General features: G+C 33.0%; 21 protein-coding genes and 1 long non-coding RNA gene across 38 annotated transcripts in view; 11 read left to right on the top strand and 11 right to left on the bottom strand.

The window, feature by feature from the left end:
• Positions 1–405: 405 nt before the first annotated feature.
• LOC126855421 (tetraspanin-9-like) lies at positions 406–3,789 on the bottom strand. Its single transcript, XM_050603052.1, has 6 exons — positions 3,581–3,789; positions 3,142–3,360; positions 2,092–2,274; positions 1,468–1,680; positions 687–894; positions 406–554 (listed from the first exon to the last, which is right to left on the bottom strand). Exons 1-6 carry the CDS (start codon positions 3,641–3,643, stop codon positions 496–498), a joined length of 945 nt encoding a protein of 314 aa, XP_050459009.1. The 5' UTR covers positions 3,644–3,789; the 3' UTR covers positions 406–495.
• A 1,653-nt stretch (positions 3,790–5,442) lies between these two features.
• LOC126855410 (neurotactin) lies at positions 5,443–27,389 on the top strand. Its single transcript, XM_050603031.1, has 7 exons — positions 5,443–5,710; positions 8,445–8,672; positions 22,859–23,050; positions 23,397–23,610; positions 23,700–24,201; positions 24,403–25,074; positions 25,210–27,389. Exons 2-7 carry the CDS (start codon positions 8,454–8,456, stop codon positions 25,598–25,600), a joined length of 2,190 nt encoding a protein of 729 aa, XP_050458988.1. The 5' UTR covers positions 5,443–5,710; positions 8,445–8,453; the 3' UTR covers positions 25,601–27,389.
• A 2,052-nt stretch (positions 27,390–29,441) lies between these two features.
• Positions 29,442–36,450, bottom strand: LOC126855411 (phospholipase DDHD1-like). 4 transcript variants are annotated; one of them, XM_050603033.1, is made up of 10 exons: positions 35,660–36,449; positions 34,677–34,991; positions 33,693–33,866; positions 33,462–33,590; positions 33,227–33,368; positions 33,033–33,133; positions 32,655–32,968; positions 32,268–32,556; positions 31,756–31,908; positions 29,442–31,664 (listed from the first exon to the last, which is right to left on the bottom strand). In XM_050603033.1, exons 1-10 carry the CDS (start codon positions 35,724–35,726, stop codon positions 31,516–31,518), a joined length of 1,833 nt encoding a protein of 610 aa, XP_050458990.1. In that variant the 5' UTR covers positions 35,727–36,449; the 3' UTR covers positions 29,442–31,515. The 4 variants fall into 4 exon arrangements, with proteins under 4 accessions (XP_050458990.1, XP_050458989.1, XP_050458992.1 ...); XM_050603032.1 differs by having other exon boundaries at positions 33,033–33,139; positions 35,660–36,448; XM_050603035.1 differs by lacking the exon at positions 33,462–33,590 and having other exon boundaries at positions 33,033–33,139; positions 35,660–36,450.
• A 1,904-nt stretch (positions 36,451–38,354) lies between these two features.
• LOC126855407 (probable methyltransferase TARBP1) lies at positions 38,355–44,350 on the top strand. 4 transcript variants are annotated; one of them, XM_050603027.1, is made up of 11 exons: positions 38,447–38,471; positions 41,224–41,463; positions 41,551–41,780; positions 41,883–42,096; positions 42,166–42,318; positions 42,455–42,619; positions 42,702–42,890; positions 42,974–43,151; positions 43,226–43,563; positions 43,783–43,919; positions 43,991–44,350. In XM_050603027.1, the coding sequence occupies exons 2-11, from the start codon at positions 41,272–41,274 to the stop codon at positions 44,142–44,144; spliced, it is 1,950 nt and encodes a 649-aa protein (XP_050458984.1). In that variant the 5' UTR covers positions 38,447–38,471; positions 41,224–41,271; the 3' UTR covers positions 44,145–44,350. The 4 variants fall into 4 exon arrangements, with proteins under 4 accessions (XP_050458983.1, XP_050458982.1, XP_050458984.1 ...); XM_050603028.1 differs by having other exon boundaries at positions 38,455–38,471; positions 41,228–41,463; XM_050603026.1 differs by having other exon boundaries at positions 38,355–41,463; positions 43,974–44,350.
• Positions 44,248–45,259, bottom strand: LOC126855425 (ATP synthase subunit g, mitochondrial). Its single transcript, XM_050603056.1, has 2 exons — positions 45,090–45,259; positions 44,248–44,590 (listed from the first exon to the last, which is right to left on the bottom strand). The coding sequence occupies exons 1-2, from the start codon at positions 45,127–45,129 to the stop codon at positions 44,331–44,333; spliced, it is 300 nt and encodes a 99-aa protein (XP_050459013.1). The 5' UTR covers positions 45,130–45,259; the 3' UTR covers positions 44,248–44,330.
• Positions 45,260–45,494: 235 nt separating this feature from the next.
• LOC126855416 (brahma-associated protein of 60 kDa) lies at positions 45,495–48,595 on the top strand. Of its 2 annotated transcripts, none has more exons than XM_050603041.1 (7): positions 45,495–45,594; positions 45,980–46,105; positions 46,306–46,481; positions 46,831–47,176; positions 47,319–47,516; positions 47,601–47,859; positions 47,999–48,595. In XM_050603041.1, exons 2-7 carry the CDS (start codon positions 45,992–45,994, stop codon positions 48,403–48,405), a joined length of 1,500 nt encoding a protein of 499 aa, XP_050458998.1. In that variant the 5' UTR covers positions 45,495–45,594; positions 45,980–45,991; the 3' UTR covers positions 48,406–48,595. The 2 variants fall into 2 exon arrangements, with proteins under 2 accessions (XP_050458998.1, XP_050459000.1); XM_050603043.1 differs by having other exon boundaries at positions 46,846–47,176.
• Positions 48,596–48,864: 269 nt separating this feature from the next.
• Positions 48,865–51,163, bottom strand: LOC126855424 (dehydrodolichyl diphosphate synthase complex subunit NUS1). The gene is made up of 4 exons (XM_050603055.1): positions 50,638–51,163; positions 49,514–49,633; positions 49,174–49,423; positions 48,865–49,071 (listed from the first exon to the last, which is right to left on the bottom strand). Exons 1-4 carry the CDS (start codon positions 50,921–50,923, stop codon positions 48,981–48,983), a joined length of 747 nt encoding a protein of 248 aa, XP_050459012.1. The 5' UTR covers positions 50,924–51,163; the 3' UTR covers positions 48,865–48,980.
• Positions 51,164–51,352: 189 nt separating this feature from the next.
• On the top strand, positions 51,353–56,496 carry LOC126855409 (mediator of RNA polymerase II transcription subunit 25-like). Its single transcript, XM_050603029.1, has 15 exons — positions 51,353–51,505; positions 51,774–51,899; positions 52,034–52,079; positions 52,158–52,282; positions 52,449–52,668; positions 52,758–53,355; positions 53,438–53,742; positions 53,893–54,068; positions 54,145–54,307; positions 54,391–54,582; positions 54,683–54,874; positions 54,963–55,148; positions 55,232–55,291; positions 55,380–55,499; positions 55,629–56,496. Coding segments are annotated over exons 1-15 (2,655 nt in total). The 5' UTR covers positions 51,353–51,503; the 3' UTR covers positions 55,773–56,496.
• A 137-nt stretch (positions 56,497–56,633) lies between these two features.
• On the bottom strand, positions 56,634–59,085 carry LOC126855419 (RING finger and transmembrane domain-containing protein 2-like). Of its 2 annotated transcripts, none has more exons than XM_050603047.1 (5): positions 58,726–59,085; positions 58,111–58,366; positions 57,349–58,032; positions 57,049–57,264; positions 56,634–56,954 (listed from the first exon to the last, which is right to left on the bottom strand). In XM_050603047.1, exons 2-5 carry the CDS (start codon positions 58,357–58,359, stop codon positions 56,721–56,723), a joined length of 1,383 nt encoding a protein of 460 aa, XP_050459004.1. In that variant the 5' UTR covers positions 58,360–58,366; positions 58,726–59,085; the 3' UTR covers positions 56,634–56,720. The 2 variants fall into 2 exon arrangements, with proteins under 2 accessions (XP_050459004.1, XP_050459005.1); XM_050603048.1 differs by lacking the exon at positions 58,726–59,085 and adding an exon at positions 58,449–58,610.
• Positions 59,086–59,515: 430 nt separating this feature from the next.
• On the bottom strand, positions 59,516–62,528 carry LOC126855726 (citrate synthase, mitochondrial-like). Its single transcript, XM_050603589.1, has 8 exons — positions 62,415–62,528; positions 62,057–62,269; positions 61,443–61,781; positions 60,806–61,011; positions 60,427–60,559; positions 60,154–60,348; positions 59,951–60,052; positions 59,516–59,722 (listed from the first exon to the last, which is right to left on the bottom strand). The coding sequence occupies exons 1-8, from the start codon at positions 62,526–62,528 to the stop codon at positions 59,516–59,518; spliced, it is 1,509 nt and encodes a 502-aa protein (XP_050459546.1).
• A 1,738-nt stretch (positions 62,529–64,266) lies between these two features.
• LOC126855423 (ras-like protein family member 10B) lies at positions 64,267–68,716 on the bottom strand. Its single transcript, XM_050603054.1, has 5 exons — positions 68,557–68,716; positions 66,799–66,959; positions 65,850–66,086; positions 65,082–65,285; positions 64,267–64,718 (listed from the first exon to the last, which is right to left on the bottom strand). Exons 1-5 carry the CDS (start codon positions 68,624–68,626, stop codon positions 64,593–64,595), a joined length of 798 nt encoding a protein of 265 aa, XP_050459011.1. The 5' UTR covers positions 68,627–68,716; the 3' UTR covers positions 64,267–64,592.
• A 3,477-nt stretch (positions 68,717–72,193) lies between these two features.
• LOC126855417 (odorant receptor coreceptor) lies at positions 72,194–80,278 on the bottom strand. Its single transcript, XM_050603044.1, has 9 exons — positions 79,863–80,278; positions 79,289–79,426; positions 78,702–79,085; positions 78,155–78,409; positions 77,570–77,826; positions 75,002–75,101; positions 74,723–74,827; positions 74,344–74,499; positions 72,194–74,228 (listed from the first exon to the last, which is right to left on the bottom strand). The coding sequence occupies exons 2-9, from the start codon at positions 79,424–79,426 to the stop codon at positions 74,178–74,180; spliced, it is 1,446 nt and encodes a 481-aa protein (XP_050459001.1). The 5' UTR covers positions 79,863–80,278; the 3' UTR covers positions 72,194–74,177.
• A 1,538-nt stretch (positions 80,279–81,816) lies between these two features.
• LOC126855426 (uncharacterized) lies at positions 81,817–85,211 on the top strand. The gene is made up of 6 exons (XM_050603057.1): positions 81,817–81,892; positions 82,208–82,279; positions 83,428–83,619; positions 83,908–84,185; positions 84,427–84,720; positions 85,145–85,211. The coding sequence occupies exons 1-6, from the start codon at positions 81,817–81,819 to the stop codon at positions 85,190–85,192; spliced, it is 960 nt and encodes a 319-aa protein (XP_050459014.1). The 3' UTR covers positions 85,193–85,211.
• Positions 83,048–84,529, bottom strand: LOC126855427 (uncharacterized). The gene is made up of 3 exons (XR_007688232.1): positions 84,388–84,529; positions 83,416–83,607; positions 83,048–83,166 (listed from the first exon to the last, which is right to left on the bottom strand). It is a non-coding gene; the product is annotated as an uncharacterized LOC126855427 (long non-coding RNA).
• Positions 85,212–87,611: 2,400 nt separating the features above from the next.
• LOC126855422 (alpha-tocopherol transfer protein-like) lies at positions 87,612–92,496 on the top strand. The gene is made up of 6 exons (XM_050603053.1): positions 87,612–87,768; positions 89,305–89,443; positions 89,837–89,996; positions 90,134–90,248; positions 90,722–91,085; positions 91,433–92,496. Exons 2-6 carry the CDS (start codon positions 89,305–89,307, stop codon positions 91,582–91,584), a joined length of 930 nt encoding a protein of 309 aa, XP_050459010.1. The 5' UTR covers positions 87,612–87,768; the 3' UTR covers positions 91,585–92,496.
• Positions 92,497–93,565: 1,069 nt separating this feature from the next.
• On the top strand, positions 93,566–100,851 carry LOC126855418 (endoglucanase A-like). Of its 2 annotated transcripts, none has more exons than XM_050603045.1 (8): positions 93,566–93,813; positions 95,701–95,891; positions 96,194–96,397; positions 98,192–98,435; positions 98,699–98,983; positions 99,086–99,426; positions 99,653–99,905; positions 100,090–100,851. In XM_050603045.1, exons 3-8 carry the CDS (start codon positions 96,386–96,388, stop codon positions 100,359–100,361), a joined length of 1,407 nt encoding a protein of 468 aa, XP_050459002.1. In that variant the 5' UTR covers positions 93,566–93,813; positions 95,701–95,891; positions 96,194–96,385; the 3' UTR covers positions 100,362–100,851. The 2 variants fall into 2 exon arrangements, with proteins under 2 accessions (XP_050459002.1, XP_050459003.1); XM_050603046.1 differs by lacking the exon at positions 93,566–93,813 and adding an exon at positions 93,870–94,023.
• Positions 100,852–101,214: 363 nt separating this feature from the next.
• On the top strand, positions 101,215–105,849 carry LOC126855727 (uncharacterized). Its single transcript, XM_050603590.1, has 13 exons — positions 101,215–101,290; positions 101,389–101,523; positions 101,731–101,823; positions 101,889–102,053; positions 102,292–102,420; positions 102,521–102,663; positions 103,083–103,129; positions 103,231–103,402; positions 103,486–103,894; positions 104,092–104,240; positions 104,339–104,453; positions 104,665–104,954; positions 105,050–105,849. Exons 1-13 carry the CDS (start codon positions 101,215–101,217, stop codon positions 105,107–105,109), a joined length of 1,983 nt encoding a protein of 660 aa, XP_050459547.1. The 3' UTR covers positions 105,110–105,849.
• Positions 105,850–105,889: 40 nt separating this feature from the next.
• LOC126855412 (glucose dehydrogenase [FAD, quinone]-like) lies at positions 105,890–119,293 on the top strand. The gene is made up of 9 exons (XM_050603036.1): positions 105,890–106,033; positions 110,522–110,691; positions 113,886–114,129; positions 114,265–114,523; positions 114,703–114,963; positions 115,553–115,783; positions 117,570–117,897; positions 118,238–118,506; positions 118,579–119,293. Exons 2-9 carry the CDS (start codon positions 110,522–110,524, stop codon positions 118,620–118,622), a joined length of 1,806 nt encoding a protein of 601 aa, XP_050458993.1. The 5' UTR covers positions 105,890–106,033; the 3' UTR covers positions 118,623–119,293.
• A 217-nt stretch (positions 119,294–119,510) lies between these two features.
• Positions 119,511–121,694, bottom strand: LOC126855420 (zinc metalloproteinase nas-4-like). Of its 2 annotated transcripts, none has more exons than XM_050603050.1 (4): positions 121,085–121,694; positions 120,519–120,824; positions 120,175–120,311; positions 119,511–119,952 (listed from the first exon to the last, which is right to left on the bottom strand). In XM_050603050.1, exons 1-4 carry the CDS (start codon positions 121,449–121,451, stop codon positions 119,824–119,826), a joined length of 939 nt encoding a protein of 312 aa, XP_050459007.1. In that variant the 5' UTR covers positions 121,452–121,694; the 3' UTR covers positions 119,511–119,823. The 2 variants fall into 2 exon arrangements, with proteins under 2 accessions (XP_050459007.1, XP_050459006.1); XM_050603049.1 differs by having other exon boundaries at positions 119,511–120,000; positions 121,085–121,525.
• A 2,211-nt stretch (positions 121,695–123,905) lies between these two features.
• Positions 123,906–126,292, top strand: LOC126855471 (leucine-rich repeat-containing protein 47-like). Its single transcript, XM_050603151.1, has 4 exons — positions 123,906–124,710; positions 124,865–125,299; positions 125,391–125,718; positions 125,881–126,292. The coding sequence occupies exons 1-4, from the start codon at positions 124,086–124,088 to the stop codon at positions 126,101–126,103; spliced, it is 1,611 nt and encodes a 536-aa protein (XP_050459108.1). The 5' UTR covers positions 123,906–124,085; the 3' UTR covers positions 126,104–126,292.
• A 1,617-nt stretch (positions 126,293–127,909) lies between these two features.
• On the bottom strand, positions 127,910–129,514 carry LOC126855682 (CDP-diacylglycerol--inositol 3-phosphatidyltransferase). Of its 2 annotated transcripts, none has more exons than XM_050603547.1 (4): positions 129,312–129,514; positions 128,536–128,824; positions 128,281–128,444; positions 127,910–128,207 (listed from the first exon to the last, which is right to left on the bottom strand). In XM_050603547.1, the coding sequence occupies exons 1-4, from the start codon at positions 129,355–129,357 to the stop codon at positions 128,053–128,055; spliced, it is 654 nt and encodes a 217-aa protein (XP_050459504.1). In that variant the 5' UTR covers positions 129,358–129,514; the 3' UTR covers positions 127,910–128,052. The 2 variants fall into 2 exon arrangements, with proteins under 2 accessions (XP_050459504.1, XP_050459505.1); XM_050603548.1 differs by lacking the exon at positions 129,312–129,514 and adding an exon at positions 129,067–129,289.
• Positions 129,515–130,878: 1,364 nt separating this feature from the next.
• Positions 130,879–140,021, top strand: part of LOC126855647 (uncharacterized protein DDB_G0283697) — an 11,646-nt gene continuing 2,503 nt past the window's right edge. Inside the window, exons 1-10 of one of the 6 annotated variants that reach the window (XM_050603461.1) lie at positions 130,879–131,174; positions 131,245–131,664; positions 131,890–132,448; positions 136,649–136,762; positions 136,908–137,270; positions 137,451–137,729; positions 137,926–138,295; positions 138,757–139,230; positions 139,419–139,794; positions 139,936–140,021. The exon at positions 139,936–140,021 is cut by the window's right edge and continues 1,653 nt beyond it. In XM_050603461.1, the coding sequence (XP_050459418.1) occupies positions 132,134–132,448; positions 136,649–136,762; positions 136,908–137,270; positions 137,451–137,729; positions 137,926–138,295; positions 138,757–139,230; positions 139,419–139,794; positions 139,936–140,021 (2,377 nt within the window). In that variant the 5' untranslated portion in view covers positions 130,879–131,174; positions 131,245–131,664; positions 131,890–132,133. Of the gene's footprint in view, positions 131,665–131,889; positions 132,449–136,648; positions 136,763–136,907; positions 137,271–137,450; positions 137,730–137,925; positions 138,296–138,756; positions 139,231–139,418; positions 139,795–139,935 lie in introns of all 6 variants that reach the window. The other 5 variants (XM_050603459.1, XM_050603462.1, XM_050603464.1 and 2 more) reach the window with 5 other exon arrangements.

Here is a 140,021-nt window from a genome sequence, read left to right on the forward strand (position 1 = left end):
ACTGGCTGTAGGAATTATTGTTTCCTTCGATGTCATATAAACGCTCTTTTCAGGTTCGGAGACTAAGGTCTCGAATTGCGATTGAGGTATCACGGATCGTCGCAACGTACCGATATTATGCGCGATCGATGCTTGGTAATCTTTAATAGGGATGCTTCTGACTGTACCGCCACCTTGAGGTCTTTTAATCTTAATCAGCTTGTCATCGTTGCTATTTTTATTGAAATTATCATTCACGATCTTTAAAGGCTGTGAGAATCTCTTAAGATACTCCTGAGGACGATTATCGATTATAACATCGACCGCTCGTTCCTCGTATGTTTGATCGTTCCGTAATAAATCCTCGGAGTACTTGGGAGGATTTTTCCATTCTTCGATTATACTTTTTTTACTCGATGCTAATACATTATATTTAGTATCATCGCATATGGTTTCTCGATTATTCAAGTCCTTAACGTCGATCGCTGTTCGTCCTTGACTGCCCTCCAGCCATCTTCATGATTTGGTACCAAACGTCGTCCCGGCCGTGTGCATCCTGTTCTCGATACCTATACCTATTATCCATATAAGTTACATGATGAAAAAGAATGTGCAATCAATAATAAAAATTAGAAATGTATAAAGCGTATAAAATATAATCGTGCGATTTAAAATTGAGGATTTTAAAATTGGGAAACTTCTCTTACTAAAATCTTGATCGCTCTCGGTGAATGGACTTAAAGTCTGCGTGGAGGTAAATGTCGATGCCTGCGACTTGCTTCTTCTGTTTCCTCGAGAGCAAGCGAGAAGTATACTGAGGAGCGCCGTGACTTCGACAAACATAACAGCTAATACAATAGCCAGCAGGATCAATGCCTGATCTTGCGTCCACTTCTCGATATATTCAAGACAACCCTGAATGTAGAACAAAAGAAATTATGAAAAATATTATTACATATGACTGCAAGAACGAAATATCACCCGCATTTGTAGATAAATTCTCACAATTTCTATAAAGACCTTGTCAGACAAGACAAAAGCCACTGTGCGATTCTCTAAAATTCGAGGACATGCCGGCTTTATCACAAATTTTCTAACAAAGCGCGAAAAATTTGTGTACAGAATATCATAGCTGAAGCGAATTGATAGCTTGATAAAAATAAAAAATTCGCATTTCTCTCAAAAATATCAATTCGCGGAAACATTAGATTCTCGCGTTCGCACAAGAAACACAATTTTATTTTTTTATTAAGATAGAATAGCTTTCTAATTTTGTATAAAATGTTGTATAAAAAAATAGCAACGCAACGCGTTATGCAAATTGTCCTTTTATCGACAATCTGTCGATATTCTATATTTAACGCATTTGTCCCTGTTTGGTATATGCGGGTCTCAGCGTTTTATCTTTAATGAGAACCGTCTCGCATGCGTTCGTACGGCGAAAGGAAAAAAAAAGGGGACCAATAACTTCCTGATTATCGCGCATACCACTGTGTGTCGGGCGTATTGATGTTCGGCAGGGTTCAGAGCCTGGCAGAAAGTGAGATTGGCAGGCTCAGGGTTGAGGAAAGCGTCCGTCTCATTGGCATTATTCAGGGTGCAACAACTGAGAGGTACTACTAATTCTCTTCGGCCGACTTCCTGCAGCCGCCACCACGACGTGCCGTAATTGCTGCTTCCGTTTATGCCGCAACAGGCGAACTGTAATCGTCACAATGATAGCAACGCGTAATTTCTTTTTTTGTTACAATGGATGCAGCTATGTCATCCGAATATCATAATTTACGATGGAAATATATAATAATATGCTGAGATAATCACTTTTATTTATTTTATAATTTTGACTTAACTAAAATATATAAAACATAAGGAATTGTAAAAAGAAACATTGAATAATAAATAAATCAAAAAATAACAAATGAATCAAATAAATAAGTTCAATCTTAATTTTTATTATATTGATTTATTAAAAAAAAAATTTATATACGAGTTGATGTCAACAAATCAATTTTTTGCAACATTTAAATTAGTAATGACAACGAGACATTGGCCCCTTTAAATCTACATTTTTTATTTTCGTATAAATTTAAAAAATTGTATAAATTTTCTTACCGTCGTTTGTGCAAGATCAAGGGCTGCCGTGAATTGTTCGCGTCCAGGAACAGAGTAACTGCGTTGCAAAGCGCGTATCAGACGTGCGGGTCTAACATCGATCCCCAATATGTGAGGCCAAAAAACGGCGATAATACACACGGTACATTCACCGAGGAGTAGCAAGATTATCGCCACGAGATACTGAAAGGTGAAAATTGAAAGCTCAATCCCCTAGATTGTCGCCTAGATTAAGATATCTATCAGTCCTGCATGCTATAATGTACGTAAAATTATATTGAGAAATTCTTTCATGCATATATAATATATCTGTTTAATTTCTATTAATTTAATAATATATATTTTTCTACGTATACGTATTTTGAATTGAATGTTCTCTGCCACTGGTATATAAGTAAAAATTGGAAGCGCTAAAGAATTTTTGCTTTTCAGGAAAAACAGCATCATTCGCGTATTATTTTCTTCCTCAACAAGCTAACTCACATTCGCTCATCCATGAGCAAATAATTAGTGTTTTTACGCGGACGCGCCCTCCTTTTATTTACGCGCGTGTCTGCATAAGAGCAGATCCGTTTCCGGGCAACGACGCGTGACTGATTCCAAAGTAGGAAATCTAGTTTCAGATAGGCTTGATGAATAACTACAGTGAATTCACAACGAAATGTTATATAAAATAGATTTTGATTGCCTGATTAAAGTATCTCGATTTTAATTCGAACGAATTTCTTCGTATAAATACACCCTCACAATTAATTCTACATATTTTATTGATTTATAATGTTAAAATTATTATTATAAAAAACAACTGTAGCAAATGACTATGTAGATTTGCGATACGTTATAAAGATAAATTTTTGATGTTACATGCATTAAATATTGAAATATTATGAACAAAGCAATAGAAAGGAACAAAAATACTGGCGCGCTGTGTTTGTAAAAATATATATAATATTATTATACACGTGTATAAAATTCTTAAATTGTTAAATTAAAAAAAATTAATTAAAATTAATTAAAAAATATTATATAGAAATCTTTCTCTTCTCTTACAAAGATTGTGATGCAGCGATTGAAGAGACAAGCTGCCCAGCATCCGAGAAGCCCGGTGATAGCGATGAGAAATCCTAATGTAACTATAGCAAAAGCCAGATAATAAAAGAGTGGTTGATCGGGATGAATGTCACCAGGTCCTAGCAGACGTGATAATAAAATTCGTTCATTATCGGCTAATAATAATCCACCTAATGACATCAATGCAAAACCTGAAATCTGAGGGAAAAGATGAGATCGGATTTTCATAAAAATTATATTGATTTGTTTTGATAATTTATTTTCATTTTACACGAGATATGTTGAACCAGTTTGCGTTGTGTTAGTTAACATATGTGTATTTATATATTCTTAGATGTCATTATAAATGAAGATTTATTAACAATACCAGATATAAAATGAGATTCTATATTGGAGGAATAAATAATCGATGACTTACCAAGAAAATTATATTTGAGCAGCAAACAAAGGCGCGCGGTATAGTTAATCTGCCAGTTTCCATTGTTGCTTGTCCGTTTTATTTAATAAGCAATTATTGATTTCGCAAGTGACTTTTTGGTCACATAAAATTTTTACGGTCACACTCTGCGCACCGCATAATAATTCGGCTCGCACGATTGTATCATTTGACAATTCCCTGCGCGTTAAAATTCGGTCTTCTTCCGAAGCGGACCTGATCGCGTATGTTCGCGGACTGAAAACCCCCTCCTACATGGTGGATAGACTTCGCCGTACCACTCTGCAGGCGCGCTTGCGTGCCCTCATGTGCGACCGACCGGACGGAACCGGAAGGAAATAGAAAGGTGTGGATGGAAGAAAAACGGAAGGGGAAAAGTTTATATGCACGCGGTTGTAGGACGATTCGTTTTGCGTACAATTTGAGTCAATGAAGGTTCACTTGATCAAGGGGGGAACTTTCAATGGCAGATGTCCACTCCTTGTTTCAGGTGTTGAACATATTTTCGTATATTATTTTTATATATTAAAATTATTTTTTATTCCTGCATTTATTATATTATTTTATAAACAAATATTGAAATTATTAAATTTACAAATATCTCCTACAATATTTCCTCATTATTTTAAAGTACATTAAATATTTACAGTTGAAAATCTCTCATTTGCGTGCATCACAGGATATATCATATTCTCTCTTTCATAATTCAATAAAGATATTTATTATTTAATAAAAACGTAATAATACTTTAACGAACATTTCACTCTTTTAGTGCCGACGATGATGATATACAATGATAGATTATTATAAATGATATATTATTATAGATGATTATATATTATTATAAATGATAAAACATTTTCTGGATTTGTTATAGAAATCTTTCATGATATAAACAAAATTGCAGGTTGAAACCAGCGCGTAACAGATCAAAAAAATATTTTATGCGCATTATTGTAAGTGTGCACGAAGCCTATCTCCTCTTGTCTACATTAATTCAGCCGCCACACCATGCCACACTTCCCCTTAAACGGAATAGGCACGGCTTACAAGAGTATGTAAAAATTCAATTTGTTATTTACGAGAAACAAAATCGTGAATATACACATATATTTAATATTCAAAATAATGATAACAATAAACTTCCAAATATTTCCGGAACGCAGAATTCAATTATAAATATTACATTTTTCTATAATTTTAATCGTTCTTTCGAAATCGAAGGAATTTTAATTATTAATATATAATTATTAATATATAATAAATATTTAATTATTAATTAACTTTTTCATCTTTACGTGATCGCTGGTGATAGGTATGCTGTCAGATTTTCATTAAATGTTACATTGTTTTATATATAATATATATTTTATTATTTCTCCGAAAATGACATTTTACTGGAAAATTTTCAATAAACAATATTATATTTTCAATTTTATATTAAATTATCAAATTAATCCAATTATATATAATAAAAATTTTGCTACACTTTTTATACATTTCCCTCCATTTATTTTACTAGAAAAATAAATTAAAAAGAGGTGCAATCGAGGGCTGATTATTACGGCGAGCTCGATGATATTTGACTGGTAATCATTAAAATAAAATCCTAATTAAATAACTAACATATTGTAGGGATTTAAAATCGTTTATTAATTATTATATTATATATTATTTTTATCATGAAATTGAGATTCTCCTTGTCGATTTTTAACTTGCCGACAGTCGTATAATATTTATCGACGTATGCACGATTTAGATTATAGATTTTCCAGCAGATGGCGCACCAAGGATCATCGAGCCGAGCTCAGAGCACGCTCTATAGCGTTCTTTTTGCCGGCGTCGTAACGGTAGCGCCAGTCGCGCGCCTGGCGTCCTTGCGAAGGTTTTGTATTTTACTGTTTCTCCGTGCACGTAGAAGAGAGTTCCGGATCGCGGTTCCGGTTCTCGCAACGGAAAAGAGTGAGGCACGTCTCGCAGGAGGACGATAAACGGCGATCATCAGTTGCTCGGTCGCTTTTATGATCTCGTAACCGGCCGTTACACCGTATACGGTACGAACGTAAAGCGAGGAGAAACAATAGCGGCGTCCGTCGACGCGTCTTCGAGGGGGTGAGTTTCTTCCGCGCTTTCATTTCCACGTACGTTTGTACATATTAATCCTCGCGCGCGCGCGCGCGCGCGATTATTTCGCATATATTCTGAGCGCGAGTGCGAATGTGAGAATGAAAAGTGAGATTCGAAAATCTGAAATTTTCACGCAATTTAAATAATATCACGTATCGTGCCATTCTTTTTTTTTTTTTTACCTTGAATCGTCGCGTTTCACGAAATAAAATGGCCTGGTTCAAGCTCGGATTATTTGTCATTTCTGCGCGTCTGCCGCTGATGAGAAAAGAGAGAGAGAGAACGCGTCGGGGCGATTGTCAAAAATGCCGAGATGCATTGTTCGAAATCGTGCGGATGGCGGCTTCTCTTCGGCGTCTCCTCTCGTGCTCGTCGAACGACACGTTCGGAATCGAAAAATTTGTTTTGCGAGATCGAATCCACGTGATCCCAACGATGCTGTTACACCGAATTGAATAGAAACACGCGCGAATAAATTAATTAATCTCAAGGAGGGGATTAACATACATTAATATCACGATTGGCCCGAAAATTTTGTAATTGATCAATTTTGAGTTAACGATACGTTGTTTCTCAGTATAAAATATTTTAGGTATTATAAATATAAGGTCTATTTACTGTGCGCTTTATTACATTTTGCATTTTGGTATATATCTAGAATAAAATAAGTATATATATATATATATATATATATATATATATATATATATATATATATATACATTGTATATCCAGAGAATTTAAAAAAAGCGAACTCAAAAAAAATTATATAAAATTATATAAAAAAGTGTAAAAAAAGAATACATCTAGAAAAGAAAATTTCGTTTTGCTAGGATGGGACTGTAGTCGTTAGATTTATATTTAAGTCAAAGATAAAAGAACATACCTCTTAGCAGTGACCTTTCCTTTTATTTTCGAATTATATTCTAACAAATGAACAGTAACATTATCATCCTGGTCGTATTATCGCTTCTTTGTATCGGTTATCTCTAAATTTATGGAAAGTATTACAATTTGATCTGATTTGAAAGATAATTTAATTCTCTACAATTTTTGTTTTGCTACTTTTTGTCAAAAAACGTATATTTTCTCTGACATTTGTAAAAATATAGAAAATGATTGGCAGGAAATTTAAGAGGAAAAAAAGTCTGCTATAAAATAATACGAAAATCACACCCAATAAACATTTAATAAAAATGTATTTTTGAACATTAAGTTATTTATTGATAGCAATGTATATAGAATAGAATGAAAACTGAAAATTTTTAAAATTCAAGGATAAAAAACTATATATTTTTAAAAGATTGCTTTTTATCAGACTGTTTTTTCGTGTAAGATCGTGCATATAAATTATGCCTAGAAAGTTTTCTACGGCAAGTCGAAGCGACGACAGTCTAGCGTTGGCCAGACATAAACCGATCGATCGCATGGCACCGGTCTATGAACTAGTAAATGCATTCAATAGTACTATATGCATCTCTACATTTTGCGTCTTACACAATCCCGTCTATTATCTGTTCGTTATTTGCATATTTTTATCATAAACTTTTATATAATTCTTACATGTGTTAAATATATTTTATTTATACAATATTATATATATCTAGTGTCTATTTTTTTTTTTTTTTGCAACGAGGAGCGATATTATATATTTTCTTCGTATTATAAAATTTATTAAAAATATAAGCGAATATAAAATTTGCTTTAATCTTTTTGAATAATTATTTCGCGATTTTAATGAACATTCACACGAATATTCTCTTTTCGTAAATTCAATCGCGGTCCTTATGTGTCATAATGATAGAGTGGTTCAACCAACTGCGGTAAATCAAATTAAATTTGGTTGATCGGGGTAGCGCGCTAAATCATTTAAGCGAGCATGCCCTGCAGGGAGTCCACGACATTTCGTAGATTATTTGACGCACGCAAAATCGTAAATCATTGTCGCGATCTACATTATGCATCGAAATTTTGTCGCGAGTAACTATTTTTTAACCACTTGTCAAATCGAAAATAGAAAATAAATGTCGTATTATATATATATAAAAAAAAAAAAATATATAGACGACTATGTTGGAAAAATCTCTGCGTAAAAGATTATTTTTAGAAAAATTACGTTTGTGGATGTTAATTTTTCTGTACGCGTTTCTGCACTGTACAGTGTCATGTTCCAAGGTAAAAGGGATATCGATTTGCCATGCAAGTTTAAATATCGGAGTAATCAAGCCGGTTGACGGTCTCGGTAGAGTGCTCCGTAGCACGTGAGCGAGAGAATCCTTGAAAGAGAGCGTTATAGAAAACCGATAGCTTGAAAAAATTTTCGTCCCATAAATATTGAGATAATATTGGGATAAATTTTGTAAATATTTTAATGTCGATTTTACATGATCCCAATACAATAATTCGATAGTGCACAGTGTATATCAATGTAAATTATGCATGAATTAAAATAGCGAACAAAGAAAAGAATTTATCGTCCACTCTGCCATGTGCATAACAAGTGACAATTGTTGAATAGCAATTGAATGTGATTAGAGAACTGAATATATCCCACACACTATATACGAGCTTAAATGGAAAATTTGTCAAATAGCTCTGTCATGTATCATAACATATTTTAATTCTTAAAAATTAATAAATCCTTTTTAAATATTCTCGTTAAAATTTCTATGCGCGCAACGCCTTATTTAAAGCATGCTTTCTCCGTTCTTGATTATAGAAGTAGAGAATGAGTCAAGCGGATCAGAATCAGGACAAAAGCATGGACAAGAAGGAGATCGCCGAGGAGGAGAGGGAGAAGATGCTGAACGCCGAGAACACGAAGCACACCGGTGCCGCACCTGCTCCCGATCTCGAGTCCGAGGAGCAGAAACCGAAGAAGAAGATACCGATTGGCGGCATCAAGATGCCCGGATTCTGTCGTACCAAGAGCAAGGAACCGTGCAAGGTACGTGGCTCTTCTATGTAATCTCAGCTATGCTTCATACACGCACAGCGAAAGGATCTATTCGAACGAGACAATACAATGAAGTTACGAAATTCCCAATTGCATTCGCATGCCTCGCATTTTTATGTCCTTCTCAAGACACGCACGTCACGTTTGTATTCTCCTTTAAATGCAGCAGGTGTAGAATGCGCAGCATTAATAGATCTATTGTTCAGTGATTGTATCACCGTTCGCATCTGCATCATCGGCGAATAATCGCAATTGCCAGCATTTTAAATCTGCGAAGCGCTCATGGAAAGGTTACAGAAATGTCAGATAGGCTCGTAGGTATTTAAATTACACGATGCGAAATTAAAAATATGATCTATCGTATCTATATGAATAAGCTTTTTCGCCGAGGATACAGATATTTCGCAAGAAATTTACGCAAACCCGTTAATCATTTAGTATGTGATTTACTCTGCTTAGTAATCGATCCGCGAATCAGTACTCTGAAATCAAGCGTCCTCGCTTTTTCTCGTTATTGTTGTTTGTGAAATGTCTAATCGATACCAGGTGCGATGCTTGACGCCACCAGGCTTAACACGTTGGATGAAAAAAATCGTTACGGACCTACAAACACCCCTCGTTGCGCGCGCTATGGGGTCTTTTTTTCAAAGCGAATTATACCTCATCGCGAATGAAGCTCCATGGTGACGTTGGAAAAAACAATCGATGATGCTCGCGTTGGATGAGTTCTTTGCATAATCGAAAATCTTGTGAATTTGAAATATTCTAATTTTTGAAACTGTATTTTCACGCCAATCTCTATGCTTCGGAGAAAATATGATCGCATAATATTTTAAATAAGCAAATTACACAAGAAGAGGATATGACTGCTACGATAAGCTATAGAAAAATCATGATAACGCATATATCTGCGACGCAAAATATATAAGATATATCATTTGTTCTTCGTTAATTTAAATACGAAAGTCATTATTTTTTCATTTTAACTTTCAGTATTCCTTTATCATGAAACAGCTACATATATATGTATATCAAATGTATATAGATGGAGAGTAACATTTCTTCGGATCGAGCAACATCTCGACGACGATAAAAAAACATTTACCGTCTTACGCGAATAATTATTCTTACCATAAACTATAAGAAAAATATATCACTCGTGATGATAAATTAAAGTCATCGTTAAAAAGCAAATCGAGTCAATATTTTCGTGGATGTCATTTTATTTCTCTTTTTTCTTGTCTCCTCGTCGTCCTGAAACGACGACGATGACCACAAAGAGAAGCCGGCGCCCGATGCCGTTGCACCCAACTAACTCTTCTATAATTGACTTAATTCTCCTTATTAACCGTCTAATTGGAAAAGAAAGTGTCGACTGTCACCTTGTGCTAGAAACCATTCTACCATCATTTCGGTTCTCTTCTCGCCTCTTTTTGAGTTCCCTGCCTCTTTCGAGACGATTGCTATCGTCACCTTGTGACGTTTTGTCATCCGAATAAATTTTTTGGGACTTTATTATACCTTTCTTTTTTCTTTTATTGTTATCTCAAACGAAATAGTATTTATAAATATTTTTATTCTTTGTGTGTAAAATAAATGGAAAGATAATAAATAAAGAAAAAAGAATTGCAGCAACGTATCGTGGTTTAACAAATCGAATCAACAAAATTAATTTTTGTCTCATGCATTACTATAATAACTAATAATATTCATATATTCATTTCACAAGAGTTTTTCAAATAATATTAATACATTTTATTTATCCCCTTGATCTTCTTCGAAACGCGAAAAAGACGCAAAATTTTACGTAGTCAGTTGTGTCAAATGAAAATATCGTTTTCTATCATTCAAGCATTTCTCGCATATTTCAAATACTTCACGATCTCATGCTCGAAACTTGTGTCACGCGTGTTTCTAATGTGATCATTACGCATCACCGAAGTTTGCAGTAGCGTGAAACATCTGCCTTGTATCTGCCTAGAGTCATATAGAGAAAATGTGGAACACCAGGACGAGGAAGAAAGGCAGTGTAGCGAATTGTTTTTTCTTCCACAAATTGTAAAAAGATCTAGTATTACACTTGAATTATTCTATCTATTTATTAATATATTTTGCTTTATTTATTTTATCTTTTGTTTTGTTATTCCCTCTTTCTCTTTTTATATAACGTCATTTACATATTATTTATTTATCATTTCGGAAAAATTAATTTGTTTAATTGCAAATTAATTATATAATTAATTTAAATTAATATGATAATTAATATATTAGGTTCTGAATAAGCGCGTTAACTCTCACTTGCTCGTTTTATTTTACTTATTTGTGTAAATTCATATATATTTACAATAAAATGATTATGAGGTCGAGATAATTTCTACGCCGCGATAATTAATCGTTCCAAACTCCCACATCTTAAATAGAGAAAAGAAACGGAAGTTAATCATGGTCAAGCTATTGTGCAAGCATCTCGCTGCAACATGCCGACCGTCTTAAACAATCAATCAATTGTACGGTGTTCAATTTTCTCTATTGATAACGTTGTAAAGACAGCGCGATAATACGCCCGGCGAGCTTTCTTTTACGTACGATTGACACGTGGAACGAGTTCTCGGCCGCGTAGAATCGAGGCGAATATTATTCAACCACCCGGAAGCTGCGTCACCGTGACTGAATAGAATGTCGGTACATCTAAAACACGAGTCATTACTGAGAAAGCGCTCTCGGCGCCGTTGTGCATAATGCCGAACGAGATTCCCTTCAGTTCGCATCAGGAGGTGAAATCGACGAGAGCTTATTCTTGGAGAGGATACGGGAAAGAGTTTTGGATACACAAAGGAGGCCGATGTTGCACGGATGTTGAAGAAGCGAAAATATTATTCTTAATTCCTCGTAATTCTTATTCTCCCTCTTTTTTTTTTTCAACAGACGCTCATAAATCGCGGGGGGTTTGTTATACAAATGCGGCTGTAGCCAGGGAGGGGAGGGGGGAATTGATATACCGTTCGTCTTGTGGACACAGCTTTAAGCCATAACTATCTCTTCCCGAGGATGAATGAGAAACGAGGAATAAAAGAAGGAAACAAAAGCTTCGTTGCTTGGATTGAGATTCGACACGTGTAAGAGTAACTCAAAGAGAAAGAAATTTTAAGAAAGGCATTTCGGATTAAGACAACAATTGTCGTTTTATTCCTTAACGTTATTTCGTTACTTGCGCTTTGCTATTGTTTATGAAATTTAATTAAAAACTTTTGATGTTGGAATTAAAATTGTTACACCGACTACCTTGCACCTTAATGCATAATTCTTTTCAACACAATCACAAGTACATATGCATGTTAATATTTGGGTGATTTATATGCACAATTTATTAAAAAAAAACATATATATATATATATATATAATTTATTTTTAAATTGAATAGATTCTTAAAGTAAGTAATAGTATCGTTTTACGCGCGCTTGGCATAGTTTTTTTAATTCATCCATTCGAGATTAACCTCATTTTCGCGCATTTGTGAGGTCTTAAATAAAGGATGGAAAGGCCCGTTACGCGCGATTATATTTTTTTTAGACCAAAGTTTCAGAAAGACTCGAAGAGACTTATTACCTACGAGCGATTTCGTATAACGACCAGGTGCGTTCCCACGGTTGACCGATGCCAGGTTTCGATTATATCGTTCGAACTATCCATTCGCGTGACAATTTCGAGAGAGGAAACGAAAAGTATAGGATTAGAAAATCCAAAGTTGTTGTGTTTCACATAATTGCTTTATATTGCTAGTACGATGCCCGGACTCGCGGCAAGTGTTTATTATATTTTTATTATCTGTATTCTGAGTTACAACAAGTACAAATTGAGTTAGCATCCGTGTAATAATTTCTCTTTTTTTTTTTTTTTACCATTTGATTATTTCAGCCGGGCAGCTTTAATTGTTTTAAAAACGTTCTCTTGTAAAATAGTAGTATGACAGTATTTAAAAATGGAGTATTTTATTTTAATATTTAGTAAAGATATTTAATAAAGTGTATGCGTGTTATCAGTAGAAAACTTATAATATAATTCAATTTATTTTTTTTTTTTAATTACATACAGTTGCTATATTTAAAACAACTAAGTCTGAGATTTGTTAATCAACTATGCCAAAATTGATTGATTAATCATAATGATTTAATATGTCGTGCGTATCATTTTTTAAACAACTTTTCTTTGCATAGCTTATAGGCCTTATGTCGTTTCAAAGTTAATGGATATTTGGATATGCTCCGTGAGTTTAATTAGCATTAACGTGCAAGGTGCAAACATCACTTTAACGTAATCACCTGACACGTGCGGGTCGGAAACCCTTCGCTCTATCATTTCAGCTTATCTTATGTGCACATATGCGTGCGTCACAGTTTTGTAATTTTGCTGAAATTTTATTTTTAATCGACGCGGATCAACGGACGACATTAATCTCATCGGAAAACAGAACAGAGTCACTGCGTATAAATTGCTTTGGATTTCTTTAGAGGATGCGAGAAACCTGCGGGCTTTCTCGTCTCGCTTAATTAAATCGTATATTGCGACCACACACTTTTGGATTCGCGTAATCACAAATTCCACGTAGCGAAAAGCGTCCCTCGCGTTAATCCCGCCGGTTGCAGCAACCATATTTTGCCGTGAAATAACAGGAAGTGCAGAATATCGTGTACCGTTACAATCGTATACTTTTGTGATTATTTCTCTAAAAGAAAACTAATTGCAAAAGATTGTTTGATGTTTTATAGCAACAAAGAGTGTAAGCGATTGGAATCGGATTAAGATAAAAAAAATTTATATTCCCATTATATTTTGTCTCGATATATTTTATCGTGATATAGATCTAAAATGACCTTTAATAAACCGGGTTAAGACCGACTAGAAGTAAAATACTGTAGTTTAAATTCTGACTCACATTTGACATGATAATTAATTAGATCTTGTTTTGTTAAATCCACGACTAACTAGAGATTAGCTCCTAGATCACGTTTCGAGTAATTTTCACGAGAAAATATATTTATTTTTATATCTCAAAAAATATATGTATAAACGTAATAGCAATGTTTTTTTTTTTTTTAATATTATCATGAAAAATGCATATATTGACTATTGCTTTGAAAGTTTGAATTATTATTATTACTAATTATGAAGTGCCTATGAACAATTTAGAATCCGGTCGTTTCTGCCATCTGCTTCCCTTTCATTCTTTCATTACGTTACCCGCCCTCGTTCCCGCTGTCGCCGACGCCCCTCTTTTTTTCTCCCGACACAGAACCGCTTTTTTGGGGGTCGAAACTCACGAGGCCAGAACCAGAATAACCGGAACCCCTACTACCTAGAGAGAAAGAGAGAGAGAGAGAAAGAGAGAGAGTTCGCCACATGGTTGGTTATGACACGTAGGCTCGTATTCGTATCGATTCACGCATATCACACGCGTGCAACATTACGAGAAGCGAAGTAGTATGAGAGTTTTCGTGAAAACCGCAAGAAATGACGGAAGAAATGCTTGACATGTGTGAATAGAACGTGAATCTTCATATCTCCATATAAATACCACAATCTTGAATAAAATAATTATGAACATGACACGCAAAATAAAATTACAAGAAAATAAATTTTACCGGGCAATGTTGATAAAATGTTGGTTTATAATATAAAATAAAATATTATCATTAATATTGTAATTATATAAAATTGCATCCATGTTAAACAATTTCAACTCACGAGAATGCAAAGAGGGAATCATAAAATAAATTAGAAAAGATAGACATCTCTCTCTCTCTCTCTCTCTCTCTCTCTCTCTCTTTCCTGTAAAATATTTTTACAGATGTAAAGCGGAAATTACGCATAATCAGATAAAAAAGTGAGAAACGCATATATTATCATTTGAATAATACACTCGACAAGTTTCTGTCGCCGTGAAGTCGGGAGTGCCTCCCGGAGTGTTAATTATCTCGACGACTCATTAAAATTACGTCATTATGGACAGATGCGAATCTAGCGGACGCTTCGCGGCTGCGTTTCTTCCTTCCATATCGCCTTCATGTAACTCGCAATCAGATGTAACGAGCGCGTTGCATCCGTTCGCGGCTCTGTTTATGCAAATGACAATGTGTTCTCTCTCTCTCTCTCTCTCTCTCTCTCTCTCTCTCTTTCTATTACCATCAGTAAGAATAAATGATCATTCTACGTCCCACTCGTCGAGATCATCTCTCTGTCTTTCCTTTCCTCGATGTATTCCTTTTCTCTCCCGATGATTCGCTACGTAAACAGCAACGACCCGGACAATGCCCTTTGTATGAATCGCTGTACTCTATCTCGCAGTCGATCGCGAACGTCTTAATATACTCTGTCGATTTTTCATTATTATAGAAACGAGGACTGAAGATATCTCGTTCTTTTTTCAAGCCTAAAGAATTTATTAACAAATTATTTATACGTGAAAACAGCTGACAGGATGAATTATCATATGTGAAAACAGCTGACAGGATGAGTTATCATATAACGATAAATTCTCATGACAAATAACAGCGTGCTTTTAATTTAGAAATTTAATTTTTATATTAAAAGGTAATTTTTACAGGTTTCTCTCACTTTAAATGCGATTTATTTAGACTTGATGACAGGTAACATAATCGTCCATGACAGTGACACGAATACCTATGTAAATTTTGTCATTTTATGGAAATTTTAAATCAACGTGCGTGACGATGATTATTCATATACGGGTGTCGCTTTCGATGAAGACTTGCGAAAAGGTGGACGAAATGAAATTCTGAACTCTCGACAAGAGAGGAAAAAAGAGAGAACTCGCGTCCTTCCGCCGCGACATGCGATTGCGTATTTATAGAACGTTCATGCTCAAGGGTGGCTTCCACGCGGCAACTGCGGACACTGGGAGGGCTGAGAGAGCCGGAGAAGGGTGAAAGTTGTGTCTGATATCGATTTCCGCCCGACAAAACTCACCACCGATAGATGGTCGAGGCGTGAATCCCACTGGCATGCACCACGACGTTTCCACGAAATTCAATTTAAAACGAATCTTATCTACTTAAGTGTAAATTTAATTTAATTTATATTACATCAGAAATCAGTTCGACTGTGCAAAATTTGATTTGACTTTTAGTCACCGTCGCGAGCGAATGACATTTCTAAAAAGAGAAGCTTAAACGGTCCTTAGCCTTTTCAATAGACATATCAATATCGTTGAGAATAAAATAAATGAAACTTAATAAGATAAGTTGAAGCTCTCTTCAGATTTTTCTCGTAAATTTTTCGAAACGTTGGAAGAGTTCTACTGAAAATTGAATAAGTGATTATCATTTATCTTTATTCCATTTTTAACTTAATACAGTAATAAAATTAAAACTTATATCTTATGATAATATATGAAAAGTTTCTTAAAGCACATTCGAAATTGGCTGGAAATTTGCTATTCTTGTAAATAATTAAACGATCACAAATCTTTTCATTCGCTAACGAAAAGATTATTTATTCTCTGTCTCTTGACCTAAAATCATTTCTCTTAATTGGAGTATCTATTGTATGAACGGAAAAAAAGAATTCATTAATACCGCTTTATAAAGAAAAGATTTATTTTTTAATAAGTATATTAAAGTTAAAATTATTTTCAGACAAATTAAAAATATAAATATTCGATAAAAAAGAATAAAAGAGAATAAAATATTCGCAAAGAGAATAAAATTGCAGCAATAATATCGTCTTCTTTTTTCACCTTTTATTAACATTTTGCTTCTCCCGAGAACTATTCATCGCGCACGTTATCCGATACTGTAAATATCGGAAAAAATTTACCGTTGAAATATTTATCGCGTATCTCTCTTAATCTCCGGGATAATCTCCGCACGGCGTTATAAATAATCCTCGGAGTTTGTTTCTCGTAAAATGATTAAAGGCGAATGCGAAGCAACAATTAACGATAAATCAGTATATACGTAAATGATTTAGCTTGCAAATTGTTTCTTCCCTTTTTTCGCGTGCTCTTCTGCAAATATGAGAATTATTTACGAGCGAAATGATGCACATCTGCGCATCTGCATTTGACACGCAATATTTTTAAATAAAAAAACGGGGATTGCCGCGTTGGACGCGCGTTTTGTCGCACGCAAGTGTGGCTTCGTGAATGGAAAATAATGTAAGTACATAAGCCGAGCGAATTTGTAAAATAATATGCTTACGCACCGTATGAATCCCTAAAGGGATCGAGAAACGCGTGACACTCCATGACGTACGTACTGAATTCGTAAATAAGGCTTCTCTCTGTGCGAATGTATTAAAATATTCCATGTAAATTCACCTCTGATATATTTTGGTCAAAGCATTACGCGTAAATTATTCTTCTTTTTTTTTATTTTGAATTTCAAATCGATGAGATACTTTCGAGCAAGACTTACGATTCTCCAGCGGAAGAATATGAAATTGATGAATAGGATCGACGCGAATCGCCTCGATCCTCTTGGCTCAGAGCATATATATGTCTTCAAAATGTAGAAAAAAAGAAGGCCACGGTAATCGGCTATCTACATATATGAAGACGGCGACCATATGGCATATGAGGCAAGAGACGGGATGATATTAAACAAAAACGAGCTCACTCTTCATCGTAATCGAGTAATCAATCGAATTTTAATCGATTCAAGACAAATCGCTTATCGGAACGAAATATAATATCACGCGAAGACGCGACTAATTATTCATGATACGTTAAAAATCGACGAACTAATTTACGTTTAATGTATTAAATACGCTTTCCATGTGGATTATTTGCGGCTTATGACAATGTTTGTACATGCACTTGAAAACATTGTCATTTGGGTACTTAGCTTCCCCTTCGGGATAAACCTTCCAGGTACTAAGCCCTCCCACCAACATCAAGGTGTACCCATTGGGAGGGTTATACTATGTAATTTTAATATAATATAATATATAATTGGTGTAATTTTTATTTTATAAGTGAGGGATTATATCTATATTGCATTTTAATTAAGTGAATAAATATTACAAATTAAAATTAAATATAAATATTCGCAAAAAATATAAAATATTCGAGTAAATAAAATTTTCCATTGCGAACGTGCGTGTCCGAATGGCAGTTTGCACACTGTTACGCCTCGTGTTATTTGGAGAGCTTATATACATAAGTCCGAAAATATTCTAAACATATGGATTCGATAAAGGGGGAGGGCATTAATGCGAGGGAGCTGGTTGCAGCGTCGCATTGTGCATTCGATCAAGCAAAGATGGATTTCGATAGCACGATCAGTAGGTATCTATTGTGCGGTCTTCTCGAATCCCTACGAGGGGTGAAAATCATGTCGAAATGACATTAATCAAATCAGCTGTTATAACGCGTCGAGGAAATATATGGGACTGGTGCAGCAAGGTAAAATGAGAAAACGGATGTCGGGGAATTTTTACGTGTTTCGCTATCGCTCGCGTAAATAAAAGACAAGAAATAAATTTTTATAAATTAAAAAGAAAATTTTGTACATTTTGTAACAATTTATTTTTACGTTTAATCAAATTTATTTTTGATCAATCTCTGCACTAAAAAAATATTAATTTGAATTAATAAAAATTGAAATTTTAAGTAAAATATTTATCCTTTAAAGACTTAATTCGTCAAAGGCTTTTCATGACGAATATTACAATCAATATATAGTTAAAATTTTATATATTTTTTATAATATCCTCATCTTATCGATTGTGTTTTGTCATATTATAAGAGCGGTGTATCTTCGTAAAATACGAGATCGCGATACAATGCAATCGCAAGAAAAAGACCTAGGGTACTCTATTGCATCAGAGTCATATAATGCAATGCCGAATCCAGACTTTACAACCTAGCATCTGCCATCGTTTCTCCCTCCGGGGCAACATAGTCAACGGATACATAAGTCACTGTACCCGGCGTCTGCAGACGTACATAATGTACTTTCCAGATACTAGCTCGGTAGTAGGAAACGAGGCATGAAGGAAAGTATCTAGACATGGAAGAGGACTGAGAGAGAAAGAATATTCTCTGTCGAGAGGATGACTGTACAATATCGAAGAGGACAATGAGCCTCTCGAGAGACTGCAACGTGACGAAACTTGACGGAAAGTCAGGCACGTTTCAGAAACGCGCCTTCTCTTCAAAATCACGTCCCGTCATCTGATTTAACTGCATATCACGCGATTTTAAATAGCTCTTCAAATGGATGTTGATGTCTTACAGTAGATACGAATGTCAAAAGATTTCTTTGCAAAGATATTATCCTACGATATTAATATTGCTATTAATATCTAATAGAATATAGCTTATCTTTTCTCTAATATGTATATAAAATGTATAAATTATTATTTGTTACGAAATATTTTTTTCAAATTTTTTCTTGCTTTTCTTCGGAATATTTTATACAAAGTTTTATATCGTCATCGCGGGAAATTAAATAAAACTGATAAATAAAATAAGAAAAATATGTACGGGATGCGTAATCATGTTAAAAATATTCGTTTATCTTGAATGACAGATAGGCAGGAAGGGAAAAGGATGATTCTGGATAAGAGAAGATGACTAATATAAAAGGACCTAATAATATGGTTGATCAGGGAAGTAGAACGATTCCTCCCTCCCTCCCTCCCCCTCCGCCGTTGCGGGAAAATTACGGAAGTTGGAAGTCTCGCGATAATGACGCATGGGGGATTTTCTGAAACGGTAAATGCGATATTAATGATTGTTCGTTTTATTATGTGAGCGCGATCTCGATCGTGGATCACTTGTGCGGAGATCGGAAAAAAATTTTGTTAAAAAAAAATTAATCTTAAATAATCTTGTTAGAGACGATCTATTTATGCAATTGATAACTAGAGTATTTTCCTACACATGATATGTATTTCGGGATCCCGTTACCGACTCGTAACTCGACCTCGCGCCCTCATTCGCGAACCGGTGAATTCGACAGACCGGAAAATTGAGGCTTTCCTTCGCGCGCTGGTCACCCTCGCTTCCGGCGTACCACCTGTGACACGGCAGAGAGGGATCGTCGAACAAAAGAGAAAAAAATACGGAAATTTGTGGGCGCATTTTTCGTACGCGCTCATAAGCGTCCACTTAGCGCTAAATGCGGATCCGTTTAACATTGTTTCGCGTCCAAGCGATAAACCTTAGAATTAGATGGTCAGATATAAAGTTAAATGCAATGCTAACTGGAGCTACGTTGCTAAATGGATTGTCAATTTTTTTTTTTTTTTTTTTAATTTTTGAATTGAATTTAATTTCGAATGAGATAATTCTCTATTTAATAAAAGGACGATTTAATTTTATTATCGTGTAAAAAACATTTACATGATACTATCATATCCATCACAGGAAATGTGATATGTTTTACGTAAAACTTAGATAAAAAATTCATAAAAACATGACGAGACGATGAGTCTGCTCATGCAGAAATAATTCATATCGAGTAGTTGTTACAAAGTAGATGCAATTTCCCAGAAATGGCAGCGAGGTATTCTGCGTGCAGAACTAAAACCATAATATAAAAGCACCACCCTTCTCGTGCGGCGCCACAATGGGGCGACTATTCGTTATGTGTCGTGGTGAAGGATACCATTCGTAAACACGACAGCGAGTCTATCATTGAAAGATCTTGACACAGTATACATATATATGATTCAATATAAGGTTTGCAATATTGCAAACTTTATATAACAATTATCCCGTTTTTATATTATTAAGCACTCTAGAATTTCAATCTCGTTAAAACGAAATATTCTGTATTAAAAAAAAAATTAAAATTGCAGTTTCTGCGACGTTTCTACTTAATAGATAGTTGCAACATATAATAAAACTACAAATCGTACGTAATCTCGTAATCTCGAGATCCGTTTCAATATACAGAGTAACATTTTCTCGAAACGGAACAGTCTTGTTGAAAATCATTCCAAGCATGAAACCGAGTAAATAAACTCAATGAGTGTTTCAGTCAAGAAGGCATTGATGACATATTTATATTGCATGTCAGACCATGTGTTTCCAAGCAAAAAATGGTCAACCTATGGAAATAGGTGTATTTTAAAATATTTGTATGAATGTGTTTATGTATGGATCATCGCGTTAACTTCCTTGTGTTAATGTTGTTCGCGATCATTATATCTCAGTATGGACTCGAGATTTAAATCGATCGTTTTAATTTTGCTCATTCTTTTATTGGCTGTTGCGATTTATTTATTACATAGAATGTCTTTCAACAACCGCAATCTTCAACATTCTTAGGATTTAAATTATTAAGAACACGATAAAAAATATATAAAATTTATCGAACAATGATAAACTGTACAATCGATTGCAACGCTTATTATTAAACGCATCCTGCGAGACGCAGTCACGGTGCGCGACCTTGCGATATCCGTTGCGTGAAATTTATTTATAGAAATTTAGGTGCGGGATCCCGGATGACAAGGGAAATACGCATACGTGAACGTGAAAGCAGTCAGGCGTTGCTATGCGCCCTTTAAGAAGAAAATATATGCTTCACATCTTTAACTTCGATCACATTTATTATAGCGTCAACACGCTGCTTTAAAAAACAAAAAAAAAACAAAAAACGAAGTTATTTCTAAAAATATGTCACTTGCAGCTTTTTTATCCCGAATTTTTAATTATCTTTTTTCCGCAAAAACTGGACTTTTTTTTAATGTAATCTTAAATAATTTTTTTTTTTAATCATTCGCTGTCTGCATAGCAGATGTCACGCGGGATTATCATAGTAGATGCATGTAAGGCTTATTGATTATATTGATCGTTATAGGAAAACAAAATCCGCCCCGAACATCGTATGAGTAAGCGTTGCGCACGTGCGTGCGTGTACATACTTTAGTGATGCGGGGTAGACGGTCGAGCCACGCGACTCCACTTGAAAACATTCGAGATCCAAATATAGTAGCACATGCAAGCATGAAATGCACCAACGAGTTTATAGCGAGAGATTGATGCCTCAAATAATCGATGTGCGGAATTAAAGGATTTAGAAGAGAGATCTTCCAGAAGCGAAGACTATTTCGCTTAAATTAGTACCGAGATAACAGAGCAAGTTACTGTCTCGAAATGTTGTGAATCATAACAGAATTTTTCGCGTTTATTTTCGGCTTGTTTTAAATGAAATTATATAATTAAATTGAAATTTAATAACCACAAAATATTTTATACTATTCTTGAATTACAGAAACTTTTATACATATACGTAAAAAATATTTTTAATTTTGAATCAACAATATATGTCTTTTTCTATTCATTCGTCCATCTATTTTTTAAAAAGAATAATAATTTATAATTCTTGTCGTTTCGATTCGTACTTAAATGATCGTTCAATTCATCCACAATGGGAGTTTGAAGCATGACACTATCCCGAGAGCCTAGACAGCTGGCTCCGTAGTGTAGTGCACAAGAGACAGAGCATCACTACAAGTTATCGCCTTGAACGCATTCAAGTCTAAGGTTTCAAGACGTATAGAAGTGGCGTTACTCTAAAAATAATAATCTGTTGCGTTTTTTTTTTCGGAGAGTGGCAGAGAGAGAGCGAGACAGAAAAAGAGTCTGAGCTCCAGAGAGAACTCCGGACAAACGTCTGGCGACAACCATGCATCGTCATCCGGTCGCTGTCGTTTCTTTGTCCTGTCGAAATTGACCTTGATTTTACTGCATGCGCTTCTCGTCGTTTTGAAATCGAACGATTACCTTGACTTTCAAATCTTTGACTTTAAAGCTCGAAGTCTAAAAAAAAAATATTGTGTAAAGCTAAATATATAATATGTTTTTTTACCAAAAGATGAACTCGTTATACTTACTATCATACTTTAAATACAGAATATACAAAAAATATAGCTGAGGAGAATAGAACTGCTATTAAAAAACTGAAACGTTGAGTTTTTTTTTTTTTTTTTAGTTACACTTTCTGGCTTCACTGTTTTTTCTTTATCCATAGAAAAATAAATCAAGAAGCTGAAAGAAATAGAATTATATAGTAGAATTGTATAATATAGTTTCACATTTTATAATACTTTAAAAACAAAGATGTGGATATTGATATATGATTAAAAAGAATCGATCTCTTGATATTTTGAACACGTAACTATTTAATTTGTTTGATCGATTTCAGGACGACGAAACGAAGCCGACAGAGTCCACAGATGCGGAATCAGCCCCTGTAGTGACAAAGGAGAGCGAGCAGAATACCGCGGAAAAACCTACCACACCTGGCAAGGATTCTAAGGAGAAGGAAGGACGAAAAGGAATTCTGGATGCTATTCGGATACCTTTGGTATCGTCAGTTTTCTCCAAAAAGAAGAAAGTAAGTGTTCGCCGCGGAAAAATATCTTATATTTTATCAGAGAATATTTTCATAAATCTTTAAAGAAAGATTTTATTAAAATATTTAAAAGTTTAATTAATTTCAGGTAAGAACTCTCAATAATATCTAGAAAGAAAGAGAACTATTATAATTAGCATTCATGTATAAAAGAAAAAAAATTTTATATATAAATTAGATAGAGATAAATATAGACATATAGTATATATGGTATAATCTTAATTATATATTATTAAAATAATAAAATATAAGGCAATTAAAATAAATATCGGCATAATTATCTCATTTATATTTTCTAAGTCATCATAATTGTATTTTTCTTTCTCAGGAAACTGACGCTGAGTTAGGACCGACTGGCGCCGCAGGATTAGCGAGCGTTGAGACACTCGATGACGGTGCTGCCGATAAAAATATTATCGCCAACGAAGATGGTATGGAAACTGTACGTCTTGATGGAGAGGACGGAGCAGATGGTGCCGAACCACCAAAGCATCCCCTGGTGGTTTGCATATCAACACTCAGAAGACACATGCTTTTGTCAGGTAAAAAAAAAGGATAGATTTTATTACAGCTGTTATATATTCTCGACATATATTCAATATATTAATCGTATTATTTGAAATTGTGATAGTGGTGATTCTATTGATCCTGCTCAGCGTTATCGTCATCGTTTGCATTGCTTGCGCTGGACCCAGGAAAACGATACACACTCATCCTTTGAAGGACGGCAAATACATCGAAACGGTGACATCGTGCGGACCGGTACAGGGCGTCTTGGAGGACGGCGCCTACGCGTTCCGCGGTATTCCCTATGCGATGCCGCCGGTCGGCAACCGTCGTTGGCAATCGGCCGAGCCTTTGACCCGTATCGAGCATTGCTGGAACGGCACTTATCTGGCGCATAACTCCTCCGAGAATTGCTGGCAGCGTGAACCAACAGGTCCTAACACATACGGCGCGGAGGATTGTCTCTATCTTGACGTGTTTACTCCGGCAGTCCGCTATGGCTCTCCATTGCCCGTAGTTGTTATGATCGGCGCCGAGACACTGAGTGGTGGTTCACCCGGAGTAATGCAACCTTCAGCCAAGTTAGCGCGCGTTCGCGATATGGTGTTCGTGCGGCCAAACTTCCGGTAGGATATATTCCATAATATTTCAATTTTTTTTTTCATTGAAATATTCTTAAAGATTTTGCGTCACAATATATATTTTAATAAAATAATATGATTTTTAATATTGTGAACCTTATTCGATTTAGAATTAATATTGATTAGAAAAATACTTCTAATTTAATCATAAAGATGCAAAGATTTTTACATTTATTTAATTTTTAGTTTGGGGGTTTTCGGATTCTTGGCAGCCGAGCCTCTCACCAGAGCCACTCATCCTCCGACTTCGGGTAACTACGGATTATCGGATATCATAGCGGTCCTTCAGTGGGTGCAATTGAATATCGAACATTTTGGCGGCAATAAAACGTCCGTCACTCTTTGGGGACATCGGGCAGGCGGTACTCTAGTGACGGCGCTGATCGGCTCTCGCCGTGCCAAAAACCTCTTTTCGAAGATATGGATATCCAGCGGTAGCGCAATCTTCCCAGGCAACGAATTAAACCGATCTGAGGCTCTGAGCAGAAGCTTTCTCGACACAATTCGATGTAACGACGCCGCTTGTTTAAGAAGTAAGAGCGCCGTGGAACTCATGGACGCTGTACCAGAGACGTGGTATATGGGTAATGTGAACTTGCCTGAAACAAAGGAAGCCGACATCTCCAAGGATAAAAGACACCAGTGGCTCGTTTTGGACGGTAATATTCTTCAAGAACACGTCGGTCATATCCTGGCAGAAACCAAACTTACAGTAAAAGTGGTAATGGGTACTACCGCGCATTCTGGTACACCACCGCGATTCTTATCGCCAAACATTACCCTTAATGCAACACAAGTTGAGAAATATGTACGAGAGTCCCTGCTCGGAACTTTGAGCTTGGCAGACGAAGCTCTCAAGTAAGTTGTAATTTATAATTAAAAATCGCGGTCTATATTTATTTATTTAGAGAGATAATATTTTAATTCTTCAATTTTTATAAAACAATAAATTGCATTACAATTATATCACGTTATACGTACTCTATTTTCCAGGCGCTACAACGCCACATTGAAAGGACTCGTTACAATGATTTCCGACATTCGTGTAGTCTGCCCGTTGCTGACACTTGCCAGGAGTAGAACCGATGTACCATTTTACATAGCCACTCAACCTCGTCGTGGATACTTGGCCGATCCCGATAGCGATGCTGCGGCTATTCTAGGGACTTACGCCGCTGTCGCACCTGAAGAAAAGAGACATGTGTCAGCTATGCAACAATTATTTAATCATTATGTGTGGCATGGCGAGGTCGCGCAAGCTGATCCATCAGGCGCGAAACGAGTTTTAGTTGTTGGTCAAGATACATTGCTCGAACAGAATCATCCTAATTGCGATTTCTGGATAAACAAAAATATCGTACCTATGTATGGTCGGGTCGATTGAAAAGATTCTCATCGCTATGTAGTCTCCGTGTTAAGATCTGAAAGCTTGTTTCCCGAATATAAATGCGCGCGCGTTGAATTTTCCGGAGACAAGATTCTTTCACGGCACAGATATGTACTTTTGACTACTTAAATAGATCAATACGATAAGTGTTGTATGAGATTACGCGGATTAAACAATTAAATTTAATGATCATGCCTTTGTGGTGCAACGTATAATAGTAGTACCTGTCCGAAACATGACAATTAATTAATGTAAAAGCTAAAATATAAAATAGCAATTTAAAAAAAAAGAAATAAAGAAATTTATATGTAGATATTTGTGTGCCGACGTATGAATTCGTTCTCAGTGCTAAAAAATTAACGGTAATATTTTACAAAATGTTTAGCGATGAGAAGTGAATATTGTTTGTTATATCCGTGATCCGTGCGTTCGACCACAAGGCACGTGGATTATTATGTATGTGTATAAATGTGAATCAAATTGTAATATATTGAGTGCAAAAGCAGAGAAGAGTGTGACGAAGAAGACGTGCAGAGAAACTACAAACATGTAGTTTAAGAAAAAGGAAAAAGATTGATATGAATGGCATATATTATACAATGAATTCTTACAAGATGTGTAAAGACCAACAAAAAGGTAGAACAAGAAGTAGCACCTTCAGCCTTACAAGATGTTTGGATTAATTATATTTTGAAAAAAATTTCTTTCTGAAATTTGAACTTAGGACCGACACATTTTGATACAATCAAGAATTTAATCGAAAACTTTGCATGTAATAATAAAATGTAAAGTATCTTATTCTTTGTATGCCTCTTCGCGTATCCAATTCTCATAGATAACAAACATAAAATAACCTGAAAAGTGTAACAATATACAGTTGTAAGTAGATTATCGGCATATTATCATGGCAGGAACGACTTTGTATCTTTATGCATAATGGACCATGGTTTTTTGCGCATGTTATAAAAAATATTTTTAAGTCAGAAATGTCTCTTTTGAAAAAACATAGTATGGAGCACATATGCATTTATCGCGTTTGTGGAAGCAAACTTATCTCTCTACCTTCTTTTATTAACAGGTTTTTATATGAAAACGCATTTTTATTATGGATATTTTATATATATATATAATACTTAGTTCGAGGGAAATATAATTCCTTTGCACAATAAAGGATCTGCAGAGACTGTATGCATGTAGAGCAGTATTCAGCTATCCAGTTAAGAAATCCTCAAAGAGACTTTCTATCTTATTCAGACTGAAGCTGCCAAATTTGATATTTTTTATATTGTATATTATCTACTTGGATAATAAAGATTTTTTACTATATAGAGAATATTTGGATTCAACGCATGCATCATGTATGTGATCGATAATTTTTCTGCACGCCTCTCTTCCGTAAACGCGATTCATGTCCCAGAAATGACAAGTGATCTTGATAATCTTTTTTAATTAAAAGATCACTCATAATTATGTATTATGACTATATTAACAATCAATGTGTTATTAAGTAATTTAATTTATTTTCACACTAATATATGTGATAAAGTAGTATTTACTCCTGCATAAGATTTATTTTATTTTATACAGATAGATTAGATCATAGATAATTAATTAATATTTTGTATTACTTTCATATTACACACATGCAAACAGAGAACAACAGCATCGATGATAAATGCCTGTAATGATGTATATTGACTGAAACAAGTCAAGTAATTCAGAATACTATAAAGTTTCGAAAGAATATTGCTAGTATATTTTTATTTATATGTGAGTATAAGATAAATTATATATATATATATATATATATATATATATATATATATATATTTATTACATATATATTTATTACATATATATATATATATATATATATATATATATATATATATATATTTATTACACTATACATAAAATAAACTCGTAATTCTGGCAACGAACCATGTAGTAACGAGCGTTGTATTCCGTATCGAAATAAAGAAAAAAAATAAAAAAAAAACATTTCTCAGAATCTAAAATTTGCCTAGAATTTTATAGATATTTTGGATATTTAAACCGCTTTTACTTGCTTTGCCCGTAATTCTTTGTACGCAAAAATTGTGCAGGATCTGTTCGAGCAAATAATTTATGTATTGTCAGATATACATTATATATCCTCATATGTGACATACGCGCCTTGCCTATGGCTAATTATCTATGCGCAAAATTATTCTTGATGGCTTTATACTCTTGAATGTTAGCGTAATGAACTGAATTAAATTGTGTGCTCCATCGAAAATTTATACAAACTTTATATTCGTATATCTTATATTTTATATTCTTTTTATTATTGGCTTCATTCACAGACAAATTATGAATGACATACGTAGATTGTTAATATTTGCAAATTTAAATTTTCGATGTATTTTTTCGATTATTTTTCTTTCATTTTTTAAATATTTTCAATTTGAAATATCTATAATGCACATTTTTCTCGTATATTTTATTTCTTTAGTAATTTTTAAGAGAACGAAGAATCTGTCGCTACGAGATAAACATAAGTATTCTTAAATAGACGTATCACATTAATTACAATGTAAAATGACAAAATTCAATCATATAATTTTAATTCTTCATTGATACATATTTGTATGCGGCAGTATTTTTATATATTGTGAATTAATTTTAAGTATAGAATACAAAGTTTTTATTATTACATATGTATTGCTAGGGCCTCGTACTATCGAGAAACATATATGTGAAAAAAATTTTATTAAGACTGATTTGAATCTTGTATGTATTTGCATTTTTGGAAAAAACATCTATTTGAATATATAAGCCGCCGCATCGAGGCTATTTGCACAATATTGTATTAATGCAATGTGCATTTGATATTCTGATCGTATTTTTCTTCATATCAATCACGCTGTAATACAATTTTATACTATATCCACGATCCACCGTCAATAAAGTCATATATAAAACAGTATTTAATTATATTAAAATAAGTATTTAATTATATAAAACACTAGTATAACAAATCTAAAGTAATTGGTCTCTTAAATCTAAATCTTTATGATATTGGATTTAAATAAATGTAAAAAGATTATTATGAGTGTGTATTCTTTGATCATAAATATACACAAATATATATGAAACGTAATAAAAAACATAATTCTTAACTAAAATCGGTATTAAAATCTTTATCACGCGCGCGCGTGATTCTTTTCGATGTTATACAATTAATATAGAAAAGAAAGCATTTTTTACAATATATTTATTTCAAAAATGTTTTGAAATTACATATAACGCAGCGTTCAAAGAACGGATATAAAATTGTTCATTATTTTGTAAAAAAAAAAGTCATTCTATATAATATGAAAAATTGAAGTTGATGTGACTGATATAATATAAAATATGTAAATTTTATCAATCAGTATCATGAATATGTTCTACTTGCATGTCTTCGATTAAAGATATCAAATCATCGAGAGTACATATTTGACAATATATTAATTTTTTATATTAATAGACGATCTAGATCTTAACAAAGTGTAAAACAGAAATGTGCATTGATATGATACCTGTCGTTTTGTTATTTGTTATAAAAAATTTTGATTAATGTAATCTTACTAATACTATATACCTACAGAATTATTTGCAGAATCAAATTACTAACTTCTTATATCACGAAAAAGATAATAATTTTAATTTTATTGCAGTGATTCACTCAACTTCCTCGAATCATTGCTTCTTGCTTTCTATCATATATATGTATATAATTGGTGGCGTTTATTAATAGTAAGTATTCTCATACATATAAATATATATATATATATATATATATATATATATATATATATATATATATATATATATAAAAGAAAAAATGATAGCTTAGCCATATTTGTAAAATGGATCTAGAAAAACTTAACTTCTCTTTAATATGTTTGAAAGAAAACATGTATTCGTTTTAATACATAAACTTGAAATATTTTATGATCATTTTATTACTATGGCAGATTGCTTGTTTTAAGTTTTTCTTTTGTTTTAAGCTTTTTTGTTACTATTACATCGTAAATCGTAGATGTTTTTTAAACACAGATTTTTGTTCATATTTTGTTCACAATAATCTATTATTTTCTATATTAATAAAAATTGCCTATACATATATCGATGTTCTTATACATCTATTGATAATGATTTCATATTATATAAAAATTTGATTGAAAAAAAATTTGATATCTTTCTATATATCTATTTTAATAAAATTGCATGTAATAAATTTGTTTGTTATTGTCGCACTATTAAATTATCTGTTTTAATAATCGCAAAGCGGTTTTCATAATATATTTTTTTTATCTCTCTAAATATATAATAATAATAATAAAATAGTACAATCCATATATTTTATTTATGCAAAAAATATACATAAATATTCTTTACAGGAAATATAAAAATGAAACTTTTGCCGAAAATTATCAACATCATAAAAAGAAATTCATTTACGATTATATTACAACACGATATCTAGATATTGAAATACTCAACAAAAAAATTATAGTTTTGCAATAATTAATTGATCAATAAAAATTAAAAAACTGTGATATTGTTAACTTATTTAATAATATAAAGATTGAAATTAATAAATTTTGATATTAAAAGATAACAAATAATTGAATATTAGACATAGACAAAAAAAATATTGTCTGATAAAATCTTGATTTTTTTGGCTAATTATGTATATTGTCAACGTTATCCTACCTAATTTTGTAATAACAGAATAATTTTTACAATAAAAAAAATAAAATCAAAAGTTTTTAACGCGATATTTTTTGTATGATGCACAGCATTTTATATTCTAAATTTAGAAATATCTAGAAATATCTCTAATCAGAATAATTCCAAGCTTTAGTTTTGCAAAATTCTTTACATAGAAACATCGGTAGTATCATATTCAAAGATTTATTAATTAAATCAGCTTATTTTTGAAAAATGCATAAGAATATTTTGTGTTTAAGTAAATTCTCTAAAGCGCGGTATGAAATCATATAATTATAATATTATGATAAGAACTTTTAGAGCTATTAGATATTAAAGAGATATGTATAAAATCAGAGAGATACAAAATTATGCTATGTATATTTTATAAGCATATATATCTTAAAGAATTATATATATAAATTTAAAAGCCTATATAAATTAGTGTCGTGGTGTTTTATATTTCTGCATTATTAGTAAATACTTCTGAATATATGTGTTCTCATAAGTTGATTTCAATTTATATGAAGTATATAAGAAAAATTCGAAAAAGTATCATTTTACTTTAACTCGTTCTACTTTAGGATCAATAACGCACTTAGCACGGACGCTAACCTTATTAAAATATTATTTATATATGGCAATATATAAATAACAAAGGCGTGATTAATAATATATTAGTTGCCCATAAACTATTCGAAAACAATTATTAAATTCGTATCTCATAACAAGACATAGAGAGTTGTTTGTAAAATATCGTATTCTTAATAAATATTGTGCATAAACTATATTTATACCAGGAGGTAACATAATTTGAAAACTCATTTCCTTTATATATTCCTATAATATAAAGAATCTCTCTTTTTCTCTATTATTTTATATACAAATATTAATCGCCTGTTATGTTTGGTACAAACAAATTACTTTCGAAACGAGTAAGGACAAAATTCTCTCGTCTCCTATGACTTGATATATACAGCAATATTAAATTATGCAAACTTTATAAAATGATAATTCCTAGAATTTACAACATTATTGTATCGTTTTTCCGTTATCACAGATTGTTTTGGTGATAGGCCTATTTGCGATATCACATATTCGGTGGAGGCCTATAATGGACTAGAATATTTTAACAGGAAATGAAATTCTGCATTAAAATGTTTAAACTGCCATCACGTTTCCAGTGTCGGAAACAATCTTGTTAATACAAAATAGGCCACATCATAGTTATTCCAATACCCTGTATGGGCTGTTACTGTATACAAATAATTCCTTCCTAAACCGACTGCACGTAATACATAATCCAATCGTTGAGCTAATTCTAATAAAACAAAAAAAATATCTGTAAATGATTTTTATAATTTACAGAAAAAATATTACGCTATTAAATTGTAATCGCGACACATGTGTACCTTGACCTGGACGGATCGGTGGATTTGAATCTGTTGGCGAAGACGGACCTTCCTTAACAGCCCATCCACCTCGCACTAAATCCCAAAGACTCCAGCCCTTCTCTGTATTACGATTAGGTGTATCCACTGGACTATCATCTTTATCATCACCTTCTATTAATACATTCTATTAATTCTCTTAATTATTATTAACATATAAACTTTCTATTAACATTTTATTAATATATTCAATTATACTCTGTTATTATTATTTAAATATAGTCAAAAGTTAGTGATATATTATTCAGATCTTTTCAATCTTTGTGAGGAAACAGAATGCTATGATAATACTATTTTCTTATCGTTCGTAAATCATTCACTAATTATTTTCATTCAATTATTCAATTATTACAATTTTAATTTAATGATTATTATAATAATTGTGTGTGCCATAATAACAATTATATATATATATATATATATATAAATTGTCTGTCTATACTAAATAGTAATAAAAACAAAAAATGAAATACCTGTAGGCGATAAAGGTGGATCTACATTGTTCAATGACGAAGGCGATTGTGGAGGCATTTGCTGTCCATCGACTCCACCGTATGGTGGTATGAGAACTGGTTCAATTTTACTGTAACCTCTTTCCAAAAGCGGTTCCATTCGGTAAGCTACTGGATCGGACCAGTGAAATATATTGTAAAATCTCTTACATAAACTTTGCGGCATCATGTCTAATCTATTGGATGGAGCACGTGTACGTAGCGCTAGGAATACAGACAACGGCGAACCCAAACAAAATAAATTCTCGATCTGTAAACAAAAGAATGTGATTTTTTTCAGAATTTTTTAAATATAATTTTTATTTTATTTATTAATTTTGTATTGTTTAGAGAATTGTAACAACTTACAGGAAATTGTAAACCTTGCAATAAAACTTCTTGTGCTTGTGGGGATGGAAGTCGCGTGTCATGTCCCATCCAGCCTGTAACTATGTCATATACAATTACACATCCTAGGGAATGTGCCAAAATTGAAACCTTTCCTTGCCAACCAGGATGTCGACTTGCAAACATAAAATATAATCTATTTAGCTCCTTCTGCAAGCCGGCTCGAACCTCAGCACCATATAATGGACTTGTATAATATAAAATATCCATCGCTGATGTATTTAGCAAGTGACGTATGCTCAATACACTATAGGGCGTAATTGCTTCTACTATATCTGAGAAAAAATATGCATTCAATAAATTATTTATTTTTGTCGCATTATAAAAATTTTGTTTTACCTCCATCTAATTTTAATGATGATCGCCATTCAACTGCAAAAAATTCAACTCTATGTTTGGAATTTGGAAAATATTTTTGCTTAAGCCAATCCACACAATCCCTAAAACTATTATTTCAATCATATTTAAAAATTTAATATAATATAAAAATATTGAATGAGATTCAATATTAAAAGAAATTATTATTCTTATACCATGTAGTGTTACGTATAATTTTTCCTGTATCACGCTTCTGTCCTATTCCATGAACGACAAATACTATATGGTCAATATCACGTGGCTTATCCTCTATATTTGCAAGCGTTTTATAACCCCTCTTTAATCGATAGCCTGTTGCTGTAATTAAAATTAAAATTAAAAAATGGTATAAATATGTTCATATAATAATATAGATGGTTTTAATTTTTTTATTTTCAATTATATATTTACTTTTAGCAAAACCTAATTTTGATGTAACGCTGCGCATCAATTTAGTAGGTGTATATTCACTGTATAGTGTCACATCATTAATTGAATGCCAGTCGACATGAAATTCGGACAATTGTTCGGTATGTAATACTAAAAAGATATTAGAAAAACGGAAAGCTTTAATATTGATATCCAATATATGTGATATAGATTTGAGAAACTCAAGAGAATAAAATTGAATGAAAAGAATACCTTTATAAGACTGAGGAGCATTTGTATCACAATTTGAGATGCTTTGATTGTTTTTTCTTTCCTTTTGGAATAATTTAAGATGGACTTCTTCTATTATTTTGGAATGTTCTGTTTCTAATGGTATCCAGCTTCCATCATAGTACCATGTACCCCTCATAATTTCCCATTCTTCACCTTCAATTGCAAAATTTACACATTATATTTGTATAAACTCAAATTAAATATATGTATGTTATATTTTATATATAAAATCAAAGTTTCTACTTTTATAAAACTCGGCATCTTCTTTCTATTTTTATTAATTTTGTTAAAAAAGAGCAAGAATTTAAGTTTCCAACTTTTACACAAAGATTTCATAAATAATTAATTAATAAATTAAACAAAAAATTTTGTATAAAAACTAGAAAGAGAGAGAGAGAGAGAGAGAGAAACTTACAAAAAAAATTGAGAAAAGACATACACACATAACTTATAAATTTATTTGCACAGAAATAAAACTAATAAACTCTATAACTCTAAATAACATATTAGAATTTATATATATATATATATATATATATATATATATATATATTTACATTGTAAAAAACATATATAAATAATATATACTTTGTTAAATGATTTCACAATGGATTTTTTTTACAGCATAATAGAATCTATGACATATATTTGTTTCACAAATGTTTTGTGGTAATAGGCACACAGTATATAGAAATTGGCTTTAATAACCCCAAGGATAAACTAATCTTTGTAGTGCAGATATACTGCACACAAACAAGCAAATATACAGAAATCTAGACAGACGTAGAATCATTATTGAGACATTCATAATATGTATTCGCGCCAACTGTATTGACTTATATTAACATTGATTGAACCAATAATTATACTCAATAAATGTACAATGACATAAAGTACAAATTGAAAGCAATAGTAGTAATATGAGATAATAAAAGTAAATAAAAAGTAATTTATAATACTCACCTGGCCAATATATTGAAACACATTTCATATTATCAATTTCAACATCATACATGCCTCCTCTAACAACAATTTTTTCAGCAGGTGGCAAACCATTTATCTCATCATTATTTTCTTTAATTAAACTTTGACGTTCTTGATAAATTTTCTCAATTCTTATGCTGTCATATCCACCAAATTCATTCCATCTTTTGTCAACACCATCTTTATAAAACCAACGTATCTCTTCAGCAGTCAAAGGTTCTGCATAAGCAACTTCATTCACAATTTCTACATTGTTGTCCTTTGGACTTTCCTCTATGATTGCTGTATCATCTCCTTTGTGGAATAAAAATAAAATCATTTCATTACATTTCACATTATCCTTATAATTACAGTATAATATTAATAGTAATAAATGTGTCACAATGCACTTTTATTTTGATTATTTATATAGAATATGGATCTTTACACATAATATAAGTACAAAGGCATTAGATAATTTGCATCTTTTAAATTACAAAAGATTTAAACTTAATATATTTAAAAAAAACACTTATAAATATAAAAAAATGTTCTTTCATTAATTATTCAAATTTTCAAACATTTACACATTTTTCTAAATGATTTCTGATCCAATATTTGTAAACTTTTTTGGAAAAGACGCGTCGATGTTATGTGTAATAAATTCAAATAAATAAATGAATTTAACTTTTACATCAAAACACAAATAAATTAAAAGCATATATATTTTAATTGGCAAGAAATTTAAATGTTCTTTTCGCCCCGTACACTTTATGTACATTGTATAGTATTCTGTTCAAGTAATTTCAAAAATTTTTTAGTTCAAACATTCCATAGACGCACTCAATGTATATTCAAGATAAGCGATAACAACCTAACGTTATCGTCTAATATTGTGTTGCCAGCTTCTGAACACCGAGTGATAACATCTTATTCTTATACGACAAAGTTGCAGCAATATGTATATTTTGTCTCATACATACCTCCGCAGGGATCTTGTTCCATAAGAATCTCGCTGAACGGATCGATATCTTTTATATTGCCAGACATTTCTATGTTGACAAGGTGTTAACTCACAATAAGTGTAATCGCAAGTACACACTCTCGGATTCGAGTTCAGACGGCGATATAATAATTGGTCGTCGCGCGTGGGCGTAGAATCACCGCACTGACGTGCATAAGAGTGTGACAAGTTCTTATAGCGGAGCTGTCACTGTCGCTACAAGCACATAGCACGCGCGTGACAGATAATATATAATAAATATTACACGAGCGTACATAGAGCGTATAGCAAAATGAAGGTACGTCTCGACTGATCCCTTGCTTCCTTAGTAAATCACAGTCCAAGTGTCCAGTAGACATACGTCCTCGAACGAATCTCGTTTTCGCTAGAATGTACTAGAGTGGTATCTAGAGCGACACTATCTCTCCGAAGACGAGACCTCGACGAAATTGCCTTCCTTCCACGATTACTCAAAAAGAAAAAAAAAACGTTTCGCTACGATACGATATTGTATTCAACCGCCTGTATTCAACACACACATCGTGGTCCTTCGTTCACTTTATGTAACGCGGTTTCGACCGTACTTGACAGTACCTTAATACGCGCTCCCGCGACCAGCTGACGATGCACCAATGAAAGCTGACGCGGTGCGTACTGTCGGACGGCGCGCGCTATGACGTATGGCGATGTATACATGCGTATACTCGTTCCTATGCATTGCAGAGTGGTCTGCGCATGCGTTTTAAAAAAAGCGTGGGCGGAGGATGAAAGATAATTTCGAATGATATTTTTCATGTGTGCCTGCATTGTAATTGATCCGACAAATTATTTCGCAATTCGATATATAAAATAAAATTTGAAAAATATGTAACTTTATATGTGTATCCATGTGTATATCCATGTTCGCACACATATTTGGGTTTAATAGCTATATTATATGACTAAACGTTTGTATATACAGTATCGTGTAACGTCATCATTATAATTACGTCAATGCGATATTAAATATTTTTTTATGAGTTTCAAGTGGATATACATTAATCTTCACAATTCTCGTTGATTTAAATAGAATATATTTAATAAGAATATTTAATTATATATTAAAACATTTGATGTTAATACGGTTGTATAAGACGCTTAATGAAGAACGACTTACTTATCATTTACCCTTGGAGAAATGTGCACGTGTCAAACATTAGCTGTCAAATGTATCGTTCACAATCAGCTGATTATCGAATTACTTTTTGCTCATATTGATTAATCATCATACTGCTGCCTGAATATATATGTGGAATATATATGCGCGTTCCTATCGAAAGGATCTCTTTATACACAAAATCTAATAAATATCAATGAATATTAAAAGGCATTTATGTATAATAATGTCTTGGTATAATAATATGCATATTTTCCATTTAGGTAGTGCATGCGCGCAAAGCGTGCAATATCGATGACGTCCTTGAATAATCGTCATGCAACATACACGCGTTTTTACTTCTGTGCCGAATTATATTATTTCGCGCAACTAATCGCGTAGATCTATTTCAAATTATCGCGCAATATTGCATTTATTCACGCATACACGCACATTTTAATTTTTAATTTCTAACAAATCGATGCAATTGAAGTGTAATACATACACGAGAAGAATTTGGATAATTCTTTTGAAAAAAAGCACAAAGATTTTCTATCGAAAGTTATTCCACGTGACCCCTGCATGTATCTCACGCTCTCTATTGCGTTGTCGTTCCGTGTATTTAATAATGATGTTAAACATTTCGCAATATATTGAATCCGTGCCCACTTTTCACGTCGAATTTTATTCTAATTTTAATTCTATCTCTTAGTTTAGCTAAAAGTAGCTTAGTCTACAGCCATATCGCTCTCTATATTTGTTTTATAACTCATGAATTATAATGTAGAGAGTAAGATAAGGAGATTGATTATCTCTTATAATTATCTCACAGATGATTCATTTTTATCGTTACAAATAATGATACTGGAAACAAATAGATAAAATATGTAAAAAAAAAAAAAAAATTATAACTGATATGATGATTTAACTCATCTTTTCTGAAAAGTCTCCAAATTTAATTCTGGAAATTTCCGTCTCTCTGTAATGTAAAGATTCCTATACACATATACCGCACGTTATATTAGGTACTATCAAAATCATGTAATCAGCATGTATGTTAGAAAACGGACATGACGCGCGCAGAATCTTTATTGCAATCCGACATAAATACCGGAAAAGTAATTACAAAATTTGCTAGCGGAACTAAATAACATTGCGATAAATGCAATCTCTTTAGAGAATTAATTTGAAATTAATCTTATTTAATATCGATAAATATATAATGTACATTGAATTGGAAATTCGCAATAGACACGATTATCTATTTCGATATTTTTGTAAAAAAAAAAAAAAATTAGCTTCAAAGAATGAAGAGAATTCGTAATAATCCGTAGATTAAATATCTCTAAATCTTGCCCGTTTTTCTCGTAATTTACCATCTGTAGGATTTACCATTTGTAGGATACATCAAATTTTCCATTTTTATAGAATTTATCATGTGCACCAAAATTGACTTACTGCTTTTTATTTCAGCCGTGAGAAGGCGAGAGAGAATGAAATCGCAACTATCATAAAGTTTGATAATTTTATGACACTTGTCAACGTGCGTTCACGTGTGATTTTATTGGTTAAGATAAAAGTGAATTTTTTAAATATGTAATATTTATATGTGTATATGTATATTATAATTTTTTCTCGATTATAAAAATAATAAAAGGTAATTACGTACCTTTATAGTTAGACGCATATACGGATAATATAATTAATACTTTGTATGTACATTATATATGCATTGGAGGAAGTTGACATCTTTCCAAATGACAGAATGACACTGTGTCTTCCTACTTTGTGTCATGTTCTATGAAATAAAAAAAATAATCAATTTTTGTACGATTTAAAACAATCACGAAAGAATAAGTAGAATAATGGATCTACATAATCGTTATTTAAGTATCTCGACACTGGACATTTCTGTTTTACAAACTGCAGCAAATGACTGTAAATCTGTGAATGACACATTTACTTTGCATCATCGTTTCGTACAGTTTTATAATGATGAGATGACTGGAGAACAGTTGGATATAAATAAACTTGAAATTTGTCGAATGCTGTTATGTCACGAGTATCAATCTGTTTTTAACGCCATCGATAGTCGCAATAATAAGAGATATTTAATACCCGCGGATGCAGAGAATATTTGCTTTTCTAATATAGGAGCAATTTTTCCACCGCATTATCTGCGAAGTATCTCAGAAATTTTAGTCTTACGCGACATAATCGCTCTGCAAATGATACTGTATTGTGATACCAAATCAATCAAACAACATTTACAAAATTTTCTCAACTCAAGCGATGCTTATTTCGCAAACAGCAATAGTAGAATTATGTACATGAAGTTACTGGAATATTTTTTAGAATTTCTATGTTTGTATCAATTCCTTCGTAATGATGACAGTAGGATTGAAGAAGAGAAATTAAAAGAACTTAGTTTTATGTATTTGAATGTTGTGAAATCATGGATGAAGATAAAGGAAGAGGATTCTGAATGGAGATCATTTGCTTCGATACTTCCTGTGTTAGCAAAAACTTTTGCTCCTGCATGCATCTTATTTCCACTGTGGGATTATATTTTAAATGAAATAAGCGATTTGAAAGAATCTCTCATTGTCCTGAATATTATGGCAGATACATGTTTTACATCCTGTTCGATGGATCTCACTTATATATACTGTGATATCTATACCAAGAATGCATTTTGGTTCATAATAATAAAGGGACTACGATCACCCTTGCAACAATACCGCAAACAAGCTTTATATTTAATGAGAAAAGCAATTGATTCTCTGAATGGAAGTTTTGTACAAAAGTTCGTAGACTCAAGATTGACAAAAGCTCAAATTACTCCATTTATTTGTAGTAAGTCTAATGATAAAACTTCATCAATAGAGTGCATTAAACAGAAATTTTTTTTGGTGTATGAAGCATTAGAAGAGAAACAACATCACTTAGTAACACCAGCTTTAACTCATATAACTAGTTTAATAAAAGCAAATAAAGAGCACAAATCCTGCAATGACTGCTTTGATATTGTATGGTTGCAATGCATTCTTGAAAAAGTTTTACATCATGAAAACAATAATATTGTAAAATGGGGTGTATTACAAATTTGTAAGTTAAATGGGACTACATTTAACGAAGAGTTTATGGAATTATTTGTTAATATTCTCAATAATACTTTTCTCTACGAATGTCAATCTAACGAAGAATGCCCAGAAATTGTGAAAGAACTTTCGATATTTTTTAAATGCATAGAGGAAAGTAATTTACTTAATAATTTTCTTATGAAAGTTAGCAAAGTAACTTGGGGTCCTGTAGCAATATTTTACATAATACACGCATTACGAACAGTTTCGCATAAGGACATACAATGTAATTGGAAAGATAGTGAATTGAATGCCGTTAAATCTTTAATGGAGACAAACCTGAATATGCACTCTCATATATTACGTACTGCATCTCAAATTGAACTTTTAAGAGCAATATCCAATTGTGTGCAAAAAATAGATGATCCGATATTGCTCGCTAATACTTTAGCTGCGTTTTCTTCCGAAGAAGGTCTTAAAAGAGGAACCGTTCTCTGGAACATTGTTACAACATGGTTGAGAAAAATATTAACGAAAGAAGACGCTATAATTTTTGTGGAAGATATTTGTTCGAAATATTCGTACGAAGATATCAATCCTGAAGTAAACTTTAGGACGTTTGCGTTGCTAATATATCTATTACATGATGCAAATCTAATACTATCAAGTAAATCATGTCGCGCCGAAAAAGCATTAAACAATTGGCTAAGTATGTTAAATGGTATTAATATGAGGCCTTATGCCGATATCCGCTCGAGTATCGATGCGATAGAATTTATATCGCATTTATTAAATCTCTCCACGACGGAATCTTTCAATAGCGTAACGAACTTGATACTATTATATGTGCACACCACTTTTAAGTTTCTAATTAAAAATGTGCGAAAAATGGCCGCAGAATTAACGTACGAAGATTATATGAGATACATAGCTGTTGTGTCTTCGCATATCATTAATGCAACTTTGTTTATGCCGAAGAAAGATGTAAAAAATTATGCGGAAAACCTGCAAAACGAAAGCATACGTTTATTGAGAGATACACAACATCAAAATATGCAATATTTGTATGGATTACACATTTTGCATCTTTCCCAGAATGTTTCAGTTCTGTCGCTTGCGACAACTTTTTATACGGAACATTTGTTAAACGTGCAACTGATTTCCGTAAACGTTAATAACGACAATGCGGCAAATTTGAGAGGAAAAATTGCATCGGAATATTATTTGCTTCTTTCGAAACTCATGCGCCAATATCTTGTAAATTCTCCGATGCATTCGTGGATTTCCACTGCCGCATTACTGTCTAATCTATTAAAATTTCTCGAGTTAGGGGGAACAGAAATTATTTCTGAGATAGCATCGATATTGATCATAATGATTGATAATAAAGTTATAAATCATATGAGTGATAGAGAAACTTTGGAATATATTTTTAAATCATGCTGGAGATGTACTCTCGTAAATAAAAAAAACAACGTTTTCTGGACAGCAATGCAGAACCTTACGGGAGTCATTATTAATAATAATTTTTTGATTTTACCTAATGCTACAAACTTTATAACAGAAGTAAGTTGTTGGAAATCTATGATCTGAAAAACATATATCAGGATTTTTATAATATATCGATTGCTTTTAATCTATCTTACTTTGCAGTTTGTTGGTCAATTAATAGAAGAAGGAGAAAGTACGCCGAAATTTAAGAGGATATTACTTTCCAAAATGAAACAATTAAATGAATGTAATTTGCTGCAATTAGAAAAACCGTTATTGAATTGTCTTCTTCATGGTTCTGTACTTCGACGTGACAAAAGAATTGAAAAACATACTCATTTATTTATTATCAAGAACTTGGGCCAATATTATCCAAAGCATATCTTGGCATTGTAAGCAAGTCTGTTTATTAATATAAATATTGTTAATTTCTTTTAATACGATTATTAAAATTAATTTACAAAATAATTTGTTAATCGGTGTTCTTATAATAGAGATCATGATGCTGCAATTAGAGCAGAAGCAACTGTACTGTTACATAAGATAATTAGTCATCTGGAATTAAATTATGCAGCGGTAATTGTGCCACTTATACTCGCAATACTAGAAAAATACAAAAACAAGAGATACTTTAATGACTCTTATTTACATAAATTAAAACACCGATTAATGCAAATTTTATTGATACTAGAACCGGTTTTGAGCGAGGTGAGTGGACCAAGTACTTATTATCAAATCTTAGCTCTTTACTTCTATTAATAGATAATTACTTTATAGGAACTCGTTGCTCTACTACAGGAAAAATTATGTGATTTAATTCTTTCGGAAAGCAATCAACATAGTGTGAGATTGATGCAAGAATGGTTGATGATACAAATCTTTAAAAAACATATTAACTTGCATAATAAATTATGGACATTTTTCACAAAGGTAATCTATAAATGAATTCTATAATCCTATGAAGAGGTTCCTCTTTTACTGTCTATCTACTTTTATATATTTTTAGAGTATAGTATATATATATATATATATATATATATATATATATATATATATATATTTTTAGAGTATAGAAGAGCGACCAGGATGTACAATTTCTGTAGCTAGTATTATCTATCATGTCGCACAACTTCTTTCAAATGAGAGCCAGAAAACTTTTATTCACACAGCTCTGCCATACATAGCACAATGCTGTTTAGGTCAGCAATTTAATATGCGTCTTTATAACCAGGCAAGTAAAAATTTAATTGTTATAATGCTTGTACTTGTATGTATATTTTATGATTTCAATCATTTCAATTTTTTCAATGTAGTTTATTTTTACACAATTATTCGAATTAATGAAAAAAGTATATGATGATGATAGTATATCAGAATACAAAGGCATATATCAGGCAGCTGTGGCTAATTTACAACAAGATAGTTTGACAAAGAATTCGGTTAAAATACAGGATGATTTTTACTTTTCAAGTTTTCATCCGATCAATGATTACAGTTTGCAGGTATATATTATTCGCTTAAAAAAAAAAGAGAAGTTAATTTATAAGTTAATGACATTTAAAATATTAATTTTTATGATCTTTAGACAATATATTACGAATTACCACGGTTGACTAATATAAGTTCTGATGAATGGATCAGTCCAGACATATTCAAAGCCTTCATGTTTGAACATAATGATAATCATTCTCTACAACTTTATAATATTGATTTATTTCTGTCTGAGACTAAAACCTCTATATATCTTACAAAATCTCTTACAGGTAAATTAAAAAATGAAGTAAAATAAAAATATTATAGAATTTTATAGAATATATATAAAATAATTGTATTATAGATGATACCAACTCATTAACAAATAGTGTTGAAACCTATTTGGAAGGTTTGCATGATATTCAGAAAAAAATTGATCCATCCAAGACTATGATTCCATTGTATAATGATATTTTTGAATCAATGAAAGAGTCCATATATCAACAAGACTTACAATTACATGAAGAAGGTCTGATAGTTGTAGCATCTTTTATCAGTCGACCACCAAATTTGGGTGGAATTGCTAGGACATGTGAAATATTTGGAGTCAAAGCACTAGTTATTGCAAATTTGGATTGTATAAAGGATAAGGAGTTTCAGTGCCTTAGTGTATCAGCTGAAAGATGGATAAATATGCTACAGGTATTTAAATAGCTGAAATTCTGCAAATTATCTTAAACTCATATTTTTTTAAATTGGAGACTATAACTTCCGAGTCTTGCAATAACTCGTTCCCTTTTTATATATATATATTAAATATAACTTGAAAAATCTCGTTTGTATGGAAATTTTTCAATTATGAAATTCTTATCAGCTGTATATGAATATTTCTAGAAAATATTAGTGTTTTAAAATTTTTAGGTAAAACCACAAGAGTTACAGAAGTACTTGTTCGAAAAAAAAAACGCGGGGTGGTCTCTAATCGGTGTTGAGCAAACAGCCAATAGTATAAATCTACTACAGACAAAATTCAAGAAAAAGACTATTTTCGTTTTAGGGTAATTAAATCTTAACTTTCTATGCATTATACTTAGTATAACCAATATACGTAGGAGTATATTTTTTATAGGAATGAGAAGGATGGTATACCTGCCAATTTCATACCTCTTTTCGACATGTGTGTAGAAATACCTCAAATAGGCGTGATACGATCGTTAAATGTTCATGTTACTGCTGCAATTTGCATATGGCAGTATGCAAGCCAACACATATTAAAACAATAACTCTCCCAAGTTTGAAGATAATAATATGAGATAAAGAAATTTTTAGGAAAAAATTAAATTTTTACCATAAAACGATCGTAACGTTTAAACGAAAAAGAAAGTGTACGCGATTAATATTTTTGTATATTTATGAACAATCTAATTGATACAGAATTATCTATATGAGAGATTAAATATATAGCATACTTATACTTTATATCCAACAAGATGTCGCTTTCCAATACACTCTCCAACAAAGAACCAACAATATATTTCAGCAGCCACCAAGGTATTTATGACAGCCTCACGTACAGTGACTTCACGATAGCGACCTGTCTTCGCGGATTGAATCAACCTTGAAAAGCCACTTCGAATCGCAGGAATGTCTTTTAGCGTAGGTGGTGTTAATTCTACTTTGGCATATTGCAGCCATACTTGCAGCACAGGCCTTGCATGAGTTATACCAACTGCAATTGATACAGATAATTTTATTTTATTTCTAATTAAAAGTGAAAATTCTATACATATGTATAGCAAGTAAATATTTGATTAAAATTTTTTATGATTAATTTAGAACATTATTATATAATCAAGAGAGATTCTAAATTAATTTTCTCAATCAGCCTTCCAAGATTCAATATTTTATGTTTCACAAATGGTTTTATCAAGCGCAAGTTTTACTTGTCTATATTTACATTGTATAAAGGTCAATATAACCTCAATAGAGTATAAAATTTAAATTGTCAAAAAGAACACAAGAGCTCATAGGCACGAAATATTTGACAAAAATGCCAATAATAAACTTATTTTTAGAGAGATTTTTGTATGCATATAATTATGTCATAAAAAAGAATAAGTAAACGTTATATAATAATCTGTATATCGGCAAGTTATGATAACTTAATTTTCTTCAAATAATAATGGGAAAAACTCAACGATAGAGTACTTAAAAAAAATTGCTCATACCTTTTACCAATTCAGTGGTTTTTCCAACAAGATTTGCCATCGCTTCTCTTTGTTCTATAAACTTTTCAATGAAAAAGGAGAGGCTGCAAAAATGAACCTTCCTCGTCAGAGAGTTGTCGATAGCACCAAGAATTTCGTCACATATCACGATATATAATCATAATGAACTATACATTTGCCTTCTCCGTCTACAATATAAAGAGAATACTAAGTTAGAAAGAGATGAATTACTAAGCGGAGTTGGTTAAATCATGGATCAAAAAATACAAGACTGTTAAGTGTAATTTAAAATATTGCAAGAAGTTGGCCAATGAATGCGATGATTGTAAACGATAGTTAAAGAGCAGGGTTCTATAAAATTTTTGGACACCATGTTGGCAACATTGTAAAAAGTGTTTTGTGTATTTGTGTTCAAACCAGTGATCACAGGACGCTTGACAAAATTGTGGGGAAAACGAAGTAAAGTCAAGTAAAGTGACAAGTCAAATTGCAACTTCTTACACAGGTTACTTAGCGATATTTTTTTTATCTATATCTGTTTTTTATAAATAATGCTTATTAAAATTGTATATACATCCTTCTCAATAAAATAATTAAAAGCACAATGATTCTGCTTGTAATTTATTTGAGAAACTAGCTAATCCAAAATGATTTTAAAAAAGAAACGAATTTTATTAATATCGTGCAAACGTCTATCTATTTTTCCTTACCTTTTACCAATATATATTATATAAATAACGATTACATATATATTGGTAATAATCTTAGCAATGATTTTTCTGTTCGTAGGTTATGTTATGTTTGTAGGATATAGAGTATGATTATTTTATTACAGTAGAATTAATGTTTCTGAGAGAGATGTATTTAAGATTGCTCATATTTTTTTAAAGGAGCAAGAAAAGATGGCACAGAGATTTCCTGTACCAAATACAGGAAGTAATGGACCGCCTCCTCAACGATATCCACCATCATCAGTGCCACCAAATTTGCGCCAGTATTCTGGGCCAAATTTTCCAGTAATCTTTTAATTCTGATATAATGAATAATACATGAAAAGGACTACATAATTAACTTACATAATTAACTTATGCACTATACAATTTATAAATGTGATAAAGTTGATTACTTATAATATTTAATGATTATAATCTTCAAAGTATATATAAGTATATATATTGCATAAATTGCCAGCACACATCAATAATTTTTGTCATAGATGCAGCAGAGATCTGGATTTACTCCACCGCCACAAATGGCTAATGCAGGACCTGGTCCTGGAGGGTTAATGAGACCAAATCAGCCTTACACAAATATGCGTCAAGGTCCAATGCCCACACCACCTGTTGGAAAAAGAACTGCGGATCAACGTATTCCTATGACACAACAAAAACCGTAAGTCAAGAAATCAAGAGTTATCAAAAGAAATGTACAAAACATTTACTTTTTCTATTTATCTCTATCTTGCAATGTATTCGTGTAAATTTTGCATTTCTATATTAATCAGAGCATATTTTAACAATTAGATGCTTTTCTCTTTTATTTGCTTTTTTTCGCATGTTGTGATTTCTTAAAATTTTTTTTATATATACAATATTAGAAACATTGCTACTTATAGTTATAATAAAATTCTGATAATATCTTGTTCCAACTAAGTTTTATCAGGAATGATCCAACTGCAATGCAAGGCTTACAATACTATTTATAATTTCTGTATCTATGATTTTCGAATAAACTCATTTAGGTGTTTTTGGAACAGTGATTTTTCACATTCCACATCAAAGAAAAAGAAGAAATTGGCAGACAAAATATTGCCTCAGAAAGTACGCGATTTGGTGCCAGAATCGCAAGCATATATGGATTTACTCGCGTTTGAGAGAAAATTGGATGCAACTATAATGCGGAAACGTCTTGATATTCAAGAAGCTTTGAAGCGACCAATGAAGCAGAAACGAAAATTGCGCATTTTTATTTCAAATACATTTTATCCTGCTAAAGAGGCGGGTGAAGGAGAAGAAGGATCTGTGGCATCCTGGGAACTTAGAGTTGAAGGACGTCTTTTAGATGATACTAAGAATGATCCCAATAAGGTATATAATATTGCAATGTATTATAAAACAACCATAATACTGATATTTTAATAGCTCGCTCTTTTTTCTCCTTATACATCATCCAATATATTTAAATATATATTTATGTTATTAATTATACAATCATTTTGTGATTTTATAGGTTAAGCGCAAATTTTCTTCTTTCTTCAAAAGTTTGGTGATAGAATTAGATAAAGACTTATATGGTCCTGACAATCATTTAGTCGAATGGCATCGTACATTAACTACCCAAGAAACTGACGGTTTTCAAGTTAAAAGACCTGGTGATAAAAATGTTCGCTGCACAATTCTTTTACTTCTTGATTATCAGCCATTGCAGGTATTCTCTTTTTACATAAAATCAAACATTATATAACCAATTCCATTATTAATTCTAAACTTTTTTATTAATTATGTATTCCAGTTTAAATTGGACCCAAGATTAGCGCGATTATTAGGTGTACACACGCAAACCCGACCTGTAATTATATCCGCACTCTGGCAATATATAAAAACGCACAAACTACAAGATAGTCACGAGAGAGAATTTATTAATTGTGATAAATATTTAGAACAGATATTTGCTTGCCCGCGAATGAAATTTGCCGAAATACCGCAACGACTAAATCCATTGTTGCATCCGCCTGATCCTATTGTAATAAATCATGTCATAAGCGTAGAAGGTAAATGAAATATTTTTACATCTATTCTGAACATTATTACAATAAAGATGAGTTCGTAAATTAGTGTCTATATCATAACTATATTACAAATTAAAATTGATTATAAATATTTGATATGGGTGATATTTATATTTCTCAGGCACAGAAACAAAGCAGACTGCATGTTATGATATTGATGTGGAAGTTGACGATACTCTGAAAACACAAATGAATAACTTTTTATTGTCAACTGCAAGCCAGCAGGAAATTCAAAGTCTGGATAATAAGATTCATGAAACCGTCGAGACAATTAATCAATTGAAAACCAATCGCGAATTCTTCCTGAGTTTTGCCAAAGATCCACAACAATTTATCAACAAGTGGATTATCTCCCAAACTAGAGATTTAAAAACCATGACAGATGTTGTTGGCAATCCAGAAGAAGAACGAAGAGCTGAATTTTACTATCAACCATGGGCACAGGAGGCTGTATGTCGATACTTTTACACAAAAGTACAGCAAAAACGGGCAGAATTGGAACAAGCACTGGGTATCAGAAACTCTTAAAACTATCGAAACTATATATTCGATTATGAAGTTATATAAGATATTCATAAGTGTTTGCCATGTAACTATTGCAACATTCAGTACTATTATAACTGAAAACTTTAAAACGTATATTTGAAATATTATCATTTGTAAAATTAAAATATAGATTATACAAATAAAATTACATTTATTACATAAAACAAATAAATTTTATGCTTGTATGAAAATAAAGATATAACAAATAATTATTTTCTTTTACATACCAGTTATATCACAAATCTTGATCCAAAATTTTGCTAAAAATGAACTTTGAATTGTGATGAAAAAAAATGTGATTAGCAAGCAACTGCCATAATTTAGACAATATTTCTTTTTGAGATCTCTTTATATTATAATATTAACATTATTTCATGATAGTTTTGATAGTTCATTTTTATCCTTGCAGCATCAACATATATAAAATAATTAGATCAGAAGTTCAGTCTTCACGATAATTTATTTTTTCTTATGAAATGCAGTATCTTTTATATAAATAAGGATAGTTATATATATTTATATATATATATATATATATACATATACATATATATGTATCATTTTCCATACCGTTGTACGAATTTATTATATCTCTCTAGTAGATGTGTGAAATCTTTCACTGAGATACTAATGTACAGTGGCAACATTCTGAAAAAGAAAAATTTAATGGTTATTTTAAGAAAATAAAAAAATTTAGACTTGGAAAATATTTGGAAGATATCCTTATGATGATAATATTTATAATCTTACAAAAATTCTGTTGTTCTTATGTGCCATGGTAGAAGACCATGCGTGGAACAAGTGTAACCATATATTAAAGCGAGATCAGGATTAGGCATCCCTTTCATATCTAATTTCTCAGAGATAAGTTGATCCGTAATATCTTCTGGATCAAGATTTCCTGAACATACGGCTTTTGTCAATGATTGTACTAATGATACTATTTTCCCTTTACCATCTGTATCAGATAGTAATAATACATTTATTTTCGATCTATTGCCTGTAATTAGAACATGAGAAAATAATTAGTAATGATTTCCTTAAAAAGAAAGATAATCATTTATTTTATGGTCTTAATAATGTATTATACCAGTTATTCCATTTTGACTAGGTGGTTTTGTATGTGAATTCCAAATAATATGATCTATTAGATCAGGCCGCTTTTTCGCAAATTCTTCTTTAAGATTTGCTTCATTTTTTTTCAAGAAACCTGAAAAATAATATAAATTGCATAAATTTAAATTTGTATAGCAATTATTCAGTCTTAAATAAACAAAACTTATAGTTTCTCATAAATAATTTATACTCATGTTAAAATTTGCTTATTGTTAGATATTTCATATAAATTGATTTTTTTTATCATATACTAAGGTATATGATAGGTATATTTACATAAAGTTAACATAAACTTGCAATATAATTTTTATGTGCATTAAAAATTGTCATGCATAAAGAAATTTAATCATTATCTATATGTATTATGCAAACAACTCAACAAGGACACATTTATCATGTATACGATCACGAATTATACTTTTTTTTATCAATTACAAAAAAAAACAATATTTAAAAAAGCTATCTAAAAATAGAAAAACTTATGGAAACAGATATGTATGATAAAAGGCAATAATGAAGGAAATTAATTTTTGTTATAATTTAACTACTTATTAATACAGCAATAAATTGATGCACAAAAAAATAATAAATGTGGAGTAAAATGAAATAAAATCACTGAGAATGAATAAAATATTATATAGCTCACATCAGGTAACTAAACTATACTTTCTTTACAAAATGCAATATTTTGTTAAATTTAATAAAATTCTGTTTTCTTATCTGATTATAATTGATTATAATTTCATTAATTTATATTATAAAAATATATTTATAGAGATATTGTTATAAATAATATAAGAGAATCACATTTTCTATAATCTTACAATTGCATACAACCAAGTTTCTTAGAGAAAAATATATGAAACAATGCAATATAAAAGTCGCAACACAATAGATATTTCACAGTTCCAAGATATTGCATTCAATGACAAAAACCTTCAAAATATGCTAACGTTTCGAAATTAACGTTTATCGTATAGGACAAATATATCGACCTTCGACACAAGCATACATACACACACTTAGGATACAAAAGGTGATCTTTTTTCGCGACACATATAGAAAAATATATAAATTGATACTAAATCGTTTCGTTACCATTACGGTCAAAGAAGCTGATGTAAGGTATATTAAGTGTAATGCACCATCCAATTATACGCACACAGTCGAGGACCGACTCGTCGCACAGTCCTAGCACGATCACCAAGTGTCTGGGTACCTTCTTGGTTTTCGCGCGCATACGCAGGAGCACGTCGAGCTCCGTTGTCGCGCACCAGAGATCCGTACACTTGCGGTAAGCCGCGATACAAGTGTAACGAATCGCGATGTACACATTACATAGGAAATGCGCGAGATTTAACAACGTATGTAATAACTTGTACATACTGTCGGCGCGCGATCGCGCATCTATATAGCTCTATACAGCATAATCACGTATGAGAACGGGTGAAACGGCTCCTTTTTGAAACCGCCCGGTATGTCACGAGACGACTCGTGCACACTTCTTGCCCACCATCGATACGTGCACAGTAGTCCATAGACGAGAACCGCGTAAATATATATATATATGTACTTCCCGGATACCTCCCAATATCTCCTCACGTGCACACCGCACACGCGATGACGCGATGTGGGGTTATGTCTCAGGTTATAGCGCATGCCTGGCCTGACCGCCATCGTGGCGGCACGCGGCGATCGAAGCGCCGCCACTGACGTTTATCGGCGGAACGAGAGAACTACTATCGAGATATCGAGTATCGAGTGACATGTTGGTATCGCGGAAACTTCATGGACCTAAGGAATAATGACGAGAATATGTTTATATGCGATAATTACGAATATGAGAAAGAATAGATATTTTTACTGTTCTCTTTTATAGTTCTTACTAAGGATAATATATATACATTTTTTAAAACACATTAAGATATAGGTGGATTTTTTAACTGGATTTATCAATCAACTGAATGTAAGTTTATAAAGATCCTTAAACAACATAATTAAGTTATATTTAATTTTTAGGTTAGTTTGTTAAACGTATGTTATTAAACAATATTAAATTTATCTTATTAGAACATCGATGTATAATTTTATAAAAGCTGTATTCAATGAAATCTATCAATTTTTACTTTTATTAAAGCTAAATAATATAAATCTTTAAAATTAATCTTATATATACAAAATTTTACTTAGTGAAAAGTATACACTTTTTACATAAAACTTTTCTTGTATTCTAGGACAATGGTAACAGGACCTACTGAACATGGAATACAAGCTGATGTTATATTTGTCATTGAAGGAACGGCTGTTAATGGCGCATATCTCAATGATCTTAAAACTAATTATCTTATTCCTACATTAGAGTAAGTGTATATTGTAAATATAATATATGTTTAATGTGTATAAATGTAAAAATATTACAATTGTTAATTTTATATTATATATAATGTAAAGAGATATTTTTTATTAATTTATTCTCTCATATTTCTATGTACAGATATTTTAGTCAAGGTGGCATAGAAGATAGAGAATATGTCTCTGAGGTACAGTATAATTATATTTTTAATATTATTTTAAAATTAAGTTATGATTTATCTTAATAAATAATATTTTTATAACAGAATAGTACAACATTATATGGAATAGTTGTTTATCATGCTGCTGATTGTTTACCATCACCTTGTACAGAGACTTTTGGACCTTATTCAAATCCTCAGAAGCTACTGATGGTCTTGGATAAACTTGAGTAAATACACAATATATAATTAACCTTTTATAATAAAATTGCATGCAAAATTGGGAAAAATATATTATATATTCTTAAAATTAAATAAAATTATATCATTCTTAAAATTAAATATCTTTCCTATTAATTAATATATTTTAATAATTAATAACATTCTATTTTCTAGAATGGTTGGTGGAAAAGGAGAATCTTTTGCAAACATAGGTGAAGGTCTTGCAACAGGATTACAATGTTTTGAAGATTTGCAATTAAGACGAGAGCCAAACACTGCATCTCAAAAACATTGTATCTTGATATGTAATTCACCTCCATATCAAACTATGATTCAAGAATCTTATAAGTTTGCAGGTCATACTGTTGAACAATTAGCTGCTATTTATCAAGAGGTGAGAAATATAAGAATTATATCAAGTGTAAATGTAACATGCTAAATAATGCAACATATATATCTGTATTTATGTGTATATTTTTTCAGAGAAATATTAACATATCTATATTATCTCCGAGAAAGATTCCAGCATTATACAAATTATTTGAAAAAGCTGGCGGTGATTTACAGTCATCGCAAACGAAAAATTATGCCAAAGATCCGCGACATTTGGTGCTACTGCGAAATTACAACTTAAAGGAAAGACCTGTTAGTCCGCAAATGGGCGGTAATGTCCACAACGCAACTAACGTGACGCAAATCCCTCTAAGCCCGTTGCAAAGTAATGACAGCCCGAATACTAATCAAGTACAGCAGAACATCGCTCCGCCGAATCAGCAGCAAGGTCCTCCCTTCAGGAATCAAACACCTCAGAATATTACGGTCCATCAGGCCGTACCGTCGAGTATGGCGGCGCCGATGAACGCGCGACCACCTTATAATCCGCAGATAGCTGCGCCACCGAATTATCATCCGCCGGGAGTGAATATAGGGCCCACGAGAGCTAGATGGATGCGACCATCATTCATAGCGCCGGGAGCTACCGGGCCTGCAAATACGCAGGGCAGCGCACTGATAGCGCAATTAACGCAGCCACCTTCGTCATTAGGACTCAATGTAGCTGCATTTGGTCAAAGATTAGATGGTAAAAGTGCATTGACATCTAATATTTTATATACATTTTTTATTTTCCTATAATAATTCGAACTATATAATATTTATTTTAGTAGCTGGCAATAATGTTATGACAGCTAATCAACAACAGCAGCAGCAGCAACAACAGCAGCAGCAACTCTCACAGCAACAACAACAACTGCGATTGACAATGCAGTTGCAACAGCAAAATGCACAACAGGCCAGCATGTCTATGTCTGCCCAACCGACTCACAGCCAACCGGGATCGCAACTCACTGTATCTTGCATTAGTCAATCAGTGCCTACTCAAGTGCCACAGACTGTCACAGCTTCGCAACAGGCGCCAGTCTCAGTGTCTTCTATTACGCAACAACAAATTACTCATTCTCAAGCACAAGTATAATGGCATAGCATTAGTATTACATTTAAAATTATAGTATATTGTACATCTTACTCTATAAATGTTTACTTTATATATAAGAACTGCATGTTGTGTTAAAGATATGCTTAATTTAATAAATATATCAGTTTCATTGTAATCTTTTAGGGCACTGTGTCTACTGGAACTGTACAGGGTCAACCACTCGTACGTGAACGCCAAAACATCTGGCAAGGCATTGTGGAATGGATTGAAAAGGCCAAAAATCCTACGGATGCACAAAAGCAAACGAGACATGTTCCATGTCAAGTCTCGGCTAATGCGAAGGATGGAGAACCAGAATTGTAAATTATTGTTTCTCTATTTTAATGGAAATAGGTTTATTTTTTTTTTATTCTTTGCACAATTTTTATCTTTCAGGAAAGCTGATACATGGCCGCCAAAATTGATAATGCAATTAATGCCGAAACAATTGATAGGAAATATTGGTGGTTCTTATTTAAAGAATTCTAAATCCGTTCTTTTTCATCCAACGCCATGTGAAGCATTGGAATCTTTGACGAAAATGATGAGCGCTGGATTTGTAAGTATATTCATTACATATATAACATGATACATTCTTATCTTTAAAAAAAAAATAATGTTTAAAATGTTCGGAATTTCCAGGCAGGTTGTGTCCACTTCACCTCCGCTCCGTCGAGCCCGGCTTGTGAAATAAAAGTACTTATACTTTTGTATACTGCAGAAAAAAAAACATATTTAGGTTTTATCCCGAACGACCAAACAGCTTTTGTAGACCGTCTTCGCAAAGTAATACAACAACAGAAAACGTCTCACGCTTCTATGAGACAAGGACAAGTGAGTACAATTGAAACATACGAATTTATATTACATATTTTTTATTTTATTTTACATATGAATTAAAGAAACAAAAAATATTGAAAAGTATTCGATTTAGGCTAATCCTGGACCGGGAAATACAATTCCTGCACCCATGCCTACCACAGGTACACAAGGTGGTATTCTTATGTCCCAAACGAATACTATGGCAATGGGTGGTGGCCAAATAACGCAGAACGTTGTGTCAACTAACGCTCCTCAGCAAACCTTAACTTCGACCAGTGGCCCACAAACTCAAATGAATATGCAGGTAACATACAAGTATGCTTTTTAAGAAACAGGATGATCAATAGACGTTCATTAAAATATTTATTATATAGTTCATGATTATATTATAGAATAGTGGAATGAGTGGTCCACAAGCGAATACTGGTGCTGGTGGTATGATAGGACAACAACGACCTCCATTTGATGATATAGAGATGGCTAGGCATCAAAATTTATTGAAAATTCAACATCTAAGGCAAACATTAGAAGCTGCACAACAGCAAGAAGCACAATATAAATCTCAATTAGAAGTAAATGTAAGTATAGAGTCTTAAAAAAATAGAAACAGCTTTTAAAAAGTTTTGAAAACTCTCATGGTTATGTACATATAATTGTGTAGATTCAACAAAATCTAGAAGTGGCCCAACAACAAGAAATGCAATATAAACAACAACTTGAGGTAAGCTACTTTTGACTATCATCTAGAGATATACATATTTTTATTAAATAATACATATGTGATAATAAAAAAATAATTACTGTTATAGGCGCAACAGGCACAGAGAGGCCTTAATCCAGTTGCTATGTCTAACCAACAGGCCAACGCTCAAAGATTGATGCGACCTGTCTCCACCAATAATCTTGGTCTCAGACATTTATTACAACAGGTAAGAATCTCTATGAAAGTTTACTAGAAAAATTAAATTTTATTTACTTTAGTTCTTATATAAAAAATGTGCTTATTTTTCTAATATCTTTTACGATATATATTATATACAATAATTAATGTTTTGCAGCCACAACCTCAGTACAGACAAGTGTTTGGAGTGCAACAACAAATGGTAGGTGCAAGGGGACAGATAGCAGCAAGGCCAATGGCACCTGGTAATACACAAAATCAGCAGTTTGAGGATGTACCGAATTACGACTTTCTTGGTTGAGCATTATGGATAAGTGTTTTTTATTTTTTTTTTTTTCTCTTTTTAAATTATTAATTTTATCAATATTTAAAAAAATGGACAAGTATCACGATTTTAATATTTCGTACATTTATCAGAATATGTACATTTGTACATAGAAATCTATAAAGGAATATACAAAAATATATACATACATGAAATAGGCATAGCATTAGAATATTTACAACATTGGGATAAAACTTCATGAATCTGGGTTATTGCATGTAATGATAATCTATATGGATAATTATGTACTTATTTTAATTGCAATCTTTATTAAATTATTTATGTTTCGTACATCAAAAAGTAATAATGATGATATATATATATATATTTGTTTTAAGAGAGGAAGACAAAAATATTATACAATTATAGAAATGTAATATAACTTTTTGCTGTATAGAAATTGAAGGAAAAATTAATTGAAGAGAGTAATTATATAAATTCACAAAATTTGAATTTATCTGTGACATAATTTCATTGAATTCTTCTTTTAGTAAGTATTATGAACAAAGATTTTATTTTTTCATAATGGAGGAATTATAAGTTCTTAAGCTCATAATCTTTGTCATACTATTGCAATTTTTTTCAATTCAATGCACAAGGGAGAAGTTCTATATATAAATCTACTTATGTACAAAATATTTTACATATGTTCAAATATATATAATCTCTCAATCTGAACATTTTGTCTCAATATAATGATTTTACTAAAAGATCACATTGCTTGTATCATATAGTACTAATTCGATAATGTTAGTAGAGTTTAGTCTAATAGTTATAAATAATTCAAAAAAGATATAAAAATTTTAAAATTATTTGATAATGATAATGGGAAACATGTTTGCCATTAACAAAAACTTGTTACATTTTTACTAAATAATCTTGTAAAAGATCTATACAAGAGGAAATATATCTTTGAAGACAGAATCAATACAATTGGATAAAGTGTGTCGTATGACCATCCCGATAAATCGGATCGTCTGTGATGGACGCGCGACACAGCGGACACGATCGCTCTCTATCGAGCCACGTTGAGACGCAAGCTTCGCAGAAAATATGTTTGCAATGAAGCTTGACCGGCGTAGTATATTCTTCGTGACAAATAGCGCAAATACCGCCAGATGCAATCACCTGTTCCTTTGATGGAGATACTCCTAAGCTCTATAAAGAAAAAGTATTGCTACTAACACTACTACGAATATTGCGATAACGTGACAATTTTGAAAATAATATAAACTTGAGAGTTTTTGCATACCACATTTTGGAATAATTTCCATACTGCGATGCGAAACAGTTTGAGACGTGATAATAGATCGCTACCTTTGCTCATGGTATACATCACGGAAAAGAAAATTCCTACGATTTTTTCTGGACCTTGATACGTCTCGAATAGATAATACAACCAAGGTTGGACAGGCGCAACACATCGATAAAGTTGAGACGTTGCTTCCACCATAAGATAATATTTGCCCTGAAATGGATCGATGTATTTCATCTTGTCCATATTGCATAAATAATTTCAATCATAATTTCGAGTCAAAATAATGATACTTACGCGATTTTGAAATGCCAGTAATCGTACCGGTAGACAAGTCAAGACAACTTTGCACATAATGGTGATAAGTTTGAGGAAGAAATCCATCACTGTGACATAGCAGAGCAAGTCCCAAATTGTGAGTGGCTCTGCATAAGGAGCGAAAGCGTGTAGATCGAATGTGTAACCGACAAACATGATACAGGCAATGATGTAGCAAAGGATTAGCATAAGTAGCGACCAACTACGATTATGCTGTTTGGCGATCTCGCGTTTGAGATCGTTATTAGCGTGAATGAATGTAATCAGTAGTACAACAAACATAAATATTCCAGCTCTGTGATCATAGAGACTTTTAGCAAGAAGAATTGTAACGAAGGGAACGTATTGTTGAAGCTGCTTCAACATCGCTCGAGTTTCCGGACCTATTTGGACATTGTTATTGTTGATGGTATTGTTCTCTGAGGCATTGTTATTATTTTGGCTTTCTATAATTTCATTTGCACCCTCGTGCATATTGCTCGATAAGTCATTTGACAGTGTTGATGTTACGTGGTGGTGATGGTTGCGCATAGATTCGTTACGAGCACTGTTTATTACAGGTTCTTCTAGATTGATTACATAGCTATCGCTTGGTAATGCAACCGGATGATCTTGATTTCGGAGTCCATGAATGGTCAAGAGTGATGTCAATGATATATTAGGCTATCCCAAGAAAAAAAAAGATTAGATAAAAAATATTGTCTCTAATATTCAGCAATGCATTGTTTACATGATACATACTGCTGCCTGTTGTATAAGAGGACGAATTCCTTGAATAGTAGAGGATATATTATCTGCAAATATTCTAGAGCGCTCTGCGGTTCTGACACTGAAATTAAACGCTGTTGCAGGGCTTATGCTTCCCAATGTATATCTAGTACTAGCTGGTAACTCTTGAATTTGTCTATCTTCATTTGAATCTGATATGTTAGGCATTGTCAAATCACAATTACCCATTGATGCCCCTTCTATTGGTCTATTCTCATCCATATTTTACCTAAAACATATAAATTTTTATCAATGTATTAATATCAATATATTAGTACAAATAAGAAATAGTTTATCATTCTGTTTATTACATCATCATATGTAATACACAATTTTTATGAAATGCTCTTAAAAACAGAAAGCAACATAATATATTATATAATACACGTGACATTAGTTCAATTAATTTATTGAAGTGAATCGTCACATGCTTTAAATGTTATGCTCTATATAGCTTCAACAATAACGAAAATAAATATCATGATATAGAAGTGTCAAAGATAAGGTAACAATTAAACATTAAACAATGACAGCAAATGTTTACTAACATATTTAAAGTTGGAAGAAAAAATATATATATATATATACCTTGAGATATATATTATAACTGTATGTAAATTTTATCAGGATTGTCAAAACATGCTTGTGCGAATCTCTGCTGTATGATCTTGCAGCTAGGAAATTCCACGTCTTATTTTGCGTTTCTCACAGCAAATGTTCTCTTAGGGACTTTTCCTTTCTTTTCCGAATCTCTGTTTATGTGCTTATCATAATCATAATGTGCAAACGTGTATGTCACGCCATTTTCTTTGAGATTATTTGTACGATTGCGATTGGATCTATAATTCGAGTACGCGACGTATATACGTGCATTAAGATCGATGTTCGAAAGGCGCGTTTTTTTTCATTCAATAAATTTTTGTATTTTGTTGAACAAAGGATAAAGTTTTTAGAGATAAGTTTGGGAAGTGTATTTATCTGATTTTTAAAATATTCCATCTCCATTTTCATGGTCTCTTGTGTACTGTACTGATTCTGAAATGAAAAAGAAATCTGTTATGTCATCTGTTCACATTGTGACCAATGTAATATCGAGAATCGCTTATAGATGTCGCCATGTGTCATAAATTGGTCGCATTTTTCTCCTTTTTTTTTTCATGACTAATTTATTTGAAAAACGCGCGACGCGTATATCGTTTCCAGACGTGGTTATATAAGCTGATCCGGTGCTATTATAAATCACAAAGGAGAAGGAAGAAAAAATTAGCACGCACGTATTAATAAACAAGGAGGTCAAATTGGGAAGAAAGGTTAGTGAATAAGTAATAATATATTGATCTTTAAAAAAAGTAAGAAAAATTCTCAAGTTTAAGGAATCTTACAATGGCCAGTGCGTTCTGCTTTTTTTATGCTTTTTTGCGCTTTCATCACGAGCCGATTCTATATAACTATAAGTGCACATTGATATCGGATGCTCGACAGGCGCATTTACAACTTTCGTCCAAATAATCGAGGCAATTATTCCCAAAGTCCGCGCCATGTAAAGTATCGTTTGATTGAAGCTCATATCCGTCAATCCGTAGCGCTAAAGACAAATCATTACAAGATATTTCATCAATTTTGTTAGAATATTTCAAGAGCGATATCTTATTTTCTTTTCTTCAATCTTTTTTTTAAAAAAAAAAAAAATCTAATTTAAAATAAAATATACAAAAATTATAAAATATAAATTACATTATTCATTTTGAATATTTTGTACTTCAAAAATTTTATTTTTGCTCATATTTTTATTAAAGCACACGCACAGTTCTACCTGAAAAATAATTGAAGCTATGATACTCTGTTCCGGATAAAGAGGCTGCTTCTTCGGTGTCTGGAGCTCTGATTGTAATATCCGCGTAATATCCCGCGAGAGCTATAAAGATCTTAGCTTTATCGCTCGTATCTTAGTAAGGATGAATGTTTTTTTTTTTTCTTTTTCTTTTTCTTTTTTATCGCACGCGCGTATAAACGTACCTTGATTTCGGAATTATTGGGAAAATGTTGTCTGGAATAATCCAAAAGAGCCGTGTATCGTGGATCGCTGAAATCCGCCTCTTTGTGTCCTATCAATTTATCTCTGCTACATAAATTTAGCACGTGAGTTCTCAAAGCCTGTTCCGTCCACGCTTGGCCGAGCGCATTCTGGACTTTCGTTTGCAATTCTTTCCACTACATAATGTACGAAAAAAAAACTGTAAAAGTGTAAAGATTTTTTTTGTTATTTTTAACCATTCATTTTATCGAGACCTGCGACATCGTTCCACTTTTCGGTTCGTCGATGTACGCCAAAACGCTGCTCGATAATACCTCATTTATATGGAGATCAGTTGCACCCAAAATATGCGTGACATGAGCGGCAGGAGCCCCGCCATCATCATCACTGTTAACAATTGTGTGATTTTTTGTATTCTTTCCTCAATACTTGGTCAATTTGAAAGATAAAATAGCAGGATTTTAAATAATATTATTTACACGAAATTTTGTCTCTCAATTAATCACTTTTCTCTTTAATTTACAATTTTTTAAATATTTCAAATAATTAGTTTTTTCATTTTTAAACGTATGTTTAATGCTTGAACTTATTTTTTATATCTGAAAATTTGTATTATCTGATGGCTATACTTACGCGTTTAAAGTAATGTACAATCTGAGAAAATCCGCGATCGATGGTTTTTGGCTGTCAAAACTCTCGTTTATATTCGTTAAGCATTCTAATAGAAATTGCACCCAATCGCAATCATAGTTTACATTTGTTAACATTTTTTTCTTTGCAACCAGACCGACGATCGCTGGTAAGGTTGCAAGTAATTCCATACCATCTTCATAAGCATACTTAAATAAAACCAAAATTATCGGTTTATGAAATATATCGAGAGAAATATAATATATATAAACATCAGTTAAAAAATATAAAATAATAATGCAATGAAAAAACAATAGCTTTACAATAGAAAATTACTTTCTTTAATGATTAGTTTCAATAATAAGATAATTCAAGAATTATAACGCTTGCTTTTAAAAACAAACATTTTAATATTTTTTGTAAATTTCCTTTACGTTTATATTGTCATACTTTTATGTATAGTATTTTCTATTTTGTTTTTAATCTTGTTTTATATAATTACATTCTGTGCACTTTATTCTTCAATATTTTATCAAAGAAAATTAAATTTTTTTTCGTTATTAATAAAGTCAATTTTTAATAAATAACACCATTTTCCGCTTGTTGAGTAAAAAAATTTCTCTATTTTCTTTTTAATTACCTCCCAATATGTGTACGGCATAGCACCGTATCTCTTGGCCTCCTTTGCTTGTTTGCTGATGTTGAAAATTGTGAGTGCGATCGATAATCTATGCATGGGTGTAATTGCCTCGGGCATAGAACGCAAAACTGAAACTATCGTTTCACCTCGCGGTCCTGACCACCACTCGACACATTTTTGACGTCGCGATGTCCAATCGGCTATCAACGAAGCTGTCTGCTGCTGCGTCGGGATGTCACCGGTTAAAAGCAGCCAAAAGACAGCTTCCGCACTCGGCGAGTTTCCTTGACGGGGCAATAGAGTGATTACTTCCGGTAGCGTCAATCCACGGAACATGAGCTAAAGAAATTTCGAAATTAGAAAAAAATATTAATTTTTTTTTCACGAGAAATTTTCAGTCTCATCAAATCAATAAAAGAATGAATTACTTAATCAATAGATTATAAAAACATGAGAATAAAATACGACAAATTAAACAAATATTGGAAAAAAAGGCTTGGAATATTTCTATAATTTTCTTGAAATACATTGTTTATGAAAAATAAAAAAAAAAAAAATAATTATACAATCGATAAATAATAATTGTAGCGCGATTGAATTTCTGCGATCATTACACCGTGCTTAGGGTCGATTTCCGAAGTTTCCTTGACGATTGATTTTACATCGTTTAATCCATCGTATAGGCTGTCGATTGTAATCTGACTAACAATATTCGGACCGAAATTACGTCGAATATATCTGAGAAGATCGTGATGCACGGGAATCTTCTCGCAGAGAGCCTCTTTTAAGTTTGTGCTCGTGCTGGGTTCTCCTCTCGTCTTGCTTACCTTAGGATAACAGATTTAATATTCATCTCGCGTACATCGAAACGCTGTTTACGTATATTTAAATAGAACCACGATGGAATTAGCGAGTTTCGCCAAGTTTCTCGAGCGAATTATATCGCAATCATATCGATAAATCAATTCCAACCGTCATACGTTCTCTTCCAAAGTTAGTCTTTCTTTCACTGAACGTGATGCAATTTTTTCCTTTATCCCACAGAGTGAATAGACCTCTCTGACATCCTCTTGACGGTTGAAACATCTTTCGTAATCTCTAATAATCTTTTCACTCGAGAATACGAATTGACCGACAATACGTTACATGAAAAGTATAGCATAAATGAAACAGCCTTGAATTCTTTTTAAATTTTTTTTTTGTATTGCAAATTGAACACTTGAATTTATTTTTATGTAAAATTAAACGGAGCAATTTTTGCGTTACTTTAAAGACATTTTGACATTTAATCTGAAGAGAAATTAGAAGCGAGAGTTTTCGATTTTACTGTTTTTTTTTTAATTGTTATATTACTTCAAGTATATATTTTATATATTTAATACTTACTACATTGATGAAAATCTGTAATTTATTAAATGGTAATTATGCAAATAGATGTATTAGGCGATTTTTAAATGCAATATTTAGGCTACATGCAGAAAAGAAGATAATCTACGTGAACATCAGTAATATTTCGCTGATTTTTATTGCGAATATCGTGCGTATACATACAAAATAAGAGAGTATCACTTGTCGATTGCACAATATCGTTCTCGTATTTATATATGCATCAGTTACACTACATGTCACAACTGATACAGATCGATAGTATAGAACGAGGGAATCACAACTGAAAAAATATGAAATATTCGCAGCCTCATATTTTCGGTGTATTTCTGTTTATATTTTAATGATTTTTTGTTTCATCTTTACAGTTTTGATTCTCTCTCTCTCTCTCTCTCTCTCTCTCTCTCTGTTCTTTCTCTCGTTCCAAGCCATCGAACATACGTCGTTTACGATATTCGTACAAATGTCTAACGAATACATGCGGTCGCGTATTACAAAATGCATTTGTGCAATTCGAATAATTGAGCATTTATGTATTTTTTTATGTCATTGTCAGGATCGTAGGATTCTTCTCAACATGTGTTCAAATATAATAGATAATAATAATATTGATAACATTCTATTGCTAAGGTATAGTGCTCTACTCGTGATATTGTACGCTGTGTATGAGCGATTAAAATGATGCCTTTAACGAGTTATGGGGATGTGTCTCATCTCAATATCTAAGATAAAAATTGCGCGCGTATACATGTGTTTATCCAGAAACGTTGCATTTATCTTAGAATACATACAAACGGTAACAACGCTAATATACACGATATACACTAGTATAATCTAAATATATATATATATATATATATATATATATATATATATATATATATTTAACATCTCGTAATATATATTAACGATTACGTCCTTCGCGAATGATTAATTATATGTTCAACACTAAATTAATAATCGATTAACTTTTTTAACAGAGTATAGTAAAATATATGTGTGTATATACTATTGCTTCGTCCTTTCTTAGGCCGTATGCAGCATGAGGAAAGGATTGAGCTGAAAGAAACTCGATGCTGCATTTTGCTATTTTTTCATCTTATTTAGTATCATAATTTTGTTATTTTTTTGTTTTAATCGCATTCGGTAATCCCCCTTCCTGAGCATTCCTTATCATTCGTCCATCATTGTCGAATATTAATTTCTATTGGCACGATTTCATTTTTTTCGGAAGAATTTAATGAAATTGATAATTTTGATTTGTCAAAAATTGTGTGCGTGCGCACACACACACACAAGTGACATGATTACGAGTACAAAACAATGTAATACCGCAAAGAGATGGTCTTTTCCATTAAAGTTTGGAAATTTTAGTGAATGATTTGTTAGAAAATCTTTTATATATACGATTGAAATTTTCCGCGAATTTACCGTTGACATGTTTTTTTTCTCATTATTAATATTTCCGAAATTTCAATTATTATTGTCACTTTTATTCCGAAATTACGTCTCCTCGCTCGTACATCTGCGCGCGTTCGACTCTTTGCAGCTTTAGAAGGACCAGCTGTATTGCTTTTGACTTTCATCGATCGATGTGCCCTTTATTGAGCAAGTCTTCATTGCTTGAAACCCAATAATACACGGTACGCTAAATCGACGACGAGTCTTACCGCGTATTGTACATCTATCGAAAAACGTATTTTCGTGCGCGATTCGCACGTGAGCCTCGTATGACCTCGTAGAGAACATGATTTAATCTCAATGTCAGAGAAGAATACACTTCTCGCCGGTATCGTGTTGGTAAGATCGCATCGGTTGCGAAGCCGCGGGTGACGGCGAGTTTGGCCTACCTTCTATCGCCTGAATACTCTTCATCAGTTCCCGAAATACCTATTAATTATCGAGATATATAGCGAGATATATAGTATTTTTAATTTATTGAATTTTTGTTATTATTTTACGAGTCCATACTTTGATACAACACATAAAAAGTGAATTTTATACGACAATGAAACGTAAACTTAGAATTAAATAATTCTAAATAATATTTTAAAATTTATATAAGTTTAATTGTTCGATAAATTTTTCGACTTTTTTAAAAAGAAATTTCAATCATTATTCGTTGCAATTTTAACGCTAAATATGATAAAATAATAGTCAAATTAAAGGGACTAGAAGAGTAAAGTTAATTTTAATTTGAACGATAATACGCAGATTATCTCTTGATGGAGATTAATAAATAATGAATCGTACCTGTACGACGCGACAGTTAAATCTGGCACTACACTCGACGTAACCGCATCTCCAATGCTTTCGGACAAGATTCACGATGTCTCTGTATCTGGTTCCGGAAGCAACGGTCTGCGACAATTCGTCTTGCTTGTTTCCAACCACCAGCAACGGTACGCCTCTCATGTCGCGCGCCTCGTAGATTTGTTCGCGTAACGTCCTGATATACTGAACAAATTTATCATAATTGAGAGAAGAGAAATATATTTTAAAGTTGTATGTTTTTTTTCAGTATTTTCATCTATAAATATTGAAGAAATGAATGCCATTTTAATGTTTTTAGATGAGATGTGATTTAAAAAATTTTTTCTCATTGTAATCTAATTATATGCTATATATATATATATAATTGTTTTATTTTATCTCGTGTAATATTATTATTATATCACAACGTTCTTCGTTTATATTTTTGACTTGTTGTTAGGCAAAAATCGATTCAACACCAGTGAACTCGCGCAAACTGTGTTAGGTTTTGTTCCCAAGAGGTCGGCCTTTCGTCACCCCGGCAAACATCCAAATAATCAAACTTTTATACCGGCAACTTCGAGTCGGCTGCAACTCGAAGCGAAGTGATAATTTTCGCGAGAAAAAAAAAGCTTGCCGGAAAAACTTTGGAAGAAAGACCCATGTTTGCTAACTTTCTGACACTCTTCCGAAATGAAATTCTGTCTCCCGCGAGCCTGCGTGCAATTTATCACACTTTATGTCAAGTTTCTCGTTAGGGGTACATACCTGAAACGTGTCCTGATTACTGAGATCGAACACGAGCACGTACGCTGTCGCGCTTCGCAATCCGTAATAACGGAAGTCGGTCCATTCCAAATGCGAGCTAACCGGGAAGTACGGAATGGCCGGCAGATCGGTGATCTTTAATTCGTACAATCGATCGGCCAGCACCACACTCGGATAAAATGTCTCTCGTCGTTCGGTCGGCGTGTATTCTTCGGAGAACTCGCTCCAAACAAATTGCTGGAAACATAAATAAAAATCACGCGTGGAGTAAAAATAATAAGCGTAGAACTATATAATAAAATTATAAAAATTTGGCGGAAAATTTCTTTAAAAAAATTTGTTTTGAAAATTTGAATTTGTATATCGGCCGCTAAAGGGAAAACGCTTGACATTTTTTCGTCAGAAGCGAACGGCGTTCCTTAGGAAATTCGTTGTGCCTTTTAATTTCCTCGCGACTCGATAATCGTCGCCTTCGATAAGCGGAAACTGCTATCGGAAATGAATCGAGCGCTCGAGCGACTCGTTTCCGCGATTTGTTCCCTTCCTGGCTTTGAAGCAAAGATTCCGACACTTCTTTATCAATTATATACGAGATACGCGTATGTAGAATCGTATTTGTTTCATATAGAATATTTGCAAAATTATATATATGCATTTTTGCGTTCTTTTTGTCAAATTAATAGAAAGAAAAATAAATTTATAAAAAAATAAACAATTATTGTAATATATTTATAAAAATATTAAAATTTTTAATTTTGTATGTTAAGTTAAATAATTTTTTTTTTTTTTTTTTTTAATTAAGATGACTAAATTTATTAATCTTATAGAAATTTGATGCACACATGCACGTTTAATATCCGATAAATTAATAAAAAGACAGGAAGAAAATATTTTCATATGAAATACATAAAGATAGGTAATTGATATTACGATCATGAAAGGACTTTACTCGGATTATACTTGTTTTTCCCACGCCGGGTGCACCTAGGAAGACAACTTTGACGCGATCTAATGTATCCGCGGGACTATCCTCCTCTTTCGAGCCGCCTTCGGCACCTTCGTAAGTTATTGTATTTCCGCCTCTTCTTTCCAAATAATCGAGGTCCAGCTCTGTAGTAAAGGCAATCGAATTGTGAATAAACGCAAATAGTGTGTATATGTGCGACATGCAACGCAGAGAGAACTTGTTGCTCTCTATACACGGTGTCAAGGGATTTTGTAACTTTGAGATCCGATCTTTGGGAATATTGCAATGAATCTTGTCGTTTTGAATAATTTCGCAATGTGCATGTTCCGCAAAAATTATGCAATTTCAATGAAACATTCAGGATATATTATACAATCAAGCATATTATATAATCTCAATCAAAGTTATTCGCAAAGTTCAACATTGTATGTATTACATTGATAAAAAGAGTAATTAAGATTTTATCAGTATAAATGAAAGCCAGAATCTTTTTTGCTATAATATTGGTTGTAAAAATGTTAATTAAATTGAAAAAAATTGCTTACGCAAAAAAGTAGTAAATGTGGCAATCATTTGATTTGAAGTCCGATAAATTATTAAATATTGCAGTCTAATTAGTATACCTTAGTTTCTTACGTGGATTTAATTTTTAAATACGATATCCGCAAAAAAAAAGAAAGAGAGAGAGAGAAAATGCGAAACGATCCGATAGAACGAGCGAATTAACAGTATTTAAAGTTTGCTTCGGAAGAAATGAATGATAAGATCCCAACTTTAGTCGTTAGTCACGGTAGAACATCGTTTCACATGTATTATAAAGTACTATTCCATAGAAAACTTTACGAAAAAGTATTTTCTCCGTACATTTGTTTTGTCGATTTTGCAATATCTCTCGTAGGCGTTATTCTATAGAATTCTTCCGTCATAAAAATATATTATTCATGAAAATATTTTTATGCAGGACTCCATCTATGCATCCATAAGTTGTGTATTTTTCGAGATCGGATTTGTTTGTCTTTACACAAGTATTTACTTTACATTTTAAATTTACTTTACGGAATCGCACGCGTTCATGATTGAAATTATTTAATTTAAATATATATTTTTGCAAAAGAAATAAAAAGACTATTAATTGCAAGGACATGTGATATGAAGATGTATAGCATCTAGTATCGTGAGAGTTTTTAATAATTTTATGAAATCGAAGTAAATCTGTGTATCATTATATTATTATATAAATTAAAATTAAAAGCTATATATAACGTGTTTATATTTATCAAATTAATATTTAATTATGAATAAGATTATACACGATTTTATCGCGTTCTTTGAAGTTGAATAAAATACGTCAATCCATGCCGCCATAAATAAAAGCAGCGAACGATAGATGCACTTGATAATGGAAATCAATTCCCAATTCGTTATTAAATAATCAATCAATTAAAAAGATCAAGTTCGCTTATAATATAGTATTACATCGCAAAATAAGCACAATGACTAATTAAATTTAAATTTAAATTAACAGAGGAATCTATCGAGAATTACATCGCGCGTATATTTTAATACATAAAATAAGCAAGTCGATAAAATCTTTACGTTCTTAATAAAATTGATTTAATTAATTTTCCCGCAACGTTTTTCTCTTCGCAATAAAAATAAAAATACATCTCACATGCATTTATATAGAGTACGATGAACTTATTGAAATGTCACGTGTATTGACAAGCGAATCTCGTTTACCCAAAAGCCGTCTGTTCGCTTGCAAGATTGAGCTCGACGTTGTCTCGTTGTCTTTCAGCGAGCGATCCATTTGATTCAATTAGAATATCGCGATTGTGGCAAATGACAAATGTTCGCATCGCGCGTTCTATCGTCGCGTTCAGACGACCTTCGCGGTCGAAGTTCGCCGATCGACTGACGAGAAACTCCGGGATACTGTCTCTTCTCAAGGCAGGGATCAACGACCATATATGTATGTATATTCCGAGAATTATAATCCTGATTATTATATATATATATATATATATATATATATATATACATACATATATCGAGGAAATATAGTATCTAAAATATATTTGCAAATTATTCAAATTGCAATTTTAACGGCAAAGTCTTTAAATAATAATTTTCTTTTACGAAACATATTTCTGAGCATTTTGTCAAGCAGTGTGCTAGGGTACAGGATGAAGAGATCAATCGCATATTAATGGGATTAAATATATGTGAATTATTATTACGTTAAAGTTTGCGAAAGATGTCCCGCCGTCGTCGTTGTTACTTTATCAATAAAATATCATAGTATAGAGACTCTAATTATGCATAGCTGCAAGCTTTTATCGAAACTTTTAATTAATTTTAGCTTATATTAATATATAATGTGATCAAAAGTAATCGATGCGCGAAAGCAAGTTTTATGTTAAATCTTTTTACAAAAAACTTGCATATTTTGCAATTATTTGCAATATTTTGCTTTTATCATAGAGATTTTGTACCTCGATTTTTTTTACCATTTTAAAGATCTCATTATATTAACACAAAACAGAGAAATAATAATACTAACAACAAATTATCATATGTAAAATATATTTCACATAGCATTTTATTTAATGGATGGAGATGGTTTTCTCTCTCGTGCATGCTTACAAGTAATAATAGACAAATAAGATATTTAGAGAAAATATGACAAATATAATACTTACGATAGTGTTTGTGCGGCGGGAGGCTTCGCCTCCTCCAGCCGCTCGCAGTTTTTGTACCTATGGTTATCGCTGATTCGCAAAAAAATTCTCACAAGTTGCTTCGTGTTGTGATTAACTTCGATACGATTTCGTTGTTTGAGCCTTCTAATGATTAAAGTGATTTCAATCTCGTCGATTGCGTTAACAATGTCTTCCACATTTTATTGTGCTTTTTAAAGTTTTTTGTCTACATCTTTTTTATCTTATCTTTTTTTAATATATTATAAATCTGTATAATTAAAAAAGATACCAATGTGGATTATTTTTCTTATTAAAAATTATCTCACTGTGTGTGCATTAACTCTAGAATATATATTATTTAAATGTCAATGTTGTTTACAGTCTCGTTGACTGCACTCCGCGAATAAAAGATTTTGATTGTCTATTGGGTATTGCTTCATCGAATAAATATTCCGAGTCTCGCTTTGTCTCGCTTCATATCCTCTCAATTCACAACGCCCCCAAGCGATATCTGTAATATTGTACAGATAGATTATGTAACTCGTTGGATTTCTCTCACGTACGTATGTGTATCACTGTTCTTGTCAACGTAATTGAACAATTCTATTGAATTTTGATATAAATGTTTATAATAAATTTTAAAATGTTATAGGAGAATTCGAATGTTTATCGTACGTACATTTGATTCTATCGAGAACTGTTTAAAAAAACTACGTTCTCGCCAGGTAATTTTATTGCAAAACCTTCGTGTTTCTTTCACATTGAATCATACCGGCTAATTGTATTCTTAAATCATCCAAAGGTCAACGAACTTTTATAGAACCAGAGATAGAAATCGCCATAAAATTTTTACTCTCTCTTCTAAGTTCAAGATGTTGATGAAAAAAAAAAAGCAGATTTGTAGTTTAAAAAAAATGTATGTTGATTTCTCGCATCGTGAAGAAATGTAGCGATCATTTTGGCATATGAATATTATCGAGATTTAAACTCATGGAAATTATACTAATTGATTTCGAATCTTCCTAACAGAAGTCATTTTAGATTTTACTACGTTGACTCGATATAACTCGCACAATGCATGATCTTGATTGACCATATCAATCTTCGATCTCAGAATTTTTTAGATCATCGATCGCGCACGTCCAGATCCGATCCATTCGTCGCACTCGCGATCAGATTCGGCGAACGAAAGTGTCGCAGACAACACCGATATACTTTTCTCTCGCATCATTTCCATTTTTCTCTAGTAATTATAACAGAATCGATGATAAAACGCTGAAGTGGATATGGTCGCGTCGTGTCAGACGCGATCCACGCGCCAGTATTGCTTGATGTATATTGCTTGCGGATGAGAGACGATGATGGCAAGGATACCGGGACAATCGTCACTGACAATCATCAGTCAAATTCCGCATGGTCGATTCGCGATCTTGTCCTTGATAGAGCCAGCAGCTGATCTCACCTCGCAGTCGGTGCATCTTTCTTTACCGACGGCGATGCGTGGTCGCAGAATCCTCTCGCTGGACCACAAAGATCTCCTTCTCGCCCGAATATCGAGGCCTGGCGTCTCTCGATCGACGATCCTCGAATTACGCAATCGCGTGTGATTGGCACCACGCTCTCCGCAGACGTGTCACTGTCACGATAACGACGCGATATCTCCGTATAGGCAGCATCGCGAGAGCACGCACGAGGGTAGAGGCGTCTCGGGAGGCATCCCCCGGACGATCGAAACTACCCCTAGAAGCTCGGAGATGCCTGCTCAGTTTGCGTCTGCGTACAACTCCGAAGCTACTATCGAAGCAACGGGGCGCGCCAATTTCTCATTCATTTTGTTAAATGCTTATTTTTACGAGCCTTGCCGATAGATCGTTGCTTCGTCTTTTATCTCGTCCCGGTATATATATATATATATATATATATATATATATATATATATATGTATAAAATCTCTGTACACTTTCACGTCGATATTTTATTAATATTGGAAAACCGCGAAGCGAGAGGGGAGGGAAAAGAGAGCGCGCAGCCGCGTATGTCTCGTTTTATTTATACGACAAGTGTTTATCTCGATATCTCACATCGATGTCTCATATTTTTTATTAATAATAAGGAAAACACGATGTACACACGATGTATGAAAGATTGTATTGAGGAGGAAAGATTCATTCTTTTTATTTATATCTCGCAAAGCATTTTCTCGATAATATTATAAATAAGAGCGACGGGATACATAATCCTTTTTTATTTCTATGATCCTATTTTCGTCCTAATTCTTGCGCGTGCATTTCTTGCACAATTATACTTCTACCCGTCGTAAATAATGTTTATGACAGATGGTTACGTCCTATGTGTCGGAAGAATTGTGTTCTTCGAAAGCAGCAATCGAATCGAATAAGGAGAAACCCGCGATTCTCGCTAATTTATTGAATTTCCTGAGACAAGTGTTTCGCGATGTTACTATAACATAACGAATATACGTTTCCTTCTATAACTATTATTTTCTACAAATGCGTTTTATAACGGAGCGGCACTTGCGTAACGAATTCTTACCAGGTGCTGTGGTTCAACATGAAAGACGATATTTTGCAATAAGACCATTACGACGAAAACGTAATTTTCTAAACTTTCTCGACCGCATGTAAGAATTTGAATCCTCCTTCAACACTTCGGAATTTATTATGAATGTTTATATCAAGATTTTATTAAATAAATATAGTACATATATAGCTTTACATAGAGAAAAACTGTTTGATAATACTGTGACTGTCATCAGTTAAACTTGATTACACGATAATATACATAAACGTTGATCACACGGTAAATTATCAAAGTAGATCGAAGTCGGATATCGTCAGACACGCCTTCGCCTATTTGCCTTTTTCTCTTTAGAATATATTACGTTATTCTTTCTCTCAACAATATACATTGGATTTCTTGCTGTATCCCCGACAAAGGACATAAAAATATCTTGCATCGTCTTGTAAAACGATATCCGCGTCGATGAAAGGTATATATTTATATTTATAGTATAACGGTCAGAATGAGCAGCCATGCACGGTGCGAACATCCTCTTCGACATCTTACACGAAATATGGTGACGAAATATTATCTTTTACTTGAAACATCAAAATATATTATTATTATGAAATATAAAAAGCGAGGTATACGTTTATTCATCCACACGTGTGGTGTTACGTATATATAATGAAAATATATATATATATATATATATATATATATATATATCATATATTTTATTCTCTATATTTATATATTTATATATATTTATTAGATTTTCAAATCCTTAAGTATTATTTGATAATTGTACCATATTTAATAATTGACGTATCACATCAATCGTGTATCGCTGCTTTCTTTATCTTGTCGAGATGCAGGACTAATCCTTTCTTCGCTCTTACAAGGCGACAAAGATTTTTATTTCACTCGCGACTACGTATTCGTATCTCATTCATTGACGAATTTTTACTTTAATCTTCTAGTAAATGTGTGATAAGAAATAAAATCGGTTTATGTTAATGTTTATCTCCTTGAAGGGTTAAGTGACAATAAATATGGAGATTAATAAATCGTATTACCTGTCAAAACGCATTTTCTGTGCTAGAGAGACTAAAATATATCTGAAATCTATCATTATTAAGAAATAGACTGGAAAAAGATAAAAAGCAAACTAAAGGAAATATTTATGTAAGAATTAATTAAGCTGTAAAATTTGCAAGATAATAAAAAAAAAACAACATTTATATAAATAATTCTAGCGATCTATATAAATAGTAATATATATTTTTACGTAATCTAATTTTTAATATTGCAAAAAATATAATTAGTAAAAAAATTGAAGTGCATTTAAATGTATCAAGACAAACACTACTTCTTCTTGCAAACATATCATAAAGCGTGTGCCCTTGCTAAATTTTAATATTATTGTTACGAATTAAATTAAATTATCTAATTATTAAATATAATCATTCTATTTACATGTTATTCAGACTATCCTGTTAATGTACATGCCCCGTGATTTTTTGAAATACAATATATCGAGATCGTAATAACGCTAAATAAAAACGATGGCTCTTTCGCGTATATTTATTATTATATGTTTCTCAATCATTCCTCTGTCAATCCCATTATCGACATATTGGTACGAACTGTCACACGCCTTAAACAATATTAGCGTATATTTTCCCCGTCAGTATTGAAACTTGCATCAAATTAATTGTACATAAGACGAAAGTGAATCGCGACAAATGCTTATATTACCGTCATCCTTTTCATTATCGCACTTGTATGCACGATAAATGGAAAGAAGAAAATATAGAGAGCTATACGTTAAAATTTACATTTTAACGTAAAAAAACTGCTCATTTTTTTCAGTGACTCGTCTAATAATAAAAAAGCATATTTATGTTATATTGTTTCTATATGATTTTAAGTAATTTTTTGGTGTAACTTCTCTTAGAATTTTTTACTTAATATCTCACTATGTGTGCCCGTAAAAACGCAGGACTCTTTCTGCGAAAATTTTTTCGAATATGAATACTTCACATTTGATCCCTTGTAAACATCTTAAAAAATATAATTTCGCACAGCCGCGCGCAAGATGCTGCGTCCGCATCCGGAACGTACAAATCCAATTGTTCACTTCAATTGCACCAACACCATGAAATAGGTTACTACGGCTCCCAACACCTGTAAAATTGTATTAAAGAAATGCAAGGTTTCGAAGAAATGTTGCAAATTCGATAGAAAGGTATTAATTAACGGGAAAAGATATAATTAAGAAATAAAAATTTCTTAATCTCACCGAAGCAAAGAGATCTAGAGACACCGTGAAGAATTTCGCCCCTGATATTGACATAGCTTTCTGACACTGTTGACACACGATCTGCACGAAGGTCTTAGCTTCCTCCGATCCATCGTACCAGTGGCAAGAATAAGCCGCTTCCATCACCGAAGTGCTCTGCGCAAAGATTTTAATTACTTGGCGAAAATTAATTCTGGACTCATAGCGATTTCTTTAAAAAATTAAAAGTTTAAAAGTAAATTTTTTTTTTACGTTTTATCCTGTAATTTATATTACATTTTTTTTCAAATATATATATATATATATATATATATATATATATATATATATAATTTTATTCTTAAATTTTAGAAAATATTAAATTTTTTTATTTACGTACCTCCTCTATCAAGCGATTTCCAAATATGCAAAACAAGAAGACTTGGCCAAACGTATAGAGTATATAGCCGATCGTGGATGCCGCGTAAACATTTATACCGTTCACCTGTAGCATTTAAGACTCAAACGTATTAATATGAATTTTTAATTCTTATATGTTCGGATATGTTCGAGTTTGCATTAACCTCATCGACTTTGCATTTGCTTTACTAATTTATACGATCGATAAGTAATTTGTTGAGGACCTTGAAAAAAAATCTGACCGAACAACGACGCTCACCTTTGTCGCTTGATAGGCGAGTAACGTCAAAGTAATGGTTGTCGTCAGCATGTGAAGTAGAAGCGCGAAACCATAAGCGTCTCCGACTGCGGTGACCAATCTATGTGTAAAATAATTATTATTATCATTAGATGCTAATTAATCGATTGTTAAACGGCTATCTACGAATAACTGATGCCGTCATTAAGAGCCGTTGACAAATGGGCTTATCAAAGATTTATTCATAATATCCGTTCTCTGTCATTCATAGGCACGCCACCCTTGATATTCATACTAAACTAAGTGATTAGAACTAAGTTGAACAACGACGAACAAATGTCTTTCGCATTTCACCGCGATATTATATCCTATTTCACTGACCGTTCGTCAAGTTAACGCTGTTCCATGTAAGTGAATGATCGATATGTCGAAACACCTTGAAGAAAATGCGATAGTCTATACCGTGTCATGCTGAGGTCATCGCTATCATAAAAAGACAAATCTGTAAAACGTATGCAAGTACGTTCAACATTTTTAAAAATTATTCTTTGTGTGAAAACTCCTGAAATTCTTGAAATTCTAAATTATATAAATATTCATAGTAGAAGCATACTAGAAAAATTTTTCATTTCCTTAGATTACTTATTGTTACTTTAACCTATAGGACATGACCTCCGTTGCGGTCATTATATATTACTTCCGATATATGCGATGATGACACATATCTCTAGTGTTTGAATAATAATTTTTATAACGATTTTGAGATTGATTCGTAACTTTTTTAAAAATTATGTTGTGATTATTGATAATAAAAGAATTAATATTAAAACAGAAAAATAAAAACGAGATTAATATTAATATTTAAAACGAACTCTCTCTTGTGATAGTTAAGGCACCTGTGAGAGACACATCTCGATATTTAGAATGTCGAAATTATGTCAATAGAGATTAATTTATCAACAAAGATACGTTAAAAAATAAAATAATAGAATTTATCTACATCGACAAATTTAAATCTCGCTGTCATGCGAGGGTGGAATGATTTGTCCGATATACAATAAAACGGGCGCGAAACGTTATCTGAAAGGTCGCAGCTTTTTGTGGACAAAAATCTGTCATCGCATCGCGCGTGGCGTGAACCACGTGTGCGCATTCACGTACACGTGAACGTCCTCCCCCCCGTGAAACCCATAGTCCGTACTACACACGACCCCTGTTGCGGTCAATATCGCGCTTTCTTAGAAATAAATACTTCATCACCGTGGGAACACGCGCATCCCCTGCGCCAATCGACGAGTGGCTCCGGCACCCGCGCGAACCCACAGGAACACGACGTCCGCTCGCGTCGCTTCTCGAGGAGCAATTTTGCGTTACACCGATCGTGCATTTCGTATACGAAATTTTATATACGAAATTTTACAAAGTACGATATACTTTAAAAGAAAAATATACATGTTTTGTTTTGATAGAATTGTGGTATGAGACGATTCAACATTATCGAGTATCGTATATAAAACTGAAAATAGACTGCTATTCGAACTGCATTTTATTTATGCTTAAGAAACGTGCAACGTCGACAATCCTAATTGATATTGATTTTTTTTTTTTTTTATTAAACAGGTTGCTTTATTTTCAAAATTGCAAAGTTTAACGAGTGGCTTTGATGCGTTAAAAGGTCACGATTTTTCAATTAACTTTGACGAAATCTAACTGTATATTGAAATGCAATTATTTTGCGAACATTCTCATATCATATTTGATAAACTTTTTGTTTATCATTTGTGTAGGTAATACTTTATATGTGTACGATAAAATAGTATTATAGTTACAATCAATAATGTGTTGTTAAAATACCGTGAAACTACCGAAACAAATATTAGAAGTTTTATAAATTTTGAAAAGAGTAAATCTGGTTGTAATAATTACATTAATATGTTAAAGTAAAAAGTTATAATTTTGTAATATTTTTTATTTAGAATTATTTTCTCATTATTATTTTTTTCTTCTCATCTCTTCTATTCTCCGATCAAAATTATAAAATTTTAATTTTATTAGGATGGTTTCAGGTTAGCGTAAAATTAAAATAAAATTAAAATATATCAAATATTAAATATTTAATGTATCAAACGTATATTAAAATATTTACGATTTAATCGCACGTTTGATAACTTTGTTACATCCGCTTCTTCATAATTGAGGGGGGTAGCACATCTGGGGTCAATATGATGCCTCTATATACTAAATACTTTATACATGGCGGGAAGACGTGCAATTTATACAAGATTCTGGGTCACTAGTTCACTCAAGATGCAGATGACTTTCAAAGAAATGATCCGTCGTTGGCTCATAAAGTAGAAGAATCGCATGAATTAACTATATGTCTTCAGTAGGTAAGTAGAGTACGGGGGCGACTTTTGCATCTCTCATCATGCTATTCGAATATTGAATCTTTTATCTCGCACTTTTATCTTGACGCGATTTATCCCCTGCCATTCCTCTTATTATATAATACATTAAAATAATGAAGAAACTCTGACATCGTTTGACAGTTAAGGACTTGTCAGATGAATCTAAGTTTAACGGACTCACCTGACAATATGCTTGTGTCTTTCCACCCAATACTTGATGGCACTCCTCACGAGCATTTCCTGCTTTTTCGTTAACCCGTTCGGTCCTACGCCGCCGTTGAAGTTCATCCCGGCAGTCGGCCGGAAGGTTGCCGTGAAATCCTGCCGATTGCTGTATATGTTACGAAGATCGAGATCTAGCATGCTGTCGCCTTGGGGAGGTGCTGGTAATTGAGACTGAGTATTCTCCGATTCGCGAAGATGATCCGCGCTACCGGCCTGTATGCACAAAAAAAAAAGAATCGTTTGCATGTAAATTCGATAAAAAAATGTAATCATGGTTTAGATACGAATCTTTTAGACCATTGCGTTGTTTAATTGATTTTTTCTATATTCCTTTATAGATAATTTAAATAATAAAAATTGTCTATTACACGCCATAATGCATTAAGTAAGAGAAAAATTTTATACTGGTTTATATTGATTGAAATTATAATTCGAATCTCGAAAAATTAATTTTTTAGACTTTATACATTAATCTAGATTATATTTCAAATGAAATATTATATTAGAAAAAATTCAGAAATTCTGTAGAAATTCGGTATACCTTGAAGAGCTCACTGCTATTAGGAACCACGGTGTCCAAAGTTGCGCTCAACTCCATGAGAGGTTTCATGATATGCTTCAGATGCTGCAGCTGTTCGCAGGCAAATAGCAACCATGAGCAGAATAGTACATCCAACGAATTGGCGTTAATAAGCATGAAGAGCACCCAATAAAATTGATATATGAGTACCAACACGTGCTTTATCCCGCTACTGGCATCGAACGGATAGAACGAACGGACCAATAGTTGTGGTAACTACATATATGAAAAAGAGTAAATTTTATAAATTATATAAATGGAATAAAATCAGATAAAAAAAACGTAATTGTTGTACGTGATTTATTTATCTATTATTGTGTACAACATACGCGTCGTATATAAAAAAAAATAAAAAAATATTTGAAAATATTTTAATTATATACCATGTGTGATTTATATCTTAATTGTATATAAAATTGAATTAGAAATAACTGAAGTAACATTATCATTAAAATCGATTTTTAAATTTGAATTGGAAAATAATTTGTTATGAATCTGAATCATTTACCTCGATAATCGTCGTCTCATTCGTGACTGGATCTACGATTTTTCTGATCGGATGCTCGAAGAAGGTAAGAATGGTCCATGCTATCGCGCTGAGCACGGTGGTAGCGCCGACTAAGAAGAGCAACAGCCTCATCTTTTTCAAAGCGATTGCGTGGTATCTGGCATTGCTTTCGGCAAAGAGCGGATGCGTATTTGGATTGTTCCATATTCCCCACACTTTGTAGAAATATTTGCTTCTCACGGCAAAGTAGATGATCTTGACGATGCTGTGCGTGAAGAAGAGGAGAGTGATCGTGTTGGCCGTGAGATCATCGACATCGGCGCTCTCGATTATCAGATTCACAGCGCACAGACCGAATTGCAACAGCAACAGGAACAGATTCACCTAGAAAGAATAGTGATGGCCGCATGTTTTCGGATGACTCACAAATATTTGAAGGCGAATAAAATATAATATTGCTTTCCATGATTATCAATTAAACTTGTAAGCTAAATATCTCGATAATTCGGTTTGATCGAATGAGAATGAAACTTTGTGAATACATTTATGCAGGAACATGCGAAATACATGATATATATTATACTTACGCAGCAATACACTTTATGCAAGTACTTGGACGAATTGTCATCATAATAATTGAATACGAAGTGTCCGAACATCTTCATGACCCTTATGTTGGGCATTAGATCGGCCACAAGGCCCTGCTGCTGCTTCATCTTCATCATCTGCGATCGGATCATTTTTACAATTTATTAGCAACTCTACAGCTAGCGTTTGTATTAACGCGCATATTGTGACTTGTATCACAAGATCACTTCTAGATATACATAAAGTAATGCATACGAAATTTTCAAAACAATTTTTTTCCGCGTAAAAACATACATTGTTAATTTTTTAATGTTTAAAATGTCGCAAATTTACTCTAAAGAATTTCACGAAGGTACTTTCGATATTTTAGACAGATTTCTAAGAAACAGTGCAATGAGATTTAGCGAAGGCTTTGACGATTTTTTAGACATTTGCACATAATTACTTTTGCTTTACAGAAAATACAAGCGTCTAATAATTGATTGAGAAATACTCTAGAATTTTATTTTTAAAGGGTTTTTAATACATCTTTTTAATTTTGATTTTATTCGGAAATCATCTCTTTCGTCCTACCTTGATAGCTTCGATGTATCCAAGCTGACGAGGAAAGGGCTCGTTTCGGTTTTGGGTAAATTATGACGCGGCTTTCAGCGCCTCGCGATTACGTTGCAACAATCGTGCCAGATATACGAGAAGAACGAAGAAGAGTAAACTAACTAGCCGGCCCCCCATCAGTCGTCGTTTTGCGATAGATCTTCGTTGTTTGCGAAAAATAGTCTCTTCAGCCGAGTCGTAGATACTCTCTGTTTCTGTTCGTCTTCTTTCAATCCCTCTGTCCACTGTTACCGCCACCACTCTATCGGAAAGAAACCCCTTCCAACAGGGTAGGTACCAAACGTGGACCAATCGGGGCTTGGTAACTAGGTAGCAGGGCGCTTTGTCATGCGCTACACGACGTTTCTCCTACGCCATATCGTTTCTTACATCAACCCCAACAATGGTACAAGGGTCTATAATCTTCTTAATAATTCAGACCGCACGCTGTCATGTGCTCCATGCAGTTTTCAACACAAAGAAAGTTTTAACGAAGAAAAACATTCTAAAAGTTCCAAGATGCCTTAGAGCAGCAACTGGTGAAACGAAGCTTCCGCTTATCAAACATTACCGTATCCTCGATCTTATCTGAAATCCTTTTAGAACACTGCCAGAATATTTTGCGTACTACAATCTTTGAACTTGCGTACTAAGATCTTTGAACTTGCTCGCATTAACCCCTTCTACTTTTGATACGATATTGATATTTTTCCCTTAGTATAGTTTTGTTAAGCTCTTACACATCTCAAATACGTATCTTGTAAACAAAATTTGATGACAATCTATTTTTCTTTATCTGTTTAATAATATTTATAATATTTCTCATGTGTGATAATCGAGTTTAATTTTAATCATAAATTTTAGACAAGATTACGCAATCCATATTTTTCCCTAGAAATTATTCAATATAAATCAATAAATTTATTTATCTTTTTTTTTTAATATATACGATACAAAATTTCTGTAAATGTAAAAAAGATTTACACGCTCAAATCCTTACAAACGCGAGTGGCAATTTAAAGTATCGTCATCATGTACGTAAGTCGAAGTTAGTCGATGAAGATAAATGATTCGTACGTAAAGTGCGGATGCATATGAAATGAATGACGTAAAACAAATAGTATAAATCAGCCGAGCGTAGTTCACCTGACCTATGTAAGTCTCAACATTTAAATATGTCACATATCGACTTGAAACGGGGGGTCGCGCCGCAACTTACGAGCATGGATCGTAAGTCGCTAATACTTTATTATTTAGGTCGATAGTTCTCACCCCAATATGATGATACGATGATCCGTTAATTATACTCATTAGGAATTCTTGTCCACGAAAAATGGAATTACGTTTATAAGATTCTCAATATCAAATGTTTAACGCGAAAATTTCGCGCATAGCATATCTAAATTAGCTATAATATAAAGATTGCTTCGTTTTTTTTGTTTGAATTCATCGCGAATTCAGTAAACTAAATAATTTGAATTATTATCAAAGTACATATTTACATACTTAAAAATTAGGTAAAAAACTGAATTTAGCGATAATTATTTAAAAAATAAAAAAGTTTGCAAATAGCTTATAGCATATTTTGATTATCGCATAAATCATAATTCATTTGGTTGTTCAGGCAACCGATTTTGTTGATTAGCAACAGCGAGGAGCGAGGCCTAGTTATATTTTTAAGAAGAAAAGGATAACATATCTTTTCACATAGCAATTACCGAGAACGAACGAGGAATTCAGAAGCAAAAAAATTCACATTAACTTTCCTTTTTTTTTGTGCTTTCTTAGATTTTGTCAGAAATCGATTGCACGAAAGTGAGCGGTATGTACATTCTAAATTACGTACGCAATAAGGAAATTCATATAATTGTCGCTAAATTGAGCATCTTAATAACGACGTTAAATTAATTCGATTCATATAGTAGAAGGCACCATGTTTTATCTTGGTATCTGTGCGGTGCTGTGGTCGGCGATGACATGTTCTCTTGGATTCACGATGGATCGTTCAGGTATCCGACATTAATCTTTGCTCTCGTCTTTGCTTCGTTATAGTCATATTTGTGATTATAATTGAGAACAAGGAAATACAAAGTGCATTAATTACACAAATCACAATTATCTAGTTGATTCTCGACTTCGTTCTTGGGGACTTGCTACCTCAGATCACATTTTTATGTCTCATAATGTTTTTCCTTCCCTTTTTTTCGAGAGAGAACACAGTATAAGAACGTCTAATGTGTTTCTTTTAAATGCATTTTCCTCAGAAAAAATCTGCTGTTATTACATAGTTATATTGACTAGTGATTTATACACTTCATCTGCAGCACTTGTGCCGCCCACGTGGGACATGGCACCGTCCTTGGACACTTATCAAAGGGTCGACTCTGCTTTGAACGGCAAGACGCAGGTAACAAGTACAACGGACAGAATATTGCAAGCAGCGGATGCGAAAGTGTCGGCAAAACTGACGGAGGAAATAGCGGATAATCAGATACGCGACAAGAGAGTGACAATTGAGAGTACAGAGATCGGGATGAAGCTCGTCAATAACACGACATCGACATCGACAATGAGAAATGATGCGCCTCATTTCTCTGAAGCAAACACTAATGTTATTATTCCACTAAATGTCATTCTACTTTTGATCGACGAGAGGGATGAGAATGTAGAAGGGGAAGAAAAAAAGTGGGAGGACTATTGGAAGGACAAATTACCGTTCGCGATAGAAGGATTTCTTCAAGTACTCCCTTAATTATATTACCCATTTTCTAAGTAATTAAATATAAAATAAACCATAAATAATTAGATTTCACTTCTCATAATATCACTTTTCTACATTTTACAATAATTAGAACAAAATTTATAATTTATAATTTATTTTTGTAATATTATTATTAAAATTTATAATATTTCTAGTAATAATATATTTAAATATTATTAATTTATAATGAGAGCAAAGAATTTATATTTTAAAAATATAATAACCCACAAATCAATCAAATGATCAAAAAGATTTATTTTTAGATTGGATTTAAGAATCTGATAGAATTATAATATTCAATTTCTACAATTTAAATATTTGTATTATGGGAAATTGATATCAATGTTTTTATTCATATTTTATAATTTGAATCTGAGATTTAAATTACAAGTACAAAATTAATGTTTGATTGGATCTTTTTATATATATGTATAAATATTTATATATATTATATATAATTACATCATTAGAGATGCAATAATAAGATAGTGACTGATGGTATCTCCTTGGATGCATTGATATCTGAAAATAAAGAAAAAGATTGCTATTGCGAGCATATTCTTCGTTCCAAGATCGGAGAATTGTTGTCTTGGGCGAGACAAGCGAGAGGAATGACAACAGGTTTAAGAGTCTTATTTATCAAATAATAAAAAATTTATTACCAAAAAAGTGTATATTTGTAAAATATATATTTTAGAAAATGTTTTATTAAATATTAGATCTTAAATAATATAATGTTTACATTTTTTATATCTCGAGTATTTAACAAACCATCGATTATAGACGCAGTTTTCGGTAGCAACTTCTCCATCCCGTTCTTTCCTAGACACGAATTTGATGTATCTAACAACAGCAATGTAAAGTTAGAACTACAGGAGAACAAGCACGAGTTTAACAACGCTTGGCAAATCATCGATCTCAGTGACCAACCAAAATCTGTTCCTTCTTTGATTACAGCTGATTCTAAAACAGAGGGTGAGTCAAGATAGAACGATCAAAGAAACGAATAGATAAAAATAAAAATCTTCTTATAAGTTTTGTTAATATTTGTACGAAAAGTTAAGATTTTTTTAATACATTGTCTATAAATAATTCTAAAAAAAAGTATAAAAGAAATAAAATTAAATAATTGAATAAAATATTAATTTCGATGATTTCAACAAAAAGTTCTAAGCATAAAATTAAGCAATAAATGAAACTTTATAATTTTGCTTAATTTATAAAGAAAAATACAAAATTATAAATTAATTTTTTTAATTTTAGAGATGAATCACGACAGTATGTGGAATGTTTTTGATGTATTCTCCAAAATTGGAATAGCAATCTTCCGATCTCTGCTCGAATCGTTGAGTAGAAATCATGGTACATTCGAAGACGATTTTTCATTGCACAGATCGTTTCCTCTTAAGCCAATTGTTACTAATTTAATCGAAAATACTATCAAAAAGCTCAAGTCTATTCCAAATCACAATGGTTACATGTTAATCGCTATCGTGCCGAAAAGCGAACAAGCTGCCATCATCGATCTTATGCAACACGAAGTAATCCTTGTTTTATTGAATATTAATAAATTTATCTCTAAATCTGGACAATTTCAAAAAATATAATATATTTGTCTTTATATTTCAATAATTATTAGAATATCTACATCAGATATATTAACTACGTGCAAGAGTAATATAAATATCGTAAATAAAATAATAAAGAACATATTTTTTCCTACATGTTAAAAAGAACTCTTACAGACATATGTATTCATTATTATTTCCCCGATCGATGCAGATTTCTCCGAAAGATACTCTCTTAGTTATGATGCAAATCTGTGCCGGGAATAAGACATCTGTACCGTTGCTTGTACAAGGACCGAATAATGAAATTCTTCGGGAAGTAGTAACGATCGAGGAACTTCCGATGATGATTAAAAAAGCGATCACGAGCAATTATCACGGTTCAGGATACACAGATAAAAAGAAGCGCAATATTCCGATTGTCTCACATCTGCCGATCGAGATTTTCTCGCGAGAACTGCTAATGCGGAAACGAGTTACCAAAGATAAGGATGCCGTTGAAAAACTGGTAAGGCAAACTGGCTGTCATTATAATAAATAATAATAATGTTTATTAAGTAAAAACTGTTATGATACGACAAGTTTGATGTTTTTGTTTGGAACTTGTAACGCTCGTCCATAACTTGTTTTCTCGCAGAATAATATGTATTGAAAATATAGATATACATAACACTATTATTGTTTATTGTTTATGTATATATATAAACTTAGTAGTAAATTGAACACGAGTAAATTGACTGAGATTAACATTAAAATAAGTTTGCGTCGATTTTATTTTTAATCTTTTATCGATGAAGATCATTTGTAATAAAAATTGCCATCGAGAAAGAATTATTGTAATTCTACAAAGATTTATTTCAAAAATCTGATTTCAATCCCTTATTCTCCTGAACATGAATACGAGTGTTTTGTGTCTTGTATCTTTTTCTTAGGATACTGTAAGCACCGTAAAGACAACAATTACTGAGAAAGGGAAATAACTCAGAAGCTCGACTTCGTCCAAGCAATGTCATGTCATGTGGCCTCGCTACAGCGCTTGTCAGTGTCGCGGTCGTCACCATTGCCATTTAAGTTTCTTCGAGCGAGATGTAATTTTTATTTATATTTCTCTTTACTCCTTTTCTCTATATTTATATGCAAGAAAACGCCGATCTCTCTATCAAGAATGCCAATCGAAAATTTCGATAATCTTTTCTTTTATAAAAGAAATAGCAAGAAAGAGAAGGAAATATATTGTTCATGAGAGAGAAAAGGCGCGTTCGGAAAAATTATAATGTTATGTGATCAGGAGATATATTTTTTACCAAATTCGTAAATAAACCTTAATGCAATATATAAGTATTGTTATTTTGATTGCATCAGGATTGCGCACTGGTTTATATTGTATTCTTCATTTATACAAAGCGTTCGATTTCTGTCGACTCATTTAAATAACGGAACGACTTAACTTGGCGCAAACAAATAATGAAACTTTATATTCTTTGCTGAATTTGCTCAACAACTTTATTTTGGCAAACTGTTGAACTTATCAGTTGCTTGCAAACGTATTTCAATGTAAGTTAGAAAGTTAGGAAAGCAATCTCGACGTTTTCTTTAGAAAGAAAAAATTAATTTCAAATTCGCGGGAGTACAAGGAAAGTTTGTGATGCATCAAAATTTGATCGAATTTAATGAAATAAAAATGTAAATGCGTCAATCCACGAAGATAAAGATCTCCGATGTAAGCGACAGCGTTTACCACGTGCGTTTACTCGCTGCAACTTTTTGCTCAATTTCAAAATCGCACGATTGCAACCGGCACTTTTATACACACGCGAATTCCTTCGATTATGACGGTCGCCGCTGTTCGTGTAATTTTACGCTGGTGCAACAACGACGTAGCAACAACATGAACCGATTATACTCGCGAAAGAAAGTAAGACGAGGGCATTCGGCGCTGACCGCGATTAGTCAGCATGTAGTTCTATGCACTCGGAAGTGAATACGGCACAGAGAATAATCGAGAAAAAATCGCGATCATCATCTTTGCTGACTAGCGATTATAACAATAGTTTTTCTTTTTTTTTTTTATTTTGCATTACGCACAGAAACAAGGACTCTGTACTGATCGCTAATCAGAATCGCGCGTCACTTGATCTTACCGGGAAGCAATCTTCTAAATTTTATAATATAATCATAAATTAGATTATAAAATAAAATCGTGCAAAACATTTCGCGTAAACGTACCGAAGATTTTCCTATCGCAATCTAATATATATATATTTTCGTTTCAATATCTGATTTGTATATTATTTTCCGTGTGTGCGTTCTTGGGAGCGCAGAATATTTTTTCCACTGTCTCAAAAACGTATATATGAGGTGTTTAAAGGCGCATGTGGATCGATCCCCTGAGAAGAAAGTTTTAGATTTTGTTTATCAGAGCGAGAAGAAGACGGCGCGTGTGCACCAGGAACGACCAAAACATGTGCGCGCTCACCGAGGATTTTCACGTTACATAAATGTACAATTTCATAAAGTTTCTAAAATCGCGGAATTATATTAAATGCAAGAACATTTGCCGCATTTCGCCGATAAACAAGACTGAGATTACGAAATTGTTACTGTTGCGTTACAACGGAATACAAATTCACGAGTGCGTCGATTCCTTCATCCTCCAAATTGTCATTAGAATATACAGCTTTTTGCAATATAATATTTTCGTTTGTATCTTTTCAGTTGCAGAGCATAACACACATTTATATATCAGAAAACTGGTTTAATTATCTGTCATTTAGATTAACTATGAATTGTATATCGCGTTAATTATATAAAAAGTATCACATTTTTATAATAATTTATCGTTTTCAATGATGCGCATTTATATAATTGGCCACTGTAACATATACGTGTATATGGCAAAAAATTGAAGTAAATTTGATTTGAAATTTATTGCTTTATTATTCTTAAAGAATACGTTTTATAATACGCATATAAAAGATATAACAAATAATTCTTCCTGTTAAAAAAAAAAAACAGGTTTTTAAATCCTTCATATCAAGAATATCAATTTCCTTGAAAAATACTAGAATTCTCTATAATGATTTTATAATGAGCAACTTCGCTTTGAAATCATTGCAAACAAATTTTATCATTTTTTTAGAATCTATAAGAGAGTTTTGTATGTGCTCAAAGTTTTGCATTACGTATTTATTGCCTCTTTTTTTAAATGTTAGCTCTTAGATAAAAAAGTTTTTCACATTTGCCGAACGTAGTAGGATTATCTCACCTGACTGTTCCATAAACTAACGATCGTTAATTAAGAATTCCCCTAAAAATCGCTTATTGATCAGATTTTCTTTCTACCGCGTATAGATAACGGTAAGAGAAGCGGGAGTGGGGTATTCCTACGGTATAAAGGAGAACCGGTCCACGAGGTAATCATGGTTCCCACTCCGTTGTTCGTTTGCCGTCTCTCGAGTCGCTCTGTTCATTTCTCTTTCCGCAACAATCCGAAAGTCATCGTCGTCGCGATCGAGTGTCCGTCTGTGCGTCTGATTTGTGTTGAACATCAGTCAAGGTAAGTTTAACTAAACTATATATCGTGTGTGTATAAAAAAGGAATAGTTTTTCTATTTTTACAAACATCTCACATCATGATTTTATCTACGTTAAGTCAAATTAATTGCACTGTATATTGTAATCAAACGTTTAATAGATTATATGTCCGTTCACCTTCCAAGAAAAATATATATTTTTATCTTGCTTGCTATGCCGCTTAATTTTTATGTGGTTATATATAAAATAAAATTCCATATCTTGATATGTCAATATAAAAATAAAGAGATAAACTTATTAATTTTTTTTTTCAAAATAAAATAAATACTTTTATCTTTATTTTATAAGTATAAAAGATTGTAAAGATTATAAAACATAAACAGTAAAAATTAAATTTGTTTAATACTTATAAAAGTATTCTCTTGTTATTACAAGGAAGATTCGATACATATCATAGAAATTTTAGCAACCTAATTATTGTGCAAAATAAATTGTAAAAAATTATTTTGTGATTGTCGTTATTATTATAATAAATTATATAATAATAATAATAATAATAAAAGAAAAAATTATATTATTTATATTAATAATGAAGTATATTATAATAATAAAATTTTTTTAAATTAGTTACGATTTAATTACGATTTAAAGTTGGCATAAATATCTTATTAATTTTATATTATCTAAAAATAGATAATTTTAATGAAATTTCTTAAATTTGCATTTTTTCATCTTCCGCAAGGTTACAATATTATGAATTTTATCCTATCACTTTTAAAACGCTCGTAAACTTTCACGCTTGCCAAATTTCTCGCGTTTTATCTTGTGGCCAAGAATACTTATATGATGTGTAATTATTTTTTAGAGATATTATATTGCGTTAGTGAAATTGAGAAAGTAATTGAAGAAGCAAACTTTTCAAAACTCTTGCTTTGTTTTCTCTAATTTTGAACTTTTGTAAAGCGGCAATTTTTTTATCGAGCTTTACACAATTCTTCTCTCAATGACGAGCAGATTACAATAAATTAGCAGATTAAAATAAAATGCCACAAAATTTTTTATACAGACAGCAATGAGATATTGTAAACTTTTCGGTAGTCAATAGCGAAAAAAATCAGAAAAAAATATAGCAGGACAATGTCGTCGCTCCCAAATCGGGAAAAGATAAAGTTTAAAGAAACATTCTCTTTGCGTCTTAATCCGCGAAGTCGCGACGAGTTTAGAGAAAGTTTTGATTGAGCAAGTCACTTTGGTCAGCATTAATTCCTGACATAAGAACGATGGGTATCTTAACCGGTTGTGTAATCCATATAGTGCACATTACATGCAACCGAACACGTGCAAACCGAAAAGGAATTATATAGGCATTATGTACAATGTGTGTGTCCGATTTATTCTGTAGTGATTTAATTTTACGCTTTCTAATTTAGAAAAAAAAAAAGAGAATACTAAAATTATATTTTATAACAGATTTTTATTACATCAAAATTTTCTCGAGTGTTACTGATCCGCGCGTGTCTTTTTATATTTAATATTTCTTACTACGATTTGTTTGTAGATGATGCTGGTACAGCCTAAAAATGAAATGTCTAAGCAGATACAGATTGAGCTGAATGAGAATCCGGCGACTCGTGATAAGGACCTCGAGATGATTAAGGAATGGCTTGCTAAACAACCTCATTTACCTCAATTTGATGGTACATTTTCCAATTAAGCTATCAAAAATTAATCATAAAACACGCATTTAAGTTTGGCGGGCTATAGCTTTTTTTTTAAAGAATATATAATTTACGATTAAAATCGAAAATTATGTTTGCGATTTTATGAGTATCGTAATATAGAAAACGTTTGATTTGAAATATTATCACATTTAATATTCAAAATACTCGAAGGGAGAGAGAGAGAGAGAGAGAGAGAGAGAGAGAATGTTGTCAACGCAAGAAGTAGTGAATATGTATAAAGAAATATGAATATATATGAAGAAATATGTATAAGGCATTAGAGAGAAAAAAATTTACAAGACAAACATTAAATTTAATCAATAAATTATGTAAATACTTAAAATAACATAATTTTATTTTATTTTTTAGATGACCAAAGAATAATGACATTTCTACGCGGATCCAAATTTTCTTTGGAGAAATGCAAACAAAAACTGGACATGTATTTCACGATGCGCGCAGTGATTCCTGAATTTTTTTCTGATCGCGATATAACGAGGCCGTCAATGCAAGAAGTAGCGAAATATGTGTAAGGAAATATCGTGATTGCACTGGCGATAGTTAAAGGTTTCAGTCATTCTCACAATGAGAGTAATGAGCGAGATAAGAAATTTATACAAATTGACTAGATAAATATTAATTTTTTGCTCCATTTTCTTCTTCCAGACAAATACCTGTTTTGCCTGGATTAACAAAGAACGGACGTCGTGTGATCATAATGCGAGGTATATTTCCTAAAGATATGCCAATAACCGTTTCCAATATTACGGAAGCTATGAAGGTACACATTTATTTTTCGGTTATTGATGGTGCAACAATGGATTGAAAAAGAAATGCGCATGTTCTCCGAATCAAATCAATCAATCTAATTATTCTATAGTATACTTAAATATTAGCAATTAATCATTTTTTAAAATATATTTTGTAAATGCTTGGCTCCTCAAAAAAAAAAAAAAAAATTATCTATAACTTTATCTATAATTATCTATAAAAAATTATCTATAAATCAGAAACTTAAATTTGGTTATTATTTCAGTGTAAGCAAGAGAAAATTTTTTATTGTTAAAAAATATTTATAGAATTTTTTTATGGTATTATTATTATTTTTTTCATTAATACGATAACTATACTCATACAAATTATATCAATTCCGATCTTGCTATTTTGAAAAGTATACAATTCTACATCGTACGTTAATATTTTACGCTCACATTTTATTTTTAAGTTAATATAACAAATATATTGCTGTTAAAGATAGTGTTTATGATCGGCGATGTGCGCCTCAAGGAGGAGACCCACGGCGTTGCCGGCGACGTTTATATTTTCGACGCTTCTATTGCGACGCCTTCGTATTTTGCCAAGTTTACGCCGACCTTAGTAAAGAAGTTTCTGGTCTGTGCTCAAGAGGCGTATCCAGCAAAAGTGAAAGAGGTGCATATAGTAAACATCAGTTCGCTCATCGATACGATTCTCAATTTCGTCAAGCCGTTCCTGAAGGAGAAAATACGCAATCGCATCTACACGCATAGCAACATCGAGTCACTCTACGATTACGTACCTAAGGAGATACTGCCGACTGAATACGGTGGAGACGCCGGTCCCATCCATGATCTGCATGGCATGATATTTTATCAATTTTATTAAATCAAAATTATAAAATATTCTCGAATACTATTTAATTTTAATGGCAATTTCTTTAAATTTCTTGAATATATAATTAAAATTTTTCTTAAATAATAATATATAAATTAATTAATTAATTAATTTAATTAATTAAATAATTAATTAAATAATAAATATTTTTATTATAAAAAAAGCTGATTTATACATAACATATAAACAGTTGTAATCGGAATAATAATTGGAGAAATTGGAGAAATAATTTGGAGAAATGCGTAGAAAATGCATTAAATATTTTTGATGTTAAAACAAGCTTTCTAACAAATATTGCTCATTATTTTTTAGAGATGTGGATGAAGAAATTGGAAAAATATGGACCGTGGTTCGCGGAACAGGAATCTGTGAAAGCTAACGAGGCCTTACGACCAGATAAACCAAAGACGCAGGACGATCTATTCGGTATTGATGGATCGTTCCGGCAGCTGACTATCGATTAAATTGATTAATGCATCACAGGTGTGTCGGCAATGTAATCATCGCCAACGGCAATCGTTAATTAGAACGTTCGTTTGCGTTAGGAGCAGAAACTTTGACGTCAACCGATTGTACGTTATGACCGTGATCAATATTTTAATGCATTTTTCTTTCAAACAGCTATAATAGAATTATAAACTTTTGTACAGAATTTATATACGATATCGATTTTCTTCAAAATCATTTACGATGATAATCAATAAAAAAAATTTAATTGGAAAACTCATTTGTGGAGAATAATAAAAATAAAAAATATTCTGACAAAAAAATAACGCAACGTTAATATAGAGGATATTTTGCACCTTTTTATTATTAACGATAGTTTATTTATTTTGATTATTGAATTAGAAACACTCTCTAATTACAATATTGATTATAATTAAAAAAGCATTGTTTAAAATAATTTAAAAAATGTATATATATATATATATATATATATATATATATATATATATATATATAAGAGTATATCAATGATGAAAAATCCCAAAAATTTTTTATTTCTTGAATCACAATGTGTAATTGATATATTTCAAACAATTATTTTATTAATAAGATTATGTGTGTATATATGTAACATGCTGACGTTACTTATCGTTTACGCAATATGTTTTTCAATTTGATATATTTTATTGACATCCCATTTCGAGAATTACGTGAATAAAATCTCCAAAAAAAATGCACGATTACAACTAATTGTCTTAAAATTGATTAAACTTTTGTCGTCAATTTTCCAAAATACATTGTCTTCACAAGTATATGTATATTCACTACACGTGGCATACAAAATGCTTGAAAGATCGTATCAAAGTCTACTTTGATTGATACACTAAAAGCATGACAAATATACTAAAAGAACTGAATATTTTTGTTTATACAGTGTATTTTTAATATTTGTATCGTCGCCTATCTATATATATTGTATCATCGATATCTTGTTATTATTAGAGACTGCAATTCTTTTTTGTATATTATAAAAACTGCATGAAAATGTCAAAAGTCAGCTGGCAAGAATTTCATACTACATATACAGGTGCATGAAAAGTATTATTTCTAAATGCATTTGCTAACAAAAAGAAATCATGTTAATATTTAAATTGAAATTATTATGGTTCAAAACATTCAACCAGGGTTGCAAATAATTAAATCAAGTCTTAATCTAATTTTATTGTATCAATCAAAGTATACTTTGATACGATCTTTCAAGCATTTTGTATGCTATACGTGTAGTGAATATAGACCTAAGTGATTCAGATAATAATAAATAGGTACATGATTTTTATCATAGCTTGTACAAGAGATCTGTATGTGGTTACAATAACGAATTGATAACTGAAGTTGTATGTCAAAAAATGTAAAATTTTGAGATCTTGCAGCAAGACGCGAAGATTATCTGAATTCTTAGAAAAAGTGAGTCTTTTGACGCCAACTGCAATGCTGATTGCCAGTCATTAATGTTTCTCGAAGGAACAACAAAAAAAGATTCAATAAGAATGTCATATCCAGTGAAAGTTACACACGGCGGCCTAACCATCGTGCTAAAATTACCCGAATTTCCATTTTCATTCGATTTTCTAGAATAATTATTTCCACCGTTAGGTTTTGATGATTTAAAAACCGTCAATGATCAACCTGACCAACTGAGAAGCTTTTACAAAAACTTCTGTTTTTTTTTAATAAGAAAATTGGAGTAACTATCTGCTATATTAAAATTATTAAAATTATTCCATTTATTTTTATCTAATCTCAATCTATTTAATATCAATTTTAATAACAATTGTTTAACATATAATAATTAACAAATTAGTGTAAATTATTTATTGAATTATTTATTGTCTTCAATTTTTCTATTTGCGAAAACATTTTCTTTTTGTAATTTAAAAGTCTACATTGTTCCCAAGAGTTTAATCATTAAGAAATCTTCACTAAAAAGACACGTGTGTGTCGTTCTGATTTCTAAATATAATTTCACAAGGTGGATAATTTGATAAATGCGACAAACAAAAATAAATTTCTTTGAAGTAGTATCGCGATATAATATTCATCGTGACATCCTGTATGCAAGACAGATATTCGTCTCTCTTCCCGTGCAAATGCGTCCCCACTTCTTCATCTTTTCAGTCGCTCGCGGTCGTCATTGAACCTGCAGTCAGTCAGTCAGTCAGTCAGTCAGTCCATCAATCAGTCGCTTAGTAAGTTGTGATTCGATCAGTCAATCGATCAAACTTTGCACAATTTGGTGCGCTATTCACAAAACCTATTGATAATTAATATTCAATATAATATAATATCTATATAATAATAATTTAAGTATCTTTAGACAGTTGATCTTTGAATTACAGTAACGAATTTAATAAAATATTAATTTGTGAAAACAACTGTGTGGAAAAAAACGTGAAAGTGTATGTTATTAAAAATTGTCTTTGGTAATCAATAAAACTACTTCCGCATTTGACAGATTTTGCTCGTATAAAGAAAATAAAAATCATTAGTATTAAAAATACATTATTAATGATCAAATAAAATTTGCAACAAACAATAAATATTATAAAGTAATAATAAATCCATTAAATAATAAAATGAGAAAGCATATTGTACAATTTTATAAAAAAAAATTATAAAAAATATATTGAGCGAGTCTGTCGAGAGAGGATTAGTACTTTTCTGACGGATAAAATTGTCGAGTAATTATAGCCCGAGTATATGAGTATAAAAAAAGTTTATGACTAATTATTTTGACTTACGTTGCTTTAATAACGCAGGATTTCTCAATAATTTCTCGAACGCCTGCATAAGACCACTAATTTCTTGCTTTCTCCTTCGTCAGTCGTATTGTGCGAATTTACTTAAAATAGTCTCACGTGAACTCTTGAGTAAAGAGAATGGATTGTGTATATTTAAATATTTAAAAAAAATTTTCAATTTAATTTTATATATATAATTAAATTTTTCTTGATGAAGAATTTTCAACCATAACACCATGTCGTAAATTTTTAATATTCAAGGATAAATATCGAAAAAGAATTTGCAGACATGTCATAATTTTCATCTAATTTTTTCTTCCTGAATCTGTCGGTACGTTTGGTATTTAAAACCTTTCTTTTATTTTTATCATCTGCTTCGCCTAACGATCGAGACCATCCTAAACGTTCATGGAATCTTTTCCAAGTTTCCGATAATCTTGAATAATGCATACAAATTATTATGTGAAAAAATGCCCGGTGTAACATTATAACAATTTTTTATTTGTGTTGTATAGCGATTTACACGCTTAATTCTCTTATTTTTACGATTTTGATCAAATATTTTCATCAAGAACTTATTTTTACCTTAAAACATTTAAAAAAGTACAAAAAAATCAATTCTTTTTATGTTCTAGACTAGAATAAGTCTGTAATATTTATCAATTGCATATCATTAACTTGGCGTTTGAGTAAAATAAAATGCGCAATTAACATCGAAAGTATTGTAATGTATTGTAATATAAAGTACCACATCGTCATATTCTAGTGATAGTTCGCGTGCCATTGTAATTAACTGTATTTTCGCGAATGTTGTAAATTATGAAGATGTAATAGAGAACAAACAAGAGAAAAGGAGACATCAAGTAATGACAAAATGACCATAAGAGAAAAAGAGAGAGAAAAAGAGAAAGAGAGGGAAGCAATCTCTAAATCATATTTTTTAAATAGAAACTTATATATAAAATTAATTTCTTGGAAATTGAATCATTTTTTTATTAAATATTTATTTAAAGAAACATATATATATATATATATATATATGTATATTATTTATTTTTTTATTTATTTTTCTATTTATTTATTTATATGTATAAATTTGCGCACAATAATTATTTTAAAAAAATATTAATTACATTAAATATATTAAATATTTTATAAAAATGTGAGAGAGATAAAATTACGATAAATTATGGACTTGATTCGCATTTAAGTTTAATTAGAAGTATAGCAAATGTTATGATTATATCAAGAAGTATGAGAAAATAATAGTAAAATAAATAGCTTAATGAGAGATAGAATGAAAAAACAACGAATTGTTTTGTTTCTGCTTCGCAGGTATAAATACTGTTGATAGAAAATGTTTGACTTTTTCTGGGAAATGTAATGTAAGAAAGAAACAAAAAACCTACGGTTGTCGTCCGCAAACTCGAGATATCTCATTTTCCCGTGAGTTTTCTTCAGGATCTCAACGATTTAAGTGCGTCCGAGTTTGGTATCAATAGGAAAAAAGGCTTGGTGTAATTTCAGTGAGTTTAAGTTTCAATATTATTTTAAATGCTAAACATGACGCGTCAATTTTTTCGTTTTGCAAATAAACGTAAAAAAATGCACTTATTTTATCGAAATAATAGATTAACTATATAATAAAATAAATGATTTAAATATATAAAATGGGTTTCAATTTCTCAGAACAAAGTTTCTCAGGTTTATTTATTTATTTATTTTTTTATTTAATCCATTATTGCGTTGTAGACTTTATCAATAATAATATTTGCAAAATAATTGATGTTAGAATATTTATATCGGAATCATCTATGTTTGATTTTAGAGAGAGATACAAGCAAACGAGAGCAAGAAGAAAAACGCAACGCTCTCGCGCGAAATGCGTTATGCAGATTTGCGTCGACGTTCTGTCAAGATAGACGATATCACACGCAAAGTTTCTAAATCCACGTGACCATCGCGTCGCGTCGCGTTCACGCTTCCGGGACAATAATACAGCGAAGGCAAACTCTTCATCATGTGTATCACGGTGAGTTTTTTTCATCAATAATCTCTTACGTCATAATTTGCAATTGTATTTGTGGCGTCTTGCATTACGTCACGCTTGAATGTTTTTGAACATGCGGGAAAATATGCGTGAGGAAGAGAGTGAGAGAAGAGTGTAACAAAACGCGTAATAAATGACAGAAAAAAATGGGCACTTAAGAGATTTTCTAAAAACTTTAATTATTAAATCTAAAATTGCTAATTTACTAAATTTTAAATAACGGAATGTATATTGTATTATAATTATATATATATTGTATATACGTAATTGTATATTGAGAATTTGAGACACTTAAAAGTGACACCTGTATATTTGATGACTTTCATTGAATTATTGTCGATTTTTTTTAACATGATTGATTTCTAAATGAATAAAAATCTTAATAAAATGTCGACTTTCGGTTTTTATTTCTTAAAGAAAGAGAGAGTCTTTTGTTACTACTTTTTTTATAATATTATTGTCATTACGTATTCGTTTCTCAGACTTTGCAATATTGGCGCAGCAAGAGATATGCGCTCTTCGGCCTTATGTTTCAAAAATATTCCGCGAAAGAAGTTTCCACGCAAGTAGAAATACACGAATTCACAATAAGGCCGATATTTGCCGAAGCTATTGGCGTTTGCCATACAGAAATTACACGGTCGACGAACTGAGAATTTCTCAGAAAGCTGGAGAATGCTTTAGCGACAAGGAAGCGGGATCAAACGCGCCTCCAAACTTTTTTCCTTTCTTCTCATATATATATATATATATATATATATATATATATATATCAATCTCTTGTAATCATGAATTAAATATTTCGCAGGTGTTTTTGTCACAAAAATATATTTATAAACAAAACGATAAATAATCTAAAGAGAGGAAGAGAGAAGATTAACTTAAATTTTAAGGACGACATTTTTTATATATATTTCAAAGATTTTATTTAAAAAAAAATAAGTTGTTTGCAAGATATGTGATTCACAAAAATACAACAATATTTGTTCTTGCAAAAAATTTATTGTGATTACCGTTATTTTGAAAAACGCACCTTTGTATTTATTTTGTCAAAGATTAAATGTTAAATGAATTTAAAACAGATATAAAATTCATTTTGTGGTTAAATCACGCGGATGCAGTTATAGTGCGAGAATTTAATCTCTAACGAAGGTGGATCGTAACGAAGATGCAGCTCGAATAAATCTTGTTTAAGTCCGTCACGTAGCTCGTACGTGCCTTGTGGATTTATCACGGCGATTCGTGCGATTTCGCCATATTGTCGGTTATAAGAAGAGAGAAACAAGATCCAAGATAGAGAAATTTTCTGTGTATGCAGCATTTTGTGTGGCTTTTTTAATAAGCAACAGATGCAACCGCAATATCCTCAACATTCTATTTTTCGAGACATTTACGTCGATCGGATCAGCTGAGAGAAAAAAAATAAGCGAGAGCATAGATATTCACATTTATTTTCTTTGTCATCGTAAACTAGTTTCATCGCGTTATGCAAATTAAAGTGATTAAAATTTGATCATCCATCCAAATTGAAAATGTTTAGCCTTTAAAACGAGAAATGGAGTATACTTTACATAAACCTTGATCGCACAGATTATCATACACATAGATGATAATGTTATAAGACTGTAGACTATATGCAAAATTTAAGGCTTTACACGACATTGCTCTACATTGTCCTCAGTGCACATGCACTATAAAATCATCATTACGTGCGTTCTTGGCGAATGCCATTCGACGATGATATTAAACGTTTGTTAATATGTTATTTATTGACAGATTCTATTGGTAATATTGATGTCCTCAACGCTCAAGGTAAATGCCTTTATGAAAAATGGCAACAATATGGAAGCAATCGACAACTGGAAAAATTATTCCGAAGTCCTGAATCTTTCGTTATTGTTTTACGAAGCGCAGCGTTCTGGGAAGTTGCCAAAAGACAATAGAATTCCATGGCGAGGCGATTCCGCATTGAATGACCGTGGTTCGAACGGCGAGGATCTAACTGGAGGATATTACGATGGTAATAAATCAGGCCACTTAAAGAATTGAAAAAAATAAGGAGAAAATTATTCGATAGAATTTAAATAATTATTTAACTTTATTATTTAAACTTTACATTTTTATTTTTATTAAAAACATCTACGTAGAAGTGACACGAAAATGTATTCTTGTTTGACACATAATGCAGATTAATGACGATATAATGATTTATTAAATCTCTCGGCGATGAATAATTATATAATTTATTTTACGAAACTAATCACCCTTGTTTTCTTTGTTCAGCTAGTGATTTTGTAAAGTTCAACTTCCCAATGGCTTCCGCGACGACACTTTTGGCTTGGGGTGTGATCAGTTGGCCAGAGGCTTATAATATCTCCAATCAACTGGATGAAATCCATAAAACTATCAAATGGGCTACAGATTACTTCATCAAAAGTCACGTAAGCAAGAACGTACTGTATGGACAAGTGGGCGATTTTAATGCCGATCATGTGTTTTGGGGGAGACCGGAGGAACTGCCAAATAACATTGTCAGACCAGCCTACAAAATTGATCCGGAGCATCCTGGTACATACGTCAATATATATATATATACATCAATAAATTTATTTATATATATATATAATTAAAATAAATTATTTTGCTTGATTTGTCATTAATTGTTCGTAGGTTCTGATCTCGCCGGCGAAACGGCGGCTGCTCTCGCAGCTTCAAGCATCGTTTTTGAGAAAATCGATCCTGAATACAGTGCCGAGTGTCTCAAGCATGCGGAAGAGCTTTATGAATTTGCCAATATTTATCGAGGCCTTTATCACGAAGCGATACAAAATGCAAAACAATTTTACGAGAGCACGGGTTACGGCGACGAGCTGGCATGGGCGGCTGCTTGGCTTTTCAAGGCGACCAAAAACTTCACGTATCTCAATGATGCCACGAATCATTATCAGGAATTCCATCTTGATAAACGGCCAAATGAATTCTCCTTCGATAACAAGATCGCCGGAGTTCAGGTAAAACAACTTTAATAACTTATTATTTATTTATACGATTTTTATTACATTTATCTTGATAATGTATCTGTCTTTTTATTTAAGGATTTTAATTCTTTTTGACACATATTTTTTAAATTAAGATTTTCAATTGCAAGAAAGATTATGAACAATAATTTATCAAATAAGATGGAGTCTTGTCTCTTTTATTGTTTTCAACTAGTACAGATTTTTTTATTTCTCGTAGGTATTGCTGGCTCAATTAACAAAAGAATTCAAGTACCAAAAAGCCGCTCGCGACTTTTGTGACTTTTCGGTGTATAAACAGACACGCACGCCTAAAGGTCTTCTGTATATTAGCAAGTTGGGTACTCTTCGTCATGCCGCTAATGTGGCTTTCGTCTGCTTGGAAGCGACAAATTTTACTGAAATTGAGGACTCGTACAAATATTGCCAATTTGCCAAAGAACAGATTGATTATATGCTGGGCAAAAAAACAGGTAAAATTTGAATAAAAATGTTTTTGTTTTTAAAAAGAATTTATGTATATATATTTGTATTCAACATGATCATATTTCATAAACTATAATGATAACACTTTTTTATCGTTTTTAGTAGACATTGAATTAAATATTTTATTTCTTAATTTTGTTGGACTCTTTTTTATTTGTGTACAATTTTTAGGAAGAAGTTATGTGGTCGGATACGGTAAAAATTCACCTCAACAGCCACATCATGCTGCGTCTTCTTGCCCGGATAGACCAGCATCCTGCGGATGGAGAGAATTCGACAGAAACGAGGCAAATCCACAGATTCTTTTTGGTGCTCTAGTTTCCGGACCTAATAAAAAAGACTTGTTTAAAGATATACGAGAGGAGGATATTTACACACAAGTCATGGTAGACTATAACGCTGGTTTTACTAGCGCACTCGCCGGATTGCTGTATTGCAGTTGAAGAGCATTATTTAATTATTAAAAAAAAAAATTAATTTTTTGTAGTTGTAATTAACATATAAGAAACGTAGAAATATTTCTGTGTTAAAAATTAAACAAATTTTTTGTTGCGTATTTTTTTATGAAATAGATATATTTTATAAATATTTGTCAAAAATATATATTTAATTTAATTTTACATGATTTATAAATTTAATTTTATGTTAATTTAAAGTAGAGATAGCGTTGCAATTGAAATAACATTACATTTTCTAAAGCGTTGGAATAGAAATATGCTTAGATGGAAGGAATTATCGATTATAGTCTACTATGACAGCCATACATAAGCAAAAACACAGAAAAAAAAAAACAGAGAATAAACAACTTATAATAAATAATCTAATTAATTATTAATTTTTTACATTGGCTAATTTATGCCCAAATATGATGTGCTCTCTGGTTATATATATAATTAAACTGTACAGTTTCTTTTAATAAATCATATAAAAAAATATGAGTATATATTATTAAATAAAATAATTTTATAATATTTATTAATATGTCTCTTGCATAATAAAAGCAAATATAACTGGCAAAGCAAACGCAAAACTTTCTATAAATGTCAGAATTTTCCGACGTGTAAAAAGCGAGATTTATTTTATACATATTCTTTTTGCAAGTTATTTTTTTCTTTCAACTTTTTCAATGACAAGTGCTTTTAAAGACAGATGTTAACGATACTGTATTGACACAATATGCTTTCGCAGTGGCTCTCGTTACAATCGCGTTTACATTACATGCTATTACATCTATAGCTACGTTGGCACAGGTGCGCTGCGCATTGAAATAAATGAAGTTTAATCGTCACTGTCATCATGAGACGCAAGTTCATTTTTATCTACTTAACTTGGTTCTTTTTTCTTCTACATTTCGGAAGTCTTTACATAAAAGGTATATTTATATATAATTTAAAATTCTATAAAATTTTATATACCTACGTATATATGTACTTTAAATCTAAAAAATTGTTTTCAAAATTGTAAACATAGAAGAATCGGGAGAAGAGTATTCGAAAGGATGCGCTCATCTACATTGCGAGCGCGGCAGTCAATGCATCAAACGGAGGTTTTGGTGCAACGATCCACCTTGTCCCGGAATGTTGTACTGTTCCAAGTCTAGAAAAGGTAAATGTTAAGAGAATCCTTTCTTAAGAGAATCCTGTCCAAAATGTATACATTCTTATTTTTACATTGATATCTTTTGGTAATCTTTCTAAAACTCGATTGGCCTTTCTCTTACTCAATTTAAAATATTTTAAATTAATTATACAGGTATCATTATGCAACTTGTGTAAATATAAATATTTGTGATGCAGTTATATTTATTTTCAGAATCATTGAGAGGACCTCCAACGTGCGACACTGTTCGCTGCAACAAAGGACACATATGCATTATTAAAGTTAGAGACTGCCACTGGGATACAGGTGTTAAATATTTACATTTTTTTGGAAAATAAAAAATGATATTATTAAAACTGAACTTTTTTCAGGATGCAAGCTGCAAATAGCGCGTTGTGTATCAGAAAAGGAATATTATGAGGGTGCAGCTTCTTGCGTCGGCTTTAAGTGTCCTTCTGGAAAACATTGCATCTTGCGAGAAACCCATTGCATCAATCCACCCTGCAAGCTTATCAGAAGCTGCATAGCCTCAGCAGGTTCACCAACAAATACTGAATAAGATTTGATTTATTCTTATTAATATTTTCATAAATTTTTTTGCTTTGACAGTATATATATATATATATATATATATATATAAATTTTCATAAATTTATTATGCATTTATTGCAAGTTGTTGCGCTTTAACATATTTGATCAAAATACTTATTCGCGAAATTTACAAAGAATTATGCAGTATCAGATTAATGCATAATAAAGACAAATTGTTTGCAGACGTGCAGATTTTGTTCGACGAATGTAGAAGTTTGAACTGCACCTCGGAATACGAGTGTTTCTTACGACGAAAAGAATATTGTTCTAATCCATGGTGCCCGCATGTATCTGATTGCGCGCTTACCATCGGTCTGTTTGTGATAAAAAACTCTATGCTCTCACTCATTTACAATAATATACATTATATATATAAATATATGTAATGATTTGATGATTCTTTTATTCGTAGAAGACGTGCTAATCAGCAAGTACTGTTACGGCTGGATTTGTCCGCGATCGCAAAAATGCATAGTACGAATTGTAGGTCCTTGCAAAGGTTTTAACTGTATCATCCAGAGATCATGTCGTACAATTATGACGTCGTCGGATGAGGTAATTTATTTCGTAAACTTTAGCGTTTGCGCAAAACGTGTGTATGAAATTTGCTGTAATTCCAAAGAGCAAAAAAAAAACAAACCAAAATATTTTTGATATCAACTTAATTTAGTCTTTTCTTGAATTCTGACGATCAATATATTTGACACAAAATCACAAAGAATATCTACTAAATAGATTTTGATAGAAACAAAATGTGTGTGTGTGTGTGCGCGCGTAGGACGCCGAGCAACCCCTAGTCAGAAAATCCTTGATGCAAATGGAAAACGAGGTAATTGGTCAAGAAGAGGAGAAAAGAATCAATTTACAGACGAGTTATCCAATTATAGAGAAAAAGATAAAAAATATTTTTTTTTCGTACAAGTTAAGGATCTGGGAAAAATTCAAGAGACAAAAAAATTTGCTTATGTTTTCAGCCGACTTTGACGACTTCAACGCAAAGTTTACGCCATACGACAGCCACGTAAGTTAATCACGAACCTTTCCTGCTATAAATCAATATTTTATGAATACGAGCATTAATTTACTTTGAAAATTATTTACTCTATTGCATTCTTTACATAGAATACTTGACACGGAAGATTCATTGACTCATCGACAAGCCGCAACTACAAGAAATCTAATCACGAAATCGTTCAAGACATCAACAAACCAACCGGATTTGACGCTACCTTATTCTCAATTTTGGTGGAATTACAATAAACTATCGACGAACAATTCCACCGATGTTATTAAGGTAATTTAAAAAAGAAAATATATAAATATTGCTATTTGAAAAATATGGAACATAGAAACATTAAAATTTAATAATTTTTCTAGATTACTTCTAAACTCGCTGACTTGTCAAACGATGCAACTTCTCCGGCAGGTTTGCCTGTCGAAGAAAAGATTGAGTTAACTACGTCGGGTGATACGAAAAGATTAGAGATGCCAAAGATCTATATAGCAAGCAACAACACCTTGCCACTTCCCATGGTGTTTGAAGACATTAAGTTTCTCGGAAATTATCCGATCTGGATAAAGAACGATCCGTATCCGATATCGCCAGATATAGACGACGAGGATAACGATGCATGGGAACCACAGGAACCGCACAGGATTTTACTGCCGCCATATGTGCCGGTGGTAATAGGACGAGGACAATTCCTTCCGGTTTTTATTAATACATTTGATCGTCCTTTTAACGAGGCAACAGCTTTAATATCCTTGCCAGAATTAACATTTATAGGTATTCACGTTAACTGAGGATCAATAAATGGTTATCGTAATAAAAATTAAAAAATTTGAGTCATTCGAAGATAAGAATTTATTTGAATTATTTAAATAATGAATTGTTTTAAATACTATTTTTGTACTTTCAACTTTTTTTATATAAAGGAAAGTGCGTTTTGAGAAAAAAAATAAAATGGAAATACACTCTTTTAGATACGAAGGATAATATCTCGACAATTATAGACAACAAAATGGATAAATATATCAATGATTCGTCCAGTTATTATACGAATTTTTCCGCGATGAGAAAGACAAATACTATTCCACCAAATATTCACGAAGAATCGGACAATTATTATTACGTGAGTACGCTTCAAGGAATTAAAAATTTATTGTACTCTCCGTAAAGATAGAAAATTGGCATGATAATGATTTAATCCATTATATTCGAGCCATACAGGACTACGAGCAGGGACTGCTATTTATGATTCATGATCTGAAACGGTCTGAGTCGGAATCAACGCATGAACAAGAATTCAAATCAAGCATCGCTGATTCTGCAATGGATAATTCGTGTAAGAATAATTCTGACAATCTTACATTATGTCGCATATAATGTCTGAACGAAATCTCTTAAGAGAATTCTCTTAAGAAAATGATTTAATAGCCATTATTCGATATCATCAAAGATCTTCGATAACAAAAACTTATCGATTTAATTCGAAAGTAAATTAGTTGCTAAAATTGTGTACTGATTTTAACGATACACAATTGATATTTATACAGATGGAAATTATACGGCGGCTGACATAGGAACTTTTGTGAAAAGTCAAATTGGCGACGAAAATAGAAGTCGAATTTCTGTAACACGATTCGTGGACAATAATAATGCTACGTTCCATCCATCTATTACAACGGGACAAAGTGATTACAGTTCTCGAGATGAGAAACTTTATGGCCTTGCAAACTATCCTTACGACACAATATCCGTTGACTACATTGACAAATCAGAACGCGAGTATGAAGAATTTCTTTTAAATAAGATTTTGAACGATTCGTTGAACGAGGAGAATCAGGTATGCTTCGCATATGGCAAATGGCAATGCAATATTTTTATCTCGTTCCTCATGACTTGCAAAAGATGCAAACCGGTTCCTAATTTCGGTTTCAGTCGGATATTCCATTCACATTTCCCCTCGATAAGGCAGACGAGGAAACGAACGTACAATAATGTCATCCTCTTCCACAAGAGACATCTCCTTATTATGCTTATAATAATAATGACAACTAAGCGTATTATAACGAATATTAAAGCCACGACAGCAATATCAAAAATGACGGAATCGTGATAGGAAACGATTTCGTTATGTTTGAGCGCATGAATGATTTTTATTGCCTCTTTATTATATCGTTATATTTCCTCTTCCGTTCTATGGGGTAAGATCGTTTTTGTAAATGTCAAAATTCTTCTATGATTATCAACCCGGGAGTACGATCAGCAAATACAATACAATGATAACGAAATATTTTATATATTTTGAAGAACAATAGTAATCTTAATAGTCGCTATTTGCGAGAGAATGTATCTCGTATGAGATACTTTTATTATGTTCTAATCGCGTTATAAACGAGTTAATTGAATTCAGATTTTAGATTTTTATCTTTCACTCAATATTTTAATTTTTGTCTTCTCTATATTATATCTATCTAATAAATATTTTTCCATTAGAATAACGACATTATGTAAGCTTGTTTATGTAAGCCATTAGAATGATAATACACACCGAATAATTTCTTCGCCATTAAAACATCTTTAAGACTATTTAATCATTTAATTATTGCCTCTTGTTTTCATCGCTCGTCACCATGAAATCTTCTCGTGACTGAACTAATCGCACCACCACGTAAGTTCCCGAAACTGCTTCTACAAGTTTCTACGAAGCAGAAGAGAGACAGGAAGGGCAGGGAAGTGGTGGAAGTTGTCGAATATTAGCACGACGATGGGGAATGGTACCGGTCTAGTCGGCCGTTGATCGCGGTACCGCGAGCTACCAGTTCTCTATCTCTCGTCGCATCCTTTTCGCGCTCTGTGTTCTGCAGGTTCTCCAATCCAACAAATATCTTTCGAAGGATACGGGGTGATCATCCTCGAAAGGTAAGTCTTTTTTTTTATTCGCTTCGATATATTGGCTGTATCCGAGAAACCAGTATACTTTATAAACAGAGATTTCGATGCTGTAAAAGATAATATTTCAATAAAAGGAAAAACGATTGATGCGCGTGAGTTGCATCTTTATGAATTATCCGCATTAATTATTATCAATAAGAATTAATTAGTCAATTATTTTTATTTTTTTCTCATATTATTATGTTCATTAAAAAATATAGAGAAATCGTCAATTTTAATTAATATTTGTCGGAAAATAGGAAAAATTTATTATGACAAAAAATTAAAAATTCTTCCAAGTAAATATAATTTAATTCATTGACGATATAATTATTTTTATTATATAATTACTTAATTATTTTAATTATACAATTATTTTCTCTCATCTAATATATATGCAAGAAATGTTTGACAATGAATCAGTCGACGAGCGTCTGTCAATCGAAGAGAGGAACGCGATATTCGAATTTATTTTATTATTGCAGTATATGTATTTGTATAAATATTATACAGATATCTTATTGATATTTATACTGATGATAAAATGAAGAAAATATCTTGCAATATTTATATTGATGATAAAATGAATAATGATATTTATACTATTACAATATTTTATCACATATTTGAAAATTATAATAAAATTAAATTTTATACCAATAAACAGAAATATAAAAGAAAGATATTTATTATTTAAAAATTAAAGGAAAATATCAATAGAGTATTTACTGTCAATATTACCGTTGCTTCATTTCACGCACATCTTTTATATTACTAAGGATAAAATGAATGCATATTTAAATTGCATCTTTATGTGTTTAATATGTATTTTATGCTCGATATATTTCTGTCATTGCAAAATAAGTCATAATGTATTTTAATTAATTATAAAGTCTTATCCTTTCGAATAAAGGCGGCTACGAATCATTGCCGAGTTGTGTGGGTTAATTTACTAAAGTATACCTTGGCATTAAGCGATCAATCCACCTTTCCCTTGAAAAGTTACAACTGTCGTGCTACATACGGTGTCTCTTTCTCTCGTCAAATATGCAATATAACTTGTCTCTCAAGTTTATCAGCAGAATATGACACTCCCGGGGCTCTTGAAATATAAACAAGATCGATATTTTTAAAGATTATATCGGGAAATTATATAAAAGATGTGCGTGAAATGAAGCAACGGTAATATTGACAGTAAATACTCTATTGATATTTTCCTTTAATCTTTAAATAATAAATATTTTTCTTTTATATTTCTGTTTATTGGTATAAAATTTAATTTTATTATAATTTTCAAATATGTGATAAAATATTGTAATAGAAGTTATAACTGTATACGTAATAGATATAAATGTGAAAATGATAAATTATCCAATGAAATGAATAAAGCTCTTTAGAGAGAAAAATATTCTAAAGCACAATTCAATACGGGCTTTAAAGATTTTGCAATAATCTTAGAATGACATTCATCAAAAAGCAATCAAGCAGATATATATGCATGTAGAATAAAATATCCTTCTATCTTATATTGAATAGCAGTGAAATTTGTCGGTTTATTTTGAGAAAAGTAATTATATAAAAATTAAAATTTATTTTGAGAAAAGTAATTATATAAAAATTAAAATTATCCCGAAAAGAGAAAGAAAGAGAGCTAAAGAAGTCAATTGAGATCATCGTAATCATATATTGCGCAATGTCATACTCAAAAACTTCAACATCCGCCGAAATATGAAATACACGTATATGTGATGCACATATACATGTGATACAAATGAGAATAACGAAATGGAAGAACATGACGCGGAAAAGCATGTTGGGGAAACATGTAACGTGTAATGTGTACATTTTCGCGCCCGAGAATCGAGAAGCATGCCGACGAATAGAGCAACTTTTTTTGCGAGAAATGATACTTTGCCATAATACTGCCTTGTTAACGATGGCGATAATGAGTTTTTCTAAGTTACATCAATTCCGATAAATAGCTTCGTGTGTACTATATAAACATTTCCGTGCAAACAATCATTACAGCGATCGAGCTGTAAACTGTTACAAGGCTTACTGATTTATATGCGACACGACATTACGTGTAATACATATATCAACCGATAATTAAAAATCTAAAATGTCATTTAACGTACATGCAAGATCTCATTAGAACATAATATCACGTAGTTAGAGAAAATTCCAGCGTACAAATCATAAATATTACGACTACACAAATTGCTCATTTCAATTACGGAGATGAAAATTGTCAAAAGTCTTAAAGAAATTAAACTGATGACAGTCCTCAAAATTCAATTGCAAATTCTAAAAGGAAAGAGAGAGAGAGAGAGAGAGAGAGAGAGACTTGTATTTGTAATTGTATATTTGAATATTGCGATAAATCGAGTAAAATAGGAAAAGAGATGTGTTTTAGAATTGCTTGAATTGCGACGAATGAGCAATTTCTCAGTGATGAACGCACGAATGACGATCAAGTTGCGCAAAACTATATTTCCATTACTCCAGATAATCGAAAATGCCTTCTACACTGCGATTTTCCATTTCGGACGAAAGATATTCAAGCGAACTGGGACGCTGCGCGATTTGATCGAAAGATTTATTAATGTCTCGCGTCCCGTATGTAATAAATAAAAGTCTGATTTAATAATCTGGATCGTATGTTTTATTGAAAATTTTATATTACAAAATTATATTATAATTTTTCGAAAAGAAAAACCTCTTACAAGCATATGTATAAAACATCAGTAAACACTGGCGTCCATTTTTATTTACCTTCTCACTTTCCTCTCACTGTAAATAAATCGTAAAATTAGCTTCCCCTTCTTCGGGGTTTGATTGCCTTTATTTATAATCTTTGTTTATAAACTTTGTTTATTACCTTCAGCTACTGCGGTTGATACATTAAGATACTTTAGTATAATCGCAGAAGCACGAATATTCGGCTGCGGCTACACGCTTCTCGCGAATGTGTACGCTCCTTCAGTCTCAACACCGTTACGTTCACTGACCGAGAACCGCATGTCTCGCCATCGATTACGAAAGTTATGCTATTTTACCTTCTTTTTCTGTTTCCTTACCTCTTCATTGTATATGTATTATGTCATATAAGATTCACTTTGGCTTTGATAAAGATTGCGTCTCATTAAGAAATCGGTTAATTGCAAACTCGAGCAAAGGGAGAATATAATTTATTAATCTTGAAAAAGAAAACTTATTTTCTTTGACAGAATAAATTAATTATTTTTCATTTTATTGAATCTAGAGCTTATAAATTAAAAAAAAAATACATAAGTGTATCTTTTTTAAATATAATAAATATGTGATTTGCTGCATAGCAAGATATCATAAGCTTGCGCATATCTTTCAAATATCGTAAATGATCGCGAATGTTAAACTATATTTACAGTGCTATTGATCTTGATATCTAAAATCTTCTTTTCTTTTTCAATAAAAGAAAAATATTGCAGTTTTTTTTTCACGCAAAAATCTCTCATCTTTTCTTCGCCGAAAATTGGAGCATCCGCGTGCATCGTCACGCTTCATTCTCGCAGATATTCGGCCCGTTACGCCTCACGCGATTATGCATCCGACTGTGAGAAATGTCGGAAGAGGAAACAAAAGCGGTGTAAAAAAAGAAAAAAAGAGTTTCACCGGTACACACACACACACACACATGGAGAGTGTGCATTCAAGGGACGCGGTGATTGCGTTATAGAAAGCACGTGCATCGTGAGGAATCGCTCACGTTCGTTTTGAATCGCGCCGACAGAACTGAATGAATTTACAACTGAACATACTCTATTACGGGGCCCATTACACCTTCGTTACGATTATGATGGGCAGGTATGAGCGCTCTCACTCTCGTTCTCAGGTTTTTGTTTTCCATTTCGGAGCGAAACTTGCTTCATAATCGGGTCGGATCGAAGATAAACGTTCTTGTCGAAGTGGAAGCACCGGTGCATGACTGTTCGAGAAATATTGTTTACATGCTTCAACTTCTTCGCTGAATGAAGAAATATTATTTTCGTTGCATTATGCAAGTTAATAGCTGCATTCGAACTATTCGAAAAATTGTAACTGATGATAAAAGAAGAATGCGCCAATAATTGTTAGCACTGAATAATTATCGCTAATTTGAATAAAAATTATTAATTTTTTTAATTCTATATTTATCGTATATATTTTACGTAAATATAATAATATAATATGAATATCAAACATTTAAGTTCTAGTGCTGTTAAAAGCATCCGCAAGTAAAATGTCTTCGTCGAAATGAAAATTCTCCACCATTTAATAAATATTTCTTTCCTTATCTATATTAAAGCAATATAAAAACAAGATTTTATTCGAGAAAATTGCAATTAAATCTCCCATCAAAGTGATTTTATTTTAAAGCGAGAGACGTAACAAAATTAATTTCTCGCCGAAATCATCATTTGTGTACAAGGAAAGAATAAATGATCTATGTTCCAGATGAGTTGCAACTGCCCATTGACTCCGTCCTCAGGACCCACATTGGCCTCGACATGCGGCGGGACATCCTTTATGCTCTTTATGGGATTGCTCGAGGTCTTTTTACGTAGCCAGTGCGATCTGGAGGACCCGTGTAACAGACCTGCAACGCGGAACAATGCCAATGCGAGGTAAGTGATGTGACTAATAAGGAGGTCATCATATAAACGAAGTGATTGTTGAAATCGAATAAATAGGTCACGGGTAAATGAGAAAGAGAATCGATCGACCCCACCTTAAGGCGATTTCTTTCGGCGATTGCGCGATAACGAGTGTACTCACGCGTCGAGATATATGTATAAAAAAAAACATTATTAACGTAATATGCATGTGGCAATCATGCGCGCGTTTTTCTAATGAAATGACTCGTCTAAAATTAAATCTTAATCTAAATTTAATCTCTCGAGCGTCGTCCGTTGAAAAAATTCACGAATCAACTCGTTAAATTACGTGTATATCCGTTGCTGTCAATCTGCTCGGTGCTATCACAGTTATCTACGATTATCCGGATAACACGACGGATTTAGAAATCGCAAGGTAGTATTTCCTTGTTTCCTATTGTCTAATTACTTTACCGAGGTCGAGAGATACGAGGGTGAATCGACCAAGTATCTTATCTCGCGCAAATGTAAGGCTACAATGCATTGTGTACATCTGTACATTGAAGATAATGACATGTCGTCTGTTTTACGTGCGATTCTCCTGGGATCTCCTGACATTTATTGACGAGAGAGATTTCTTCCGCGATTCGCGAGAGCGAAGAACGCGGGAAGCTCTCATTCCACGACGAATCTTAAATACGGTCTGTACATACGCATGATTGTTCACGTAATATCGTAGGAACCCGGAGTCTGATGCTCCTCTCTTCTTTACCTCCTCACTCGGAAATGAGCATCCATGCACGTCTCTATCCTGCGAAATCGTTGTATGTACGCACGTATGTACGTAATACCGCGGCCCATTGTTCCAATGCGTCTCTTGTTGCGTCACATCTGGTCGTCGCATCGACGCGTACCATCGCGCCGACACGCGAAAGGAGCAACTTTTATATACGCGGGAAGCTTCTCGAAAATGTGCCGCCTGCAATCTTTCTAATGAGAGAAAATATAAAAATGTAAAGATAAAATACAAGACATAAGACGCGATAGAAATAAAATTTAATCAACCTGTCTATATTTTTTTTATCGGCTGTACAAAGTTTTTCCTTTTCATAAAAAAATTAAATTTTTTTTAGTCACGTTTCATCATTTAATATTTATGTTTCGCATTTATTAATTAAATTATTCATAACGTTAAGAACGTATTAAACTAATCCGTGAAATCACGATTGTCTTAACAAAAAAAAAGTATGGATCGAACGCAAGGCCTATTCATGCGTACAAAAACTCGTTTAGTGAAGATGAAAACAGGTTTGATTATGGGTTTTCAATTAAGGCCTCGATCTATCTTTACATACGATTGTCCCTAGCGATTAGATGGACCTGAGTCATTTGGCATTTTGATAAATATATATGTACGTATGAGAAACACCGTTTATTTATATGAGCACTTAAGCATCTCGTAATTTTTAAGAATTAAAGTTAAAGGTGGTAGCGATAAAAGGCAAACTGACATTTTGCTTGCATCGTGTTTCACTTAAGAAGTTTAATATATCTATTATAGAATATTCAAGAGAGTATAATTTTTCCAATAGAATCTATAATTGTGAGATCTCTGTCTAATGAAATAAAGTAAAGTATAAGACATAAATTTTTTATTAGAGGCGTGAAAAAATGTGAACATATTCGCTGTTGACAAATAAAAAAATTAAAAAAAAGAAAAAAGAGAAAAAGATAATCTATCTTTCAATAATCACTACCCGCTCGACTAACTGCCACTAAATCTCTATCAAGCGCGCTCTTTGACAGTAATCCGACATACGAAACATAACGATACATGCATTCTGGTCGAGTATTAACGTGCTTAACAATTATAAGGAATTACCTCATCAACGTCAAACAACGTTGTTGCAACTATTGCTAGACCGATAATTAAACATGAATTTCTCGCGTTTCTCTTGACTGGATTATTCGGGATTAATTTCTCTCTCGATTCCGTAATCCAATCTCCCACACAAAAGGATTACCTTTCCTTTTCAGCTACAGTTCCTTTGAATACGCGAGAGAGATGATTATCTCATCTTTTCGAAAATCCTTAATTTCCAACATGAGAAAGTTGATTTGATCAAATTTGAAATTAAAATAAACTTGAAAAGTAAGATCTCGGTAATCATTTGCATTTTTCAATTTGCAGAAATTTTTATCTTTTACCGTATATGTAATTATATGTAATAATATGTATTTAAAAGACACACGCGAGATTATAAAAGGGAAAGATCGAGTCCGATCGAATTACTCGGAGCTGTATATCAGCTGATGAGAAAAGAGTAATAGACCGTCAAGACGCTCCATAGGATTCTATACATCGTTCTATCGAGTTTCGCTCGTAAAAGTATGTCATTGTCCCGTACACATGTACACGCGGATATGGGCACGCCGTTCAGAACTGAGAGAACATATACGATCGCGTCCCGCGAACGACCTCCTGAGAAATCCACCTTTCGCCCGAGATGCCGGCAGAGGCTAGAAGGGAAAGGGTGTACTGTCTCCCAACGAATAAAGCCTCGATGGAACGCAGAATCAATCAAATTTGCCAATGTCGATGGCGTAATGTTCATTAGTTCAGCAAAATTAAAAAAAAAAAAATAAAGTATATATTTACCAGCGTAATTAAATATCAAGATATATATGGCTTATTATATTATTAATAACCCTATTAATTATTAATTTTGTTGCACACTTAATGAAGGAAGAAAAATTTATTACGCGAGAAAAAATAATTTAATTTAATGGTAATCTAATTTGCGTGGTTCGTTAATCTCGATGACAAATTTGCTCCGTTTGCATATGTTTTAAAGGAATGTGACAGATGCGTGTAGATACGAGGGAAGCAAAGAGATATATTTAATGCTTACGCTGTTACGCCACATAATGCTCGCTGCCCCTTTAACCCGGTTTCTAATTCGTATGGTAAAGAGATCACTTAATAACACGATTCCGCTAATTAACATGTCTTTCGTAAATTTGCATGCGCCGCAAAATCGCGTCGAAACCGAGTAATCTTCCGCGACACGACAATCTTACTTTCGAAACGTCAGATGGGGCGGAGAGGGACAGGCATTTTGCGAAATCTGTAAAAATTCTGTATATTCTTTGAAACTTTGTTATTTTATCCGTCTCGACGAATATTCAATATAATTTATATTCGATAATTTCTCTTCTTCAAGGTACGACTTCGTAGTGATCGGTGGTGGTAGCGCGGGGGCGACTGTCGCGGCCAGATTATCGGAGGAACCGAGATTCTCGGTGTTGCTGCTGGAAGCTGGATTGGACGAGCCGACGGGCACTCAGATACCCTCGTTCTTCTTCAACTTCATCGGCAGCGATATCGACTGGCAATACTCTACCGAGAGCGAGGACGGGGCTTGCTTAAATAAGGAGAACAGAAAATGTTATTGGCCTAGAGGGAAAGTACGTAGCGCATTTAATTGAAATATATTTTAATTAAAATAAATATAATTTTGTATTAAATATAATTTAATATAAAATCTTTTTATATATATTATTTGGAGGTATATATTAAATGCAAAATGTAAAATTATTTAGGTTCTCGGTGGTACCAGCGTCATGAACGGGATGATGTATATGAGAGGATCGCGCAAAGATTACGATGATTGGGCCAGGCTTGGTAATGTCGGATGGTCTTATCGCGATGTCCTTCCGTATTTTATAAGGAGCGAGGATAATCAACAAGTGAACAACATGGATTACGGTTATCACGGTGTCGGCGGACCGCTCACGGTCATGCAGTTTCCCTATCATCCTCCATTAAGTTTCGCTCTTCTGGAGGCTGGAAAAGAATTAGGTACATTTATAACTTGAATCGATTAGTTTTCTCGCAAAGATCTTGCTTCTACCAAGATTGATTGAGAATACAATTGCGAAATTATATAGTAAAATTATCTTTATATGTTTTTTCTCTCTTAAAAAATAAAGAAATGACATTTTTTTAAAGTTAATATATTTTTCTTATCTGCCTGCCAGGATATGACACGGTCGATCTGAATGGACGGACGCACACAGGATTTGCCATTGCTCAAGCCACGTCGAGAAATGGCTCGCGACTTTCCACGGCGCGAGCTTTCCTACGTCCTGCCCGGAATCGTCCGAATCTTCACATAATGTTGAACTCGACGGTGACAAGGATCCTCTTCGACGAGAACAACAGGGCGGTTGGCGTTGAATTCGTCCACGACGGGAAGACCCAACGCGTCTCGGTGGCGAAGGAGGTGGTCGTGAGCGGAGGTAATCATCTCTGATTAATCAACAAACGAGCAGCTCCATGTCGGTGGAACGTTTCTATTCAAGCGAAGGGAGTGTCTTTGGGACGTTCCTTGCTCAATTTATCCTAATTCCGACACGAAGGAAAGCCGGAGAGGACGGAATACGTTTCTCTCCATGTTGAAGGCTGTATTATAGATATAGAAATCTTCATGTTTGGAAACAGCATACGTGTCAGTCTTAATTACTCGTCCTCTCGCAATTTGTTCCAAAAGATCGTAATCGCATCTTTGGTTTCTCTTAAACAATACAAATTGCGAATGTCGATGACGTTCTCGGAGAAACTGGAGAATAATATTGAAGGAAAATGTTAAATGTTAAAGAATATTAAAAAGATGAAGGAGAGAATTAATTAAATTGCAAAAGATTAATTATAAATTTTTTATCCGATAAATTAATTTCATGAGTTTTTAATTTAGAAATATGAATACGTTAATGTTATTATTTTTATTTTTGCAAAATATTATTCAGCGACACAAAAAATAATTAGATAATTTAACATGGATTATATTAAAATTTTTGAAATTGATCAGCATCTGCCGCATATGTTTAGGCGCCGTAAATTCGCCGCAAATCCTCTTAAACAGCGGCATAGGACCTCGAGAGGATCTGAATGCGGTGGGTGTACCGGTTGTTCGCGATCTCCCAGGTGTCGGCAAGAATCTTCACAACCACGTCGCCTACACGTTGACCTTCACCATTAATGATACCGATACCACACCTCTTAATTGGGCGACCGCTATGGAATATCTGCTTTTCAGGGATGGTCTGATGTCCGGCACAGGTAAGTGTTCTAAATATTTATTATTTAAGCGCGATAGAAAAATATATAAAAGGGAATAAAAAAATATAAGTATACGTCAAGTATTTTTCTCTTTGTGTAATTTTCACGAAACGCTAAGTAGACATGACAAATTCGCGATCCCCATTTGCGGAGTAACGACTGTGATTCTAGACTTCGCAATTTCATTGATCGGGCAATGTGATCGTGTTAAGGTAATCCAATCCACTTCTCCCGCTTCCTGCTTACCGTGTCGAAGATGTTGCGCATCTCGGGGCATGATAATTCATGGGCTTCGTGCACGAGCAGTGAAAGTATATTGCACAATGGTCACGTTCGCGTTCTCGTCGCTCCGCGATTACGTGACTTATCCCGGTCGACAGGTCTATTTAACGTCATCCGAATTGCGCGGACCAATTTAAAGTCGGTCCATTGCCTCCCCCGGTCGTGACTCTACTCTTACAATCCATCAACGCGAATTATCCGACGATTTCTCATGCCGCTATTTTGCATGCCTTCTATGTAATATGTATCATTGATTACATTTGAATTACATCTCTCAGGCATTGTTTTACGATTCAATGATACAGTGAATTCGATAATAAAAAATAAATGTGTAAAAATATTAGCAATACATTAACAATTATTTTACGAGTATGATTAATAAAAAATAAGATCAGCAATGATGTCTGGCATTTATATGTGTATATGAATGTCCTATAAATTATATTAACAATTCATCTGCCAAAGTGAGCGTCATTTATGATCATTATTATTATCTACATTTATATTCTCATTATAGCTAAATTGCATAGTAATAACAATGAAAGAAGTTATATGGGCCCATAGAGCGCAGACACTTTGCCTCTGTGTTATGTCGATCGATAAACAATAAGGAAAGGAGGTACACGCGAGAAAGTTTGTTTGAAACAGGCCGTCTTTTACGTTCATTTAATTAATGGGCTCAATTAGGCAACGTCGATTGCGGGGAGCGTCAACTTCTCGCTCCACTCGCGAAACTTCTTTTGATGGTTAATAATCAAAGACAGGCATCGTTGGAGGTAATAATAAATTGCGCGAATAATTTTGCCGGTCGGGAATTGGATCGAGTAAATTGTTCAGGAAATATCCATACGAATATTTCGCCGTATCCGTATATCGTCCTTTCACGAGACTCGGCTCGGTCACAGCCCAGAGCGTTTTTTAAAGTATTCGGCACGATCGATAGCCCCAAGCCAAGTTGGTTCTTAACGAGCCCCCTTCGGGGAAGGGGTGGGGGAGGCTGAACTCCTTCGTGTTAAAATCGTGTCTCTCGCCCTTCTCGGTGACTCGCACGAAACGCCCCGGGGCAAACGTTGCATATAATAGCGTAGCTTTTACGATGAACGCAGCTACACGATTCAAACGATTAAATTACGTAAAGGTAACGGATTCGGATTAATGTTAAGCATTGCAGAAACGACGCTGATCACATCTCGATTAGACATTTCTCACTGACGCCCGAAAGCGTGATTAATTACGAAGCGAGATTCGCATCAATACCTGAATGTCATTCGTTAATCAGTGATTTATCGAATCTAAGAATCATAAATTATTTAGATATTTTTTTTTTTTAGATAATTGTAAATTGATTCGTTGACAGTGTGAGTTGGACGATTATTCATTAAATATAATAAACGGTTGTAAAAATATTATTTTCTTAATACTGTGAGAAATAAAATTTATTATTAATTTTAATATAATAATTGCAAAAAACCGAGGCACTTATTATGACATTGCGTTAATCTAGGAATATCCGAGGTGACAGCAATGATAAACACCAAGTACGCAGATCCGAGGGAGGATCATCCCGACGTTCAGCTAATCTTCGGCGGTTACCTGGCCGATTGCGCGGAGACCGGTATGGTGGGTGAGAAAAAGGGGTCGAATCGCAGCATCTACATCATCCCGACGATTCTGCATCCGAAGAGCCGCGGTTATCTGCGCTTGCGAAACAACGATCCTCTCTCGAAGCCACTGATCTACCCCAAGTATCTGACTCACGCCGACGACGCGGCCGCTCTCGTAGAAGCTATCAAGTTCAGCGTCAGGTTATCGGAGACCCAAGCACTCAAGAGGTATTAACTTTCAATTTTTTTTTTTTATCTGTTTTTATGCAAACAAAAATGTAGTAAACACTTTTCAGCAGAAAAACAACGTTATTTGTTCTATGAAATAAGAAATGAAAAAGTAAACATTTCCATTGTCATATATTTTACATAATTCTATAATTTTTTATTTACTCAAGCAATATTACATTTTTATTTATGTACTTTTCAAAATACATATGCCTTCTTAGAAGAAATAAAATCTCTCTTATTTTTCAAGTAATAATTTATTTTTATCAATTATAGAAAAGTGTAACAATATTTCAATATTTTTTTATATATTGTGAATGTTATAAAAATTTCTTTTCAGGTACGGTTTCGAGCTGGATCGAACTCCCGTGAAGAACTGCGAGCACCTTAAGTTTGGCTGCGACGCTTACTGGGAATGCGCGATTCGTCATGACACTGCGCCTGAAAATCATCAAGCGGGATCCTGCAAGATGGGACCGCCGGACGATCCTCTCGCCGTGGTCGATAATCAGTTGCGTGTCAGAGGGGTACGAGGGGTGAGGGTGGCTGATACGAGTATTATGCCGAAGGTGACGTCCGGCAACACAAACGCGCCGGCGATTATGATCGGTATGTAACTTTTTTTTTTTAATTTTCTACTCTCTTTCTCTTTGTGCATTCAGAAATAAATACATGTTACAGGTGAAAGAGCGGCAGACTTTATCAAGAAAACTTGGATCGATTGATTTGAGCCGATTCAATCGAACGATTCTTACCATTTTGCAACATATTGTGTTCCAGGCAACACAGATAATTTAACGAGATTGTAAAAAAGTTTAAGAAACGTCCCAACTTTTCAGATGTTTCTTATTCATGCTTTACTCTGTTTTAGATTTTTACATTCTCCCGTTGTAGATGAAAATAACATACGCTTCAAATATAGATTCAAATATTTTTTAGGCGATCTTGTGAAATTTCAAAAATTGATAATTAATAGGATCTTGCTATTTTTGTAAGTTATATGTTAAACGAGCTCTGTAAGAACGATAATTTTTCACTATGAAATTATTTCGTCGATGAGAAAAATAGTGTTACAGCTTTTTTCAGTTACTTATAGGATTTGTAAGATTTTATTCTATTTTTGACAAGGATTTGATTCTACTTTAATTTGGTATACCGTTTAAGTTTGTTTTATAGTAAGTTTTTTTACTAAAGATTATATGTATCTTCGTATCAAACAGATTCATTAATCGCGATAATTTTTAATAAGCAGACCATTTCGATTTCCTCTGCATTTCCACCGACAATAGATAGAATAAGCGACCTCGTGACTGTAAATAGTACATTGCCCGCAGTGTATTCTTTTACGAATCACTTCGTAAAATAATGTACAAATAAAGAGTATTTTATCGCGAAATTATTTTATCTCATGTATTACGAAATATGTCGTCAGCTTGAGATACGTCCTAACGTGTTTTTCTTTATCGAATAAAAATTTCCAATTTAAAATTTTCAGCTTGACATTTTCGCTTTTATATTGAAACTTTGATCAATAGTTGATAAACAAAGTCGACAATGAAAGTGGGATTGGAAAACTTTGGCTGATTGGATGAAAATATATGTTAGCAATACACTTATGTGATAACCATATAGATATTATATAATACGTAACTCTTAAAGAGAATGTGGATACATTCGTAATATTATAATTTATGCTAATAACTACATTAATAAATAATAATACTGATTACACGCACACATACATTTACAGATATCTCTCGTTTTAGGAAATCGCGTTTTATACGTAAGACCAGTTTTTTTTTTCTTTCTCTTTTTATGCAAATATTATGCAAAAATTCTAACTATTTATAATTAGAAATTTCTTGCTAATAAATGCTACGTTTTCAGCCGTCCCTCTATGAACTATATTAAAGACGCATTCAATCATTAATAATCATCGACAAAGGTATTATAAAAGCCAGTGTTTTTACTACCGCATTTGTACATTCTCCGGATCTTCAGAATGTCCTTCTTACTGAAACCTTCCCTCTGACCGAGTTTCTCTCTGGTGTTACCCTGGAAGATTCCGCCAATAAGGTCCAAAATGCCACCGTTTGGTAGATTCTACGGACATGCACAAACATACATGCAAAGACATACACGTGTACAATCAATACAATTCGCGATTGATTTGCAAAATATGCGCGTTTTATTTATCAATCGATAATAACGTGACTGCGAGATAAAGAGACGAGGGCACTTATTATAACAATGATACATTATATAGATCGTGCTTACTTTGGGCACGATGGTTTTCAATTGATTATTCTTGGAGAAGGCTGTCGACGAGTAGTGCATCACGCTGCTATAATCGTAACCGACGCCGAAAGCATCAGTAACCTCCGCCGGGGCCTTATTGAAATTATGCGTGTGACCTAGATACATAATGCACATGATAAGGTAGATGATAACTTTAGTCATTTGTAGTATCGATGTATGAATTAGGCTTCAATGAAATTTGTATTTGAAAAAATTGATTTCTAGAGTCTTTAATTTTTATGAAAAAAATTAATTAAGATAAAAAATTTTAACATTTTTCAGATAACTTTTGTTGCGTCTAAATAAAACACGTATATTTATACCTGGCGAAATATTCTGCCACAGAATGTCTACATAATCATCTCGCTCATATCTGCTGTGTTCGTGCAAAAAGCCGACAGCGTGCATTAATTCATGTATCACGGTGCCCCTTTGCGTCAGACAACCGGGAACCTGAAGATTCACGTCCTGACGGCCACCAATTCTGCCCACGCTGCTCCAGCAGCCGCTGTTGCCGGCCGTAATTCTGATGTAATCGTTTTCCTCGCCCGTGTACGGCTTGAATCTGATACACGTGTACCTGTGATAATCGTCCATCGCGTCGTATATGACTTTTTGCTGCTGCGCATCTGTGCGATGTGTAAGTTTCATGAAAGAAACAAGGAAGATAAAAAAATTACTTCTGAGCAGTAAAAGAGATAGTCTGTAGCAGATATTCAGATGTAAATTGTCAAAATTGTTAATTTTTTAATCTTTCGTTAATAATTGATGCATATTATTTTAATATCATTATTTTAACATAAATTTTTCTCTTTGCAATATAAAAAAATACTGAGTTTTATATCGTGAAATGTTTAAGAGAAAGGATCGATAACTCTTATCTACTCACTGAAATAAGGACTGATGACAAAGGGAATAATGCCATTGGGCCACCGAGCGGAGACCGCAACGAGACCGTTTCTTCCGGTGATCGGCGGAAATAGGATGTCTCCTTCCACATACTCGCCCAACTCTTCGGGATTCACATCCATATCCTTATGCCACTGCGCCACCCTCAATCCAGTCTCGTTGTTAGGGAACCCGTAAAGGGATCTGCCGAAATTTCGTAGATGAGCGATCAATCCGTCAGGACCGTCCACGACGTTATCGAAGACGTCCCGACGACGAAACGTCAACGGCCACGCGTCAACATCGATCGACCACACCGTCAGAAAGACGAGCGTCCACGCGAGGGTGGCTGACAGTCGACTCGACATGATCGATTAAAATCAGGTAACCGACTTGCAATCTCATATAACGACAGGTGCGAATGCAATGATACAGTCACTCGGATATCGTATCCCGGTCGTTTTTATACGCGCGCCGAAGAAATTCGTGACCCCACCCTCGCGAATGAAATCGCCGTAGGAAGCGGCTCCGGAAGTGATCGGGGCCATCCGTTGATAACCGTGGACTTTGGCGAGTTCCGATTTGCGCCCGGTATCTTTCTGATATCGCCTCGAAGGCGCGACATCAAGAGCCATCGAGGTCGTTGTTACATGTGAGTCATTAATCCTTCCGACACCGGCGATTATTCTAGGAGAAGGTCCAAATTTTTTTTCGCACAATTCCAATGCCTTATTAATTATTACCGATATTTTAATTTACAAGATACAGAATTAGAATTGCGCCCTTTGCCCCGCTAAAAAGAAAGTAAATGTATGAATAAAAAAAAATAATTAACTTTTAAAAAAGATTTAATTCGTGATCAATTTGGAAAAATGAATTGGTGATTCAGAAGATATTTTTTTAATTATGGGCAAGATTAAAATACGATGTCTCGATGAGTCAGAAAGACGCATTCGCATTTTTATTTCAAGCAATAAAAAATTATAGGAGCGTGTAAGATAGAAAGAGACAATGGTTTATCATTCATTTCCCTTCTCCCGAGAGGAAGAATTTATTTAGAGAGCTGGCATTATCACCCGAAGTGTCAAGTACGTCTACGTAATCGGAGAGTGGCACTTATATTAGCACATTCGTTTCATATTTCATAGAGCCAGGATTAATATCTCGCGCGTATCATTCACATGCAAATCCCGCCGAACAAACATTTGTCATCGAAGAACCTCGGCTGTACTACGGAAGTACGATCTCCAATAGCCAAGGTCGTCGATTTCAATACCATTCGTATATCGTAATATCGTTAGTTTGCGCTGGATAAGATCATAATATGAGATACCGCGAAAACCTCAACTTTTTATGTGCGGTTTTCGCGTGCTCAAAAATATTATACGATACGAAAGTATGGAGAAAATATATTATTTAATCCTAAGATATACCATAAGGATCTACGCAGCAAAAAATGCGAGAAGGGGAGGAGGATGTGCCCAAACCTTACGGCCAGACTTTGGAATTTTATAAGAAATTTAATTCTAAACAAAAAGTTTTTTATGAATATGAGCAATGCTTCCTTAAAAAGTTAACGCCTAAAAACCTTTAATATCACGATTATTTTATACATTTTTACAAATAGCTGGATATGAGTGATAATGAGTCGAATAAATATTTATAATTATTATTAATTATTATATATAACTCAGTTTATATATTAAATATTAAATATTAAATATATTAAATATTTAAATATTTATAATTATTATTAATTATTATATATAACTCAGTTTATAATTATTATAATTTTTTAAGCCATTTACATTTCTTCCTTATCATTAGCGACTATAATTGTCTATCATTATTCTACTAATATCTCATAGCGTTTAATTACATGCAGACATGTAGCAAAGAGATTAAAGAAATAGTGCTTTACAAAAATTCTACTTTTTTTCTATCTAAAACCAGTTTGAAACATATCTAACAGGATATGTTACGAAAATGTCAAGAAGTCGTTCTCCCTTTTCTATTACGAGCAGTATGATAATTTTCCGTCAAAAAGAATAAATCAATTCGATTATCATTTACGTACAGGTGGTTCCTTCTAGTATATTTACATTTATGTGTCAGATGAGGTCAGGTGTTCTGATAAAAAAGGTCAAGAAAAAACAGCAGTAAATAAATAAAGAAAAGAACAGAAAAGTAATGAAAACAACAACAAAATATATTTTAATTATTTAAAAACATAGGATAATTTTCTAATAAGATTTTTATTTAATAAAAATTCAAATTCCATTTGACAGAAATTTAAATTTAAACCATACTTAGTAGAAAATCTAAATTCACTTTTATTTTGTTTAGTGGCTCGAATTCTGCTTAGCCAAGACACGAACCACATTTAACCGAGACTCAATTCCTGCTTGACCGAGACTCGAATACTGTTTAGATTCAAACTCTGTTTAGTCGAGACTCGAACCCGACTTAATCGCGAATGATTAGACTGCGAGATTCAAATTCCAATTTTGAAATCGGCAGAATCTTTCGGCAATCACATACCTTGTTTAGAAAAGGAGATGAGAAAAAAAAAGATTATTTTCCTGAAATCTATCTTACGTATTTTTATTATTGCGTATCGGCTTGCGTATTTTCGCTTATGTTACTTTCATCCGTTCTTACATGATGAAGCATCTTTTTAAATTCACTTTGATCCAACTCCGATTAATTTAATCGGATTTTCTTTTTCTCTCTATGACTCGCCAAAATCTTTGAAAAGACGTTTTAATTTGAAAAGGAACCGTTTGTTTTTCTGTTTATTATTGATTTTTTTTTTTTGACTTATCCTAATCTTTTTTCTTCTTTGAAAGAGCTCGCGTGTCGATATATATATTTGGTTTACTTCTAATCCGACATACATACATAAGTGATCTATACGTATATAACCTAAAAGGACAAAGGGCTCGTCAGGCATCATCGAGATTTTGTATCACAGCCTAAACTGTAAAATTCGCAAATAAAGGATGTCTTCAGTAGTGTCTCCAAAAAAAATGACGACTGAATCGACCAAGTCGACATTAGTAGCCATTAAACAGGCAGACGAAGAAAAGAAGCATCATCTAGTATTGACTGGCTCGGCGGTGTCTGAAACGCTCAAAAGATCAGGGCTGGACAAGAACCTGTTTAATCTTCGCCAATTGAATTATCTGAGCATAACGCGAACATGCCTTCAGAGCGTGCCGGAAGAAATTGGTGAATTGACAAATCTTACAACTTTGATATTGCATTCGAACGAGATCGCCGAATTACCGAGCTCGATCGACAAACTAATTAATCTGAAGGTGTTTGATTGCTCAAGAAACAAATTGGCCTCTTATCCACAGCAATTATGTAACTTGCCTCAGTTGAAGATATTGAATCTCGCCTCGAATCTTTTGGAATCTATACCATCGTTGCGTAAAAATGTCGCATTGAGCGTGTTAAATATAGGGAACAATAAGCTGAAGATCTTTCCCGACGTTTGCTACGCAGAACTCATATGTCTGTCAGAAATTTATGTCAATAATAATAAGATAAAGCAAATTCCGATTACTATAAAACAACTTTCAGGATTGAGAGTTTTAAATCTTGAGTGCAATTTATTTGCAGGTAATATATTGTTGAATATATATATTTTTGTTGCATCTTTTTTGCAACATTATTAAGTTTGAAAATATTTTGCACACACATATTCTTAAAAATTATCATATAAGATTATTATTGTAAGAAAGTAAGTATAATCTATAATGTAATTATATTACAGATTTACCAGCAGAATTAACAGAAATTAATCAATTAGAGCAGCTACATCTAATGTCTGATGATAACACAGAGACCTCATGTGATTGTGTTAACATTGCAACGAAAATATACAATCATCTGGAATTATCAAACATTGCTCATCATTATACAAATTTAAAGAAGAATAATCACTTTCCTTCTTGTTTTGATCTAATGCATTTAAAAAGACCTAAAATAGTAATTGAAAGAGTAACACATAATACACCAGCGATAGAAGTTACAGAACATGTATATAGTGTCAGACCTTTTATAGCTGCCTGTATTTTAAAAAATATAAATTTCACAGAGATAAGTTTCAAAAAGTTTCTTCAACTGCAAATAAGATTACGTAATGGAATATGTGAAAATAAATATGCAGCTACATTAGTGACTCATGATATGAAATTTATAGAATCTGGTAAGAAAAATATTCTATCAAAAAATATTTGATAGAAAATATTAATTTTTTTATATTATTATTTTGCTAATATATATTTTTTATGTTTTAGGGAATCTAACATATACAGCAAAATCATCTAAAGAATTAAAAATTCAACCTTCAATGCGTAAAAAGATGTATACAGGAAAAGAACTATTTGAGAAATTGCAAGCAGAAGCTGAAAATGTTCGCAAAATAACAAAACAAGATGTATATCCTGAAAGATATAAATATTTAAATTTGCTGAAAGGTAAATCTTTATTTCCGTGTCTGTTGGATTATTCAGGAGCAGTTTTATCACTTCCACCTATTATCAACAGTAAAATAACTGAAGTCTCTCTATCCACTCAACAAATGCTTGTGGAAGTAACAAGTGGCTCATCATACACAATTTGCAGGTGAAACATATAGATTAAACATAGATTATCTATAATATAAGATTCTATATATATATATATATAAAATTTATATAAAAATAGATTTCAATTTTTTAAATGTAAGAGAAGAGATCAATTCTACAATAATACATTATGATAATATTTTTATTAACTTTCTTTTAGGAATATATTGGATCAATTCTTGAAGGAATTGTTAATCTCAGATATCATCGATCCAAAATTGAAAGAAACTAATGACTATAACTCTATAACTGTTGAACAAGTCAAAGTAAAATTTATGGATAGAAAGCAAAAAGTGATATATCCTTCAACAAAAGATTTCGACGAAGATTTCATGAAAGATCTCATAAAAGTTGTTGTAGAACGAGAAAAGGAAATTCGATAACTGTAATTTTGCTAAAATTTTGATTTATATATATAATTTTGCATGCTATTTTAAATTCAATTAAAAACAAAAGTAAAAAAAAAGATACACGCACAAAAGAGCCTTAATACATATATTTGTAATCATACATTCAAAGGTCTTTTGTGTGTGAAAGTGTGTTTCAATGTGAAAGATTTAAATAAAAAATTTTCCTTTAATGTTGTTTTATGTATTAATTATCGGATATTCTTTAAATCTGTGAGAGAAGCATAGAAATAATTATGCGAAGGCATCTACTTATATCCATTTTATCACACATTGATTATTCGATTACATAGAGGATGTGGTTTTTATCCGCAAGTTCAAATATCACAGGAAGACCGCCGACGCGGCTGCTGACAGCGACGGTGGCGCCCCGGTGTTTGCTGCGAATCGCCGTCTCGGTGCGTGCCGGTGCTGAAAATTCTCATCTGTTTTTATAAATATTGTAACTTTGCTGCGCGTATCGCGACCACGTCTCGACGGGACGACAACCGGCATCATTCCTCGGCATTTCCGTTGACTGTATGTCAGGAAATTCATCTTCCGAAGTAATCCAAGGATAAGAAGAAAAATACATGACAAATTTTCCACCAACTTTTCCAACATGCGCGAGTGTTTGAAGTGATAACATGGCGCCGAAATTATGACTGGTCATGATGGGGGAATGAGGAATCTTCTTTGAGGTTAGTATGTTATTTTTCTTGTCATTTTGTATAAAGTTATCGCATCGTTGCGGGAGTTGAATTTATTCTCTCGTAGCTATTTTATGCATTCGCATACCTAGCTATCGATACCTGACGTACGCGAGCGAATCTACCTGTCACGTATTATAATTAACGTATTGTTTTGATATTCGTACATACAAGTGTTTCAATTACGATATATCATGCACGTCATTTTTTTTACAACAATGTTTCATATATATTGCTTTATAGTACTCGTTGTTACATTATATAAGAGAATTATTGTTCTTATTGTACCAAGATTTTTTTATATAAATATCTGTCTTTGCAGAATTTATAAAGTTTAATATATTCATAATTTGTCTGTATTTAGAAGACTTATAATATGTATTGTCCCCTACATAATTAATGTACATAATGAAATCAAGGTCATTGTCATGTTATTATGGAATAAGTAAAATATAAAATGAGTAATTCTTTAATGAATTTGATTTATCTATATATGATTTATCTTTTTTTATATTTAATAATTAAGACTGGAAATATTTTTTATATCTAATTTTTCCTATTCTTGATGTTATATTCTTAGGTTTGAATTTCTCTTATGCAAAACTAATATTCATTTGGTTTAAAAGATGTGTGCATGAAAATATAATTTTTACATATAATAAACTTAAAAATTCAAAAGGAGGATTTTTTTAAATTATATTTTATTTAACATATTGCTCACTACAATATTCCCTAAAATAATTAAATTTTATTACATATATTAATTATGAGAAGATATATTAGGTCCTCTAAATTGTGTCATTATTGGAAAAGTAAACACTAAATTAAATACAGATATTATGGATATATTGTACTTTATAATATCTATAACAAAAGTAAAAATATCAAAGAAACAACACATTAATAAATCATTAGTCTAGTATAATAAATGCTATAATATTATTAAAAAATAACTTCTTTTTTTTCTTTTTTGCAAAAGTATACATTTCATAAGCATTTTAATGTGAATAAGAAATTTGGCCGTTCTCTTTGATCTAATTTTATGATATAATATTTCCTATGCATTAAATATTGTTTAAGTCAAATAGAGATCTTTGTCATGCAGTTTTAAATATCTCTTTGTTTAAAAATATACATGGAAATATGTAAACATGTACATATGTTAGTTTACGGAATAGGAAGATCTGTAAATCACATTCAACTTGACTAGTAAGTAATGTATATACATAAAAAAATTTAATTCACTTTGAGTCGCTCTTGACGCTCTTTTACATCAATGATGCTCAAATTGATGCATGAAACATATCCATGTAGTACAGAAATAGCAGCTTTGACAAGTGCTACAGGAGCACTTATATACACAATTAATCTGTACAAACCAATACCAGCCACTGCAAAATAAAATATTATGTAATATTCCCTCATTTGCATTGTAAAAGAAAATGATAAAATTTTATTACTCACAGATAGGTCCTTCAGTAAAGTGTAAGAGGTATAAACCAGCGTAAAATGCTTCATTACCAGCACACATGAAGAATAATACTATGCGATTTGTGTAATATAGTCTCATAATTGGATTTTCAGACATATCGATAAATTTGTGACTGGTCTTTCCTTGTAAAAGAGTCCTATTTTGACAAAACAATAAAAATGTGATCATCACATTTTCTGTAGTCTCCTTTGCAGATATTACAGATTGTATTACATGTTTTTTCTTACGTGTGTAAATATATCCAGTGACAGGCTATATCGATAGACATGCTCAATTGAAACCAAAAGGTATAGGTAGGATAGAATAAGCATAATGTAACCATAAGGCACATTGTGCCAACTCTATCCGTCAGCTGATCCAAGATTGCACCAAATTTTGTGCTTTGGTTGTAATATCTTGCCGCATGGCCATCTATCGCATCCAGTAATGAACTGACCACATAACACCATGATGCAATAATATAATTGGTAGGCATAAAGTAAAAAGAAATTAGCGCCAAAATTACTCTGCCAAAACCTGTTGAATACATATGTAAAATTTTTTATATTCTAATTTCATGCCCTATTTCTCAGAAATATGATTGTAAAGTTAAATAATCATATAAAAATCTAAAAATTTAGAACACGCTATGACTTCTCAAGAAGATTTTAGTGAGAAATTTCATTATTGCTAACTGTTACAAGTATTACACGGAGTAGTAGAGACACATTATAATCAATCAATACAAGCAACCTTAAAAGCGCCGTATATGCTCGCACCATTTATACTTTCATCTGATTAATCAATCACGTTATACGAGATGACTTGGCAAAAGAAAATCCAATATTTGAAAAAATCCATGTTTCGTTGAATCGAATCTTGGTGGGCATCGACGTATGCCAATCGGACCATGTACGTGAATGTATGTGAATGTAAACTAATTAGGTTCGTCGCAACGTGTCATACATTATATTTACTTAAAGAATAAAAACATAGTATTAAGAACAAAATGACAAGTATTTACCGATGATATTGGGCACGAACAAGAAAATATTCTCCGACTCTGTCATTTTGGCGTATCCCTGCGCAGTTTCTCTCGCCCACAAATATAAATATCTATCTACGAGATAATGCGTGTCAAGGATTATCTGAGAAATACGTTTCGCGGTTCGCGTTTTCGCAGATCACTCGACCGCCTTTACGGACGCACGACGCACGCACGGTACTCCCCTCTCCTGATCCGGCTGTCAGAGATAATAAGAAGTCTGCATCGAATGACGGTTATCGCGTAACTTCGAGATATATCGATTTATAATCATGGCCGTAATACGAGTCATCCATTTCGTGCATTTTCTCTCGAGCGTTCTTTTCAATCACGCATATTTTGCGATAATAATCAAGAAAAAAGAAATTAACAAAATTCTAATCAATCTGACAGATAGATTTAGGTCCTTGTGTTTGAAACCGGAAACACGGGGTACTTCGGGTGCTCGGCGGAGCGGATACGCGCCTGAACGTCAGACGACATTTTCGGAGGCCGAGCGGCTGGTCCGCCGTCGCCGCCGTTCCTCTGCGCAAAAGCGAGAATTCCGCTTCTTATCGTGTCGCGACGGGAAAGTGTCCGCGCGAAGCGGCGTCCGCCTCTCGGCTTTTCCCGGAGATATTCGTCCGCGCGCGAGCGGCTGTCTCGTACACGCCGGAAACGCGTCGCTCGGTGAGGTTCGTAGCCTCGGGAGCGGACCTATGTAGTGGAGTCCTGGACTGGACTCTTCACCTCCGCGCCGCGTACATACATATACATTGTCATTTGCGAAATCATTGTTTCGGGTGGGTTTTGTGACAATTCCATCGCGAATTCTCGGCGAATGTTTGACTCTCTCTTTTCGTCGACGCTCCGTTTCCCTCGCGCGAATTTCCCGTCCCGTCGTCTTCGTCGTAGTAAAGAAAAGCCCCCAGTCCCAGGTGATGTTACGCGATCGATAATCCGGCGCCCGATCTTGGAAACGACTTCGAAACGACGACCAATCGACGAGCGTTCGCGACGCCCCGCGCGAAATTGACATTGTCAGTTCTCTCGTAAGCGAACGGCATCTACTATGCCGACGGCATCGGTGCCGTGAGAGACGTCGTCCGTCGTGTCGTGCTCGCGACGTCGGCGGCGACGATGAATCCGTCTGTCAAACTTTTTTATGCGCGCAGCCATAGGAAATAGGCCGACGACGCGCGTATTCCTGTCTCCGCGAACCGCGTGCGTACGTTCGTTCGCGCACGCGCGTCTTCGTATGCGCGAGTGTGTGTTGTGTCTGGCGGTTGTGCATCATCTTATCCACGAGATCTCCTCGCGGATGGACTTATCCTCGATATGTGTACCATGACGACTCGTCGGACGGACAGACGGACGCGTGCATTCGGCGGCGGCCATTTTGAATTGATCGTGAGTGCTCGCCACGGCAGCGCGGTGGCGATTATCAACATCGTCGCGTTGTAACGCCAAAAACGGACGGTTTTTCGTGTCGCCGTTTCCCTCGACGCCCCGCGCCATCTCCCCCTCTCCCCCTCCCCCTTTCGCCGCCCTGTGACCCCCCACTGCGAGTGAAGCTTCCGTTCGTGCACGGGCACGTACGCACATACGCAGCGCGTCGTCGTGTGTATTTGGAAATGGTGCCGCTCAGCCGGGCTTTCCATCGTCAAGAGGAAACGCCGATAAGTGCGACGGCGACACTCGAGGAGCCACGACTACCGATCGTAGAAAATCCATACTATACTTAAGAACCGAACGATCTGTCGACGTGTGAGAAGACAGAGAGAGGGAGAAGAAGGAAAAAACGCGCCGATAAATGTGCGTCGATCGTTCGAATTTGACATGTGACCGCCAAGTCGCGTTTACGTAAGTTGTCCCCCAACAGACGCTCACGCGGTCGCTTCGCATATTCACGAAGGAACATTAATTTCCATAGTTCGTAAAGCGTCAGTAAAGTGTATCTTGCGCACGACACTCTGAAGGTGACGAAGAATACTGAACATTATGCTTGACTCTGGCAATTCGTCGTCTGTGCGATCGACGACTGTGTGACAGACAGCTGTGTGTGCAGCCGAGCAGTTGACAGCCCAGTCGAGGCTAACCTCAAAATTGCGCGACCGAATCGCGCCGAGATCATTATCGTCAAGTACCGTCGAGTATCCGTTGACAAGACACTGTAATAAGTCTCAAAGGCGGCGGCTGAATAAGCAGAAAAATCTGCGAATAACGTGACTTTGCGAGGAACTTCATGATTAATTGTTAACGGTGAAGAACGAGATCATTTTCCTCAATTTCTTGGCTTGAAATCGTGCGAGAATCTTGCTTAAAAATTCCGCATCGAGTTGCACCGATACAAGTACGCATTACATTTTCTTTCTAAATTAATATCTCTGAAATTAGCAATTTATTTTCTCCTTTCTTAAAATTATTTATCTCTAAACTAGTGACTCACAGTGCTTTTTCTATATTTATATATTTCAAATTAGAGTAATTCGCGCGTGATCTTTATTTTAGATTAGCAAATGCTAAATTAACGGAAATCTGCTTTCCTATATCCTAATTAAATTTATAATTTAAACAGAAAAGAGAAGATCGAGAATTAATTGAAATTTAACATCCTATAAACATTGGTGCAACTGATTTGGATTCTTCATCTAAGTATGTCGTCGCGCTCATCCGATTGAGAGTGACCAGTGCAGCGTCTTAAATGCGGCACGGAACGTCGACAATCTCGGTCCTTTTGAGACTGGATAGCCTTTGAGAGATAGAGAGAAAGAAGGGACGAGAGAGAAAGAAAAAAAAAAAGAGATGACGAAGAAGGAGCCATGAGCACGGCGGATACCGCGCTGTCAATTTCGATCAACATGGCCCCAGGGCCGGAACATCGCCAGGAACCGGTAGCTCCTGACAAAATCGCCGAGGGCGATCGTGCCGCAGCCACTGCCGCCGATGTCGACGTGGAGAACGTCGATACTACGACAACTGGTAGCAACAATAACATCAACAGCAACGACTCCATCGCCGCTGTCGTAGAACAAAGTTCAAACATCGAAACAATCGCTCCAGCTACTAATTTTGCCGCTGGCGCCGATTCGGTCAACCAAAGCTCACCGTCGAATAGCGGCGTCGATAGCAAACAGGTGAGCATTGTGACGATCGAGGTTGATCGAGGAATCGAGAAATCACACACGCAAGGATATAATCTTTGGAGCAAGGATTTTTTTCCTTTTTCCACAAGAATCTTTTCGGCGCGCACGGAATGCCGTCTTTAAATAATTATAATCAAAAATCTAGAACACCAATAATGCATTTTGCTCGGCAGTAATTTGCCGTGCTTTAATTTTTTTCTTTCTCATTTTTTAGATGAACGAAATTAAATGCAATTACGCGCGGTGTGTTTTTTTGATTAAACTAGTCAGATGTTTGATTGATTCGTTTAATTCCTGACAATAATACTGGATTACGATTTTCTTCGGAAAACAATTTTTGTGATATTAGCATTTTTCTAGTTCTGCTAAGATGAAATATATATCGGAACGTTTAAATTTGCGAAATGTAATGGGAAAGCAAAATCATCCTTTTTGTCAGAAAAACTCTTAAATGTTGATTGCTATTCGAAGGCATGGTAAGTTACGCTCCTGAAATGGCCGTGCTGGCCCTCGATAGAGCGAGGACGCGTCACACAAATACGTTCTCGATATCCCCTTTCGTTCATTTGATTAGTTCATGCGATTTCTTTCGAGTAATTAAGCAACTAGCGATTGCGAACAAATAGGTCGTCTATTAGCACCGGTTTCGTTCTTTGATTTAACAAATATTGCGTAATAAGAATAAGGATCTCTTTCGCAAACCTCTCACAGAGCTATTGTGCCGAATTTACACGAAATCAATAAAGTGGTCAAGCAGTAAATTAAAAGGTCGCATTACAAAATGAGATATGAAAAATAACGAATATGCAGATTCAATTCTCATAGCATGATATTGATATGCACGATTTGTAAACGTCAAAAATAGATATTTGTTGTTGCTGTTAAATATTTATTCTCTATATGTAGATTTTATTTTTAACTGATTGTGAGACAATGAGAACACGACAGAGCTAGAAATGCATAGTCATATTCTTCTATGAGAGATTGCTCATCTTTTTTGCTTATTAGTCACTCATCACATTATGTACTTTATATATTTTTAATATCATATATTTTAGTTTTCTATTTCATTGTTGATAGCCTTTCCTCCTCTTTTTCGCGTATCGTTATTTTTGTCGTGAGAGATAAGCGCTAAACAGCTGTTTTAGCACATCGAGCATATATTAACTCGAATAAAAAAATATAATTACTTGTCTCTTTACTATAAATACTCCCATCATTAAAAATTTTTATTATTGTTACTCAACAGTGCTGTTATCGCTCGATACTCGTAAATTTTTGTTATCTCGCAGGAGGAGGAGGAGGAGGTGAGCGATTTTTATTGACTTGCATCTCTGGCCTCGTGTAAACGCGATTGTTAGGCGAGATCCAGGGACACGTCTGAGAAGAATGCGCGATTGACAGACGTACATGGCCTAATATATCGTCGCGAACACGCGTTCTCGAGACGTTTGTGACGATTAGAACTGGAACTCCGTATACAGTGTGACACCGGCCGATCGTCCAGTAATGTCTTGTCCGTGCGAGAAATTCTACGTCGACGAAGCGATCGTCAGTAAGGATAGAAACCTCTCTAAGTTTTTTTTACAGATTATAGGATATTACACGGGATATACAGTTTTATTAGAAACAAAATTTGTATCCACCGAAATTCTATCAATTCCTTGAATTCCTGATCTTTGTGTGTATATGAAATATTTTGAAGTTATATAACGGAGAAAAGAAAAAGAAGCGTGCGAGGAATTTGACTTTTTTTTTTGTTTTCCAGGCTCGATATGAATAATATTGATGAGGAAGGTATCCGACACATGGTCGGTGATAAGTTTTAAAATATATATTATCGCCAAACAAATTATACTCTTATTTTTATAACATATATCTTATTAATGCAAATTGATATCCGAGATAAAGAGTGTAAAATAACGACTCTGTATTTCTCTAACGTTGATGACGCGCATGTTTATCGAGCCGCCCTGTATATCCTGTGAGTATCCAGGTGAAAAAAAAAACAAGCGTTGAACTGCGGTTCGCATTACGAATGTGACAATACGTCGTTAAACAATTAGAAACCGCCGGAAGAAACGCATATTTCAATGCGCTTCTTGCATTGTCACGGAGCTCAAAGGCAAGACTTCTCGTATATCTCATATCCTACATATTTAAGGCTAAATACGGCCGTCTGATTCTCAATTTCAGATAACATCGTATAACATACGATACTCCAACACACAAGCCACGAATACGCACGCGTAAATTATCGCAAACAAGAACGTTCCATTCCATTCGTGACAAATCAGATTTCGTTGCTTCATACAAAAGGATGTAATGTGAAAATGATTCTTGCACGCGACAATAACATGAGATGAGACATGACAATCGACGTAAGATTTATTTTCGCGACAAGAGAGAATCAATCTCATCGAAACAAAATCAATATTGTAAAGATTAAAGATATTCCGAATTTTTTTTTTGTTTTTGTTTTTGTTTCTCTCGCGTTTTTATTCGCAACAGTCGCTAATCATCGACGAAGGAAGAAAGGGAGAAAGAACGAATGAAACAAAAGCTATTTCGAGGAAGACCTCGCGATCCCCGAAAGGCCTCCCCCCAGGTCATACGGTCCTGGACTGGCAGTGCTTTCAGTGTAATGGCGGCGGCCATGCTGGGAAGAGCGCGCCGCGCCCGCTCGTCGCAGTAGTTTTCAAAAAAACCGGGACACGTTCTCGCCGTTTTTCTCGCCGTACGCCGACGACGACGAGGACGCCGCATCGTTCTCTGCGACGCGTGTCCCGGGATGGGAGACGTTTCTCGTCCGTTCTTGTCGCGTGTCGAAAAGTAGCAAGCGCGTAGCGGCAGCGAAGAGTTTCGATTACGTTGCGGGTCTCGGCGATTCAGCTCGTATGTGTGCGTGTGCGTGTGTCCTCTAAAAATATAGCGATTCCGTTCCGGCATTGCCCAGCAGATTTTTTTTCCACCGTTTCTCGTAAGTCATCCCGATATCTCTCTTTATATCTCCCTCCCTCTCTTTCTCTCCGTGTTTCTGTCCCGTTCGCTCGTTACGTCTTAATCGAGCTAATCGCCAGAGCGCTATCAATCTTGAGGATGGTTCTTCGAATTTTTTGCAACGTTCTCTCGAAGACAACGATCGCCGATTTACGCAGTGAATTGTTCGTTGTTCGCTTCCCTTTGTCGCGATCTCTTTGTTCTCATCTTTTTCGCGCATGACACCCTGTAAGAAATTCGGACTCTGACGTGACGATCCTCGATGTCCCCGATTGTGTCGTTAACGTGCGCGGACTCGCCGTAAATCCTCGTTATCTCGAGACAGCTCTTCCTTTCCAGCTTCCTGCCTTTCCACACTCTCTTTTCAATAGTGTCGATGTATTTATCCAGTCTTTTTTAAACATTCTCAAATTTCTGACGCCAACGAATGTAACTTACGGCAGCCGTTTTAATGCGCCTGTGCTTTCTTGCACACAAGAGTTTAGTTATACCTTTGATCAATTTTGGATTTTCAGAACACGATCGACATTTGCATATGTTAACTATTTTTATTTTTAATAATTTTATCGTGTATGTATGTTGTATATATTCCATATAGTTGAAAAATTTAGTTTATTTACTACTCATTTGTGACAGATTAATTGATTACATTTAATATGTATGTGTTGACAGAGGCAGAACTTTATAAAGAATTACAAGGGTGGATCAATTTACTTATATTAAATATTTATCCAAAATATTTTAGGAATGACAGTACATATACAGGATGCGTGCACTTTTTTTCTGCATTATACGTTTTACAACATGTATCATTGTAAGGTTTAAACAGATCCAATAAGAGAAACCTTAAATTCACTTTGAATATCTATCTACCTCTCTATCTACTCAACTTGTTAACTAGTTCCTGTAATTGTAATCCGTCGCAATATAAGGTTATTTTAATATATGAAAAACAATGTAAATAAAATCTTGAACATGTATTTCTCATATTACATTTTGCGAATAATAATTGAGGTCACAAATATCTATATATGCTATATTATATCCTGGAAAAAAAAAAACAAGATTTTTTTTTTTATTTTTTATTTTTTGGTAAATCAAGATAAAAAATTGTATACAAATGTAAAAATATAATTCTTGCTATAGTGCATAAATATGCAACTTAATTTTTTTAATTGTTCTTATTTTTAGGAAGAACCAGCAACTTTGTCCGAATTAAACGATAGCGAATTACGTGCTTTACTGGATGAAGCTATAACATACAAGTGTCCAAAAGATCGAGAAGGAAAATCTCATCTTTTTAAGGTATATATGGGATAACAGATATATATTTGATAAGGTATATATTTTATATTGATAAGATATATACTTTTGAAATTATACATCAAATATAAACAATTTAACACTATGTTAGGAATTGGATATATATGGAACATCATATTCTTTATAGGAACTTTTACAAGAAGCAGAAGCAGATGAGACTGAAGAAGGACATAGAGTAATATGTAATTCGCGTTGTCTCCCTGGTTCAAATCGAAGAAGACATAAACGGGATTCTGTATCTGAGCGTTTGACACATGGTGGATCATTGCAAAATTTAGCACATCCCATTGCTTCAGAATTTGATAGTAATTTTGCTTATCCAACATCCAGTTCATGTCATACTTATGGAAGCAGTAGGAAAAAGAACAAGAAATATATAGGACCTAGTGTTTCTGCTAGACAGAGAGAAGGTGGATCATTACCATCAGATGTAGATGCATCGCATAGCCTTGCTTCTTTGGCTAATCTAGATCTATCATTTGATAAAAAGGTATTTTTTTATAATTAATATTAATATCCCTTTTTTATATTTATAAACATAAATGCTTTTATTAATAATAAATTATATAAAATATAAATTTTTTAAATATATGTAATAAAATTGTGTAGCATTGATATGCAATTGTAAGAGTAATTAATATATCAACAATTTTCTTCTATTTTTGTGAAGAAGAATTTCTGTGTGGAGCGGTCAGCATATGATTGGACCAATAAGGAAAAATCCAAATCTCTAGACAAACCATCATATACCAGTACAAAGAAGGAAGAAAAAGAAAAAGAAAAGAAGGAATCGAAAAGGGACATTGCTAGTTCAAGCGAGATAGAACTTGAAACACGAGAGAAAAGAGTTGGTAAAGGAAAGTACGGAACAAATGAAATGCTGGAATCAGATAATCCACCTCCAGAATATAAATCAGATTACATGGTGATCGATTTAGGCGATGTTGAGGTAAAGTATTATTTATATTATATAATCAGTATTTGTGCACGCGTGGCACAATTATTTTGATAAGTTTCTTCTTTCAATTCTGTAGTTCAAACATTGCAAAATTTTATCATTTTATATAATACATAAAAAATATTTTTAAAAAAATTTTAACAAAGAAGATAAAAATTATATATAACAATTTATTTTTTATCTGTAGGTAGGTGCTATCAGTGAAAGAAATGTGGGATCTATGGCAAGCGGAATTCAAAGACCTTGCTCGTTAGACACTGAAAATGACGAAGGAACTGAGATGAGAATTATTGAACCACGTAAACCTATCCATTATGTCACACGGGCAACTTTAGATGTGGATAGTCCTATAGAATTTCCTATTCGCGATCATAAGCAGGAGAAATCAAAAATGTCTGTTAATGGTACAGAAGTGACAGGAACATTGTTTCAACCACACAACAGTGTAAAATGCAGTATAGGAGGAGCTTCAAACAGTTCTAGTACTAGCCAGAGCAAGATTGTGCCAAGTTTGTGCTCTGTGATGCCGTCTTGGCAAGCACAGAATTTAACACTGGGTAAGATTAACATATATACACATGTACTATACAATACTTAATAAACTTTTGAAAGTTTATTTTGTAGAAATATGCGCGCATGCATGTTTTCTATAATTCATAAACTTAATAACAGCATTATTTATTGTAAGTATTAGCTATTACTGATGTTTATGCAATATATTACAAGATTACTAACGAATTAGTATTGTATCAAACACTATATGAAGAAGTTTTATTCAATTGGCGACAGAAGCATGTAATTAAACATTTGAAATAATTTCATTACGGGAAGTAAATTTCGTGATTACTATTAATAATATAAACATTCTATATTGCACAAACACCAAGTGTTTGATAGTTACTGCTGATTTGATGATGCTTATTTAAACTAAAAAAAAAAATTGAATTTGATTTTTTTTTTTTTTATTTTTTTTTTTTTTTTATTTATTTATTCTATGTATATTTATTGTAAACTGAAGCAGGTCAATTGTGCGCAGAAGGTCCTAGATATACGGCACAGCACATCACGATGAAAGATCCATCCGTGTCGGGAGAAAAGAAATCGTTGGACGAAAACGGAAATGCTGTACAATCTTACAATGATCGTTTTGCAAAGAAACTTAGAAGGAAACATACTCAGGAACATAATGTCAAAGTTTACAATGCTGAAAATGTCGAGGGTCATCGTAATGAGGATATTGACAGTTTAATTAACTTTATTGAGAATAAAGAATCCAAAAGCAAAAAAGGAAAAACTAGTAATCCTGTTAGGGTGAAAGCCAGTTCTGGTACAAAACCGAGAACTAGAGAAAAAGATACAAAGAGAGAGCAGTTACCATCAAAGTTACAAAAATCTAACTCCTTGGAAGAGATTTCAAAGACAAAATTAGAGGATCTCACAACAGAAAAAAGCGTTAGTTCCAGTGGGGCCAGTAGTGTATCCAGCCAACATGGTATGATTATATGTATATAAATGTATATATTTTATAAATTTCATATTTTTCATTATTTCATTTTTTATAAATTTTATATTTAAAAATATATTGTATATTTACATAAATGGAAATTGGGCATTTTTAATAAATTTATACATGATTTCTTTACACATCTTTTTTAATATCATATTGTCTTTGTGTAATAGGCGAAAATGTGGCATTGCGACGTCCGAAGCAAAGGAGCACTGGAGACGCGACAGTTGATAGTCGAGGTGATAGACGATCCTGGGGGACAGAGGAGGGTCAATCGATATATTGCAACGACACGGGAGAGGATTATACTAGTCGTCGTAATTCTAACAAAAAGATCAATCCGGAACCAGAACATGAGACGGCGGAATTTCTGGTAGTTACGAAGAAAAAGAAGAGTAAGAAACAGAGGAGAAGCTCCAGTGGTAGCAGGGCACAAAATCTGACGACATCAGGATCATATCTACAAAGTTCCAGAGGATTCTCCAATGAATATAGGACACCGCTCTCTCCCGAGTTGCGAAGAAAATCAGCGAGCAGTATGCCTCCTAGGTAATTTGACAAATAAATTATTATAAATATATATATATATATATTTGACTAAACATTTAAAATTTAAAAAAAATATCTATTGATACTAATTAATATAAAGATAATAAATAAATAATAAAAAAATATGCATAATTGTTGCAGTGACAAGTCGGATAGCAGTGACTTAGATTCAGTTCACTCGTTACCGGTTACATCGAATAGTTCGAAGCATAATTTAACTAAAGTTG

The sequence above is a fragment of the Cataglyphis hispanica genome, chromosome 16, assembly GCF_021464435.1.
Source record: "Cataglyphis hispanica isolate Lineage 1 chromosome 16, ULB_Chis1_1.0, whole genome shotgun sequence".
Classification (NCBI taxonomy): Eukaryota; Metazoa; Arthropoda; class Insecta; order Hymenoptera; family Formicidae; genus Cataglyphis; species Cataglyphis hispanica.

Excerpts from the sequence above, each read along its gene's own strand:
- LOC126855418 (XM_050603045.1), top strand. Across the intron at positions 98,436-98,698 it reads AACTGGAGGATATTACGATG|CTAGTGATTTTGTAAAGTTC; the intron begins GTAATAAATCAG and ends TTCTTTGTTCAG. Across the intron at positions 99,427-99,652 it reads ACAAGATCGCCGGAGTTCAG|GTATTGCTGGCTCAATTAAC; the intron begins GTAAAACAACTT and ends TATTTCTCGTAG.
- LOC126855425 (XM_050603056.1), bottom strand. The coding sequence starts at position 45,129 with ATGGCAAATCTTGTTGGAAAAACCACTGAATTGGTAAAAG. Across the intron at positions 44,591-45,089 it reads AACCACTGAATTGGTAAAAG|TTGGTATAACTCATGCAAGG; the intron begins GTATGAGCAATT and ends TATCAATTGCAG.
- LOC126855409 (XM_050603029.1), top strand. Across the intron at positions 52,669-52,757 it reads TAGCTGCTATTTATCAAGAG|AGAAATATTAACATATCTAT; the intron begins GTGAGAAATATA and ends ATATTTTTTCAG. Across the intron at positions 55,149-55,231 it reads AATCTCAATTAGAAGTAAAT|ATTCAACAAAATCTAGAAGT; the intron begins GTAAGTATAGAG and ends ATAATTGTGTAG.
- LOC126855682 (XM_050603547.1), bottom strand. The coding sequence starts at position 129,357 with ATGACAGAGTCGGAGAATATTTTCTTGTTCGTGCCCAATATCATCG. Across the intron at positions 128,825-129,311 it reads GTTCGTGCCCAATATCATCG|GTTTTGGCAGAGTAATTTTG; the intron begins GTAAATACTTGT and ends TGTATTCAACAG. Across the intron at positions 128,208-128,280 it reads CTTTACTGAAGGACCTATCT|TGGCTGGTATTGGTTTGTAC; the intron begins GTGAGTAATAAA and ends TTTATTTTGCAG.
- LOC126855417 (XM_050603044.1), bottom strand. The coding sequence starts at position 79,426 with ATGATGAAGATGAAGCAGCAGCAGGGCCTTGTGGCCGATCTAATGCCC. Across the intron at positions 77,827-78,154 it reads ATAGCAGTGAGCTCTTCAAG|GCCGGTAGCGCGGATCATCT; the intron begins GTATACCGAATT and ends TTGTGCATACAG. Across the intron at positions 74,229-74,343 it reads CTCTAGATCTCTTTGCTTCG|GTGTTGGGAGCCGTAGTAAC; the intron begins GTGAGATTAAGA and ends ACAATTTTACAG.
- LOC126855421 (XM_050603052.1), bottom strand. The coding sequence starts at position 3,643 with ATGGAAACTGGCAGATTAACTATACCGCGCGCCTTTGTTTGCTGCTCA. Across the intron at positions 2,275-3,141 it reads ATCGCTGCATCACAATCTTT|TATCTCGTGGCGATAATCTT; the intron begins GTAAGAGAAGAG and ends TTCACCTTTCAG. Across the intron at positions 895-1,467 it reads AATACGCCCGACACACAGTG|GGTTGTCTTGAATATATCGA; the intron begins GTATGCGCGATA and ends TTCTACATTCAG.
- LOC126855412 (XM_050603036.1), top strand. The coding sequence starts at position 110,522 with ATGAGTTGCAACTGCCCATTGACTCCGTCCTCAGGACCCACATTGGCC. Across the intron at positions 114,130-114,264 it reads GTTATTGGCCTAGAGGGAAA|GTTCTCGGTGGTACCAGCGT; the intron begins GTACGTAGCGCA and ends AAAATTATTTAG. Across the intron at positions 118,507-118,578 it reads CGCGCCGGCGATTATGATCG|GTGAAAGAGCGGCAGACTTT; the intron begins GTATGTAACTTT and ends TACATGTTACAG.
- LOC126855471 (XM_050603151.1), top strand. The coding sequence starts at position 124,086 with ATGTCTTCAGTAGTGTCTCCAAAAAAAATGACGACTGAATCGACCAAG. Across the intron at positions 124,711-124,864 it reads TGAGTGCAATTTATTTGCAG|ATTTACCAGCAGAATTAACA; the intron begins GTAATATATTGT and ends ATTATATTACAG. Across the intron at positions 125,300-125,390 it reads TATGAAATTTATAGAATCTG|GGAATCTAACATATACAGCA; the intron begins GTAAGAAAAATA and ends TTTATGTTTTAG.
- LOC126855422 (XM_050603053.1), top strand. The coding sequence starts at position 89,305 with ATGATGCTGGTACAGCCTAAAAATGAAATGTCTAAGCAGATACAGATT. Across the intron at positions 89,444-89,836 it reads TCATTTACCTCAATTTGATG|ATGACCAAAGAATAATGACA; the intron begins GTACATTTTCCA and ends TTTATTTTTTAG. Across the intron at positions 90,249-90,721 it reads ATATTACGGAAGCTATGAAG|ATAGTGTTTATGATCGGCGA; the intron begins GTACACATTTAT and ends TTGCTGTTAAAG.
- LOC126855410 (XM_050603031.1), top strand. The coding sequence starts at position 8,454 with ATGAGTCAAGCGGATCAGAATCAGGACAAAAGCATGGACAAGAAGGAG. Across the intron at positions 23,611-23,699 it reads AAGACACATGCTTTTGTCAG|TGGTGATTCTATTGATCCTG; the intron begins GTAAAAAAAAAG and ends AAATTGTGATAG. Across the intron at positions 24,202-24,402 it reads TTCGTGCGGCCAAACTTCCG|TTTGGGGGTTTTCGGATTCT; the intron begins GTAGGATATATT and ends TTTAATTTTTAG.
- LOC126855423 (XM_050603054.1), bottom strand. The coding sequence starts at position 68,626 with ATGGATCGCTCGCTGAAAGACAACGAGACAACGTCGAGCTCAATCTTG. Across the intron at positions 66,087-66,798 it reads GAAAAACAAGTATAATCCGA|CAATTTGTTTGGAGCGAGTT; the intron begins GTAAAGTCCTTT and ends TTATGTTTCCAG. Across the intron at positions 64,719-65,081 it reads TTAACTGTCGCGTCGTACAG|GTATTTCGGGAACTGATGAA; the intron begins GTACGATTCATT and ends GATAATTAATAG.
- LOC126855420 (XM_050603049.1), bottom strand. The coding sequence starts at position 121,451 with ATGTCGAGTCGACTGTCAGCCACCCTCGCGTGGACGCTCGTCTTTCTG. Across the intron at positions 120,825-121,084 it reads TGTCATCAGTCCTTATTTCA|ATGCGCAGCAGCAAAAAGTC; the intron begins GTGAGTAGATAA and ends CACATCGCACAG. Across the intron at positions 120,001-120,174 it reads TGAAAACCATCGTGCCCAAA|AATCTACCAAACGGTGGCAT; the intron begins GTAAGCACGATC and ends GCATGTCCGTAG.
- LOC126855416 (XM_050603041.1), top strand. The coding sequence starts at position 45,992 with ATGGCACAGAGATTTCCTGTACCAAATACAGGAAGTAATGGACCGCCT. Across the intron at positions 46,106-46,305 it reads ATTCTGGGCCAAATTTTCCA|ATGCAGCAGAGATCTGGATT; the intron begins GTAATCTTTTAA and ends TTTTTGTCATAG. Across the intron at positions 47,517-47,600 it reads TTGATTATCAGCCATTGCAG|TTTAAATTGGACCCAAGATT; the intron begins GTATTCTCTTTT and ends TATGTATTCCAG.
- LOC126855419 (XM_050603047.1), bottom strand. The coding sequence starts at position 58,359 with ATGGATGAGAATAGACCAATAGAAGGGGCATCAATGGGTAATTGTGAT. Across the intron at positions 58,033-58,110 it reads CTCTTATACAACAGGCAGCA|CCTAATATATCATTGACATC; the intron begins GTATGTATCATG and ends TTCTTGGGATAG. Across the intron at positions 56,955-57,048 it reads GGAAATTATTCCAAAATGTG|AGCTTAGGAGTATCTCCATC; the intron begins GTATGCAAAAAC and ends TTTTCTTTATAG.
- LOC126855726 (XM_050603589.1), bottom strand. The coding sequence starts at position 62,528 with ATGTTTCAACCGTCAAGAGGATGTCAGAGAGGTCTATTCACTCTGTGG. Across the intron at positions 60,349-60,426 it reads AAAGTGGAACGATGTCGCAG|TGGAAAGAATTGCAAACGAA; the intron begins GTCTCGATAAAA and ends TACATTATGTAG. Across the intron at positions 60,053-60,153 it reads CCAATAATTCCGAAATCAAG|CTCTCGCGGGATATTACGCG; the intron begins GTACGTTTATAC and ends AGATCTTTATAG.
- LOC126855727 (XM_050603590.1), top strand. The coding sequence starts at position 101,215 with ATGAGACGCAAGTTCATTTTTATCTACTTAACTTGGTTCTTTTTTCTT. Across the intron at positions 103,895-104,091 it reads GCCAGAATTAACATTTATAG|ATACGAAGGATAATATCTCG; the intron begins GTATTCACGTTA and ends ACACTCTTTTAG. Across the intron at positions 104,955-105,049 it reads CGTTGAACGAGGAGAATCAG|TCGGATATTCCATTCACATT; the intron begins GTATGCTTCGCA and ends TTTCGGTTTCAG.
- LOC126855411 (XM_050603032.1), bottom strand. The coding sequence starts at position 35,726 with ATGTCTGGCAATATAAAAGATATCGATCCGTTCAGCGAGATTCTTATG. Across the intron at positions 31,909-32,267 it reads TCCACCTTTATCGCCTACAG|AAGGTGATGATAAAGATGAT; the intron begins GTATTTCATTTT and ends ATGTATTAATAG. Across the intron at positions 31,665-31,755 it reads ACCGATCCGTCCAGGTCAAG|AATTAGCTCAACGATTGGAT; the intron begins GTACACATGTGT and ends TTGTTTTATTAG.
- LOC126855426 (XM_050603057.1), top strand. The coding sequence starts at position 81,817 with ATGTTTTATCTTGGTATCTGTGCGGTGCTGTGGTCGGCGATGACATGT. Across the intron at positions 83,620-83,907 it reads AGCTGATTCTAAAACAGAGG|AGATGAATCACGACAGTATG; the intron begins GTGAGTCAAGAT and ends TTTTAATTTTAG. Across the intron at positions 84,186-84,426 it reads TCGATCTTATGCAACACGAA|ATTTCTCCGAAAGATACTCT; the intron begins GTAATCCTTGTT and ends CGATCGATGCAG.
- LOC126855407 (XM_050603025.1), top strand. The coding sequence starts at position 38,680 with ATGGATCTACATAATCGTTATTTAAGTATCTCGACACTGGACATTTCT. Across the intron at positions 42,620-42,701 it reads ATATGCGTCTTTATAACCAG|TTTATTTTTACACAATTATT; the intron begins GCAAGTAAAAAT and ends TTTTCAATGTAG. Across the intron at positions 43,564-43,782 it reads GATGGATAAATATGCTACAG|GTAAAACCACAAGAGTTACA; the intron begins GTATTTAAATAG and ends TAAAATTTTTAG.
- LOC126855424 (XM_050603055.1), bottom strand. The coding sequence starts at position 50,923 with ATGTACAAGTTATTACATACGTTGTTAAATCTCGCGCATTTCCTATGT. Across the intron at positions 49,634-50,637 it reads CAGCTTCTTTGACCGTAATG|GTTTCTTGAAAAAAAATGAA; the intron begins GTAACGAAACGA and ends ATTATTTTTCAG. Across the intron at positions 49,424-49,513 it reads TAGTCAAAATGGAATAACTG|GCAATAGATCGAAAATAAAT; the intron begins GTATAATACATT and ends TTCTAATTACAG.